Below are 144,179 nucleotides of genomic sequence, written 5' to 3'. Positions count from 1 at the left end.
GTTCCCACTCTCGGGGCACACCTACTGGCTGTTTTTTGATACCCCAAGGACATGGCCTAGAAGATGAGCATGCCTTTGGAGTTCCAAGGCCTTGTGGCCTTGGGAATGAGCCAATTCCTGGCCGGAGCTGCCGACTGAAGAGTCGCGGCAGAATATGGAATATCAGGAACAGCGGATCAACTGTCCGGGGCTTTGTATTTGGATCACTCTCTCTCTCTCTTTCTCTCATTGGTGGGTTTGTTGCCAATTCTTGAGCCAGAGAGCTCAGAAAAAAGCGATGTGGCAGAATTTAACACCGTAGATCAGCAAGCGAGTTCTTTTTTCTTGTCTTGTTGGTCTCCCCCCTTGCTGTGTGATTCCTCTCTGTCCCCTTATTAGGGAATGAGAGAGTCTGTGTATGTCAAACTATTGGGTGAATGATTAGTTTCTGTTGTACTGCAGATCATGGTCTTTCTTGGGGCTTTGCTTTTGCTTGCTTGGTGGGAGGAGGGTACTGATGCTTTTTTGCTGCAGTAAGTGGGGGAGGGCTGACACTTTGTTGCTGCTTGTGCGTGGGATGGGGGGAGTAGGTGGAAGCCTTTGTGGTTCTAATGTTTTTACTGTCACATTGTTCAGGAAATCTTCTGTTTTCATGGATGCCTGCAAAGAACAAAAATTTCAGCTTGTAAATTGAATATATTCTCTGATATTAAATGGAACTATTGACTGTTTTCAATCAGGGTATCAGAGGTTATGGGGAGAAAGCAGGAGAATGGGGTTGAGAAGCATATTAAATCAGCTATGTTGGAGTGACAGAACAGACTCAATGGGCTGAATGGCCTGATTCTGCTCTTATGACATGGTTTGGTGGATTCCCCTGGATAATATAGACCTGGCCAGCTGGTTGTTTTTGTTACACTATATAGTCATTAGATGATTACTAAATACATATGCACACTTTTGTCAATAATTTACAGTGAACCCAATTCTATTTGAAAAAAACACATATTTGCAATTCTGAATATGTAATCCAGGTTTTATTTTTGAACTCCTGGTTTACAGATCAATAAAGAGGTGGAAAAGGTGCAGTGAAACTCTTCAACAAGCAGCAAGTTTGCACATTGTTCTGGCTAATATCTATCCTTCACCAACACGATGATCTAGTCCTTGAGCTCACCGTCCTTATTGGCTTTAGCAAACTCCACATAACAATAGCGAGCTTGAGTAAGACGCTACAAGGTGTAGACCAATCGTTCCCAAAGTTGGCAATATCGCCTCCTGGAGGCAGAGGGAGTTTCTGAAGGGTCGATAGAGATAAGGAGGGTGGTGGTTGGGGGGCGGGGTGGGGTTCTCAGCAGCAAGGGGAGTATCTGAGGGATTTCAGGCTTACTTCATTGATTACAATGATCGCATAATCACCTCACCTGTTCTCTTAGACTTTCCTCGAAGCACGTAACACTTGAAAAGCAATATGACACTTCTGTAATTGCATATCATGAGAAATCTGGACTGAAGAAATTGTGTTATTTCCGGGCCCCGCCACATATTATTGCCCTTCACTGCTGTGGTACAGTTTTAGCTAGTGATGAAATTCCTGGGAATTAGAGTATGGTGTTCAATGGGGTAAAGTTTGGAATCTGCCCTTTTGAATGGTCTTCATCACATTTTTCTAGCTCCCAGTCCAACCAAAATATTGCTGCCCCACTTTACGTACCTTCAGTCAGAGAAGCAGGTTTTGCCTGAGCTATGATGATGTTATAGCTTTTCCCTTTACTATTCACAATGCTTTAGGTTGGAGTTAAACAACAGGTGATTGATCATGGTCGTTAATCCATAACAAAAATGGCAGAAGCAGAGCAAACAAAAAAATGTGTAGTCAGTATAGTGTGAAGTATTTGAAAAATGGATTTATACCAATGCCAAGCAACCAACAGCAGCCAATGCTTCTGTTGCGTGGAAACGTTTTTTCAAATGAGACAATTAAACCTTCCTGGCTCTTTGAACCTTTGAAGAGAATACACTTTGATAATGCAAACAAGAACTTGGATTATTTTCAATCAAGCTGTGAAAACTTGCAGAAACAGAAAACATTTCAAAACACTTTTGCCAGAACTTCACAAGAAAACAGTAGTGATTTGTGTTCTTCATACAACATTTCATTGCTAAATCTGGAAAGCCTCATACAGCTGGAGAAGAACTAATTCTGCCAGCAGTAAGGGAGGTTCTGAGTATGGTTTTGCATATGTCACCAGACCAAATAATTAAAACAATCCCACTCAGCGACAACTTTGTTCAAAGAAGAATAGATGAAATGGCTAAGACTATGGAACACACATTGTGCAACATACCTCAGACTGCAGAATTTCAAGTTCAAAGTATGTATGTATTATACAACCATGAGATTTGTCTCCTTATACAAAACAAAAAAAACCTCAAAAGAACCCATTAAAAAAGATGAGAGAGAGAGATATCATACAAACAATAAAAGAATAAAAGTAAGCAATAAGCTTCAGGACTGAAGTTTTATGAAAAACAGGACACCAGGTAACACTGCAGCTGGACCAGGCCACAGCCACAGTTCATCGCAAAGCCGAGTAAACATTGCGAGTCCACAGATGCGAAGACAGGCATCACACTCACGTAGCAGTGAACAGAAGCAAACAGAATCAGCCCTCGCTTCATGTCTGGTCCCGCCACCCTGAACTTGTCAATCTGGCCGGTGCTTAAATCGTCCAAACATTGGGTTGTTCCTCACTCTTGGACCGCCCTGAGGCATGAATCCTGCTGCCATGATTCAGCCTGTATCCGACCTTTCCAATTCAATCAGACATCAGGACTTCCTGGCTCTTGGGAATGCCATGACTCTGCTTCAGTCCCTCCTTCACCTTTGCTTGCCTTGATCATGCCTTCTCTGCACTCCCACTCCCACCTCCACCTCTGTCACCGCATGCCTCCAATTTCTTTGACCATTTCTCACCTGTGCTGCAGTTGGGTGAGTCAACTTTTCCAGCCAGTGTCCAGCCTCATTTCCAAGAGGAGGTTAAATGTAATCCCTTCTCTCCAATAACACCATCCATGTATTGTTTCAGAAAATTTTCCTGGTCACACTTAACAAAATCTGCCCCATTTAATCCATTAGCATTAAAGCAGTCAATACTGGAGAAGCTAAAATCAATTCCTATTACTACTGCCTCTTCCAATGGAAAATACAATATAAATGTTCACAAAAATAAAAAAATTGTAAAGAAAATACATATTCAAATGATGGGCAGAACCATTTAACATTCCATTGCTCTCAAAGTAAGGCTTTCAAATAGAAATTTTAGTATCAGGACTTCCAAGTTTGCATTGTGTTATGAACTAAACTTTTAATAAATCTTTAACCAGAAGAAGTCTTAGAGAATTGCTTTGTATGTAGTTGTAGATTTAATGTATCTTGAAATCTAATTTGTTCAAGTGTTAATTCTGTGTGATAGAGCAGAGAAGGTCAGAATCTTGCTATTGTCAAGAAATGGTTGCGAGTAATAGTTCTTTTCATTTTCCAAAGTTTTGGAGTTTTCCTAATCTAGATAAATTGTTGAGCCCTTGATGAAAAGTGATGATCGTGCATTATATTCCTGGTTACTTTTTAATACCTCTCCACGACTTTGCAAAGATGGACTGTTCCTCTATGGGATAGTAAATGTACTAAAGTGATCCGGTGGGAAATTTTACAGAATCCTAGAGGCCTTCATTGAGGGCCAATAGTTCACATTCATTGGCAGGAGAAAGTTTTGATCAATTAGTAAAAAGAGGTGCTTGTTGATATTTGAATCTTCTGGAAATGAACACATTTTATATGCTCTAGTTTTTTTGTTTGTAAGGTAAAGACAAATGATACCATCACTTATGCTCAAATTTAGGATAAATTAAATTTTAAACTTACCAGAACAAATTTGTTGTAATGTGAACAAAGTCACCGGAGAGACACAGCTGGTAGATATAAAATAGTCTTTTATTCGATACACACACACACACACACACACACACACAAATAAGCTGAGAATTTGTTACCATCGCTTGAGAGAGAATGGGAGAGAGAGGGAGAGAAGGAGGGTGGGGGGGGGAGAGAGAGAAAGAAAGAAACAAAATAAACCCAACCTCCCCCAGGTTCATGTGATCATTTCATATTAATTTAACTTTAAAAGTTACTTGCTTTACAATTGAGCTCTGATCAGTGAACAATCTGGACATCAGAAGTTTGAGAGGAAGGGATTTCACTCATGTCCACTGACCAAGTAGAAAAAGCCAGTGGCAGATCGTGGCAGCGTAATTGAGTTTTGACTAGCGACCGATCTGGACATTAGAAATTTTCGAGGAAGGGATTTCACTAAGGTCCACTGACCGCATAGAAAAAAGCAGTGGGGGATCGCAGCAGCATAATTGAGTTTAACCAGCATTAGGGATTGTGACAGGAATACACACAGATTAAGAAGTTAGCTGTCCTGTGGAATCAGCAGTTGGTCTGCCACCTGTCTTCAGGAGAGAGAGAGATAAGGAAAACAATGGAGCAGCATTTGGAGATGTGTAATGAAGGGACGGGAGAGAGAACTGTCTAGAGCGGCTCCCCCTTTGAACCCTGAACTGTTTGAAGTGATGGACAGGCGATTTGGAGATGTGTAATGAAGGGACAGGAGAGCTGTCTAGAGCGGCTCTCCCTTTGAACCCTGAACTGTTTGAAGTGATGGACAGGCGATACCCCAGCAGGGGGATAAAAAGGGACAGGTTCGCTAAGGCAGGACACACACGACACCCGAGGTAACGAGACCCTGGAAGTGGTGCGCCTCTCACAAATCGGTGGGAAGCTTTTGGACGGCCGATCGCGGGATCAAGCCTTAGACGCTCAGGGTGGAAAGGCACGATCGGCGGGAACCTGGTGTGTGTCCACCCTTGCCCGGGTGCCAGGTTCAGCGCAGAGAAACGATCGTATCTGGAAACGGAGGGGTCACGGTCGGTGACCTCAGATGACATCACAAAGGACTCGCCCGAAAGCTGACTGCGAAGGTCTGTGTGTGGAAGCTGTTTTGAATATTCATTTGTTTTGCTCTCTCTCCTTCCCCCACACTGTCCATCTCCCACGGCAGCGATTACTGTGAACTTTGCGTCACTTTGAAACTGGTCTTTTGCCCCAGACAGCGATAGAGCTTGATTGATCCTGTTATCTGAATTCTGTGTACATGTATGTTTATCATTGCTGAACGTTGCATTCATTATCCTATTGATTAAGAGTACTGTGTTGCTTGTTTCTTTAATAAAACTTTCTTAGTTCTAGTAATCCAGACTCCAACTGAGTGATCCATTTCTGCTGGTTTGGCAACCCAGTTACGGGGTACGTAACAGGATTGATTAGCAACAACAAATTAAAGGAAGCTGGAGGCAAGCACTGCGGCCATCAAGAGAGTTGGTAGAGTTAGAGGGTGATCTTAAGGCTTTAGCTCTTGGAGGCTTCAGTCAGTGAAAGCAAAAAAAAAAGAAAAGCTCTTGGTAAAGTCTTACTTTCCTTCCCTTCTTTACATCTGCTTAGTTGGGACAGTAGAGTTACCAGGCAGGATAGTTGAATGTTCCTCCTGCGGGATGTGGAAAGGCTGGGAGATTTCCGGTGTCCCTGATGACTACAGTTGTGAGAAGTGCATCCAGCTGCAGCTTCTAATAATCCGCATTGAGGAGTTGGAGCTGTAACTGGATGAACTCTGGATCGTTCGTCAGGCTGAAGGGGTGATAGATAGGACGTATAGAGAGGTAGTTGCACCCAACGTGCAGGACATAGGAAACTGGGAGACAGTCAGGAAAGAGAAGGGAGTTAAACAGAAGGGAGGGATGGGGGACAAGAGGCGTGCTGTGGTGACAGGGTATTCATTAGTTAGGGAAATGGACAGGAGGTTCTGTGGGCGAGAATGAGATTTGCAGATGGTATGTTATCTCCCGGGTCCCAGGGTCAGGGACATTTCGGATTAAGTACTCAGCATTCTTAAGTGGGTGGGTGAACAGCTAGAGATCATGGTCCATGTAGGTACCAATGAGGTGAATAGGATGAGTGACAAAGTTCTACACAAGGCATTCAGGGAGTTAGGAGTTGAGTTATAGGGCAGGATCTCCAGAGTTGCAATCTCAGGATTGTTACCCATGTCACGTGCCAGTGAAGCCAGAACTGGGAAGATTATACAGTTTAATATATGGCTAAGGAGTTGATGTAAGTGGGAAGGCATAAAATTTTTGGATCATTGGGCTCTCTTCCAGGGAAAGTGGGACCTGTACAGAAGGGACAGTTTGCACCTGAGCTGGAGGGGGCTAATATCTTGGTGGGAAGTTCTGTTAGTGCTGCGTGGTGGGGTTTAAAATAGAGTTGCAGGGGGAATGGGAACCAGAGTGTCAGAACCATTAGTGGAGATGTTGTGGAGGCAGATGTTTGTATGACCTCAGACAAAATTGGGGATCGAAAGGTTGAGCATGGTGCGACTAGTGTCCTGAGCTGTGTATATCTCAATGTGAGAAGTATTGTAGGAAAGGCAGATGAGCTCAGGGCATGGATCATCACGTGAAATTATAACATTGTAGCCATTAACAAAACTTGGTTGCAGAAGGGGCAGGGCTGGCAGTTTAATATTCCAGGGTTCCATTGTTCTAGACATGACAGATCAGCAGGGATTAAAGGAGGAAGTGTGGCATTACTAGTCAGGGAAAATGTCACAACAGTGCTCAGACAGGACAGACAGGAGAACTGATCTAGTGAGGCACTATGAGTGGCACTGAGAAATAAGAAAGGTTTGACCACATTAATGGGGCTATAATACAGACCATCCAAAATTCCATGGGATTTCGAGGAACAAATTGGTAAAGAGATTGCAGATTGTTGCAAGAAATATAAGGTTGTTACAGTAGGTGATTTTAACTTTCCATATATTGATTGGGAATCTCATACTGTAAAAGGACTAGATGAGATAGAGTTTGTCAGATATGTTCGGGAAAGTTCCCTTCAACAGTTCGCAGAATTCCCAGCAAGAGAGAGTGCAATACTGGATCTGCTATTAGGGAATGAGACAGGGCAGGTGACAGAAATTTGTGTAGGGGAACACTTTGCGTCCCGTGACCACAATGTCATTAGTTTCAAAGTAAATATGCCAAAAAAAAAAGGTCTGGTCCACGGGTTGAGGTTCTAAGTTGGAGAAAGGCAAATTTTGATGGTTTCAAAAATGATCTGATAAGTGTGGATTGGGACAGGTTGTTTTCTGACAAGGGTGTACTTGGACTGTGGGAAGCTTTCAAAAATGAAATTTTGAGAGTACAAAGTTTGTATATGCCTGTCAGAATAAAATGTAAAGATAACAAGTGTAAGGAACCTTGGTTTTCAAGAGGTATTGAGGCCCTAGTTAAGAGAAAAAAGGAGGTGCATAAAAGGTATAGGCAAGTAGGAAAAATGATGTGCTTATGGAGTACAAGAAAAGCAAGAGAACACTTAAGAAAGAAATCAGAAAGGCTAAAAGAAGGCATGAAGCTTTAGCAGACAAGGTGAAGGAGAATTCTAAGGGATTTACATATATGTTAAGAGCAAAAGGATTGCAAGGGACAAAATTGGTCCTTCAGAAATCCAGAATGGTAACCCATGTGTGGAGCCAAAACAAATGGGGGAGATCTTAAAATGAATTATTTACTCAGGAGATGGATACAGAGTCTATAGAAGCAAGTCAAAGTGGCATCAACTTCTTGAATCCTGTACAGATTACCGAGGAGGATGTGTTTGCTGAGGGTGGATAAGTCCCTAAGGCCTGTCAAGGTGTTCCCAAGACCCTCTGGGAGGCAAGTGCAGAAATTGCCAGGGCCCAAGCAGAGATATTTAAAACATCCTTAGTGACAGGAGAGATACCAGAGGATTGGAGCATAGCCTCTATTCCGCTGTTTAAAAAGCCTCCAAACATAAACCAGGAAATTATAGGCTGATGAGTCTGACATCATTTGTGGGAAAGTTATCGGAAGGTATTCTAAGGGACTGGATATGTAAGTGTTTGGATAGATATGGATTGTTTAAGGACAGTCAGCATAGCTTTGTGTATGGTCGATCATGTTTAATAAATCTTACAGAGCTTCTTGAGGAAGTTACCAGGAAAGTTGATGAAGGCAAAGCAGTGGATATTGTCTGCATGAACTTTAGTAAGGCACTTGACAAGAGCAGCTGGTCAAGGAGGTTCAGTTGCTCGGCATTAAAGATGAGGTAGTAAACCGGATTCAACATTGACTTTGTGGGAAAAGCCAGAGGGTGGTAGAAGAGAGTTGCCTCTCTGACTGGAGGCCTGTGACTAGTGGTGGGCTGCAGGGATCGATGCTAGGTCCTTCGTTGTTTGTCATCTATATCAATGATCTGGATGATTACGTGGATAACTGGATCAGCAAATTTGTGGAGTATCAACAAGATTGTGGGTGTAGTGGACAGTGAGGTAGGCTATCATGGCTTGCAGAGGGATCTGCATCATTTGGAAAAATGGGGTGAAAAATGGCAGATGGAAGTTAATAGAGACAAGTGCGTGGATTTGCACTTTGGTAGGACCAACCAGGGTCGTTCTTGCACAGTGAACAGTACGGAACTGAGGAGAGTGGTAGAACAGAGGGATCTGAGAATACAGGTCTATAATTCATTCCAAATGGCATCGCAGCTAAGTAGGGTTGTAAAGAAAGGTTTTGGCACATTGGCCTTCATGTATTAATGAATTAAGCACAGGAGAGGGGATGTTATGTTGAAGTTGTATGAGACTTTGGTGAGGCCTAATTAGGAGTATTGTGTGCAGTTTTGGACACATAGCGACAGGAAAGATGTAAACAAGGATGAAAGAGTGCAAAGAAAATTTACAAGAATGTTTCTGAGTCTGGAGGAAGTGAGTTATAAGGAAAGATTGAATAGTTTAGGACTGTATTCTTTAGAACATAGAAGACTGAAGGGAGATTTAGAAACATAGAAAAACTGCAGCACAATACAGGCCCTTCAGCCCACAAAGCTGTGCTGAACATGTCCTTACTTTAGAAATTACCTAGGGTTACCCATAGCCTCCTGTTTTTCTAAGCTCCATGTACCTATCCAGGAGTCCCTTAAAAGACCCTATTTGCCTTCACCACCATCGCTGGCAGCCCATTCCATGCACTCACCACTCTCTGTGTAAAAAAAACTTACCTCTGACATCCCCTCTGTACCTGCTTCCAAGCACCTTAAAACTGTGCCCTCTCATGATAGTCATTTCAGCCCTGGGAAAAAGCCACTGACTATCCACACGATCAGTGCCTCTCATCATCTTATACACCTCTATTAGGTCATCTCTCATCCTCCGTCACTCCAAGGAGAAAAGGCCGAGCTCACTCAACCTATTCTCGTAAGGCATGCTCCCCAATCCAGGCAACATCCTTTTAAATCTCCTCTTTGCACCCTTTCTATGGTTTGATAAAGGTATACAAAATTATGAGGGGTATAGATAGGGAAACTGCAAGCAGGCTTTCCGCACTGAGGTTGGGTGGGACTACAACCAGAGGCCATGGATTAATGGTGAAAGTTGAAAAGTTTAAGTGGAACATGAGGGAAACTTCTTCATTCAAAGGGTCGTAAGAGTGTGGAATAAGCTGCCAGCACAAGTGGTGCATGTGAGTTTGATCTCAATGTTTAAGAGAAGTTTGGATAGGTACATGGATAGTAGGGATATGGAGGGCTATGGTCATGGTGCAGGTTGATGAGAGTAGGTGGTCTACGTTATTTTGGCATGGACTAGATGGGCTGAAGGGTCTGTTTCTGTGCTGTACGTCTCTATGACTTCTATAACAATACTTCTACATATGACTTATACTATTTCTTCTTGAGGGCTAGGCTAAACTTCTCCCTGCATTGGTTAACGAAGGATGCATGCCAGCATCTTTCGAATTGTAGTTAGGCTGGATGGTAAATGCCTTGCCAGTAAGCTATCACACATTCAGCTAATGAGCATCAACATTATAAATTCTCAGAGTGAACATAAATAATTTTTTCCCCTTAATTTGTGGTTTGTAACTTAACCACATATTCCAATAACATCAGCTATGCAGAGCCGTTGGAATGTTACTAATAATCCTTTGGATGAGATAAGACGAGATAATAAACTCTACTCACACAAATTCGGAGCTCAGGAGGAAATTATTTATTCAATTGTCTCTACATTGTCCAAAACATCTTCAACTATTTCCCATTGTTCTGGAGTTTTATAGTCTGTCAACCTCCATCTAGGCCCTTCATAAATTTATACACCCCAATTAAATCTCCTCTTACTTTCATTTATAAACAATTGCAGCCCAGTCAATCTCTCACCATATTTAATATTTCCATTATCTTCACAAAGTCTTGTATTTTCTTCTGCATCTTCCCTATCTTTTCACATTCTTTCTGCAAAGTAGGGAACAGAACTATATACATTATTGCAGCTGTGGCCCAACTTTTGTAATAAGCAGTGGCAACAGGGTTTCCACATTTTTATGTGTTATGTTTGAGTAGTAGATGCAAGTATCTTTTGTGACTTTTTAGTCATTTTGTTTTACCTGTACTATCATAAAACAAAAGACAGGAACAGAATTAGACCATTCTGCCTATCAAGTCTGCTCAACCATTTGAGTATGGCTAATTTATTTTTTCTCTCGAGTCCATTCTCCTGCCTCCTCCCCATAATCTTTAATGACCTCACTAATCAAGAATCTATCAACCATCACTTTAAAGATACTAATGGCTTGATCTCCATAGCTGTCTGTGGCAGTGAATTCCAAAGATTCACTACCCTTTAGCTCAAGAAATACCTCCTCATCTTGCTGGTGGTGGGGTGGGAGTTGGTGGGGGGGGGGGGCTTCACAGTGGTGTAGCAGTTAGTGTAATTCTACTACAGCACCAGCGACCCATGTTAATTCTGTTGCTGTCTATAAGGATTTTGTATATTCTTCTTGTGACTGCATGTGTTTCCTCCGGGTGCTCTGGTTTCCCCTCACATTCCAGAGGTGAGTAGGTTAGTAGGTTAGATGGTCGCATGGGTGTAATTAGATGTGCAGGCTCATTGAGCTGGAAGAGTCCGATATCATGCTGTATCGCTAAATAAAAATAAAAATCTCTGTTCTAAAGGGACATCATTCCCTTCTGAGTCTGTGCCCCCTGGTCCTAGATACTCCTACTATTTGAAACATCCTCTCCGTGTCCAGTCTGTCTAGGCCTATCAATATTTGGTAGGTTTCAATGAGATACCTCCTCCTCCTTCTAAGCTTCAGTGAGTACAGACCCAGAGCTATCTTAATCTTTGGGGATCTGTGGATGTAAACTCCATGATCTGCTGGTTTCTCTGCACTTTTTGATATCATCAATTATTGTGGATCTTGTTACCTTGTTTACCAAGTGCATTTTTACACTCCTCTAGATTAAATTCTGCTTGCAATTTTCTGCCTATCCGGACAGTTTATTGATATCAACTTGTAGATAATTTCTTTTTTACTATTACCTATATTAACAAGTTTAGAATAAGCTACAGTTTTCTTAATCTTAATTCTCATATTCATTCAAGTTAATGAAACATGCTTCACAAAACAAGATCTCCAAATCCACAGCACATAATTTCACAATCAGTAAAAATCTTACTGACTTTTGCTTTTCAATGGGCTCCAAGGGCTTTTACTTTTCTAATCAGTCTGATACATTTAAAGTCTCTTTGTCAACATTCAAAGTAAGGCAGAAAGTTGTCTTGTTTTCTGGCCAACATTCTCCCAGCAAAGGCTTTAATCATTGCTTTCTTTCATAAACCTTTTGATTGCAAAAATCTGTCTAAATATTGACATTTTATATTTGAATAATTGTATAAGGAGTTGTGTGACATTGTTGTAAATTATGTTTGTTATGCTTTATAGATGCAAACCCCTTTATGTTTCAATAACCTCGTTCACAATTGGGTTGATAAAGATATTTTTATATCCATTTATATCCGTGGGGTCCTTAGTTAATCTGAAACCATTGTAAAAACATAGGGATTTTAAATGAACATTTTTTCACAATGCTCTATATTAATCAATTAACTATTATAATTTTAGAAAACAATGCAGTTCTTTCTTAAAAAGAATCCTAGGTATCAAAAGGTTAAACAATTTCACTTTGGTCAATTAGAATACCTTGAATAGAATTTGTACTTCTATTCCCTTAGACTTTGTGATTGAGCTTAAATTTCCTGAATAATTAATTCCATTTGTTCAGTACTTCAAAGTATTAATTAAAGTTACTTATCTCTTTTTGATAATGTGAGGTTAGAATTGAATAATATTGTTCCGGTACTCTAAAGGCATTAACTTTTGTAATGAACCTTACCAGTAGAACTGAAGCTTATGCCTTAAGTTACCCACAGTAGTCCATGCAGGGAATTACCAAAGGATTTGAATAATTTCTCTTATGGTCTGTAGCCAGCGGTGTTCCTTTAGAAAGATCGGTGGGAAGGGACTGAACTACATTTGGAGTTCAGGCTGAGTATAACAATTTCAGAGTCATTTAAAATAAAAGATTAATGGAGATATAAAAACATTGAGTTAAACCACACAATTATGACCTACTTTTGAAACATTTATTTGATGACGATTTGATATATGGTTGGATTTTAACATCTAAATTCAGTTCACTTCGAGAGCAGAAGCCCTATTTGCCATGTAGTGTGTGATTGCTCAGGGCCATGATCCAGGCATGACTTTGTCAATAATAATAAACTTACAAATTTAAGATGACAAACTTCAATGGAACACTATTCTTTGAAGATTACACTGTACTTCTTCAAATTCTTCAAAACAGTTTTGTGAATTTGCATGGAAACGTAGCAACAGCCTCCCCTCAAGGTTGTCTTTCTTGGTTGATCAGTAACTTAACTTCACCTCCCCACTTATGTGCCTCATCCCTGAGCATCTTTGGTTATCAAAAGAAAATATTATTCTCAGATTTAAAACTGATAACTAAACTGCCTGGCTCCCTTTGGATGCAAAGGATTTCCAAATTTCCAACACTCTTTGAGTATAGAACTATTTCTTAACTTTACCTCAAAGAGTCCAATTCTAATTTTTGGTCTGCTTCCCTAGCCAACCGATGGTAATTGTTTTCCTACATTCATCCTATCATTTCTTTCTTTGAAATATTTAATCTTCTAAGTACTAGGACTACAATTCAGGTTTATGCACTCTCCTCCCTAACTCATTCAAACTCTGGATATGTTTCTATTAAATTTATATTACACACCTTCCAAAGCGAATGCATCCTTCTATAGTTACGGTGCCCAGAACTGATTGTATTCCTTTGATCTAACCAGGTTCTAGTATCACTGCAGTATGACTTCTAACCACTTGTATACAAGACCTCCTTGTGTAAAGGTCACCTTCCCTTTGTTTTTAATTTTAGTTTGTACCTTCGGCAACATTTTAATAATTTATGGATTTGAACCACCTCCAACTCCTTTGCAACACCAAAGTCTTTTTGGAACTCAGTTCTTTCTGCCTTGTCAACTCTTAGATTACATTTTATTTTCTTAGATACAATGTAGACGATCCTATACGTATCCAGAAAGCAAATTACCACCATATTTTCATACTTAATTAACTTTTTAATATCTTTTTATAATTTCATGCATGTCTGGAATGTTTACATTGCTACCTAACTTGCCAAACTGGGATTCGTGACCTCATGCAACATCATCTCCATTGTGAAAAAGTGCAGTGCATTGTTAAAGCCACATCGAAGACCCCTGAGGGTTGTGGTCTCATCACCCCCGTCCCCCCAGGCTCATCATCCCCATCTTATCCCCTGTCATGCATCTGATATATGTCATTTAACAACTATCCCTTAATTCTAGGTACTTAAATAAATCTTTAGATATTTCCCTAGAATACCACTTTAATCAGCTCTTCATAAATTTCAGTCACTTTCTCAGACATGATCAGAATTAGATGCTGGCATATCAAGCTGAACCCATCTGGACCCAGCTCCAGGTTTGGTTTAGGTTAGCTTTATTTCCTGATAGAACATTTGGATTCGGGACATGCCAGCATGACTTTGCAATTCATTCAGGTCTGTTTGATTTGCTTAGCATTACTGCATGTGTCCTTTTTTCTTGATCATTCGAAATCTGTGCAGCAGTAGGAAGTCTGTTTTGATGATTTTCACATTGCCCTCTGGATTGGAATGGATAAAAATGTAGGTATTTAGCCTTGTGTTGGGTTGGATTGGCGTGGTTTACAGTTGGTTCAGATGGGGCTTTAATTAATGGTTCAGTGGAGCACTTTTCCAAATCTCTTTCTGATAAGCTGAACATTTTCAAAAATTTCAGTCTCTCTATCCTTAATTATGGACTTTATTAATTTCTCATCAACAGATGTTAGGCTAACTGGTTTAATTCCCTACTTTCCTCTCAGTTGCACTGTTCACTCTAAGCTGCATGGGTACATGACCACGCAGTAACTGAATTGCTCTGGTGCACATAATCTTTGTTGCTGCGCAATTGGAATTTTCTTTTATATGATGTTAATATGATTTTGAAATGATGCTAACATTATTTTTAAATCTATGTTAATATAATTGTGAAATACCTTGTAATTAGTTGTGTTAATGAATATAATCCATTAAATTTTCTAAATAATAAATGTACCACAAATTTTACTTTGAAATATTTTAGAGCTTCAATGTCAATGTGTCAAGTTACAACACTGTTACAAATTGTAACAATAAACACAGAATGGAAGTTGGTAGCTCATTATTAATAAACGGCCAGCCTGCTGAATGCCGACGCCATATACTCAAAACATTTTACTATTGCCGTTGAGCCTGAGACAGGTTTTGACTACCTGACATCGTTTACTTGCATTGTGAGTTGTTAGTTTGAGTTTGTTTGATGTGCATAATTAAAGTGCCGTACAGTTTTCAGGCCATGTAAAAATTTCCTACTCGGGTCAATGGGTAGTCCATGCAGCTGTAAAAAAAATCAGAGGAGATGTTGCTCAGTTTTCTTAAATAGCAGTATTACATAAGCAAGTCTGATGGATTGACTTCTGAAATGGGATCATTTTGATCACGGCACAGGCATCTTCAGTGATTTCACATCCTTTGTTTAATTCCTGAGAATGTAAACCATTTGGTTCTAGAGGTCTATTTCCCTTTTGTGTCAGGTATATTTAAGTACCTAATGTATACAGTTAGACGCGCACATCTCACCAAGTGAAGTATATAAGGAAATAGGTAATGTCAAACAAGGGAGAATCAGCAGATACTGGAAATCCAAGCAACACACACAAAATGCTGGAGGAACTCAGCAGGCCAGGCAGCATCAATGGAAACGTGTAAACAGTCGACGTTTTGGGCCGAGACCCTTCGGCAGGACTGGAGGAAAAAAAGCTGAGGAGTAGATTTAAAAAGTGAGGGGAGAGAGAACCACAGTGATGGGTGAAACCTGAAGGGGAGGGATGAAATAAAGAGCTGGGAAGCTGGTTGGTGAAAGGGATACAGGACTGGAGAAGGAGGAGACTGATAGAGGAGGACAGAAGGCCATGGTAGAAAGAAAAGTGGGGAGGAACACCAGAGGGAGGCGATGGACAGGCGAAGAGATAAGGTCAGCAAGGGAATAGGGAATGGGGAATGGTGAAGGAGAGAATGGGGGGAAATCTACGTGCATGCCATCAGATTGGAGGCTACCCAGATGTAATATAAGGTGTTGTTCCTCCTACCTAAGTGTGGCCTCATTGCGGCAGTGGAGGAGTCCATGGATAGACATATCGGAATGGGAATGGGAAGTGGAATTAAAATGGGTGGCCACTGGGAGAGCCCGCTTTTTCTGGTGGACAAAGTGTAGGTGCTCGGCGAAGTGGTCTCACAATCTATGTTGGGTCTTACCAATATACAGGAGGCCACACCGGGAGTACTGGATACAGTATATGACCCCAACAGACTCACAGGGGAAGTATCGCCTCAACTGGAAGGACTGTTTGGGGTCCTGAATTGTAGTGAGGGAGGAGGTTTAGGGGCAGGTGTAGTTCTTGTTTCACTTGCAAGGATAAGTGCCAGGAGGGAAATCAGTGGGGAGGGATGAATGGACAAGGAAGTCATGTAGGGAGTGATCCCTGCAGAAAGTAGAAATTGGGGGGAGGGAAAGATGTGTTTGGTGGTGGGATCCCATTGGAAATGGTGGAAGTTGTGTGCTGGTGGGGTGGTAGGTGAGGACAAGAGGAACCTATCCCTGGTAGGGTGGGGTGAGAACAGACATGGTTGAGATGGAAGATATGCAGTTGAGGGCAGCATTGATGGTGGAGAAAGGGAAACCCCATTCTTTGAAGAAGGACATCTCCTTTGTTCTGAGAGCAGATGCGGCAGAGACAGAGGAATTGAGAGAGAGGGATGGCATTTTTACAAGTAACAGGGTGGGAGGAGGTATAGTCCAGGTAGCTGTGAGAGTCTGTGGGTTTGTAATAGACAACAGTAGATAAGCTGTCTCCAGAGATAGTGACAGGGAGATTGAGAAAGGGGAGGAAGCCGTAGGAAATGGACCAGGTAATTTTGAGGGCAGGGTGGAAGTTGAATGCAAAGTGGATGAAGTCGATACGTTCAGCACGGGTGCTGGAAGCAGCACCATTGCAGTTGTCGATGTAACATAGGAAAACTGTTGGCCAATCACAAGTGTAGGCTTGGAACATAGACTGTTCCACGTAGCCGACAAAAAGGCAGGCATAGCTGGAACCCATGTGAGTGCCCATGGCTACACCTTTTGTTTGAAGGAAGTGGGAGGAGCCAAAGAAGAAATTATTAAGTGCGAGGACAAATTCCGTTAGATAGAGGAGAATGATGGTGGAAGGTAACTGGCTGGGTCTGGTGTCCAGAAAGAAACAGAGAGCTTTGAGACCTTCCCAGTGGGGGTTGGAGGTGTTTAAGGACTGGACATCCATAGTGAAAATAAGATGATGGGGTCCAGGTGAACCTGAAATCATTGAAATGATCCAAAGAATGTGAAGTGCCACAGACGTAGGTAGGGAGGGACTGAACTAGTGGGGATAAAGCAGAGTTGAGGTATGCAGATATGAGTAAAGTGGGGTAGGACCAAGCTGAAACAATGGGTTTACCTGGACAAGCGGGTTCGTGAATCTTGGCTAGGAGGTAGGACCTGGAGGTGTGGGAAGGGAACTATGAGGTTGGTTCCCCCAACTTTTTGTTTTCTGCAGGGCTTCCTACGTGACTCCCTTGTTCACTCGACCCTCCCCACTGATCTCCCTCCTGGCATTTATCCTTGTAAGCGGAACAAGTGCCACTCCTGCCCCTTCACTTCCTCTCTCACTATTATTCAGGGCCCCAAACAGTCCTTCCAGGTTCCATCTGCCAGAAAAAATGGGATCCCCCTATGGACATCCATTTTAATTCCACTTTCCATTCCCATTCTGATATGTCAATCCATGGCCTCCTCTACCGCTGTGATGAGGCCACACTTAGGTTGGAGGAACAACACCTTATATTCCACCAGGGTAGCCTCCAACCGGATGGCATGAACATCGATTTCTCAAACTTCCAGTAATGCTGCACCCCCCCCTTCGTCATTCCCTTTCCCTTTCTCACCTTATATCCTTGCCTGCCCATCGCCTCCCTCTAGTGCTCCTCCCTCCTTTTCTTTCTTCCATGGTCTTCTGTCTTCTATCAGGCTCTCCCTTCTCCAGCCCAGTATCTCTTTCATAGAAACATAGAAAATAGGTGCAGGAGTAGGCCATTCGGCCCTTCGAGCCTGCACCGCCATTCAGTATGATCATGGCTGATCATCCAACTCAGAACCCTGTACCAGCCTTCCCTCCATACCCCCTGATCCCTTTAGCCACAAGGGCCATATCTAACTCCCGCTTAAATATAGCCAATTGTTACGTACCCCGTAACTGGGTTGCCAAACCAGCAGAAATGGATCACTCAGTTGGAGTCTGGAGTACCAGAACTAAGAAAGTTTTATTAAAGAAACAAGCAACACAGTAATCGAAAGGATAATAAATGCAACAGTTCAACAATGATAACCACTCATGCGCACAGAATTAAGATAACAGCATCAATCAAGCTTTATCGTTGTCCAGGGGTAAATGACCAAATTTCAAAATGACTCAAAGTTCAGTCCAGTTCAGTTCGCAGTAATCGTTGCCATGGTGATGGACAACGTGGGGGAAGAGAGAGATAGAACAGGAACAACTGATCATTCAGACACAGCTTCACTCACAGACCGGCGAGATGGCTCACAAGCAATTTTTGGGTGGGTCCTTGGTGATGTCACCTGAGGTCACCGACTGTGACCCCTCCTCCAGATGTGGTCGATCCTCTGCAGTGAACCTGGCACCCAGGCAAGGGCGGACACACACCGGGTTCCCGCTGATCGTACCTTTCCACCCTAGTCGTTGTCTGGTACTTCTCACCCACTCGTGAGAGGCGCACCGCTTCCAGGGTCTCGTTACCTTGGGTGGCGTGTGTCTGTCTTAGCGAACCTGTCCCTTTTTATCCCCCTGCTGGGGTATCGCCTGTCCATCACTTCAAACAGTTCAGGGTTCAAAGGGGGAGCCGCTCCAGACAGCTCTCTCTCTCCCACGTCCCTTCATTACACATGTCCAGACGCTGCTCCATTGTTCCTTATCTCTCCTTCCCCTGAGGGCAGGTGGCAGACCAACTGCTGATGTCACTGATGCTAACCCAGGCCAGCAAACATCTTAATTTTATGTGTATTCTCGTAACACTTCCCCCCTTTAAAGGATTTTTACCGGGAGGTAAAAATTACAAACATGACTACATTATTGGATACACACACAAATATGCATCTTTATCAGTTATTTGGCTAATACAGAGAATTTGAAGCTGTCAACACCTTGACAGACAGTCATCACATTTTCTGTTCCTTCTACACGTGTTATTAATAATCCCTTAGACCAAGCTCCAACTCAGCAAACTTCATAGTGGCCAAAAACACTGATGAATTGCGACCAATGTAACCTCTCATTTGGTTTTGTCCCGGACCACAATAACAAGGGTCGTCCCATTCCGACTCAGTTTTCTCTCGCAAGGGCTTAGTAGGAGGGGGACGGGTATTGACCGCAGAGTTATTGCAAAACTTCCTGCAGTACCCCACCATCTCCAAGAGCCTTCTGAGGGCCCTCTTGTCTGTCGGGGTTGGGAGGTCAGCGATAGCCTGCACTGTAGTTTGTATCGCTGCCAGCTGCCCCTGTGTCACCACAATTCCCAGGTAAGTGACCCTCGTGTGGCCGAATTCATCTTTTTCAAGGTTCACTATCAAACTGGCTTCAGACAGCCGTATTAAATTGCCAATACACACCTCTGTGTTCATCAGCCCTTTAGTCACTGAATTACTCAAAAAATATGGGTGTTGTTTACTAGGCCGCCCTATTGTAACCACAATCACCCAACGTCCCAGTTCTTTGCATTTCCTCGGGACAATCAAACACATGGGTGCAAGTCGTTTAATTACTCCTTCTAAAGATTCGCTTTGTTCGGGGATTAAGGGAGAGACCTTATCAGTAGACCTGGCCAAAACAATAGCCTTCTCCCATCTGACCGATCCCATCCTAATCTTTTCAAAATGGTTTTTTCCTCTTATCAGGGGGCCCCTAGCTTCATTGATCTCCACGCTAACACCGACTAGGTTTGTTAGCATATCAAAAGCCGGAGACCGTCTCAGTTCGCGTCGGTCATGATCAATAACATTTTTCCCCCTGGGCAGCCGGTAAATCTCTTTCATGATTCCACCAACTGTTTCCTCCAGCACCGCAAAATGTCCACTGGAGGGTACCTCGTGGGCCATGTTAAAAACCTCATCCCCATAACTCTTTTGCACCACCCCCCACTCCTCATCTGCGGATACTGTACTTGATTTCCCTTTCTTCCTTAGCACTTCCTCATCCGCACAATAGCCTACTAGTTCCCTTGTTAAAGCTGTGTCAGAGAGAGCTGTCTCGGCAAAAACCATCAGCCCCTCGTCTCGCTCCTGCGTCTGCACAAATTCTTTCCCGGCTACTGCTACGTCTGTCCTAGCTCCCTCACTACCTCTTATCTCACTACACCCTGTCTCATACAAGGTTGGCAGAAATGTTTCAGCCAAATTCACCATCGCGGGCCCGCGATGAACCCGCGAGTCCATGGGCGGGGCCTCAATGCTGGCAGGCTGACCTGTCAATCTCACGACTGGGAACACGATTCCTCCGGCGATGTCATTACCGAGCAAGACTTCCACGTCTTTCATCGGTAATTCGGACCTCACCCCGATTGTGACTAGTCCAGAGACCAGGTTGCTCTGTAAGTGTATCTGGTGCAAAGGGACTGACTCTGTCCCTTCCCCAACACCTTTGACCTCTACCTCCCCAGTCTGGGTCTCTGAGCTAAACTCTAATACACTCTTCAGTATTAGTGACTGACACGCTCCCGTGTCTCTCCAGATCCGCACTGGAACTGGTTTTAACCTCTCCTTCACTGACACCAGTCCGGCCGAGATAAACCTCTCGCGCCCTTCCTGGACTTTTTCAGACCTGTCCTTCCCTAGCGGTTCGCTTAACAGCTCGATACAGCCATTCCAAATTTCCGCTTTTCCTTTCCCCGTCTCCTTCCTTGGGGCAAAGCACCTGGACGCAAAGTGTCCGACTTTCCCACAATTATAACAGACGACCCCAGGAGACTTCCTACCAGACCGCTCCCGGTCTACCTTATCCTTTTCACTAGTCCCCGGCTTACTTTCTGACTTTTCCGGCAGACTCTCCCCGCCGTCCTGACTACCCTTCTGGTAGCCTTTACTCGGGGCAAACTTCATTTTATGCGTCAACGCATACTCATCCGCTAACTTAGCAGTTGCGGCTAACGTGGCTGCCTCTTTCTCATCGAGGTAGGGTCTCATACCCTCAGGGACACAACCTTTAAACTGCTCAATCAGGATCAGCTGCAGCAGCCTGTCATAATCCCCCTCTACCCCCTTCGAGGCGCACCAACGCTCACAATATGTCTGCATCTCACGGGCAAACTCCAAATACGTGCAGTCCCACTGTTTCCTCGCATTCCGGAACCTCTGCCGGTATGCCTCCGGGACCAACTCATAAATCCTGAGGATGGCCTCTTTCACCACCTCATACTTCTGGGCATCTTCCGCGGATAAAGCTGAGTAAGCTTCTTGGGCCTTCCCTTTCAGTACACTCTGAAGTAAAACAACCCACTTATCCCTCGGCCAGTCCTGACTTATAGCCACTTTTTCGAAGTGGAGGAAGTACCGATCCACGTCGGTATCGTCAAATGGGGGAACCAGCCTAACCTCCTGGGTCGCCCGGAACCCTCCACCTTGGTTCAGCACGAGCCCCTGCTCGGCCCTTATCTTTAACTTTTCCAGCTCAAATTCCCTTTCCCTCTGTTTCCCTCTCTCTTCTCGCTCCCATTGCCTCTCTTTCTCCTCTCTCTCTAACTGTCTGTCCCTCTCTTTCTCTTCTCTCTCTAACTGTCTCTCTCTCGCTTTCTCTTTCTCCCGCCTTTCTAACTGCTTCTCTTCGTGTTCTAACTGCCGTACCCGGAACTCGTGCTCGAGTCTCAGTTTTTCAAACTGTACCTGCACTGCGTCTCCAGCAGGTTTTTCAATAGACACCACCCCCAGCTCACTTTGGGGAAACACACCTTTAGATACATAGTGCTCTACAATAGCTCTGTGTATCTCCTCTCTCCTCATTGTCGACTTCACCTTAGCAAGATTCAACCGTTTTGCCATAGCTATCAATTCCGATTTCCTGGCACCCTCTAATGCCTCCAAGGTCGGCGCCTTTATAAATTCCTCAGCCTCCATTTCTGCTGTTTGTCTTTTCTTTCTTTCGGGAATTTTAACCCAATCAATTTACTCCGTCCCAAATTTAGCGTTCAAAATCGCGGACGAGAACCCCACTTATGTTACGTACCCCGTAACTGGGTTGCCAAACCAGCAGAAATGGATCACTCAGTTGGAGTCTGGAGTACCAGAACTAAGAAAGTTTTATTAAAGAAACAAGCAACACAGTAATCGAAAGGATAATAAATGCAACAGTTCAACAATGATAACCACTCATGCGCACAGAATTAAGATAACAGCATCAATCAAGCTCTATCGTTGTCCAGGGGTAAATGACCAAATTTCAAAATGACTCATAGTTCAGTCCAGTTCAGTTCGCAGTAATCGTTGCCATGGCGATGGACAACGTGGGGGAAGAGAGAGATAGAACAGGAACAACTGATCATTCAGACACGGCTTCACTCACAGACCGGCGAGATTGCTCACAAGCAACTTTTGGGCGGGTCCTTGGTGATGTCACCTGAGGTCACCGACTGTGACCCCTCCTCCAGATGTGGTCGATCCTCTGCAGTGAACCCGGCACCCAGGCAAGGGCGGACACACACCGGGTTCCCGCTGATCGTACCTTTCCACCCTGGTTGTTGTCTGGTACTTCTCACCCACTCGTGAGAGGCGCACCGCTTCCAGGGTCTCGTTACCTCGGGTGGCGTGTGTCTGTCTTAGCGAACCTGTCCCTTTTTATCCCCCTGCTGGGGTATCGCCTGTCCATCACTTCAAACAGTTCAGGGTTCAAAGGGGGAGCCGCTCCAGACAGCTCTCTCTCCCACGTCCCTTCATTACACATCTCCAGACGCTGCTCCATTGTTCCTTATCTCTCCTTCCCCTGAGGGCAGGTGGCAGACCAACTGCTGATGTCACTGATGCTAACCCAGGCCAGCAAACATCTTAATTTTATGTGTATTCTCGTAACACAATGAACTGGCCTCAACTGTTTCCTGTTGCAGAGAATTCCACAGATTCACCACTCTCTGTGTGAAGAAGTTTTTTCTAATCTTGGTCCTAAAAGGCTTCCCCTTTATCCTCAAACTGTGACCCCTTGACCTGGACTTCCCCAACATCGGGAACAATCTTCCTGCATCTAGCCTGTCCAATCCCTTTAGAATTTTATACGTTTCAATAAGATCCCCCCTCAATCTTCTAAATTCCAATGAGTATAAGCCTAGTTCATCCAGTCTTTCATCATATGAAAGTTCTGCCATCCCAGGAATCAATTTGGTGAACCTTCTTTGTACTCCCTCTATGGCAAGGATGTCTTTCCTCAGATTAGGGGACCAAAACTGCACACAATACTCCAGGTGTGGTCTCACCAAGGCCTTGTACAACTGCAGTAGTACCTCCCTGCTCCTGTACTCGAATCCTCTCACTATAAATGCCAGCATACCATTTGCCTTTTTCACTGCCTGCTGTACCTGCATGCCCACTTTCAATGACTGGTGTATAATGACACCCAGGTCTCGTTGTACCTCCCCTTTTCCTAATCGGCCACCATTCAGATAATAATCTGTTTTCCTGTTTTTGCCACCAAAGTGGATAACTTCACACTTATCCACATTAAATTGCATCTGCCATGAATTTGCCCACTCAGCTAACCTATCCAAGTCACCCTGCATCCTCTTAGCATCCTCCTCACAGCTAACACTGCCGCCCAGCTTCGTGTCATCTGCAAACTTAGAGATGCTGCATTTAATTCTGTCATCCAAGTCATTAATAAATATTGTAAACAACTGGGGTCCCAGCACTGAGCCTTGTGGTACCCCACTAGTCACTGCCTGCCATTCTGAAAAGGTCCCGTTTATTCCCACTCTTTGCTTCCTGTCTGCCAACCAATTCTCTATCCACATCAATACCTTACCCCCAATACCGTGTGCTTTAAGTTTGCACACTAATCTCCTGTGTGGGACCTTGTCAAAAGCCTTTTGAAAATCCAAATCTACCCCATCCACTGGTTCTCCCCTATCCACTCTACTAGTTACATCCTCAAAAAATTCTATGAGATTCGTCAGACATGATTTTCCTTTCACAAATCCATGCTGACTTTGTCCGATGATTTCACCGCTTTCCAAATGTACTGTTATCACATCTTTGATAACTGACTCTAACAGTTTCCGCACCACCGATGTTAGGCTAACCGGTCTATAATTCCCTGGTTTATTTCTCCCTCCTTTTTTAAAAAGTAGGGTTACATTAGCCACCCTCCAATGCTCAGGAACTAGTCCAGAATCTAAAGAGTTTTGAAAAATTATCACTAATGCATCCACTATTTCTTGGGCTACTTCCTTAAGCACTCTGGGATGCAGACCATCTGGCCCTGGGGATTTATCTGCCTTTAATCCCTTCAATTTACCTAACACCACTTCCCTACTAACATGTATTTCCCTCAGTTCCTCCATCTCACTGGACCCTCTGTCCCCTACTATTTCCGGAAGATTATTTATGTCCTCCTTAGTGAAGACAGAACCAAAGTAATTATTCAATTGGTCTGCCATGTCCTTGCTCCCCATAATCAATTCACCTGTTTCTGTCTGTAGGGGACCTACATTTGTCTTAACCAATCAATTTCCCATCGCTTTACGTCACCCCTCCCCCTTCGGGTTTCACCTAAACCATGTGCTTCTCTCTCCCCTCCCTCCACCTTCCAAATCTACTCCTCAGCTTTTTTCTCCCCAGTCCTGCTGAAGAGTCTTGGCCCAAAATGTCGACTGTACACTTTCCCATAGATGCTGCCGGACCTGCTGAGTTCTTCCAGCACTTTGTGTGCGTGTTGAATAGATAATGTCAGTCCAGTAAAGTTGTTGATTGGAATGAGGACGATACTGCACAACGAAACATTTATCTGAGAATAGGCTATAACTTGTTCTCTGTGTAGTAATGTTCATTATCATTTTTTGAGCAAGTACACAAAGGAGATGTATTTAATTTGTTGTAAATTTATGCTTTCATCTGTACTGCAAACCGTGCCACCCTTCAATGGTATTTTATGTTGTGCTGGCCATTACATCCTCTAATGTGGTAGAGTTCCCTTTACCAGGGAAGGCCATAAGAGTTTAACAAGGTTATTTGTAACCATTCTATAAATATTTCTCTTCCTGCTCACAAAAAGGTAAAGAACCTGATGGCCATTAATGAAGATTGAGCACAGTGAGGTGGTTTTACATCCCATTTAAAGTGATCTTATATTTTGTGTATTTGCAGATTCTGTTGCCTGCGTCTCCACCCTAAAATAAATCACTCTTTCATCCTTTTACACAAGCCTATCTTCCATCTCTGGCAATATTCAACTGAATTTTGACAGCCCCTTTAATGCTTTCATTCTGTTTCCAAGATGATCGACTTTTCTGACTTCAATCTGCTTATGGGCTGCTCGAGCGCTGAGCTGTCATGGCATAAATCAGGGATATGGCCTTGTGCCTGACGCAAACATTCATTAGCATTGTTGGTAAATTCAGTTCTATCAGTATTCATTGATTTTACTGCTGTCACAATTCAGGTGCAGTGTTAGGAAACTCCTACACTGGAGTTATTCCCCAAGGAGTAATCTGTCTGGCTAACAAACATTTGAAGCTTCACATTTTCTTTCTGTTGGTGTGTACAGATTGGAGCTCAGGATAGTCAGTCAATCGTCAGCCAGATTTGCTGCTACCTATAGCAAATTTGTAATAAAAATTGCCAGCTATTTATTTGAGCCAAGGCATCTTCATTCATGATATCAAATTGTGACTCTTGCTTGAATAACGAGCAAAAAGTGCATTGGAAGTGATGAAAGTTAATAGAGTGACAGGTAAGGATAAGTCAATCAAGCCAGCTTCCAGTTTTGCAAAGGCAGTGGTTTATTCATTCTGTTAACACAGCAGCCTATATTCTGGGAGTAAATTGTGTGGATCCATTCAATACAACTCCCCAGTGTAAGTATTCCTGATGTTAGTATGGTATAATGCTTTTACCGTTTTCCTTTGGTCTCAAGGAGCATAGAATGTCATTTCATATTATATTCTGCACGACCAATAGAATGGCTTTAAATCTCAAAGAGATTCTTGCCCATATCCAGAGTGAATCAAATCAGGACCACTCTAATCTATGCCAAAATGAAGCTTTCTGAACAGAACTCATGTGGATTGCTATTCCCATTGGAAAGAAAATTGGATGTTAAAGCAAGGGTTCATTTCCCAGCCCTCTTTTAACATTGGAATCCAATTTCCCATTCACTCTTACCAGGCTTTACATTATCTTCCAACTGGGCATCAAAGAACTTTGAAAATAGGGTCAGTGGGAATCTGGACTCAGAGTCGCTCAGTCATAATCCTCCCGATGGTCATAAGACCAGAAGACCATAAGACACTGGAGAAGAATTAGGCCATTTGATCCACTGAGTCTGCTCCATGAATGATCTATTATACCTCTCAACCCCATTCTCCTGCCTTCTCCTTGTAACTTTTGACTCCCTTACTAATCAAGAAGCTATCAACTTCCACTTTAAAGAAACGTTTTGTAATTAAAAAACATAAAACTAATTGCAAGAAAAAGATGGGAGCCCAGTAGAATGTGTCTTAATTTGTTTTTACTTTAAGTGAGGTGCACACATAATGTTGTCTTGGTGTAATGACGTACGCCATTCACGTACTTTTACATAAAGCCCAAAATGAATTATTTAAACAACAAAGAATGCTTAACCAAACAATACATTACTGAAATATTAAATATGTAACACCAATGACTTGGTCTCCACAGCCATCTGCGGCAATGAATTTCACAAATTTATGACCTTCTGGCTAAGGAAATCTCTCCTCATCTGTGTTCTAAAGGAACATCCCCCTATTCTGAGGCTGTACCCTCTGGTACTAGACTCCCCCACTATAGGAAACACTCTTTCCACATCCACTCTATCTAGACCTTTCAACATTTGAAAGGTTTCAATGAGATACCTCCCTTCATTCTTCTAGACTGCAGCGAGTATACCCCTAGGGCTGTCGAATGCTCCTCATATGTTAACCCTTTCATTCCTGACATTATTCTCCTGAACGTCCTCTGGGCCCACTTCTTACATTAGGGATCTAAACTACTCACAATACTCCCCAATGCGGTCTGACCAATGCCTTATAATGCCTTAGCATTACATCCTTGCTTTTATATTCTAGTCCTCTTGACATGAATGTTAACATTGCATTTGCCTTCATTACCACTGACTCAACCTGCAAGTTACCCTTCAAAAGATCCTGCAAGAGGGCTTCCAAGTCCCTTTTCACCTGTGATTTCTGAATTCTCTCTCAGTTTAGAAAATAGTCAATGCCTTTATTCCTTCTACCAAAGTGCATGACCATACACTTCCATATACTATATTTCCATTTACTACTTATTTGCAAATTCCCCTTATCTGTCTAAGTTCTTCTGCCAGAGTCCTTGCTTCCTTAATGCTATCTGACCCTACAACCTATTTTTGTATCGTCCGCAAAGCCTTCAATTTCTTCATCCAGATCATTGACACGTAATGTGATAAAAAGCAGTGGCAACACAGACCACTGTGGAACGTTACTAGTCACTGGCAGCCAACCAGAATAGGACCCCTTTATTCCCACTCTTTGACTCCTGCCAATCAGCCAATTTTCTATTCATGCTAGTATCTTTCCTGTAATACCATGGGCTCTTACGCAAAAAACATCCACTGACTGTCCTTGGATCATTGCCTCCTGCATTGGATGCAGCCTGAAAGAATGGACACATTTATTTTATTTAGTAATTTAGGAGTCACCACTTTGATTGGTAAGAAATTTATCTCCCATTGTCAAAAAAAATGGCCCAATACTATTCCCTATATTTATTTAAATACTTTTGCTGAAAGATTTCTTTGTGTTCATTGAATGAAAAAAAATGCAACGTGAGAATTGCAGAAACATCTATATTTTTGATTTTTGATTTGAGTTTTCCGCTGTTCCAGCCACAGAATTTTTCCCTCTACAGGACCCATGTTCATTATCTCTTCCCACACTAGTGATCTTCATGGTTGAACTGAGTGAAATTGCTGATTGATAGTAAATTATGAACAGGGTTGAAGCTATCTTAACTCACCTTTATAGAATTTTTACTCTTCAAAAAGAAAGGGAAACTTAGCAGAAGCTTTTAATGTGCTGGCCCACTATATCACCCAATTATCTCGGCATCTGACATCTGGCGTGTGCTGCTTTCATCTTGGATAGTGTAGGGTTTAACATGAAGCTATTATACTTGTGGATTTTTGTAGGTATAAAAATATTCTCATGATGCCTCAAGGCCATGTTTAATTCTATGCACCCTACTGGTCCTATTGCCATTTTATTTGGATAAATGAAAAAAAAAGAAATCTTTTCCTCTTTGCTTTCCAGTTCTGATGAAACATCTCTGCCTGAAATGTTGAATTTTTATTCCTTTCCATAGATTCTGCTTGACCTGCTCTTCCTTTTATGGGGACCTTTGGTCTGTCCCTTGAAAATATCATGCAATTAAGGCTTTGACTGTCTGGCCTTTCCCGTTCTGCCCTCGGATTATTAGATTAGATTATGAGGACATTTAGTCCTCGTTTATTGTCATTTAGAAATGCATGCATTAAAAAATGATACAATGTTCCTCCAGTATGATATCATAGAAACACAAGACAGACCACGACTAAAACTGACAAAAACCACATAATTATAACATATAGTTACAACAGTGCAAAGCAATGCCATAATTTGATAAGAGTACCATGGGCACGGTAAAAAAAAGTCTCAAGGTCCTGATAGCCCCAACATCTCACGCAGACGGTAGAAGGGAGAAACTCTCCCTACCATGAGCTTCCAGCACCGCAAACTTGCCGACGCAGCATCCTGGAAGCACCCGACCACAGTCCGACTCTGAGTCTGTCCGAAAACTTCAAGCCTCTGACCTGCCCTCCAACACCGTGCATCGAGCACCATCTCTGCCAAGCGCTTGGCCCCCACCCCGGCCGCCGAGCAACAAGCAAAGCCGAGGATTTGGGTCCTTCCCCTCTGTAGATTTTGGATCCCACAGTAGCGGCGGCAGCAAAACTGGCATTTCAGAAGTTTCACCAGATGTTCCTCTGTGCTCTCACGCCTGCCTCCATCAAATCAGAATTGTGCACAGCATCCTACTTGACAGATAACAGATATTCATCACCGTCGCCTTGCCATCTTATCCTCCTCCCTATGGACATACAGTTGAAGTCAGAAGTTTACATACACCTTAGCCAAGTATTTTTAAACTCAGTTTTTCACAATTCCTGACATTTAATCCTAGAAAACATTCCTTGTCTAAGGTCAGTTAGGATCACTACTTTATCTTAAGAATGTGAAATGTCAGAATAATAGTAGAGAGAATGATTTATTTCAGCTTTTATTTCTTTCATCACTTTCCCAGTGGGTCAGAAGTTTACATACACTTAGTTAGTATTTGGTAGCATTGCCTTTAAATTGTTTAACTTGGGTCAAACATCTTGGGTAGCCTTCCACAAGCTTCTCACATTAAGTTGCTGGAATTTTGTTCCATTCCTTCAGACAGAACTGGTGTAACTGAGTCAGGTTTGCAGGCCTCCGTGCTCGCACACACTTTTTCAGTTCTGCCCACAAATTTTCTATTGGATTGAGGTCAGAAAATGATATCAAGTCTGGTTCACCCTTGGGAGCAATTTCCAAACACCTGAAGATACCACGATCATGTGTACGAACAATAGTACGCAAGTACGAACACCATGGGACCACGCAGCTGTCATACCGCTCAGGAAGGAGACGCATTCTGTCTCATAGAGATGAACGTACTTTGGTGCAAAAAGTGAAAATCAATCCCAGAACAACAGCAAAGGACCTTGCGAAGATGCTGGAGGAAACAGGTAGACAAGTATCTATATCCACAGTAAAACAAGTTCTGTATCGATATAACCTGAAAGGCTGCTCAGCAAGGAAGAAGCCATTGCTCCAAAACTGCCATAAAAAAGCCGGACTACAGTTTGCAAGTGCACATGGGGACAAAGATCCTACTTTTTGGAGAAATGTCCTCTGGTCTGATGAAACAAAAATTGATCTGTTTGGCCATAATGACCATCGTTATGTTTGGAGGAAAAAGGGTGAGGCTTGCAAGCCGAAGAACACCAGCCCAACCGTGAAGCATAGGGGTAGCAGCATCATGTTGTGGAGGTGCTTTGCTGCAGGAGGGACCGGTGCACTTCACAAAATAGATGGCATGAGGAAGGAAAATTATGTGGATATGTTGAAGCAACATCTCAAGACATCAGCCAGGAAGTTAAAGCTCGGTCGCAAATGGGTCTTCCAAATGGACAATGACCCCAAGCATACCTCCAAAGTTGTGGCAAAATTGCTTAAGGACAACAAAGTCAAGGTATTGGAGTGGCCATCACAAAGGCCTGACCTCAATCCGATAGAAAATTTGTGGGCAGAACTGACAAAGCGTGTGTGAGCAAGGAGGCCTACAAACCTGACTCAGTTACACCAGTTCTGTCTTGAGGAATGGAACAAAATTCCAGCAACTTACTGTGAGAAGCTTGTGGAAGGCTACCCAAAACATTTGACCCAAGTTAAACAATTTAAAGGCAATGCTACCAAATACTAACAAAGTGTATGTAAACTTCTGACCCACTGGGAAAGTGATGAAAGAAATAAAAGCTGAAATAAATCATTCTCTCTACTATTATTCTGACATTTCACATTCTTAAAATAAAGTAGTGATCCTAACTGACCTAAGACAAGGAATGTTTTCTAGGATTAAATGTCAGGAATTGTGAAAAACTGAGTTTAAATGTATTTTGCTAAGGTGTATGTAAACTTCTAAATTTAACTGTATATTAACTTGGACTTCACTCATGCATTTATTCAGAGAACAGATTGGGGTTTCCTACAAAATGGAAACTCAGCTTCGTTCTGCGAATGGTGAGAGCTGAGCAATTGCAAAGGCAAAGGGGATCAGTTAACTGGTGTTGTTTAGATCACTAACTGACCAACATTTGGGTCAAAAATCAAGGATCATTCTAGCTTTTTGTATTGAGACCCAAAGTAATTGATGGTTGGAGAGCCCATATTCCTATTAATGTGTTTCCACTTCTGAGCAAGGAAACTTGCACTTTATCAAATTATAGTACTTACCCACACAAATGTAGATTAAGTATGCATCCATTTTGTATCCAGCATTACTCGTCTAAATTTTGCACATAGAATATTTTTTAAAGTCTTCCAGCATAGCACTCCATATAAATATAACATATTGAGTTCACAAACTGTTGTCCATTTACTGAAGTAATAAAGATAAACTTAAAATAAGTATACAGTCGGCCCTCCGTATCCGCGCAGTCAACCAACCGTGGATTGGAATCGAGAAAAAAAACTGAAGTTCTCTCTCCAGCACTCGTCGTTTGAGCATTGTTCACCTCGTGTCTCATTCGGTCGCCACTTGTGTTGTGTGCACCCTTTGTTTCTGTGAAAAAATGGCTCCTAAAAAGCAATTAAGTGGTCAAAAAAATTCCTCAAAGGCTGAGAGGGAGCATGAAGTGCTGTAATCTAGAGACGACTAAAAGTACTACTCGTTGTTTGAGCATTGTTCGCCTTGCGCCTTGTTCGTTAGCTACTTGTGTTGTGAGCGAGAGGAAGGAGTTTAAGGCTAGTAAGGGATGGCTGGCTAGCGATGTAAAGCGCTACAACCTCAAGAACTTAAAGATCACGGGAGGATCAGCATCGGCTGATGCCGAGGCAGCATCAGCGTTCCCAGAAGAGCTACGATGGTTGCGTCTGTACTGAACATGTACAGACTTTTTTATCTTGTCATTATTCCCTAAAGAATACAGTATAACAACTATTTACATAGCATTTACATTGTATTAGGTATTATAAGTAATCTAGAGATGATTTGAAGTATACAGGAGGATGTGCGTAGGTTATATGCAAATATTATGCCACCTTATATACGGGACTTGAGCATCCGCGGAATTTGGTATCCGCGGGAGGTCCCGGAACCAAACCCCCGCGGACTTGGAGGGCCGGCTGTATATGCTTATCAATCGTTGAAAGCATGAGAATCAAAGGAGAATCAAAGCTTGAGACCAATTGGTTTCCTAAGGTTTACATAATTTAGTGGAGATGTGCAAAGCAGTATGTCAATAGTATCTGATTCCTGGTTAATAAACTGGCAGACATAAGTTATTTAAATAGTTATTAGTAAAAGATAGCAACATGGTATAATCAGTCAATTTACAGCAAGTCCTGTTGCTACATGAAATATGGGCCTTCTCAACAGTTTCGACAGACATTTTTTTCTAAATGTAAATTCAGTAACAGCAGCTACAAGGAGAATAACATCACCTATAGCTGAAACAGAAAACCTATCAACCATCCACAGTCTCATTTAAATCAATCACACCATTCATTTCTGTTAAAGTCCAAAGCAAGTCATAATGTATTTTACTTCATGCTGAATTCAAATGAGTCTTAAAAAAAACAGCAAGAATTATTGAAAGGAGGGTTGTGTTTAAGTTGCAGACATCTCCTGTAGCCCTGAGCTACATCCCTGTGCAGATCAAACCGATGTTATTCCTTCCTGTTCCTCTGATGTTCTTGGTACGGAATATATTAAAGATAATGGAAACAACTCAGCTTGAATAAATCCATACACTCTAACTTTTTTTTACCTGCTAGATTCCAATTGGTTTCAGCTGGTAACTTGATGATGGGACAATTAACACCAACCTTTCTCCACATGGGAAATCACTGGTGCAGAACAGTCCATTATGAGGAGTACACTGGGCACTGCTGGAGGGGAAATTACTCTAAGCTAGTCTCCCACCTTCTAATAGCTGGTTTAAGATTGGCACTGCAGAGATATGGAAGCAAGTGTCTTGCTTAGCCTCTTGGCTACTGATAATTTACTGTCTGGGGAGATGTAATGAGAGATATATAAATAGTAGTAAAAGCATGTTGTTAATAAAGCAATAAATGGGTGCCAAATGCTTTAATTTAGTGACTTTTAATATATCAAGATTTAAATGGGGCCATAAATCTCTTATTTATTATTATAAGACCATAAGCCAAAACAGAATTATGCCATTAGGCCCACTGGGTCTGCTCCATATTCCATCATGGCTGATTTACTATCCCTCTCAACCCTAATCTACTGCCTTCTCCCCATAGCCTTTGACACCCTTCCTAATCAAGAACCTACCAGCCTCTGCTTTAAATATACCCAGTGAATTGGGCTGTGGAATGAATTCCACAGATTCACCATCCTCTGGCTAAATAAATTCCTCCTCATCTCTGTTCTAAATGGATGTTGCTTGTATCCTGAGGCTGTGACTTTAAGAAATGTCCTCTCCACATACATTTTATCAAAGCCTTTCAATATTTGATAGATAATTATTAACCACTTTGAGTTTCCTATTTAAATTGTCCTTTTGGATATTTTGTTTAACTGAAGAGGATTCCTGCATTCTTCACAATTCATAGAAGACTGATAATTCAGACACTTCCTTTGTTGTCCAGTATATAGTTGGACATGAATAAACAATTCCATTGTATTCTTGAAACAGTGGATGGCCTTCTCGGGTTCTTGAACAGCACTCATGCCTCCAATACCACCGGAAAATATCAATTAAATGATGCTACTGCTATTTGTAGAGTAAGGTGCGTTATAAAACAAAAGTGGCTGAACTTTGGTTGCTTTTAAAGGAACCCTAAAACCTTGGAAGACTCCATCCAATGCAATTTTCCAAACTGATGCAAAAACCTGGCAATTTTCCATTTCCGAACAACATCAACAACAACAACAAAAAAATACACAGGGGCAAATTTCCCTTGTACTGGGAAAACAACTATATGTTGGAATTACTCACCCTAATCAGTGTAATAAAGGTAATGTTCAGCAAGTGTGGATGTTTCCTGATTAATAACTTATAGAAAATTTGAGGTGATTTGCACATAGAAATTTGAGACCAGGTAAATTGACGAAGATGCATTTAGGCAAGTTGGACCTTATAAAGGAACTGGAACATCCACTCAGACACTAGGTTGTTTGGCTTTACAATAAACTTATTTTTGGCCCTTTTCTATCATATTCACAAGTGACCTAATATCAGCAACCGGTTGGTAGAACAGATCTCTCGGCTGTTTCCACCGTGGATGTATAGACCTGTTTGACAATTTCATTTCTAATAGGCTTACATCTAACTTTAGAACAATTGCCCCTTGTGCCTAGGGTTCCCAAACACTTAAAACACCTTGGATCTATCTGCATGATAGACGATCATGTCCAATTTAAAGAGTAACCAACTTCTATATTAACATAACAATGATGAAGCCAGCCTGAGCCTCCTAATCAAAGGGGATCCCGTAGTTGCTGCAGGCAGTGATGAAAGTCATTTGGAGAACATCGTGCTGGAATGCACACCAGTCAAGAGTGGCCACTCAGGTTTTCTGACAGAGCACTGAAGGGATTGCAGAGTGAAGTGCAAAGGCAGAGGCGAGGACAGAAGCCCTGCATTTTTAAAGAGTCAGTAAAAGCATACTTTTCTAGTCAATCAACCTTGGCAGGAATGGAAAGGGCACAAGGACAGAGATCATGCATGTGTCTTGCAAGGCAAGGTGGCACACTGTTAATGCAAGCACATCAATGAGAGCAAATACAGATCCTGTCTCCATTCCCACCTGGACTACTATTGTGGAATTGCCCACAGCAAATTCCATATCCAGAGGCAATGCAGAGATGATTAAATAAGATATTGCACTCCCATGTAATTCCCTATTTAATATATAATTTCCCCCTATCCCCTTTATCACATACATCACATGACACACAGTGAAATATGTCCTTTGTGTTCACAACCAACACATCTAAGAATGTGTTGGGGACATCCCCCAAGTGTCGCCACCCATTCCGGCACCAGCATAGCATGACAGAGAACATAACAACGTAGCATACTCACAATGCTCGGCAGAATGACAGAGAACATAACAGAAGGTACCACAGCAAGTAACAAAACAACAACAGCAAAACATGCCCCCTTTCCTCACTCCCACCCACCCATTCACACACACAGACAGGCCTCTAACTTTAGGACAGGCCTCTGGGCCTTCAGTTTCAGGCTTCAGCCATTATGCTTTGATTTCCAGACGTCCGATCGATCACAATCTCCTCAGATTTACCAGCAGCATCTGGAGTAAATGAAGAGATCCTTAATTGACCCTTCCTTTCATCTCTTTATCCTAGCTCCTTTAAGGCAAGCATTCCTATTTGACCAAAGTACAATGGCTGAGCAGTATAAAGGCTACGAAGAAGTTATCCTACAATTATTCCTATGCTACAACCAGCACTAACGTTGTTCATTCATGCAGTAGAGTGATCAGCAGCACTGGGGCTCCACAGGGGACTGTCTTGTCTCCCTTTCTCTTCACCATTTACACCTCAGACTTCAACTACTGCACAGAGTCTTGTCATCTTCAGAAGTTTTCAGATGACTCTGCCATAGTTGGATGCATCAGTAAGGGAGATGAGGTTGAGTACAGGGCTATGGTAGGAAACTTTGTCACATGGTGTGAGCAGAATTATCTGCAGCTTAATGTGAAAAAGACTAAGGAGCTGGTGGTAGACCTGAGGAGAGCTAAGGTACCGGTGACCCCTGTTTCCATCCAGGGGGTCAGTGTGGACATGGTGGAGGATTAGAAATACCTGGGGATACGAATTGACAATAAACTGGACTGGTCAAAGAACACTGAGGCTGTCTACAAGAAGGGTCAGAGCCGTCTCTATTTCCTGAGGAGACTGAGGTCCTTTAACATCTGCTGGACGATGCTGAGGATTTTCTACGAGTCTGTGGTGGCCAGTGCAATCATGTTTGCTGTTGTGTGCTGGGGCAGCAGGCTGAGGGTAGCAGACACCAACAGAATCAACAAACTCATTCGTAAGGCCAGTGATGTTGTGGGGATGGAACTGGACTCTCTCACGGTGGTGTCTGAAAAGAGGATGCTGTCCAAGTTGCATGCCATCTTGGTCAATGTCTCCCATCCACTACATAATGTACTGGGTGGGCACAGGAGTACATTCAGCCAGAGACTCATTCCTCCGAGATGCAGCACAGAGCGTCATAGGAAGTCATTCCTGCCTGTGGCCATCAAACTTTACTGCTCCTCACTTGGAAGGTCAGACATCCTGAGCCGATAGGCTGGTCCTGGACTTATTTCATAATTTACTGGCATAATTTACATATTATTATTTAACTATTTATGGTTCTATTACTATTTATTATTTATGGTGCAACTGTAACGAAAACCAGTTTCCCCCGGGATCAATAAGGTATGACTACGACTATGACTATAAGATCAGGGCAAGATCTATATGCAAGAAAACACTGGGTGTGAGGTCTGAAGCCTGCCCTGGAATAAGTTTATTTCCAATACCAGAGGACAAGTTTTTACATGAGTTCTTCTGATGAGTTACTACTAGGTGAGAACTGTGCAGCAGAGCTAGAAATTTGTAATTGGTTTATTACTGTCACATGTACCAGGAGAGAGTGAAAAAAAAACTTGTTTGACATCACTGAGACAGTCATTCCAAACACAGGTACATCAGAGTAGTAGAGTACAGAATAAAGTGTTACAGTTACAAAGAAGGTGCAGTACAGGTCAACAAATAAAGAGCAAAGGCCAAACAAGGTAGATGGAGAGATCAAGACTTCATCTTTATCCTATCAGGTCCATTCAAGAGTTATAACATCAGGATAGAGTCACCCTCGAGTCTGGTGATACACGTTTGCATGCTTTATTACATTCTGCCCGATTGCTCTGAAGGGGACAGGGTAAGGTAGAGAAGCGAAAGTCCAGTACAGAAGTGTTATTTCATTACATTGGCTGCTTTTCCGGGCGGCGGGAAGTGTAGACAGAATTAATGGAGGGAAGCCTGGTTTTTATGATGGACTGGGCTGCAAAATGACAAAGGCACACAGAAAAATCACAAACGTGATTCATTGCTGCTATGGTTTGGTCACTGGAGTAAAGTGAAAGCTGAGATGATTAGCATCCATGTTATTCCAATGACAGAGGACTGGGCTACAGAGAGAAGGCAACATGAGAGATGCACAGGAAATGGAGGCCCTGTTTATTGAAAGCACAGTTTGATAAATTGGTTGGTGAATGCCAAGCAAGAAATTGGCTCCCCTAATTCCTCCTTCCACTCATAGCTCCTGGCAAGGCCTGATCCCGCATTGTTGCCGGATTGTTGAGGGTGCAACAGATGAGCATTAATTTGATGACTGGTTCTGTAGCGTACTGCAAGGTTATTCAAGCACAGTCCACACACAATATAGTCCATCAATTTTACAGAGTTCCCATCCCTAATCCCTTATAATATTGTTGATATTGTAATATTCTTGGGATACTATATATTAGCCAGAAAGAACTACAATAAACATATCACTGAACAGGAATGAGGCAAGGGCGGTGGAAACAGGCAAAACAAAAATCTTTGTTCTTGCCATGTAATTGCAGGAATGGAGGTGGCCATTTTGTGAGACTGTCCTTGCAACCACCATTTTGTGAACTGATTCTTGGTCCAGGATAACTTAATTAGAACAATCGGAAATACGGAGTTTCTGTTACTGATCTGCTAAAACTGAGACCATTCTCAGATAAGAATATGTTTATTACATAAAATGGCAGGATTGCACGAGGAAAACCCTGTTATCTGGTTGACTAGGCCCAGTGTTTGGCTGGCCTGGTTAGACTGGTTTGAACCAGTCTAAGCTGGACAAAACAATAGAAATCACCTAACACACAAGACTAGAGGAAAGGGCCATAAAGGGATGCTATGGTAGCATAGTGGTTAGTGCGATGCTATTACAGTTTGGTGCGTTGGAGATTGGTGTTCAATTCCGATGTCATCTGAAAGGAGTTTGTACGTCCTCACCATGGAATGAGAGGCTTTTCTCTGAGTGATCCGTTTTCCTCTCACTGTCCAAAGACATAGCAGTTAGTAGGTCAACAGGTCATTGTAATTTGTCCTGTGATTAGGGTGTGATTACATTAGGTGTTGCTGTGGCAGTGATGCTCAAAGGCTGAAAGGATTGATTCCGCAGTGCACTTCTAAATAAATAAAGCAACAGCGCTTATAGCCTTGGGCCACATCCAATCAGAAGCTAACACAGGTCAGACCGTTCTATGATCAAATATTGCAGAAGTAAATGACCCCACATCAGAAACGTAGGGACTACACCGGGATCAAGAAAATCACCAGGTCAGCATAACCTCCTTTTCCTGGGTATTACATTTTCTCTTCTTTGACTGTTCATGGAGGGTCAGGAAAACCTAATGGGTGTGCACACAGGTATTCAGTTGTGTAAATTCACATGTTTGTGAACTAAGCCAATTAATGTACTTGTCAATAAATACGGATTTCGTCTGTGTCTAACTGATCATTGTCATTGATGGTTAATCCTCGTGACGGAATTGATGTCCCTTGGTGCTGAGGAAAAACATCTGTGTTGAGTCAGCAGGAGACTTGAGTCGGATCACTTTGGTGAGGTACAGAGAGATCTGAGGCTGGGTAATTATCTGTTACTAACCCAGGATGAAGAATTCAGGGAAGTCTGCCAGAGGACTTGAATTGTTTTAATTGGAGGATACTCCTCCAGAAACACGTATTGTGGGAAATGGTCACAATACGGGGAGTATGCAGGTCAGTATGGCAATAGTGGAGAAACTACTGATGAAGAAGCTCTTTGCAAGATTGCTCAAGGAAAATCAGAATCCGAATCCTTTATTATCCCCAAGTATGTGGACACATACGGGGAATTTGATGCTGGTTTCCCTGAGCTCTCGCTGTACAGAATCAAAAAGCAAACAAAACAATAGTGCAAATAATTGTGAACTATATACAATGAGGTATACCTGTGTATGTACAGGTGGACGGTTTGTAATAGACTAAAATTTAAGTGTTCATAAGATTGATGGAAAATTGTCATACTAGGAATTTAAATGATTACAAAAGCCAGTAGCAGGTGGCTTTTTAATTGAGGATTGGATAGAATGTCAACAGAAAGCTAAACTAGAGTGAGAAAGATCAGAAGAGGAAAACATAGCATGTCGGCAGAATGCTGAAGTAGAGCAGAACAGATTAGAAGAGCAAAACATGGAATATCGGCTGGAAACGAAGGTAGAGTGGGGCAGATTAGAAGAGGAAAACATGGAATATTAGCTGGAAACCAAGGCAGAGTGGGATAGATTAGCAGAGGAAAAGAGAAGGCTCTGTAATGAGGTAGAAAACCTTGAGATGCTTACCAGTTTACAGGGGCAGAGGAGTGAGGATTTGATGCATATGGACCAGTTTCTGTTACAGTATTAAAAGCTGGATAAAGAAAAGTGGAAACAAGAAAAAAAGAAGCCCAAGAAGCTAAGAATGAAGTGGAGGGATTGAAGAAACTGTGCAGTGATTTAAAGACGGCTTTGAATGTGATACAGAAATCAATTCATGAAAAGAGAAGCAACAGTGGAGATCATACAAATTGTTTGAAGCATATAACAAGCCATAGGGGCAGCTAGCTGCACAGAGAGGAATAATACATGCTTTTGGGTCTGAAAGAGGGGAGGAGAATGAATATGGAGACATGGATCGGAGTTATTTAGCAGATGAAGTGATCAGATACGGTTATGATGAGGAGCCTCCTCCTGAGGATCCCCTGCAAACATCCAACTAAAAAGAGCCGGTACTGCCATTGGCATGATTAGCCCCCCTAGTTACCATCGGGGGGGGGGGGGGGAGCCAGGGTAGAATATCCAATCCAGAATATAACATACATTACACCGTTTGGGTTACAGCAGCTGAGGGATATTGCTAAGGATATCAGGACATACATGCCCAGGGTTGATCCAAGGGAGATCCTCCAGGCAATTGATCACCAGAGAGCAATACACAGGTTGGATGACACTGATAAAATAAGTTTGATTATAATGTGCTTGCATTCAAACGTACACTCTGATAGTGAAAGGCTGGGGGAACAAGTGAAGAGTTAAAGAATGCACTACTGGCTATTATGGGTAATAACAGCGGGGGCCCTATAGATGAGTTATATAAATGTTACCAGAGGAATGGAGAATGCCTCAGTGCATTTGTGTCCCTTCTATGGATGGTATTCCAAGGGGTATATGGATTGACATTAGATTGAGATCATTTGCAATCAGAACCTGCAAATAGATGGTTAGGAACACTAGTATCATAGCACTGACAAATCTAGAAAGATGTTGGAACTGCTTGATCTCAGGGATGTACTGAGACATGGGTACTTAGGGAACTGATTTGAGCATGGGACAAGGAGGTGCAGGAGTTAAATTTTAACTTTATGAATATTTTGGAGGCAGCTAAAGTGTATTCCCTTCAAGAAAATATACGGGGTATCATGTGGAGAAAGGTTTCAGAGGAGGAAAGTAAAAAACAGAATGACAATAACTGATGAGAGAAGCAGGGTCAGAAGTATACAAAGAGCACAAGTGAGTGCTTACTAAAGACTGAGTAGTCTTGCGTGAAATTTGTGGTTCCAGAGGGAGAATGAAACCAAACGACCCCACTGTGCCATGATCCATGATCAATGCTGATACCAGGGAGCAGTAACTGCTCTGGAAAGGCTAAAGGAAAGAGTAAACCATTAAACCCAATATTTCATTTAACCCAAGCTGAAAGGAGTAATGTATTTTGCTGCAAATGAATCAGTCATGATGGGGGCCATGGTCGATCTTGCCCTAGAGTCATTACAATGGACAAACGTGTCAACAGTGATGTTGATACTTGGAGAATACTCAAAGATCAAAATCAGTTTTTCTCAATGGATTTGGGATTTGGGTAATTATGGTATTGTTTTGCACTGCTGTAACTATATGTTATAATTATGTGGTTTTGTCAGTGTTAGTCTTTGGTTTGTCCTTTTTTGTGATATCGCTCTGGAGGAACATTGTATCATTTCTTAATGCATGCATTTCTAAATGACAATAAACAAGGACTGAGTGTCCTCATAATCTAATCTAATGTGGGACTAACAAAGGGGAAATTTGTATTATGCCAGGTGGATGGTCTGGCATTCATGGACAATATCTTAGGTATCCCAGAGGGTACAAATATACAATTCTTATATAACATTCTAGAGATGACATTATCAAGTGTCGCAGAGGGAATAATAATTAGTCAGTTTTTGGGTCCAATTACTGAGCAGCCTTCAATTAATGATGGCTGTGGTAAGGTTACATTCATGTGATTATTGAGTGGGGCAGAGATTCACGTGAGATTGGGGTGAATACTGTTACGTACCCCGTAACTGGGTTGCCAAACCAGCAGAAATGGATCACTCAGTTGGAGTCTGGAGTACTAGAACTAAGAAAGTTTTATTAAAGAAACAAGCAACACAGTAATCGAAAAGATAATAAATGCAACAGTTCAGCGATGATAAACACACATGTGCACAGAATTAAGATAACAGCATCAATCAATCTCTATCGTTGTCTAGGGGTAAATGACCAAATTTCAAAGTGACTCAAAGTTCAGTTCGCAGTAATCGTTGCCATGGCGATGGACAACGTGGGGGAAGAGAGAGATAGAACAGGAACAACTGATCATTCAGAACGGCTTCACTCACAGACCGGCGAGATTGCTCACAAGCAACTTTTGGGCGGGTCCTTGGTGATGTCACCTGAGGTCACCGACTGTGACCCCTCCTCCAGATGCGGTCGATCCTCTGCAGTGAACCCGGCACCCAGGCAAGGGCGGACACACACCGGGTTCCCGCTGATCGTACCTTTCCACCCCGGGCGTTGTCTGGTACTTCTCACCCACTCGTGAGAGGCGCACCGCTTCCAGGGTCTCGTTACCTCGGGTGGCGTGTGTCCGCCTTAGCAAACCGGTCCCTTTTTATCCCCCTGCTGGGGTATCGCCTGTCCATCACTTCAAACAGTTCAGGGTTCAAAGGGGGGAGCCGCTCCAGACAGCTCTCTCTCTCCCACGTCCCTTCATTACACATCTCCAGACGCTGCTCCATTGTTCCTTATCTCTCCTTCCCCTGAGGGCAGGTGGCAGACCAACTGCTGATGCCACTGATGCTAGCCCAGGCCAGCAAACATCTTAATTTTATGTGTATTCTCGTAACAATACAACCAAGCATTTTCCAAAGGTTACTTCAATCAGTATTAACCGAACATAGGAGGACCTAGTATGGAGGGGAGGGGGAAGAAAAGTGAAAAGATTCCCAATGTGGACAAATATCATGAAAATACTTGAGAGTTCAATATTAATAAAAATAGTTCACTGTCTATTTTGCCTGTGAATAATCAACCTTTCTTGCTTTATGCACTGGTGGGACAAACATAGCAACAGCGGCACAAGTTATACCAGGGGATGGAATCAGTTCTTTGGAAGTTCACAATGTCCCTGTTGGAAACAACACTTCAGATCTGGCGATTGGACGGTGAACTTTGCCTCAGCCTGCAGCAGACATGTTAAGGAAGGGGAACCTCATAATCCAACACACTAATATGGATCAATATTTGGGGGCCTATATTGTTACCAGTTCCTCATTTGACTGCAGATTGGACAAGAGTTGTGGAGGAGGCAAAGGAAATAATTCATCAATGGACTCGAAGCCCCCTCACCGGACTCGTGAAGAAACTTGGCTCGTTGACGGCCCCATTTGTCACTGGGTTTGGATATGGCCCAAGTGCGAAGCGACAGACACTGAAGCGGGTCACAGACTTTAATGCGAAGAGAGTTAGAGGAAAAAGAAAACAATAAACACTAGGCCAATCAGGGCCATGAACTAAAACTCTCAAATAGAAAACGAAGCCTACACTGCGGCTGAAAGGAATAACTAAATATAAAGTGAATACCACTAGTTTTCAGAGTCAGTTGGACTCGACAGTCCAACTTCTCAGGGAAGGCCGAATACAAGCAGGCAGCGAAATGTTGCTATGCTAGGTTCAAGTCTCGACAAGCACTACGAAGGAAAGAATGGAGTTAAATACTATCACAATGAAGTAACGATTAGCTGACATGTGCATATTCACGAGTGCAATTGCTGTATCTGCTGCTTGCTGAATCCGTGATTGTGACACCATTAACAGCCAAAAGGCTCATAAACAATAGGCGTCTAGGGCCAGTATGGTTTTTGGTTCAACCAAACAGGAATGTCATAATGGTCAGATTAAAGAAACCCCGTTTTGAGTGAGTGCTGCCTAAATACAGTACTGCCTTTACCCAATTGTCAGTCAGCAAGAAATATATTGTACACTGCATTAAATTATAAAGAAAGTATATTTACAAAATTCAGCTTCATGGAACAGTTAGTAGGAAAAAAAAGGGGAAAAAAAGCCCATTACAGTTACCTCAGTCCAAATGTGCAGATAAAGTTGGAGTTCATACTGGAGTCACCTTTAACTCACACATTGGACCCACGGTCTGCATGGAAGCATACAGTACATCCTGAACGTTGCTCGAAATCTACCTCAAACAAACGGGTGCTCTCTCAGGAGTATTAGTCCTTCCTCCTTGGAGCCATTCATCTGCACAAAGCATTTTGTGCTGCAGGGACGGCTCCTTCCCACCACATCCTCAGCCATCTCCCCTCCTGTCCTCTCCGCAGCTCCCGCTTAAAAAAATATCCCGTGAGCCACACTATAGTCACAAATCTCTCTCTGCCCTGCTCTCTCGAGCTTTCTACTGATTCCGCCATCCTGATTGGCTGACAGAACATTCCTAAGTTAAATATCATAGCCCCCTATCTTTTAGCCGAAACCAAACATTCTAAAAGCAGAACATTCTGCTTTTACCGGACTGCTAATGTGAAATACCTACAGAATAGCAGTAAAAATCTTAACCAGGGCATTACAGAATAAGTACATGAAGTAATTGAAACACTTGCTGATAAGGAAAATGAAGTATTCAGTGGCAGATATTTGGAGTACGTTTTTGAATTGGGGATCAAATGCTCAAATATATCCTAGGTGACAATTGAATTGCTTGCACTGTAATAATAAATTTATGTAATGCTTAATGCATATGAATTTAGAAGATAGAAGGCTGAAATGTGCAACTTAGAGGATGACGTTCTTATAAAACAGAAGAGATGATTGTTGGTATAAACATGTGTGAATTCAGTAAGTAAATGCTTCTTTACCTTTATATAATGTGAATGTAGCACACCTACTGGGGGTCCATGGCAATCCTATGGACAGAAAACAGAAGAGAGGAGGATAATGATCCTGATAATATCCTTGGATCAAAAGGAGGGAGACGTTGGCGAGAAAGAACTACAATCTACAAATTAGTGAACAGGAATGAAGAAAGGGCAATGGAAACAGCACAAACAAAAGTCTTTGTTCTTGCCACGTGGTTGCAGGAATGGAGGTGGTCATTTTGTGAGACTGTGCTTGCAGACACCATTTTGTGAGCAATTGAATGTTGACACTAGGAGGTTCTGCTAATGATCTGCTGAATCTGAGAGCATTCTCAGATAAGGAGCTGTTCATTATGTAAAATGGTAGTCTTGCAGAAGGAACTGCCTGGGCCTATTCTATGCTGTATCTCCAAATAAATAAATAAATAGAGCAATACTGCTTGTAGCCTTGGGCCCCATTTAATAAGAAGCTAACACAGGCTAGTCAGATGACCTTGAGCCAACAAAATTGAAACAATATAAACTGATCTGCTATGGAAAAGAACAAGAAAGGAGGATTTTGGGAGCACAGGCAGTGACAACTCCGTGGAGACCAACCATTGCAGAAGTGGATGACCCCACATCAAAAATGTGGAGGTTACATCAGGATCAGGAAGAATGCCTGGTCAGCGCAGACCCCTTTTCTTGGATATTATCTTTTCTCTTCTTTGACTGGTCGGGAAATGGGTGTGCACACAGTTATTCAGTTGTGTAAATCACGTGCTTGTGATCTGAGCCTGTTAGTAAATACAGATTCTCTTTGTGCCTGTTTGATCATTAATATTGAGGGTCCATTCATTCAGGTGCCTTGCCGTTCGGTGTGAGTGATCATGTCCCTCCATCCATCATGGTCCCTGACCATCTGAATTGTCGTTGTTTGCCTCCCCTGTTTCTAACCATGATGTTATTCCATCTATCATTTCCATTCTCTGTCTGCCTCTGCTTCTTTTTCCTTCCAGCTTTCCAGTTGTAACTAAATGTTCTAATGTCTCTCTTCACGTGAGCTCAATTACTTCTACGCTCGCTTTGACCGAGAGAACAAGGAGGTCACCCTCAAAGCGGACCTCCCACCTGGTGAACTGCCTCTCTCACTTTCCACCTCTGATGTTTGTGCCACCCTGAGCAGGGTGAATGTACAGAAGGCAGCTGGTCCATATGGAATACCTGGCCGTGTGCTCAGAGTCTGTGCAGGGCAGTTGGCTGGAGTCTTCACCGACATTTTTAATCTGTCCCTGGCCCAGGCAGTTGTCCCCACAAGCTTCAAGATCACCACCATCGTGCCAGTGCCGAAGCATTCCACTGCCACGGGCCTGAATGACTTCCGCCCAGTTGCACTCACCCCCATCATCGCAAAGTGCTTTGAGAGACTGGTTCTATCACATCTGAAATCCTGTCTCCCCACTACCCTGGACCCCCATCAATTTGCCTATTGCACCAAAAGGTCAACAGAGGACACCATCTCCACAGCACTTCTCTCTGCCCTGACCCACCTGGACAGCCCCAACTCTTACGTCAGAATGCTGTTCATCGACTTTAGTTCGACATTCAATATTGTGATGCCCTCCAAGCTGATCGCCAAACTTCGGCAGCTTGGTATCAGCTCATCCCTCTGCAATTGGACCTCGGACTTTCTGACTAACAGACCCCAATCAGTTAAGTTAGACAACCTCTCCTCCTCCACTCTCACCCTGAACACCAGCGTGCCTCAAGGCTGTGTGCTGAGCCCTCTTCTGTACTCGCTTTTCACCTATGACTGCGTTCCTGTACCTGGTTCTAACTCCATAATCAAGTTTGCAGACGACACCTCGGTGGTTGGCCTGATCAGAGGGGATGATGAGACAGCCTACAGGGACGAGGTCCAGCACCTGGCCATGTGGTGTGCCAACAACAACCTGGTCCTTAACACCCAGAAGACTAAGGAGATCATTGTGGACTTCAGGCATGCTAGGAGCCACACTCACGTCCCCATCTACATCAACGGAGCTGTAGTGGAGCGTGTATCAAGTTTCAAATTCCTTGGTGTCCACATTTCCGATGATCTCACCTGGTCCCTGATATTCGATCTGATATTGTCCAATAGCCTTTTATTGATTTTGCATGTTCTTCATCTAACATAATTCCAACACCTTTTTCATGTATTTCTCCTCCTGAGTAAATGATGGTCTATCCCTCTGAGCTTGTTTTACCAGCTCCTTTCCACCTCATCTCGCACATTCCTAAGATGTTGATTTTTAATCTTTCCATTTTCTGTTTGATGTTGCCTAGTTTACCAGGTTGGTTAAGGGTTCTTACATTCCAGGTTGCTAGTCTGATCTTCTTTGCTTTTAATCTGCCGACAGTCGCTGGATAACGGTCGAGGTTCACTTGTGGCGCATGAGATCCTCGACCGGATGAGGTTCCTTTGGTGAAGGCTCCATTCACATCTTTGAGCTGAGACCGTAGATAACTTGAGTTCATGATTGTACAAGGGAGGAATACTGAAGTGGTTTCCCGTTGCCTTCTTCAGCTGCAGTGTCCATACTGGATGGGTAATCCTGGCCATTGATCAGCAGATTCATCTGTCCAGCGTTTTTAGTTTTACTATCATAAATTCCAATTGTAGAATCTGCTCGTAAAACCATCCACCACCTGCAAACCATGGCTTCACGTGACCCTGACTGGGAGGCTAAACAGGTACTACACCTTGACCAAAGGTGACCTGTAGGCTCTCGGATGGAAGGAGCACCTTACACCTCCTTTTGCTAAACAATTGCACAGTACTGACACCGATATCGAGGGTTAGTCTTTGTAAAAGATAGCTAGCATGCTAACACCACCTCAGCTGTAAACAGAATCTCAAAATTATTATTCCACATTCAAGATTCAAGATTCATGATTAGAGATTATTTAATGTCATTTCCAGTCCACAAGCGTAAAGGAAAATCAAATAATTGTTACTCTGGATCTGATGCAGCGTAAAAAGAAACACATTAAGATAAAGAACACAATAATAAAAAGAATACATAGAAAGCAGATAGTCATAAATTGATTTTATGTCCATAACGCACAGGAGTGCCTGTACATAAGGTGACTAACATAAAATGTAAAAGTAGCGGTGACGGGCTGGGTTAGTGGGTGGAGGTGTTCATGAGCCTTACTGCTTGAGAAAGTAACTGTTTTTATGCCTGGTGGTCCTGGCATGGATGATATGTAGCCTCCTCTCTGATGGGAGTGGTCAAACAGTCCATGGGCAGGGTGGGTGAGATCCTTCATTATGTACTGACCTTTTTCTGGCACCTTTCTGTATATATGGCCTTGAAAAGCAGGTAGGCTGATGACGCTGATGTATTGGGCAGATTTTACTCCCCGCTATAGAACCTTCTTGTCCACTGCAGTGATGCTGCATGGAATGTTCTCTAGTGCGTATCTGTAGAAGGACATGAGGATAGATGTGCATAGTCTAGCTCCTTCACCCTCCTCAGAAAGTAGAGGCATTAGGACTATGAGAGGTAGATTGAGATGTGCAGTCCCAGGAGTTTGAAACCGATCACGGTTTCCACTGCTGTGCCACCAATGTAAAGAGGGCCGTGAGTTCTCCTGAAGTCAATAACCATCTCCTTTGTCTTGATGACATTGAGAAAGAGGTTATTTGCCTGGCACCAAGCCTTGAGCTCTTCCACCTCCTCTTTGTAGGCCGTTTCATCTTTGTTGGTGATGAGCTCCACCATGTCTATTTCGCACCGGCTCTCAGCCCGAAACGTCGACTGTTTACTCTTTTCCATAGATGCTGCCTGACCTGCCGAGTTCCTCCAGCATTTTGTGTGTGGTTCCTCAAGATTTCCAATATCTGCAGATTTTCTCGTGTTTGTGACTTACCAGGTCTATTATTCACTTTTACTCATGCATAGTAACATTGATATGCTTTCAAGGAGCTTCAACATCTTTTAATAGGTCTCTGTTTTCTAATGTAATTTTATCAATTTTCATAGATTCAGTTTATCTAATTGTATCAATTTAATTGTATCATTTTCACTAATTTTCATAGCTTCATGCCCATTACATCTGTGCTGGTCGTCTACCACAGGGGTCCCCAACTTTTTTTGCACCGCGGCCCAGTTTAATATCGACAATATTCTTGTGGACCGGCCGACCCCGGGGGGGGGGATTGTTCAAGTAGGGTTAAACTCACCTCAACATGTCTTTTACAGCTAGGGTTGCCAACTTTCTCACTCCCAAATAAGGGACAAAAGTAGCAGTCAAATACGAGACACTTGTGTTTACCCCAGGAAAGACTACCATGACCATGAAGCCTTGCGCGGGCACCTGTATGCGTATGCGTGAGTGACTTACGCATATGTGATGTGCGCATGCGCGTATGTGCCGATTTTTTTCCCCACAAATCGGTTTTGGCTTAATCTTCCCGACTACACTGTACATACATTACTTTTACTTTATATAGGCTGTGTATTTATCATATCATTCCTGCTTTTACTATATGTTAGTGTTATTTTAGGTTTTATGTGTTATTTGGTAGGTTATTTTTTGGGTCTGAGAATGGTCAAAAATTTTTCCCATGTAAGCTAATAGTAATTGCTTCTTCGCTTTACGCCATTTTGGCACAAAAGGTTTCATAGGAATGCTCTACCTAAGTGGGGGGGAATATGGGACAAGGGTGGTCCCGTATGGGACAAACCAATTTAGCCCAATATACGGGATGTCCTGGTTAATATGGGACAGTTGGCAACCCTATCATCAAGTTCAACAGTGCGTGACAGGGAACGAGGAGGTGCAGCTGACTCATATCGTTTCCTCGCGGCCCAGTGGCACGTGCTCTGCGGCCCGGTACCGGTCCATGGCCTGGTGGTTGGGGACCGCTGATGTACAAGAACAACAACTTCGTCTGTCCCTCAGTTCTTTCTTTGAGATTCTTCAAATTTTACTTCACCAAATATATTTTCTGTGGCCACTTTATTAGGTACCTCCTGTATCTAACGAAGTGGCCACTGCATGTACGTGCATGGTTTTCTGCTGCTGTAGCCCATCCACTTCAAGCTTTAACATGTTGTGTGTTTCGAGATTCTCGTCTGCACACCTCGGTTGTAATGCATGGTTATCTGAGTTACAGTCACCTTCTTGATCCAGTCTGGCCACGCTCTCATTAACAAGTCATTTTTGCCCACAGAACTGCAGCTCACTGGATGTCTTTGTTTTTTGCACCACTCTTTGGAAACTCTAGGGAATGTTGTTTGTTAAAATCCCGGGAGATCAGCAGTTTTTGAGATACTCAAGCTGCCTCATCTGACATCAACAGTCATACCGCGGTGAAAGTCACTTAGGTCACATTTCCCCCTCATTCTGATGTTTGGTCCAAACAACAACTGAACCTCTTGACCATGTCTGCATGCTTTTATGCATTGAGCTGCTGCCATATGATTGACCGATTATATATTTACATTAATGAGCAGGTGTACCTAATAAAGTGGCCACAGAGTGTACATTCAGTTCCATTTTGGAATTCATCTTGATGCCTTTTTTTTTTAACCATTTTCTTCTTTTGTCTCACTTCTGACCTATTTTGTCACCTGCTGCTATTCATTTCTTTGGCCTATTAGCTCTCCACTTTACTGTTTCCCCCTTCAGTGTCCTTTGCCATTTAACTCTATAGTCATTTTTAGCTGAATTTGTTTTGATAAAGTGCTTAGTGTAAGTGGTTATATTAAAATATGTTCTTCCACTAACTTTCAATAATTTTACCCATTAACAGATTTCGCATTGTTCTGTGAGAGTCTCCACCTCACCACATTGAAGTCAGCCTTCTTTTAATCTAGAACTTTAGAAGTAACTTCACATTTCTTACTGTCAAACACTATGCCAAATAGAATTATACAATAATGGTTTCTTAATAAACATTCATACAGTATTAGACTAAATCTAAATCTAACATAGTTGTACCTTGTTGATTCCACTGCAAACAAATGCACAAACATATTTTGAGAACATTCAAGGGGTTCACCTTTCTGACATGAATAAATCTGCGTATTCCAGTCCAGATGAATGTTAAAAACACCATTCCATCCTCTTGGTGCTTTGGAAGAGTGCAAGTGAGTTTTGGCTGCTCCTGCCACTTTTAAACTGTTCAAAATTAAATCATCATGAAAACTTTGAAGCAAAGTTTAGTAAGTATTCTTAGCCCGTTTTCCCTGGAATATAAATGGTCTCAGCTGATTTTAAAATTCTGTCCTTTGATCATGTTTTTTTGTTTCTTTGGCAGGAGATGATCGCAACAAAAATACAAAGGCACAGGACTCGGCATTTTAATGATCGGAGTGCAGGCAGTGTTTCTCAATAGGCTGCAGAAACGCAGAGGACAGCCTTGTGTCCTATATTAGCAAGAAATGTATTAACAACTAAATGCACACTATGGGATCAGAGAGCGGAACTTAACTTTAACTGCACTGCCCAACCAGCAAGGATGCAACACTGGAAGAGACTCAGTGAAGGGGTAAACTAAAATATTGACTGAATTTGAGTTTCACCAATTCTTGAATGCAATCAACCTTTCTCCTCATGATCTTTCTGCTGACCACCTTCCAACCTTTCCATGCTCTATTTATTCTCAGAGACCAAGCATATACGATCTTGCTCACTCCCTCTTAAAAACGCAAACAACAGGAATTCTGCAGATGCTGGAAATTCAAACAACACACATCAAAGTTGCTGGTGAACGCAGCAGGCCAGGCAGCATCTCTAAGAAGAGGTACAGTGGATGTTTCAGGCCGAGACCCTTCGTCAGGACAGAAACGTCGACTGTACCTCTTCCTAGAAATGCTGCCTGGCCTGCTGCGTTCACCGGCAACTTTGATGTGTGTTGCTCACTCCCTTGCTGCATTAATTCCTTAATCTTAAGCACTTCTTTAATGTTTTATCAGCCCCCCCCACCCCCCCCTGACATGGGTTTCTTCATTATTACTGAATGGCACAGTGGCAGAACATTTAACACGATTGCCTCAAATCTCTAGTGAACCAGATTCATTCCTGACACCCAGAGATGTCCATGTAGAGGTGGAGTTAGCACCTTTTCCCTATAATTGTGTGGACTTCCACACCTCAACCCCTCCCCACATCCCAAAGACCTACTGGTTGGTACATTAATTGGCCTCTGTAAGGTAGGAGAGTTGGGCATTTGAGTGATATTGATGAAATTGCTCAGAGAGCTGGCTTAGACTTAATGGGCCAAATGGCCTCAGTAGTGAATCACAAAAAAAATTATACCTCTGAATATATAACCTCTATCCTCCACTTCCTTTTGTACCATAGGAAACAGACTACAACATAAAGTTTTGCTTGACAATGTGAGGAGAGAAATCTCCATAATACACTCTTGAAGAAGATAAGCCATCCCGATCTTTAAGGGACAAGGTTTTCTCTCCGTGGAATACTTCAGCAACATGCTTCAACACTACTGTGTGATATTTCAAAGTAGAATTGAACTAGTAAAAGTAAATAAAAGTTGGGGGTTTAAAATTTCAAAATGGAACTCATGGCAAGGTTAAAACAATGGATTAATTTGTGGTAGAAATTCTTGATGTTATCTGACAACTTGCCTTCCTCTCGACCAAAGAAGTCAATATTTAGGAAAGGGTTATAAATGCTTCTACTTTTGGGAATCTTGGAGATGAAACGAAGTTTGAGTGCGAGCCTGCATCTTTGTATAACTTGAGATCAACGAGTTTTTATTCAAAGTTGCCATATGACAGAAGGGCAATGTATTGTGTTCAAAAAGAAGAAAAACATTTTAAGGTAGTGAGTGAAGAAATGGGATAGGCTGAATACACATTATTAACATAATAATGTTAACAATACCAGTGAGCATTTTCAACACTATATCCCAGCTTCCTAACAGCACTGTTAAAGTTTAGCTCCTCCAGTATCTGCTTCCATACTGTGGAATAGGTAGGAATTAAATAGTGAGATAGTGACTAGGAAGTAAATCTCAAAATGTATCAGAATTTGAAAATTCCGTCAATGTGGATCAACAGTTGTGAAATTATTCAATAACTTCAGTTGGACCAGCATATATTTTGAGTTTTTATGCCCAAATGTTCACAGCCACAGCATTTCTATCTAATGAGTAAGATTAGACCATATGGCCATATTACATGAGAATTAGGCCATTCTGCTATTTGAATCGTGGTTGACTTTTTAATCCCTCTTAACCCATTCTCCTTTCTTCTCCCCGTCACCATTGACGCTCTTACTGATCAATAACGTATCAACCTATACTTTCAATATACCTAGTGACTTGGCCTCCACAGCCGTCTATGGCAGTGAATTTACCACTCTCTTGAAAAAGAAATTCCTCCTCTTCTCTGTTCTGAAGGAGCATCCTTGTGTTCTGAGGCTATGCCCTGCTGTCCTAAACTCCCCCACTATAAGAAACAACCTCTCAAGGTCCACTCTCTCTAGGAATTTCAATATTTGATAGGTTTCAGTGAGATCGCCCCCTCATTCTTCTAAACAGGCCCATCAACTGCTCCTCATACTATAACCCTTTCATTGCCAGAAGTATTCACAGGATCCTCTCTAATTCCAGCACATCCTTTCTAAAATAATGGGCCCAAAAGTTTACACAATACTCCAACTATGTTCTTACCAATGCCTAATAAAGCCACAGAATTACATCCTTGCTTTTATATTCTAATCCTCTCAAAATCAATGCTAACATTTCATTTATCTTCCTTACAACTGACTCAACCTGTAAACTAACTTATAGGGAATCCCACACGAGGACTCCCTAGTCTCTGTGCACCTCCGATTTCTGAATTTGCTTCCTGTTTAGAAAATTGTCAATGTCTTATTCCTTCTACCAAAGTGCCTATCATACACTTCCCTACACAGATGCCGTCTGTGTAGCATTCTTATCAACATTACTAATGTTTATATTTACATGTTGTACAGCATATTGTTCATTTCATTAGAGCACATTCAATTTGCGTGTTTTAACAGCTACTAATTTGCCAAAAAATAAATTAAATCTAAGACAATACAGTGACCAACCAAACCCTTACTCATTTAGATGCCTTCTGAAGTAACACTAGGCTGCATCTACTACTTTTTGTAGGCTTTTCCATCCCTGGGCATACTAGGCTGTGATGCAACCAGTTAGCAGACTCTCTACCAAGCTGGATATTTCGGATGTTGGATGCCAGTATAAATTTAATGTAGGGTATTATATTATAGGTAAAAGGTATGCTGTATATTTGGACTTTCAGAAAGCCTTTGACAAGTTGCCACACATGAGGTTGCTTACCAAGCTAAGAGTCCATGGCATCACAGAAAAGTTACTAGCATGGTTAGAGCATTGGCTGATCGGTAGCAGGCAGCAAGTGGGAATAAAAGGATCCTTTTCTGGTTGGCTGCCAGTGACTAGTGGTGTTCCACAGGGGTCGGTGTTGGGACCGCTTATTTTTATGCTGTATATCGATGATTTTGATGATGGAATAGATGACTTTGTTGCTAAGTTTGGAGATGATATGAAGATTAGTGGAAGGGCAGGTAGTGTTGAGGAAACAGGTAGGATGCAGAAGGACTTAGCCAGATTAGGAGAATGGGCAAGAGAGTGGCAAATGAAATTCAAGGCTGGAAAATGCATGGGCATGCACTTTGGTAGTAGAAATACAAATGCAGACTATTTTCTAAATGGAGAGAAAATCCAAAAATCTGCAATGCAAAGGGACTTGGGAGTCCTTGTGCACAACATCCTAAAGGTTAATTTGCAGAGATGCAGAGAAATTTCTTTAGCCAAGAGGGTGGTGAATTTGTGGAATTTATTACCACAGGCAGCTATGTCGTTAGGGGTATTTAAGGCAGTACTTGATAGGTTCTTGATTGGACATGGCATCAAAGGTTCTGGGGAGAAGGCTGAGGAGGCGATAAAAGGATCAGCCATGATTAAATGGTGGAGGAGACTCAATGGGCCAATTGACCTAATTCTGCTCCTATGTCTTGTGATAACAATGAATCAAAAAGCTTGTTAAATGAACAAAACTTTTCCAGAATGATTCAAGTCCACATCTATATTTTACACAACTATACAAATGGTGGAACAATCAGGAGATGCACTGGAAAGAACAATTGTTCATTACCTTGGCATGCATATTTATGGTTGGTATCCTATTTGTACAAGGGGTAATATTCCAGAAGGTTTCAAGGGGGAGTCTTTGTGACTATGACAGCACACCTCAGAGATTTAGCTTTGACTTTAATGTGTGCCGGCAGTGGAGAGGTGAGCGAAAAGAAAGTACGTGGCTGATCAAAATTCTTCCCAAGGGTACACACTTCTCTACACGAGGGCAGAAGATCATTGGCAAAATAAATAAATAAAATTTCCTTACAGCTAGCTTTACTTCTTAGCACATTGAGCATCTGTGAATTACTTTACTGATATACTTTGCTCTTTGCTGACGTGCTATTTGGCTGTGAAACCTCTACTGGACAAAAAAAATCTATCATGGATTAATCTAAATTTAAAACTCAAAAGATATTACTCCCTGGTGATTTGCTGCTAAATGATCTCACGCAAAACATTGCAATTCAAATTTATACTTGTTAATGATTAATGATGTATTTTATTGCTAAGAATCCTACCAATAATGCCAACACTGGGTCTTCTGATCTAATTTATAGCAATATATTGAATATGCATATTTTATCTGATTCAATGGGTTATAGAATAGGTGTTAACAACCTTATTTTTGTCCTGGGAAGAAAACAGAGATCAAATGTTCTGTGCCTGGCTTAATAATTAGGTAATGTAGCAGATTTTCAGGAAGTTTAATCCTTGAATTGAAACAAAATGTTCCTAATGTTGATGTTACAGAACAAGTTTAGTTGAGCGTCCAGTTGCCATGAAGCTGAATGGTGACCAGATTTGTCTTTTGTCTTACATTGAAAATTTGAAAATATCCTGACTGATTAAATTTGAAAGAGAATTAACACAAAATAAAATAACAATGTGTTCGCAGAGTTTTGGGGAAATATATGTGAAACTTCACAAAATGCTCTGGAAAAGCTGTTACTGTGATCTAGTCATCCTATATCAGTTTGTTATCATTCCCAACAATTAATATAATAACAGGAAATACTGTGGATGTACTGTTGGGCAAATGACAGTAATTTTAAATCGCCTTGGCATAGTCTAAATATTGAACAGTTCTTTCTCTGCACAGACAGTCTGATCTGTTGAGTCTTTTCAACATTTACGGTTCCTTATTCAGACTTCCAGTGCCTGCAGCTCTTTCCTTATTATTATGGAACGTTTTGGTCTTCTGACTTCAAAAAGAACATAAAAAGAGCTCAGAACAGTGTGACCAGAATGACTTCATGCTTTGCTTTAAGAACTTGAAGGCCTTATCTTGTTTTCTGGAATCAATTAAATTCTCCTTCCCACTTCCATTCTGACTTCCCTGCTTTTGGTTCTTGTACTGTTCCAACAAAGCTGAACACAAGTTTGACGAACACGGCTCATCTTCCAACGTTGCACATCAGTACCCTCAGGATACAATACCAAGTTCAACAATTTCAGATAACCAGCCTTTTCAGTTTATATCCCGAATAGCCAATAACAGCAGTAACTTTTGCCAAACGCACAAAATGTTGGAGGATCTCTGCAGGTCATGGAACATCTATGGAAATGAATACAAGCTTTTCATTTTGGGCTGAGAACCTTTGTTTTTCTATCTCCACAAATGCTTGCTGAAATATTGAGCATTTCCAGTATTTGTTGCTTTTACCTCAGATTTACAATATCTATTTTTTGTGCTTTCTCAATTTTCATTCACCTTTCTATGTACAGTATATTTTCTCCAGACAAATCAGCCATGATTAATCAAGCCTCACCAGTATCTCACAGCCAGCATCACCATCATTCATATCATTTAGTATTCTACTCTCTATCCTAGATGCTTCTTGCCCCCGTCTGCTATTTAAAATGCATTTGATTTCTAACCTTTGTTTTCCCAGTTCTGAAAGGAAATCGTTACCCTGAAGTGCCAGTTCTATTTCTCTCCACCTGACCTGCAGAACATTTCCACAAATTTTCGGTTTCAATTTTAACTTTAGGCTTTGTTAGATTAAGTTATAAAGGTTGGCTCAAATGCTTATTGTTTATTATATAAAAGGAACAAGAGATGGGAGCTGTGCTTATTTAGTCCTATTCTTCATATTACCTCACATGCAACTGAAGTATGAACTGCACGTATCTTGGTTCAAGTTAGAGATTAGGAAAAAGCCTATCCTGGGGCGGGGGTGGGGTGGTGGTGAGGAATAGGTGATCAGAAGAGATTTATTATAAGTAACACACACAAAATGCTGGAGGAACTCGGCAAGTCAGGCAGTATCTATGGAAATGAATAAACAGTCGATGTTTCAGGCTGAGACTTTTCATCAGCACTTGTCCAAAGTTGACTCTTTATTCCTTTCCATAGATGCTGCCTGAGCTGCTGAGCTCCTCCAGCATTTTGTGTGTGTACTCTGGATTTCCAGCATCTGCAGAATCTCATTGTGTTTAAGATTTATTATAAAAGGATATTATAAGGGAGATAGATTATTATCTGGCAAGAAGTGGGATTTACAAACACAGGGTAATGAAAGGAGAAGAAACATTGAGAACTAACTACAAAGTATACAAGACCGCAGGGTCTGTATATACTACTGGAAGACCCTGTCCAATTCTCATAAATAGTAATCTACTGGCTTGTTTAAAGTGCTTTAAAATTCAATGGAACAATAATGAATCAATTACAATTCTCAAACAAGGTCAGATATATGGTAGCATTTTTCATTATTATCAAATGGTTCTTTTAACTTTGGACATTTAAGTACTTAGTTAGTGATTCATTTAAAAAATTATATTCCTGTGTGCTTCATTTGTTTTTAGGGAGTTTAAACAAAGCAAGTGTATTGGTTTGCCAAAGACCTGGCATTCAATATTAAACATTTTGTTGGAGAGTAGAAAGGAATTGAGGCCCTGTACCGGGGAAAGTGTAGGGAAATCTGATTTCACAGGCTTCATGTCATAAGATAAAACATGGATATCGTATATTGGAATCTTTCACCGCTGGAATTATGGCAGCATGTTAGGTCTCTATAGTCAGATTCAGACATAGAACATAGAACAGAAAGCTCAGGAAGAGGCCCTTCGGCCCTCAGTGTTGTGCCGAAACAAATAAATTAGTAGTCAACTGACCAACTAAATTCATCTCTTATGCCTACACAATGTCCATATCCCTCCATTTTCCTGACATTCATGTACCTATTTCCCTTTTCTAGGATTCTTCTTTGTCCTGTTTAAACCCATTATGGCAGAACTGAACGAGTATATATTCCCATTTTCAGTATTTGTCATTAATATCTATAGTAGTCACAGTATTTTGCAAATTCACATCCCTGTGCTGTATATAATCCTTTTACTTACATGTTGTTCTGTGCCAAGGTCTTCCAACTGAAAAAAATAATGCCATCATTTGATATAGTTCTCTTTACAAGTTTTATGTGTATTTTTCAATAGCTACACATTTAGTGTAGGTAAGGGATTTAATATTACCAAGTAATTTGTCCTAAGTCATTGTATGAAATGTGTTGTACAGTAGCTCTAGTAGGTCGTACTTTGTCTCCAATATGTATTTCAATGACTTCACCACACAGCCATCACTGCGTAACATATTAGTGTGACTTCTGGCCATATATTCCTTCAGGAATACTGTCCATGAAAGGCTTTTGAGAGAATTTATTTCACAATTATTTATATAGACAATGTAAATTAACGGAAAAAGCATGGTCACATGATACGTCACTTTGTCAAAAGAAGTGAACCTCTGGTTCTTGCCACTTCCATCCCTATGCCTTCCATAAACCATTTAAACATGATTTACCACTATAAAAAATCTTTGCTTAATACAGACATCCCACCCTGCAAAAACTCATTTCAGGGAGGTAGCACCATCAATTTGCAGGAGACTCCCGGAACTTCCAGGAGAGGTGGGATGTCTGCAATAGAGTAGCTCCTTAGCAGCTAGCCAGCTAGTTTAAATAACGTTAGCTATGCTAATAAACGAACGACACCTGTTAAGCTCGCCTCAACATATCTTTTACATTTTAACCCACCATGGGCAATAGAAAAGTCACTGTTGCAAACAGTGCAGCGAGCAACACTGTCATTATTTTTGAGGTCGATTAGGCAGGGGTACACTTTAGTGTAGTCTGGAGTGACGTACGTTTTATATTTTCTTTTTTTGGAACACTCTGCCATGGTGCTCGCGCTCTCTCTTGCTTGCTCTCTCTCTCTCTCTCGCACTTGCTCCTCTCTCTTTCTCTCTTGCTCTCAAAAAAATCGATTTCTGGGATATCGTATATAATTTGTGGGCATCAGGGAGCCACTATCAATATGCGGGAGACTCCTGGAACCTCCGGGAGAGTTGGAATGTCTCTTAATATATAATCTGAGAGAGTGTTCTGGTCCAGACAATGTTCACAGTTCAAATGATTGTTCATTGATGACATTGAACCTACACTATATCACGTTTTTAGTAAGGCTTGTTGTTTGATGGGGAGGTCAGAGTTGAGATTACCAAGGCCCCTGTTGTAGTAGGTATATTATGTTTCAGGAATGTAAAAATCCACTGTCAGGAATAAAATTGAAACGGCATGGATGAGTTATCAGATTATAATACCCTGTGATAGAATGCTAGACCTAAAAACAATAACAACTTCCATGTAAATATCTCCTTTAGTGTAGTAAAATGTTGTCAACCCTAATTTCCACACTGCACAGTTTTCCATAGGAGACGTGTGGCATTTTGAGAAAGGGCTGTCTTCTCACATTTAGATGGGCCAAATGGGGAGCAGCTTTGTTGCAATCAATGAAGATCTGCGTTACAGGAATGATCACAATTCAGAACTGATGTGGCTTGTGTCACCTGGGATAGAAAGTGTATGTGTTTTGATATATGGCTTATGATCAAAGAAATAAAAATCGCTGGAATTGCTTAGCACTTTCATGCAAGGGTGTTTATTAAGAGTGTCAAAAATCAAACTTAGAAAAAAATTAGCAAAAACAGTGAAAAGAAAACTGCCAATATTTATAAAAAGATATCTACCAGAAAACATAAATAGCTCCATACTAATTTTGTCCAGTCTGAACTCCTTGTAACTTGATCTATCTCTCTCTCTCCTGAGAGAGATCCGTCCTGTTTTTTAGGCACCAGGTAATGCCATCTTTAATTACACACAAAGTTAACTTAATACTACACAGAAATTAGAATATGATGCACCCCATAATGTAGTTAAAATGACATTACAAAATAAACAGAAGCATCTACCTTAAATACAGTATACTAACAATATGTACACATTCCCATGATAAAGACATGGAATATTCCACTATGAGTGGTGGGAAAATCACCAAAACCCTTTAGGACCCATTATTAGAAAATACCAGAGGGAAGACAGTGCAGTGCACACTCTCAGAGCAATGACTACAGAATGCAAAAAAGTAAGTGTGTGTGTGTGTGTGTGTGTGTGTGTGTGTGTGTGTGTGTGTGTGTATGCCCAAGTGTAACAGTACTCTCCATAACAGTATGTAAGTAGAGGAAGGAGAGACTGCATTTATATTTTATATTCCAAAATACTTCTAGAAATATCTATTTCTAACAAAGAATCCATCCTTTGATTGATATTCTTTGGAGTAATACAAGGTTTTATCCTTGGGCTTTTCATCCTTAAAATGTATATTAATAAGCTGTTCAGTCCTGCAGACATAGAAACATCAGCAAATGCAGATACTACCATTTTTAATATATAAATCATCTTTTGTTAAGAAGATATCAGATGCATTTTACAGAAAGTGGCCTAGAGCAGTTAAAGGACTCACTCATCTGCAGTTAGTGTGGAATACTGATTAAAAAAAAATCCCTGAAAACTGTTGACAACATAGAGTTATGTTGTTTTATATTAATATTGTAGCAACATAACTGGCAGAATTTTTCCTCTGTGAGCCTTGTATAATGAAATTGTAAACCTGCTTGTAAAGGATATGTTCACAATTTCACTGCATACTGAGGAAATCCTGCCCTATTCTTTTATATTTATTTTCAATTTACTAACAGAGCATAGTGATAGAGTGAAATTGAATATAAATTGGCCACCCTGGATAAAAATGCCATATTAATAAAGTAAAATTGAGTTATCATTTTCTAGTTTCTGTTTTACTATAGTACAAACCAAAATGATTGAACAGGCTTATTCTTATCATTGAATATCATCAAAACCACTTGTACCTTGCCTCTATGAGTTGTTACATAGCTGTCCCTAAGGAATAGAGAATGTTACTCAGGAAACTGAATTACTAAATCGTAATAAAGTTTGTAACCCGCAAGTTTCCAATTTCCTTCAAAACGGATTTTTGTTTGGACTTGATTTAGGAGTAAGGGATAGTTTTTCTCACATTTTTCAACCTTTCAAATCTGCTCATCACGGTGTGTTTGAGAGTGGGTTTAATCACATAATACTCTGATGATCATTAGCAAATTTTACTGCCATTACTTGCGCTTTCTAGTAGTTTATCAAACTGGTTGACAATCTCAGTAGATATTATATGTAAGCAGTGCAATTGACTCAAAAACTACTGAAAGCTTCTTAGCAGAGACTCCTGCCCATTTTGATCCGTATCAGGAAAGGTATTTAAATTGTGGAAAAAAAGATACACATTATATATAACAATCATAGCATAATTTAGGTTACAATTTTTTTTCAGATGTATAACACATGCTTTATTGAAATATAATACAATAACAATCACTCCTATTCCAACTGTCCTCAGCAATAACTGTTCTTGTAGTTTAATTAAATGCCTTGGCTTATGCCCACAGCATTTAAATCAGTATTGAAGCCATTTACTGCCTTTTGCATTCCAGAAAGAAATTTAAGTTATTGCTTAATTGTTTATGGCTTCCTCATAAATAGAAAAGATACAAATGGAAAACCCTGTCTTTGCCTTACCCCTGGCTTTAGCTTGCTTTTTATATGACTCTTCAACACAGCAATGTAGACAGAGTCTACTGTAATGCACGGCGTTTTGACATTCATGAGGGCTTGACCTTTTAACCACACCCAGTCTAGCGTGAATATTGTACTGCTTCTGACAGTCAAGCTTTTCTGAATAAAATCAATGAATCTTATTTTAATATTTGCATTTCGCCCCTCTCTTTTCCTGTAAATGGCTCTGCTGAATTTTTATGCAGAGAAGCGCAGAAAATTTATGGCCACAATTAGACCATTGCAGTCTGGTGAGCAAGCAATTACGAGCCTGCTGTTCAACAAACCATAGAGTCTGACCAAGTCTCAACTCCCAGGCGCCACTCAGCATAGTCCCCCAGCACACAACACTAAACTCTCATTTTCAGCAAAATTAATATTTTCCCATTTATTTTCTCTGTATTCACAATTGCACGGTTATTAATTATGAGGAAAGGGAATGTCATAAATATCATGGGTTGAAGTATGCACAATAATGCCTGTGTAATTTCTGTTAATTGCCTAGAAGCAATTCTTTAAGATAAAAATCTCTTCAATATAAAGGGAATATTTATTTCCAAGTTTTATATTATAATATACAAGTTAATATGACTGGGTTATTCCAATTGAATAAACAGTTCTAAGTGAACGGAAATTACCACACACAGTTAATCATTCTGACATTCTAATAGAAAGCTTTTAGGTGCGCATACAATAGAAGTAATAGTGGAATTTTTAATGAAGTACAGAATTTCTGTCACATAGTCTTCTAAATAAGAATCCTTTCATTATTTCACAAGCACAGAAATAATACTCTGTGCATTATTAAACAGCAGAATACGAAAACCCACAGACATTCTTTGTTAGCCTGATTTTTCTTCTGAGGAAATTCGAAGTAGAGACAGAATTTTTTTTTGCACAAAATGAGACTTCAAGCAAAACTACGTTCCAAACATAGCACTTTAAAGACATTACTTGCTTTCTTTTGTAATAGGAAATTGTGTTCAATTAATATTTGCAACAGATCGTAAGACATTAAATTTTGATGTGTTATAAGTGTCATCTACTTAATTCATCTCTTCCTCTGCCAGCATGGTTAATCGGTTATTTACTATCTGAAAGTACACTTAATAAGATTAACATATTATTACTGAAAATTCATAAAAAGCACCTGTGACATACAGTGAACTGCGTTCCAGAGGGTTGGATAGCTTATTGTCTACCATTTCACTTAGAACTGTTTGTTCAATTGGAATAGCCCAGTTATATTAACGTATATTATAATATAAAACATGGAAATAACCTTCCCTTTATATTGAAGAGATTTTCATCTTAAAGAATTGCTTCTAGGCAATTAACAGAAATTACACAGGCATTATTGTGCATACTTCATATCTTAGTTGTCAGCCACTTCTTGATTGGTAGCATTCTTTCCAATGAGCTGGAAAGTTGTACATTTCCATCACACTTCAGAGACTTGTCCAGGCGGACACTGAAAAAGTGCTGCATTGATGGAGAGAATGAGATGCTGAGCTAGGTTCCTCTCTCTCTCTCTCAAGAGGATTAAGAAGAACGAGTAGAAGCTTAATGATGCTTCAACAGTTAATGGAAGAAGTCCACTTGGCCTCTAGAATCTCTACTGGCTCTATGCAATCCAGTTCATCATTTTTGCCATCACCCTGCAAATTCTTTACTTAACTAACTGCAAATGAACCTCCTTGAACTATTACCACTGCAGTGAATGCCAGTCACAGACCAACAGTTGCATAAAAAATCCCTTTTCCTCATGTCACTCTTTGCCAATTAGCTTCATTTTATGTTCTAATGTTAAACATAGAACATAGAACATGGAATAGTACAGCACATTACAGGCTCTTCGGCCCACAATGTGCTGACCCTCAAACCCTGCCTCCCATATAACCCCCCAACTTAAATTTCTCCATATACTTGTCGAGTAGTCTCTTAAACTTCACTAGTGTATCTGCCTCCACCACTGACTCAGGCAGTGCATTCCACGCACCAACCAACTGTTCTTATTCGTTGTTCCAGTTTAAGATAGCTCTGGTGAATGGCAGTGATGACTTGCTGGCAGCAAGCACAACTATTAACTACTTTATTACTCACACTTTTTCCCAAAAAAGATCACTGCTGTCAATAGCCTGTAACTTCCTGATTGGAATCAAGCTTTTGAACTGCCTGTATGGCCAGGCATTTTTGTGGTACAGAACTGAAATCCTGGTTGCATCGTGGTGTGTATGTGCAGAGTTGATGCAGTGGGGCCTGGGCCCGGGCCCAGGCCCGGGAGGGAGGAACGAGCCGATGTTTGCCCAATTTGAATGCCGGCCAAATTGGAAAAGTCGGGTATGGGCAGAACTCGAGGCGGTGGGTTCCGGGCTGGAGAGTGTATTGAAGCAGTAGGGTCTGAGTCTGAGAGAAAGGAATGGCCTGCCTTTTGGCTGATTTAAGCATTGGGCCGGATTGAAAAGGTCATGGTGTTGGGATTGGAGGTGTGGGACAGGCCAGTGTTTAGCTCGTAACTCTGCAAAGTTTACCTGTCTCTGCGCTGAACTGAGGGTGTGGCCTTCAACCAATGGGCTCCTGGATTGGCTGTGACTGCTTTCATGGCTGTGGACTCACTGTTGTGAACTTCAGTTCTGAATGTCATTTGCTTGCTTTTATTGTTTGCACAATTTGTTTTTTTTTCCTGCATATTGGGTGTTCGATGGTCTTTTTTTAATGAACTCTATTGCACTTCTTTGTTCTGTGGCAGCCTGTAAGGAGACAAATTCCAAGGTTTTATATAGTATACATATTTTGATTAAAAAATGCACTTTGAACTTTGACCCTTCTGCCAACAGGAACGGTTTCACTCTATCTATTCAGTCTGCACCCTTTATGGTTTTAAATAGCTCACTCAGATCCCCTAACAAGCCTCTGTTCCATTGAGAACTACCCTGACTTCTTCAGTCAATCCACATAATCAATACCTTCCTCCCAGAATTTACCAGCCTTTACAACTTTCCGAAAGAATGGCACCCAGAATTTGCCACGTTACTCTATTTGGGGTTGACAAAGGCGCATTGTGACTCCCTAGTTTGGAACTCCCTGCCTGTATTAAAAAAGCATTCCATATACCTTTGTAATTATTTTCTCTACCTGGCCTTTCACTTTCAATGAACTGTGAGTGTATGTCCAGTTTTTTTCTATTTTCTAGTTGCATCCTTTAGTTTATATTGTATATTTTCATTCTTCCAATCAAAAAACCGCTTTCAATTTCTGTTGTCACCTTTTTGCCCATTCAAACAACTGTGTAAATCTCCCCAAAATCACTCCTCTTTTTACTATTCTCCTCACAGACCACTAAACATCCCAAATATCCCAAATCCATGGCTGACAATGTTTGGAAAGTCAAAGAAGCAAATGCAAAACCACAGCAATTTCTGAAATGGAAATACCATTGTTTTTTTCTCATTGCTGTTCACATTCATTTCTAAGGATTACAATTTCAATGAAAGCTGGATTACAATTTCAATGGAAGCTCTTCTATATCTTCTCGAGGGCCCTGGGTAGAAAATAAAGCAGCCTTACTTGAGATTTTCACAATTCCATGCATGAATAAAGCTTTGGTGCCACATATCGAGAGTGTCACGGGACAGAAGCGAGTGTAGTTGATGTTACTAAGGAGAAGATGCTCAGGAAGCTGAAAGGTCTGAAGGTAGTTAAGTCACCTGGGCGAGATAGACCACACCAAGGCTTCTGAAAGAGATAGCTGAAGAGATTGTGGAGGCATTAGTAATGATCTTTCAAGAAAAACTAGATTCTGGAATGGTTCCGGAGGACTGGCAAATTGAAGATGTCACTCCAGTTTTTGTGAAGAGAGGAAGGGAGGCAGAAAGGAAAAGAAAGTATACGTCAGTTAGCCTGAGCTCAGTGGTTGGGACTGTGTTGGAGTCCATTATTAAGAATGAGGTTCAGGTTACCAGGAGGCACATGGGAAAATAAGACCACAAGACCATAAGACAAACTGTAGGAGCAGAATTAGGCCCATACAGTATAGTCTGCTCCACCATTGCATCATGGCTGATTCATTATGCATCTCAACCCCATTCTTCTGCCTTCCCTTTGAAATCTTTGATGCCCTGACTAATTAAGAACCTGTTAACCTCTGCTTTAAATAAATTCAATAACTTGGCTTGCACAGCCATCTATGGCAATGAATTCCTCCAATCCACTACCTTCTGGCTAAAGAAACTCCTCCTCATCTCTGTTCTAAAAGGATGTCCCTCTCTTCTGAGGCTGTGGCCTCTGGTCCTCAACTCACACACTCTTGGAAACATCCCCACCACATCCACTCTATCTAGGCTTTCTTCTGCAATATTTTTATTGATATTATATAAATTACATGAATACAAATACAAATTCATAAGGATACAAGTAAATAATACGAATTACATTACATTTAAATCACAGTAATATGATCACAGCATCCCATAATTCCAAATCAATCGTGTATATAAAAAGATTGAATTATGAAATTAAATAGAATAAAATAATTGTATTTTATTTTAAAAGATCTACCCCCACTACCACAGGCTTATCAATATTCAACATATTTCAATGAGATTCCCCCCTCATTCTCATGAGCTGCAGCAACTACAGGCCCAGAGCCATTAAATGCTCCCATCTGTTAACCCTTTCATTCCCATAATTAATGTTGTGAACCTCCTCAGGATCCTCTCCAATGCCAGCACATTTTTTCCTTAGACAAGGGGCCCAAAACTGCTCATTATACTTCATGCGCTTTGACCAATACCTTAGAAAGCCTCTGGATTACATCCTTAGCTAAAGGTCATCATGCTTTCCTTAAAGGGAAATCTTGCCAGACAAATCTTTTGGAATTCTTTGAGGAAATAACAGGCAAGATAGGCAAAAGAGCATCAATGGATGTTGCTTACTTGGATTTTCAGAAGGCCTTTGACAAGGTTCTCCACATGAGGCTGCTTAACAAGAACAGAGCCCATGGTATTACAGGAAAGATACTAGCATAGACAGAAGATTGGCTGATTGGCAGGAGACAAAATGTAGGAATAAAGGGGGCCTTTTCTCATTGGCTCCAATGACTACTGGTGTTCTGCCGGGGTCAGTGTTGGGACTGCTTCTTTTCACGTCATGTGTTAATGATGTGGAGTTTGTACAAATCTGTACCTGATCCAGTCTTGGCCACAGCAGTATATTCTCTCCTCTTGTCCCATGACTGTTCTGAATTTCAAACTTCTGTCAAATCTACAGCTCTTTTCAGTTGAGGATTCTAAAGCGTAACCACCCAATGGGAGGATAGAGTCTTTCTCATGTCCATCATAAACAAGAAACCCCTTATTTCGAAACCTTGTCTCCAATTGAGGAAACAACTGAGCATGCACTGTGTCAATCATTCCCAAACAACCTTACTAAAACTTATAAGCTTCTGTCATTCTAAACTCTAAAGAATATACGTAGGTCTTATTTAATTTCTCTTCATATATAAAAATTCCATTGTTCCAGGAATTAACTTTGTGAACCACCTCTGCACCATCTCTTGTACAAGTATATCCTTCCTCAAAGATGACCAATATTGTAGATGGTACTTGTGCTGCAGTTTTACCTGTAAAGCTGTATCAAAGCTTGTCTATTTTTATATTGCATAACTCTTGCAATAAAGCCTAAAACTCCATTAACATTCTTAATCATTTGTTGTACCATTGAGTTTCATTCAATTGGAGCCCAATTCCAATTGCCCCACAATGTTTTATAGTCTAACTCCATTTAACTAATAATTTGATATATCATTCTTTCTTTCAAAGTGCACAACCTCATGCTTTTCGATGTTACATTCCAATGGCCATATTCTTTTGCAGGCTCTTTGAGAAATCCTCTCAATTTGTATTGTCAGAAAAGTTGGCTCCAATACACTTCAGCCTCTCATGAAAATAATTAATATATCTTCTAAATAGTCAAGGCCCCAGCACTGATGCCAGCACTCTCAGTAGTTCTTCATGAGTAGAGCTCAGTCTGGGTGAGGAGCTTCCTGATCTGTGTTGAATTAGCCCATCTCTGTCAATATGTACTATGAACACTAAGAGCAGAAAATGAACAAAAAAGGAATTCCATATCTGGTTAGAAGTTAGTAATATTTGTCAGGTGTCCCTAGGTAATTGTCAAGAAAGAACAGGGATCGGGTGAGATGATGCTAGCGACCAATTAATCTGTCGATACAGTGGTAGGAATTCAACTCAATTAATGGCAGAAAATAGATAAATAAAAAATTATGTATTTCTTTTACCTCCTTACAATTGAGCTGGATTTCACTACCAGTACCAAAATCTTTTGTCCATCTTTAATTACTCAGTGAATTAATCCGTTAAGGGCTACAGAGGTCAGACAAGACAAGGACCGGTGGCTTCCTTCCCTCAAGGGCATTAGTGAGACAACTGGATTTAAATGATAGTTGATAGCTAATATTATCAAAACTTGTATTTTTCTGGATAAATGATATTATTTGAACTGACATCAAATGCCTTGAATGCTATAATTATTTTACACTTGAATTTAGAGGTGTAGTACACTGTCCTGCAATAAGTTACCAGGAAGGCATAAAGATGTACCTATAAACTGATTCTGCCTGTTTCCCACAGGGTGTCCAAACCTGCAAAGAGTCTGTGGCTTGAACAAATGGATGCAAAAAAAGGTATTTTTTTAATAATACTTCACTAACCTCTCATATCTTAACACACAGGGAAAGGTTAAGAATTCACCCTTGAGGAAGTTCACTTATTTTCTTCAATACGTCTGCTGCACTTGTCTGCAAACTTACTCATTCCAGAGATTCAGCTGCCAAGAAAAGAACTATGGCCCCTGCTGGCTTGGAGGAGAGAACAACGAATTCTATGCACCACACAAATTTCTGGAGGAATTCAGCAGGTGAGGCAGCATCTATGTAGGGAAGTAGACAGTTGAATGTTGACTATCTACTTCCTCCATAGATACTGTCCGACCTGCCGAGTTTTTACAAAATTTTTTTTTTGTGTTGTTGCAGATCCAGCTTTTGCAATCTCTTGGGTTTCCACATTGAACTGTATGCACATTATGAAATGAATTACACCCAGTGGCCACTTTATTATGTACATCTGTACACCTGCTTGTTAATGCAAATATCCAATCAGCTAATCACGTGGCAGCAACTCAATGCATAAAGGCATGCTGACATGATCAAGTCGTCCAGTTGTTCAGCCCAGACATCAGAATTGGGGAAAATTGTGATCTGATTGACTTGGACTATGGAATGATTGTTCGTGCCAAATGTGATGGTTCGAGTATCTCAGAAACTGCGGATCTCCTGGGATTTTCATGCACAGCGGTCTCTAGAATTTACAGGGAATGGTTTGAAAAGCACAAAGCACGCAGTGAGCACCAGTTCTGAGGGCTAAAACAGCTCGTTAACGAGCGAGATTCACAGGAGAATAGTTAGACTGGTTCAAGCTACCAGGAAGGTGCTAGTAACTCAAATAACTACATGTTACAACAGTAGTGTGCAGAAGAGCTCATTGCTGTTGGAACAATTATTATTATTGTTATTATTATTAATAATAATATTTGTTTTCTTTGTATTTGCACAATTTGTCTTTTGCACATTGGTTGGTTGTAGTTTTTGTATATAGATTTTCATTGATTCTATTGCATTTCTTTGTTCTACTGTGAATGCTCACAAGAAAATAAATATCAGGGTTGGATATGGTGACATTACGTACTTAGATATTAAATTTACTTAGAAGTTTGAAATGATTGGATGATTACCTATCAGCCAAGCTAGCCTTAATGCTGTGAATGACTGAGAATTATTTTCTATGCATTATCCTCTATTCAGTGCACATTCCTAGATAAATTACCCTGCTTTTATGGGGAGATGTTTCTGTGGTTTCTATTTCCTTTGTACTTTAAAAAATATCTACATTTTGATTATATGGATGTTAATTTGCTTTTCCGGTGCGACTCTCTAATCCTACTATGGTTTTATCTAGGTTTAAGTCCGCTCTCTAATTTACTGAGTCAGACAAAAATAGGGTATCATAGCCAGGTGGAACGGAGAACTGTTCCTGTTGTGTCCGGCAGGAGGGAAAATAGCTTGGCCTTAAACGCGTGCCCCCACATGTGCCTAGGCCATTGTCTAGTCCATGGGGGGGGGGGAACGTCGACTCAGACCATGAGAGGCCTGCGTCGGGCATTTTCATGCCTTACAAGGCACAGATTGGAAGTCTGTGTGGGGCGCCACTCCTTGCACAGACATTAGAGCAATGTGTGATTAAGTGCCTTGCTCAAGGACACAAACACGCTGCCACAGCTGAGGCTCGAACCAGCAACCTTGAGATCACTAGACGAACGCCATAAGGGGAGGTAAGTAGCAACATTGCTGATCCCTTCGGTTGATTTATTTTAGTGACCACGTGTACCCGTGTGAGGTGTGTTACTTATGCAGCTCCTTTTGTACACTGCAGGATGGTGTAGGTCTTTGTGTGAAGCACTGCTTAAGCCTTTTATTTAACATCTTTGGTTTAGCTTGAGTTTGTGGTATTTGTATGTGGTATTAATTTGTGGTATTAGTCTTAAAGCTCCATGTAAACCTGAGGCACTGATGTGCTTTATTATACTGGTGTAGTAACTTTACCTAACACGCTTTATTGTACTTTATTCGGTCTGGTGAAAACTCAGGAGCTGTATTTTATGTGAAATCTGACTTGCCTCTGTATGTACAATGTTTTTAACAAAACTGCTGTTAGTTAATAAAATTTGATATAACTTTACACTATCTCGTCAGACTCCCTGCCTTAAGGAGGTCCAGAAGATGCCTATAACCCTGTCTCAGTGGTTACAGTATCAAATCAGAGATGATCAAATGAATTATAGTTTGACACACTTTCTATATATGGATAATTTGAAATGATATGCTCCTTCATCCATATTTCAAATAGAAGAACTATTTTCTAAAATTATAAACATGAATTTTGGACTAGATAAGAGCAGAACATTAAATGTAAAGATAGGTGCAATAGAGCTAGAAGAATATAAAACGGAGCAGCAGCATACAATGTAACCAATGAATGAATATGAAACATACAAGTATCTGGGATATCAACAAGCAAAGAAAATAGATCATAGTGTGATAAAGGGAAAACCCTTAACAGAATTTACTTCAAGGCTTAAGAAAATCTGCCAAATAGAGCTCAATAGTAAAAATATAACAAAGGGAATAAACATTTTCACTATACCCATATTAATGTATTATTTTGGCCTAACATCTTAGTCTGAAACCAATCTGGAAAATAAGAACTGCAATGACAAATTTTAGAAAGCTCTATGTACACTCAAACACAGTGAGATTAACATTACCGGGGACAGAAGGAGGAAGAGAAATAGCAGACATAAAAAAAATTGACAGGACAGTCAGATAAAACTTCAAGGATATATTTTCATCAATGAAAACGGGATTCAACACTTCATATGAGTGTATGCAATTCTGATAAGAAGTATATACAACTAAACTTAAATGAAAACATAACTCAGAAAAATGAAGAAATTATCACCACAGAAGAAAGGGTTAACCAATAGACAGTCTTGACCTTCCATAGAACACATCCCTACAACCTGAGCAGACTAGATGTCAATGAGGAAGTGTCGATTGCCTGGCTCATAGTTGGAGACCTTATCCTAGAAACAGAGCTGTTCTTTGTAACAATACTGGACCAGGCATTTAGCACAAAAAAATGATCAAAAATACATAATTAAAGACAAAGAGTTCAAGACGATAAATGCAGTAAATGCCAAGAGAAACCAGAAGCAATCCAACACATTACAGGATCCTGCAGCAGTTTAACTCAATCTGATTACTTAAACAGGCACAATCAAATGGCAAACATCATTCACCTAAATCTTGCCTTAAAATAAAAGAAAACTCATAAAAGACACCATCCCTTACTATTAATACAAGCCTGATCCAATTTTAGAGTCAGAGTCCTACAAATTATATTACAACTGATCGATTATTACAGATAGGGCAATCCAGAATGACCATTTGGATATAGTATTACAGGATAAACAAGACAGAACAGCTTACTCACTAGATATAGCCATTCCAAACACATGTAACATACAGAAATCAATAAGTGGAATAAGTGAAAAACACCAGAAATATGCTGAATTAGAGGAGGAAATTGAAAGACTATGGAACATGAACATGGTGTACATTGTCCCTATAGTAATATCTACATCCCAAAGACACTACACAATAGCATTAAACTATCAGGCCTACACAGCCATATTGATGTACATCTCCAGAGAGCCACAATACTAAATACCTCTAGAATGGTCCAAAAGTTCCTTGCAATTGAGAAATGAGTGTGTTTGGCTTTGCCCGTATCTTAGGTTTTACAAGCTTGAGCTGAGAAAAAAATAATAAAAATAAGGAGTAAATAAATAATACTGAGAACAAGTGTTGTGGAGTCCTTGAAAGTGAGTTTATAGGTTGTGGAATCAGTTCTGTGTTGAGTTGAGTGAAGTTATCCACACTGGTTCAGAAGCTTGATGACTGAAGAATAATAACTGTTCCTGAACCTGGTGGCGTGGTACCTAAAGCTCTTTTACCTCCTTCCCTAAAGTAGCAGTGAGAAGAGAGCATGGCCTGGATGGCGAGGGTCCTCGATGCTGGTAGTGCTCCTTGTAGACGTGCTTAATGATGGGGAGGGCTTTTCCTGTATTGTACTGGGCTGCATCCTTCATTTTCCACTCTGGCTGGCTTTGTTTTCCAGAAATTTATTTATGCCTCACTGGATATTTTGTCCTTTTTTTTTGTGAGAAAAAAATCCACTACATGACCTTTTCTTCCTATTTTGTTTTAAATTTGTCTATTTTATAGAATACACAAAAAGAGTAACAATATACTGTACTACTTCAAGAAGTTAAATTACTCAAGTCCATGAATTATTGATAATGTTCAATAAAGCCAGTGTAGGTACCCAGTTACTGAGCTAACTATGAAAGTTCCTAATGCTGGTGTATTATCCAAGCCCAAAAAGCCTCTGAAAGATGAACATAATTCATGATTTTAAAAAAAGCATTCTATTCTACAGATAATATACAACTATAATTATTTTATTACAGGCATACGTTTTCTTAAGATGCTTATTTTTGCTCTTTTTGACAGAGATACACTTTGTTGCCTTCTGCATGTTTTCAGAATTTATGGTTTTATTAATATCATCAGAAATCTCCCAGATGGGTATTCATTTGGTTTGGAGCTGTTCTTTTCACTAGGTAGAACTAGAAAGTCAAACAGCTTTGGACCCACACTTGCAATCTGGCTTCTGCTATCCTCAATGCCCCTGAGGTTAGTTACAAATTGTTTCAGTTCCATTTTAATAGAACAAACTTCCCGCGAATATCAAATTCCAACTCATTTCATCTATTAGCTAAAGAGTATGCTTTAGTTCAAAACCAGCCTCTGCAGAGATGTAGCCAACTTTGCCAGAAGAATATTTTAACATTTAATTATTTTAAGAGTAAAGCCTTTCATTTTTATAACTCTATTCATGTACATTTCAGAACATCCCAGATGCTTTGCAATGAAATATCATTGATGTACAGAATCTTAGTATAGTAGCTTATTTGTGCACAACAAGCTCCTGCAGACACCAGTTTAATAACAGTCAGATAACATGTTTCTACCAATGTATATTTATCTATATTTAGAGATAAAGTGCAGAACAGGCCTTTCTGGTCCAATGAATCATACCGCCCAGCAATCCACCTATTTAACTCTCGCCTAAACCCAGAACAATTTACAGTGACCAATTAACGCACTAACTGGTACATCTTTGGAATGTGGGAGGGAACCGGAACACCCGGAGGAAACCAACGTGGTCATAGGAAGAATGTAGCAACTCCTTACAGACGGTGCTGGAATTGAACTCTGAACTCTGAAGCCCAGAGCTGTAATAGCCTTCCTCTACCCATTATGTTACCTTGGCACCTTAACATTCATTTAGTACTGGTTAAAATACCGATGTAACTTGCCTGCCCTTCTCCAAAACAATTTATTTTACATCCTTTTTGGGACATCAGTTGGGGTTTATTTCTTCCAACAGAAAATACAGTATATCCACCTCCAGAGTGTGAACTGAGATATTATTTGGAATGCAGAATTACCATTCATATGTGCACTATCACATAGAATTGGCAAGAATTTCATATGACAGAATCATACATTAGCTGTAAGTGACATGGATCAGCTTTTCTTTTCAGTTTGAGCAGTTAGTTTTATAATGTACTGAGACCCATTTCCTCCCATGGTATAGAGTTAATGTACTAAAACCATCTTATTCATTATATATTTAATCTTATAATATCAAATCCCAATCACATCTGTAGTATAAAATTAAAGGTTATGGTTCCTACTTACTCTCATTTAAACAGAATCTGAAAGTATCAAGTCAAATTTGCTTCCATTGTGCATAATTCCAGTGTTATTAAATTCCATTTAGTCCCATAGCATAGAATTCAAATGTACAAATTGTATTATACAGAATTCTAATGTGTTAAATCCCAAGTTTGCTGAATATAACTCATTATTACTAAATCCTATTCAATATTATTCTAAGATATCAAGTTGCTCCTTATTCATTCCCTTTATGTAAATTCTAATTCACCAAATCACTTCCAGCTGATGAACAGAATGAATGTTTTATTGATACTCTATTAATAAAGCTATAAACAGTGTATGTTGACAGTTTGAGCATGTCATAGAATGCAGACGGGAGGACTATGTCTATTTGATATTAATGTTGTTCTGTTTGAGATTGATGTCTTTGCCATTGTTTCTAACATTCAGCCATTTTTGAAGGCCACACCCCACTATCAAAACAGATATTTTTGGCTGCAAAATTTATACCTGGATATCCTATTGTTTTGGGGACCGTAGGTTCCAGGATTATTTCATGCTAGTGCAACTATCTATGTAAATATGTTGTGTTGCCATATTGGTGAGAGTGTTGTGTGTGATTCCAATGGCCGCATCAAGTAAGTAAGGTATGCAGATCGTGATACCAGTCCATTTGGAATAATCCCAACACTTCCAAACAGGTCCTCAATGTATTAAATTAATTCCATCTTTTAACTCAATACAATTGAACATCTATTCTGCCATAGGAACGTTCCCTATTTTGGCTTAATTATTTGCAGGTTATTTGTAGATTGGTTTTCACTAATTGTTACAAAGACTCTATAGAGGTCTGGTACTTCCTAATTTGACTATAATCTACAGGAAATGTGAAGTTGGGCATTGAGAGACTTTGCCTTGACATCAAGCTTCTCTAGAAGTTAATGACTCTTTAAAAATGAAACATGACAAGACTGGGTGAACAGGAGAATCTTTTACATGAAGGAGAAGTGGATGAGGAGAATTCAAAAGCTTCACAGTCCTCTGGGTGAAGAACTTCCTTCTCATCTCTGTCGGGAATTTTTGACCCAAATTTTGAGACTATGATCCTGGTTGTGAAAGATCAATGGCCAAACAAAAGCAACTTCTTCAATCCTGTCAAGCCCTTCAAAGGAAGAAGATGTAAATATGCACCCTTCCAAAAAAGCTAGACACATTTTATTCTTTTGTGTAAAAGAGCAGCAAGTAGAGTGCAGATGCGGTTCGGTGAGGATTGTAGTTTCCGCAAAGCAGGATCCCACTCACTGCACACACTTGGCTTTGTGAGCACCGCGTGTTAGTGTGGGGTTGGTCCAAACTAGGAAGGCTTCTATTCCCTCAGTACATGGCCATCTTGGATAATTCATAGTTCACTGTCATCGATATGACTTCCTTTTAAAAGTAGTTCATTTCTAGCTGTGTTTGAGCCATCCCAACAAACAAAAATTTGGCTCTTGTCTCTGATGTCACGTCCATGCACATAATGTGCATTTAAGAAAAACTATGCTGTCTCACAATGATATGGTAGTAGAAGCTGTTACTGTGCTCAGCTGTGACCACAATGCCTGGGTTGCTGAGGAGGTGTAAAACTTGGCAGAGTGGGACAGGATTTGTGGTAGTTGAATGAATGCTGCATCCAGCAGACCGCATTCACTCAAACCCAGAGCCTCCTCTCAGGCGTTTGGGCTGCGAAGAGAGTCATAGATTAAGTAGACAGGTACCCTTATTATTCTCTCATGGAAGAGAAGGGTCCTTGCAGCAATCCATTAGGTCTACTGTCAGCTCGGACCAGCTGCCTATGAAGGTTGGAAGCAGCATTGTTCCTTTTTGCAACATATTTTTGTTTGAAAAAGACAGTAAAACAGTGTCATATTGTTGATATACTCCAATAATTCTGACCACAAAGCTCTAGGGAGTTCATCTGGGAAAGGTGCGCCTGCAAAACCTGTAGATGTCCAGTGGGAGTAGCTGGGTCAGTGATGCCAGTGATAGGAGCACTTAAGGTAAGCCACTTTTAAACATTTTCAGATGCATCCTCTCTAAAGTGCCCAAGACTTCCCACAGGCACTGAGAATTAACCAAAACTAGATGTCAGTCAAGGATAGTGAAATAATTGAGATATACAGTATGGAATGGTTTCTGGGTGTTTTAACTTGTCAATGGAATTGATTGACTTTGGAGTAGAATTGCAACAATCCAGCAATTTTCCTTCATTTGCTATGTTAGTGCACATTGAGAAATCAATCTGAAATCCTGGCAGAAGGCCTTGCATTTATAAAAGATGTTCCAAAGTTCCGATATTAACAATTTGCAAGCCAATGCTTGGATGTCACGTTGTAAAATAGTGTTAAAAATTGAAAGCGTTAGATAATTTGGAATTAGATTTAGAATTAGTTAATTATTGTCGTATGTACCAAGGTACAGTGAAAAGCATGTCTTGTATACTATCAAATCATTATACGGTACATGGTAAAACAAAACCAGAATGCAGAATAAAGTGTAACAGTTACAGAAAAGTGCAGTACAAGCAAACAATAAGGGTGCAAGGTCATAATGAGGTAGACTGAGGTCAGGAGACCTATTTATTTGTTCTAGGGCAATCAAGTTAGGCGGCCTCCATGGAACAAAGTTGACAGCTGAGTCTTCCTGACCAGAGCATACCGCTGGGAATTGTGGCCTGGTCTCCAGTGGGATAACCTGAGCAACTGCAAATGCTCCCATGGAACATGTGGAAGGTCCTTATATGGAACAATATGCTACAGTACAGCCATTTTGGCCCACAATGTTGTGTTGACCTTTTAACCTACTTCAAGATCAATCTAACATTTTCCTCCCGTTATAGACCTCCATTTTCTTTCATTCATGTGTCTATCTGACAGTTTTTTAAATGCACCTAATGTATCTGTCTCTATCATCACGTCACTGAATGCATTCCATGCAGCTTACTTCTAACATCCTTCCTACACTTTCCTCCGATCACCTTAAAATTATACTTTCTTGTGTTAGCCATTTCTATCCAGGCGGACAAAAAGGCACTAGCTATCCACTCTATTTATGCTCCTTATCATGTTAGACACCTTTATCAAGACACCTCTCATCCTGCTTTGCTTCAAAGAGAAAAACCCTAGGTCACTTAATCTTTTCTCATAGACATGTACTCCAGTCCAGACAGCATCCTACTAAATCTCTTCCACACCCTCTTTAAAGCTTCTACATCCTTCCGACAATGAAGCAATCAGAACTGAACACAATAATCCAAGTGTGATCTAACAAGGGTTTTACAGAGTTGTAACATTACAGCTCTTGAACTCAAGTCACTTACGTGAAGTGTTCAGAAAGTTTCAACAGCTGAGTAAGCCCTGGTCCTAGCCTTACAGACAGTACAAATTAGAAGGACTTTTGAATAGTTAAATGTCGCTGAATGTTAATGACATTTAAAAAAAAAGGCCTAATTTTGTTCAAAATTTTTTAAGGTGTTGGTAGGCATTTGGAGGTAAACAAACTTAGGTTTACTGATTATTCTATAAATTCATTAGGAAATATTTATTACAAACATTTAAATAGCTAAAAATATGAAACTAAACTGATACAATTTAGAAAGTGTAAACTTTGCCTTTACTTGAAATTAGCTGGATCTCCGTCCAGCAGTAGGTCTAACCTAGTGTAGTATTTGAAAGAAGATACTTCCAGATAACTTTTGGGAATTTCAGCAAAGTGGAGTTCTGGCAGTGGACTTCAGTGAGCAAGTGTCTTGAGAAGTTTGGTACCATCTGCTTAAATTTGGAGTGTTTGAAAATGTGTGAAGGTCTCAGATTTACTGCTATTGGAATAGCAATTATTTGCCAATGAGGCCCAGTCCAATATTTAATATTGAAGATCTTCTAACTGTGGTCAACTGTGCAATTTTTTTAAACTTCTGACTTCCAGTATCTGAAATATTTTACTTTCATGTTGATGTAAAATCTGTTTTGACCAACAGATCTTTTTAAAGGTGTGGTTATTGGACGGAGCAACTTGGGAGCAAATGTTCTAGCATGTGTTGCATTCAGCAAGCTTTCTGCTCAAAGACCCAGCACAGCAGCAAGCAGCTTCAGTGAATAAGTCTGAGGATAGGGACATGAACAAAGGCAGAATCGGAAATGAGAAGCAGTAAATGATAGTGTAGAAAGTGAGGATGCTCATCTGAAAGAACATTTTCAAAGTCAAAGTCAAAGTCAAAATAAGTTTATTATCAAAGTGCAAACAAGAGAAAATCTGCAGATGCTGGAAGTCCAAGCAACATGCACAAAATGCTGCAGGAACTCAGCAGGCCAGGCAGCATCTATGGAAAAGAGTACAGTTGATGTTTCGGGCCGAGACCCTTCATCGGGACTATTATCGAAGTACGTACTATACGTCACCATATATTATTGTGAGATTCACTTCCTTGCTGGCACTTACAGGAAAATAAAGAAATACAACAGAATTTATGAAGAGCTATACATAAACAGGGACTAACAAACATGCAATATGCAAAAGAAGACAAACTGAAAACTTGAGGTATAGAGTCCTTGAAAGTGAGCAAATAGGATGCGGAATCAGTTCAGAGTTACGCTGAGTGAATGCTTGTCCAGTTGGTTCAGGAGCTCGCTGCATCCAGGGAAGATCCAGCACTGTTCCTGAACCTGGCAGTGAGGAACCCCATGGTCCTGTACCTCTTGCATGATAGTATTAGCAAGATGAGTGCACGGCTTGGACGATGGGAGTCCTTGATAGATGCGGCTTTCTTATGTCAGCACTTTGAAAGGTTTGGGACATTTTCTTGGAATCACTACCAGTCCTTGGTTATTACAGAGGCAGCGAGACATCATTACCTCCTTTAATTTCACAATTAGCCACCTGCAGCATGAAAATGGGCAGCAGTGCCCTTCTGCATTGTTACGGAGGAATTTATTGACGTGCAACAGAGCACAGAAAATGTGGAATTTTTGCACCAGTTTTAAGCACTGTCAGGGGTGCCACTGTCAAAATTGATGTTCTGGGCGGTCACTTTGAAGGAACATTGTGAGCAGGACTAAGCCACAAAGTGCCCTATTAGATGGTGTTCAGCTGACAAGCCCAGCAATGGGGATTAAGCATAGATTCACACTCCAGTTATTGCAGGGTCATTGCATGACACTGCACAGGATGATCATGACACCCCAGTGAAGTAAACAGAATAAAGTGATGATAATGGCAAAATTATCTGGCTGATGGTGTAGTGGCATCAGCACTGGACTTCGGAGCGAGAGGTCCCCAGTTCGAATCTGGCTAGCTCCCTTGCACGCTCTCCATCCGTGCCTGGGTTGAGTGTTGAGCTAACAACTCGACCTCGTAAAAAAAAAAAACCTGCAGAGGGATGGGCTCCGCCAGGTTTCAGATGCCCAAGACATGCCGTACGATGAGCATACCAATAAAGCTTGTCATGACGGCGCCCCGACGACTCCACCAGAAGCTAAGCACGCACACAAACACACACACACACACACACACACACACACACACACAATGACAATATATGATCAATGCAATTACATTGTAAGTTTCTTCATCTCCATTACAAAGTAAAGCAGACAATTAACAGAGTTATTTATGCACTTCTATAAAAAGTTACCTTTTTATGCATGTTAAGCAATATTGCGCTGAACCTGCTGGCATTCAGCCATCTGCACTAAATTAAACCTTGGACTTGCATAAACCTTCTGGAACTGTAGTTTTGCTGGGAATCCCAGCTTCAAATTGGAAAATCTGCCTTTAAAACCTGACATTGGTAATAACTGGTATAGGAATGGAGATCCCATTCATTTGAGGGGGATTTGGCTCATGTGATTGTTGAAAATTATTTAAAGGTATTTTTAGTGATTTATTAGTGATTTGATGTAATTCTAATGAACCTTTTTTTATTTCAATGCCCATGTTTAATTTTTTTAGATTAATATTAGCATTTTTACATATCTCTGGATGGAAGGCATTTAAGAATTGTTGAGTGTATTATAACTTGGTAGAACATCAAAGTTTCTCCTCCAGGTTTGCATCCTGTCAAAAGCTGTCAGGGCATTCCAGGGACAATATTCAAGGTGATTCCACTTGAGGTTTTACATCTCCCAGGTTGCCATTAAGATCCAAGATGCCAGAGATATGACCTATCAAATTTCATGCCAAATGCCAGTGATAATAAACCTGATTCTGATTCATTTGTAATGAGTTAGTGTTGCAGGTAAGTGGTGAAGAGTATGGTGTTGGAGAGCACAGATCCAGTGCAACTTGACCAAATTTTGTTCAACTTTATTCAAGCATTAACCAACATTCTGAGCTATTTAAAAAGACTTGGGTTTGTCTAGTCATTCCATAAATTTCTCTGGGATTGCTTTCCTCCTATACCAGGAATCATTCTTTTTTTTATTGGTAACCAATAAGCTCAAGGAAGACCTGACGATGAATCTCCTGAACTTAGATGACATCCTGGTGTTTCTCTGCTCTTCAGCTGGAGATTCAATTGGTAAAATCATTCTGTCTGCAAGGGGCAAAATAGATGAAAAATAAATGAGGAAAGAATGAAGTAATAAGATAATCAATCAACCAGCAGCCTTGAGCCATTTTGGCGAAAGGATACACATTGTCCAGTTCTATCAGGTACATACTAAAGGTATAGCAAACAAAAATAGCACGACTGACTTCTAAATCATGTTTACACTGATTACCTCCAAAGAACAATGGCAATACAAGGCCCACTGGACTTCTCTTAAATATATGTAAATAATTGTTGCAAGCTATTGATTAAATGCCATCACTGCTATTATTTACCCTTGTATGAGCTGCTATAACCGACCTTCAACATTACTGCACAAGTTTAGGTTTCAGTGCAATCCTTTCAAGATTCAGACTGACAATGTCAGTCTCCCATTTAAATCAAGGGAAAAGTGCATAACAAGGCTTGATAATTCAGGAATTTGATTAGCTAGGCAGAACCAATTATTTATGTTAAAGTGTTATGTTTTTAAATTGGGAAGATGGGGATATTTTTTGGTACTTGAACTTAAATGAGAAGTCAGCAAAGCATGTTGATCTACCATTCAGGAATACAGGGGCAGCTTGTGTCCAATTTAAGGACTGATACTCATAAGCATCAGAGAGTTGGGATGAGATGGTAATATATGCTGAAAAAATACCTGTCATGGTTCTGAGAGTCATAGGTGCATAAAGTAATACGGCATAGAAATAGGCCCTTCATCTCAACTTATCCATGCCAACCAAGGAGTCCACTTAAGCTAGTCCTATTTAACCACATTTGGTCCATATCCTGCTAAACCTTTCCTGCCTATACTGTACTTATTCAAATATCTCTTCAATGTCATTATTGTGCCTGCCTCAACTTCTTTTTTCAGGCAGCTCGTTTTATATAGGCCTCACCATTGGTGTGTAGGAGTTGTCTCTCAGGTCCATTTAAAATTGTTCCCATGTCATCTTAAACCTGCTTAATACATGTCCAGGGCCAGACAACGTATATCCAAGGGTACTCAAAGATGCCTGTAGTTATATTTACAAACCCCTAACATGTATTTTTCCAAAGTCATTGAAGACTGGTGAAATCCCTAAGGACTGGAAATGGGCCATTTTTATAAGAGGGTGACTACACTGACCCTGGCAACTATAGATCAACAAGTTTAACATGTATCGCAGGCAAGATAATGGAAACAGTAATCGCACATAAGATGGAAAAGCAGCTGATAAGAACAGGTTTGTTAGCAGAAAGCCAGCATTGCTCAACAAGGGGGAATTATGTTTTACTAATATACTGGAGTTTGATGAAGAGGCAGTTAAAATTTATGATAACAACAGAGCGGTTGATATCATTTACTTCGACTTTCAGAAGAGTCTTGACAAGGTGCCCCACAAGAGGTTAATAATCAAATTACAGAAGGGAAGAATTAGGGTAAGGTGTGAGAATGAGTGTAGAATTTGCTCAAAAACAAAAAACCACGAGTTATGGTAAGAGGATCCTATTCACACTTAGAAAATGATAGTGCACAGGGATCAATTTTGGGGGTGCTGCTGTTTTGAATTTACATTAATGATCTGGATGAAGCACATAACAAATAAACTAATAAGGTTTGCCGATTACATAGAATTAGTGGGGTGCGGGCTGAATACACTCAGGCAGCAGGATCAATACAGTTAGATCTAAACAACACCCAGATGTGGGCAGAGAAATGGCAGATGACATCCAATGAAAGTACATGTAAAATATTACATATAGGAAGTAGGAATATTAGATATAAATGTACCATGGAGGAGTGCTTCAGTTAGAAAGGGCACTGTATGAGAAGGATTTGGGTGTCCTGGTAGACTCATCACTCTCAACATCTAGATAATGCACAGAAACGATTAGGAGGGCTAATAGAAAGTTGGGCTATATAATGTGCTCTGTGGAGTTCAAGACTAGAGACATTCTCCTTAAGCTGTATAACACACTTGTGAGGCCACACCTTGAGTACTGTGTACAAATTTGCCCTCCATATTTTGTGAGAGATGTGAAGGCACTGGTGAGAATTCAGAGATGGGTGGCTAGGCTCATTCCCGATCTGCAGGGTTTGAGCTATGAAGAAAGATTGAAATAATTAAATCTCTTTAGCCTAAGTAGACATAGGATGAGAGGAGACATGATAGAAGATTTCAAGATCCTTACGGGTATAAGTAAGGTGGATGCCAGCTGCTACTCCACCATCAAGGATATGGTGCCATAGGTGGAGATTGATAAAAGGGAGATTTCAGATTAACAGCAGGAAGCATTACTTTACACAGCGAGTTGTGAACACCTGGAACAAAGTTGAGAGTAGTACCTTAGAGACTTTCAAATCTAAACTCAATAGTTATTTCAACACACTATGTGAATAGGAATTTGGCAAGCTTTGTTGGGCTGAATGACCTATTCTTGTCAAAAACTTTTTAATGTTCTAAATATTACTTGTTACTTATGTGCGCATGCTTGGATGTTATCAAGATTTTGTTGTAGGCACACAGGGATGGCTTCACTTGTTGAGGAGCGGGGCGTAGACCTGAATATTGTGCAATTACTAGAGATTAACTTCACTTCATAATGGAGTGCTATGAAGGATCTTCACTTCCTGGGCCAAGGGGCTTCATGTTTTGCCAAGCTTGGCTTTCTATGCATGACAGCTGCCATTTGTAAGTTCAAGCAGTGCAAGTTAAATTTCCAACTACATACTTTGTTTAGCTTCTGGTTATAAACAGGAGCCAGTCTTCAGTTTTCAAAATGTAAATGGAAAGCAGTAATCAGTTTGAAACTTGAAATCACAGGCTTTATAACCAAACTCTGTCTATGGAGCAGACTTCTGGCCCACAACAGCTGGCTTATTGCTGCTCAAGAGGTGCAATATAAAACAATGGATTATTTTTAATTTGGCTTGTTTCAAAACAGACAAGCTGGCTAAATTGTTTTATTCAAGGAAGCTTGAAGACCAGATGAAAACAAGCAATTAGCATATCAATAACTGATCTATTAGTAAGTTGGGAGTTTTACGTACACAGAAGTTAGCTTCACAGCATTAATTATGGGTCGCTGGGAACTGTGTCTCCAAGAGGCTGTTAGACTGTTTGTCTTAAAAAAGGTATCTGAGAAAATATCAAAATCATGTGAAGTCATCCAAGTGGCAAAGAAACTGTATAATTATTAGAGAGCAGTTCAGGATGATGAGGAATGGGGTAAGGAACATCAAGAAGTATGAAAGAAACACGAGGTGCACTAGAATCCATTCCTCTGGCTCCGTTTTCTGCAATAGGTATTTTGCTCATCTGCATCACTGGTATATCCTTTTAGTTTATGGGAATTGTACCTCTGTTTTGGAAATCCTTTGTGTTTTAGAAATGGTTTGTAACTTGGAAATGTTTAATATAGAAATCCTTTGAGTTCTAAATGTGTTTTAAGAACCTTGTTTGAATGTAAACATATATCACTGAAAATAAATGAACTGTGTTTTGAACTATTTTGTTAACTGGAAGTATCTTCTCCTTGATAGGGAGGGGGAGCCCACCTCTCAAATTGTGGGTATCAGCAGCTAAACTCACTGTGGAGTATAAACAGAGAAATGAACTAGTCTCTGAAGATGAGGTAGTTACAGTATAATCTCCCTTTAATGAGGGCCATGGCTATTTATATCAGAAGATGCTTCAGGTCTTCACTTGAGTTTAGAACTTCATGTTCAGCAAACCCAATATCATCCAGTTATCATGGCGGGACAGTCACTGATGGAGCAGCCGAAGCTGGTTAGGCAAAGGATACTGCCCCTGGGAACTCCTGGTGGGGTAGGATGTTTCACTTCTAACAACAATATATACCTTCCCTCCAGCAAGGCATGACTCCAGCCTTTCAAGTGTTTTTCCCTTGATGCCCATTGACCTCATTTCTAACAAGGCTCTTTGAAGTCACAATTGCTTAGATGCTGCCTTGATATCAAGCACACCTCTGATAGTCAGATCCTTGATGCATGTTTCAGTTAAAGCTAGAATAAAATCTGGAGCAAATTGGTCTTGGTGAAAACCGACCATTGGTGGGAGGGATACTGATACTGTACTGTCAACGATAAACTCCATCCACTTTGTGACAGTTATTAACAAGACTGGATTTGTCCTAGGCAATTCTCCATTTTATTAGGTAGATGCCAATATCGTAACTGTACTGGAACAACCTGACCGGAGCAGATCATTCTGACTTGCAATTCTTCAGTATGCAGTTTGAATGTTATCTCTTTTCGTTGTTTTTGTACCTATTTCTCTCAGCCTGTGACCCTCTTTAGGCCACTGTCTTGGTCAAAGAACCTCAGTATAAAGGCAATGGCCAGCATGACAATGGCAAGAGGAATAAATTTGTCCATACCATCTCCATTGCTTAATTTTCCTATTTCTGTTGATCACAACTTCTTTATTCAGTAAGAACACTAACAAAGCAATCTTACACTTGAGAGAGTAAGCCAATAAACATATTAACCTTTTCAGAGTTTTGCATGTTGTGCTTTCCTGAGGACCCTGCACCTTGGATGAAATGAATATTAGCAATGATAATTGTAGTTAACGTACATAGAATGGAATTGTAGAATGTTTTGCAATACTGAAGGAGACTACTTGACCTATTGAGCGTGTTCCAGCTCTTAGTAGAGTCTCTATCCTTATGGTCTGGAAATTATTTACTCTCTAATGTCCATCCAGTTCCCTTTTTCAAGCAATCATTGATTGCCTCCACAGATTGTACAGACTGCAAGTTCTCCATAGAAATATTTTACTTATATCTTTTGCCCAAAGTATTAAATCTTATTCCATGGCTATGTGAATCATTTATAAATAGAAGGAGCATCCTTCATCTTACACTGTTTTAACTTATTAGAAGAACGGTTTGCGGCTTAATAGAATGGAGGTCTGGAAAGGGGTTGTTTCACTGCTAAATTTCGGTGGTCTACTGCAGAATAGTTTCATCTGCAAGCCGATGTTTTAACGTGCCTGCTTCTTCACCGTCCTCTGTTTCCCCAGTGTCACCAGCCTTACCTTGCTGAAGGCCCTTGTCCTTGTCAGCGATGAGGTTTTCACTTTCATGCGGTGAAGCACAAATCACAATTATAAGACACCCTCTGGGCCACTTTGCAGAGAGTCACTAGACCTTTTCAGGGAACAGAGTCATTGCTTAAGGACTTGGTTTCTCTTCTTCCTGAGAGCTTTGGGTGACCCTGGATTTGATTTCAGGACACTTTGACTGTGAGATTGCAGGGAGGAATGTGAATCCGAGAGCAGCAGGAGTAGATCCTGTTTAGAACACCCTTGTTTGCTATACAGGTACAAAATGGGGATGAGCTGGCAGAGGCAAGTGGGAGGTGGGGATGGCTGATGGAAGATTGATGCTGTGTCAAAGTATCGTGGCAGCTGCTCAGATAATGGGTGCAGCGCAGTGCATTGCATTCTAGATTCATGAAATGAATAAGTCAGAATATTCAAAAGCATCCTGCTGCATGGTACAGAGGAGTCTCCGAGGAACCCTGCAGTTGCCCGAACTAGCGTCTAATCCTGCTGCTTCCAATTGTCAGTGGGCAAACTGATGGAAACATCCATCAACATGCTTACTGCAGTCAGGAACTGCAGAAACATTGCCTTTTTTTAACATTTCCTTTTACACTCGGAAGGGAAGGACTGCAATGCTCTTGTCTACAACAAACAATGGAATAGAAGTTCTAGGAGTAAAATCAAGGACTTTGTCTCCCGTCCAGATGAAGGGTCTTGACCCAAACTATCCTGTTCCCTGTAAGATGTACCCTGACCTGCTGAGCTCCTCCAGTAGCTTCTTGTTTCCTCTCCATCTCCCAACATGCTTAGTACTCTTCACAACTGTTCATCTTGGCCTTCACTACTTATATAAATATACAGCATTTCAGTTGCCACCAACAAATATGAAGATTACTTTATCATCTTTTCCTTCAAGTCATTGTCATTCATTAATAGCAACATTGTTCATGCCAGCTCTTGTGGTAAATCTCTCTTTACCAGTCTCACCAGGGACGTGCAAGCTCCTTAGGCACTGTTCCTCAAATATGTTTTCCTCCGACAAGGAACTCAGATGGGAAGAGAGACTTCCTGGCAATTAATCTCATTCTTCTTTATCTGCCTACAGCAAAAGCTCTTCAGGTTCCATCATTCTTTCACCATCTCCTTGACCTCAAGCCAGACTGGAACTGCAGGAGAGTCCCAGTACAGAATCACTAAGTTGCCAGAGGCCACGGTAGATTTCAGAAGCTGGAAGAAACAATGAAGCCAGCTAAAGTGCCTGCAACCACATCAGTAAATAGGAACTAGCAAAATGTTGGCCAAACCTTTTTCAGACAAGAGCAGGTGACTCCCTCTTTAACCAGCTTTGCAATGTCTATGTTTTACTGCCCCTGGCTTATTTGCATATTCATTACCATCTGTATGAAAAGGTTTCTCTAAAGCACTTAGCCTTGAACAATGTGAAAAGATCTGAATAATTAAGTGTTGTCATGGTGTTTTAACCATATATTGGTTTAGCTTTGGAATCTAAATTTGTATCCGTGGTCCTTCTTCAACACCTTGAAGAAGGACCCTTTATCAGGTACAGGTACTTTTGTCCCTGATACCTGTACCTGATAAAGTAGGCACTGAGAGTCTGTTCGTGGTCTTCTGCCACTGTAGCCCATTCACTTTAAGGTTCAATATTAATGCATTCAGAGATGCTCTTCAGGCACTGCTGTTGTTATCTGAGTTACTGTTGCCTTTCTGTAAATTTAAACCAGCCTGACCATTCTCCTCTGACCGCTCTCATTAACAAAGCATCTTTGCCCACAGATCTGCCACTCACTAGATCTTTTTTTTTTGTGTTTTTTTTTTCCACAGATCTCTGTAAACTCCAGAGACTGTTGTGTGTGAAAATCTCAGGAGATCAGCAATTTCTGAGAGATTCAAACCACCCCATCTGGCACCAACTTCCACGGTCAAAGTCATGGCGAACACACTTCTTCCCCATTCTGATGTTTGGTCTGAACAGCAACAGAACCTCTTGACCATGTCTGCATGCTTTTATGCATTGTGATCCTGAAACATGATCGGCTGATTAGGTATTTGCACTAATGAGCAGGTGTACCTAATAAAGTGGCTCTGAATGTATATTTTTTAAAAGATCTAAATAATCTCTAAGGTCTTGTTTTTCTTTTCCTTCAGTGTAAATTTCTCTGATATTTCTTCACCATCAAACCCACTTATTATCTTCTTTCTCCTTTATACTGATTTACGATTATGAGGCACGCAGTCCCCTTTTATTGTCATTTAGTAATGCATGCATTAAGATATGATAAAATGTTTTTCCAGAATGATATCACGAAAAACACATGACAAACCGACTTAAAAACTAACAAAAACCACACTATTATAACATATAGTTACAACAGTGCAAAGCAATACCGTAATTTGATAAGAACAGACCATGGCACAGTAAAAGTCTCAAAGTCTCTCGAAAGTCCCATCATCTCACACAGACGGTAAACCTCCAGCGCCGCCAACTTGCCAGTGCAGCATCTTGGAAGCATCCAACCACAGTCCGACTCCGAGTCTGTCTGAAAAACTCTGAGCCTCCGACCACCCATTCGACACCGAGCATCGAGCACCATCTCTGCCGAGCGCTTCAACCCCGGCAACAGGCGATATGCAAAGCCAAGGATTCGGAGCCTTCGTCTCCAGAGATTCTCGATCACACAGTAGCAGCGGCAGTGAAGCCGGCATTTCAGAAGTTACTCCAGATGTTCCTCTGCACTTCTCACAACTGTCTCCATCAAATCTGGATTGTGCACGGCCCCTAGTTACACATATGCGTAACACTAAGGGGCAGAAGATGCTGCTGGGAGTTGTGTACAGGCCACCTAACAGTAGTAGTGAGGTCGGAGATGGTATTAAACAGGAAATTAGAAATGTGTGCAATAAAGGAACAGCAGTTATAATGGGTGACTTCAATCTACATGTAGACTGGGTGAACCAAATTGGTAAAGGTGCTGAGGAAGAGGATTTCTTGGAATGTATGCGGGATGGTTTTTTGAACCAACATGTCGAGGAACCGACTAGAGAGCAGGCTATTCTGGACTGGGTTTTGAGCAATGAGGAAGGGTTAATTAGCGATCTTGTCGTGAGAGGCCCCTTGGGTAAGAGTGACCATAATATGGTGGAATTCTTCATTAACATGGAGAGTGACGTAGTTAATTCAGAAACAAAGGTTCTGAACTTAAAGAGGGGTAACTTTGAAGGTATGAGACATGAATTAGCTAAGATAGACTGGCAAATGACACTTCAAGGATTGACGGTGGATATGCAATGGCAGGCATTTAAAGGTTGCATGGATGAACTACAACAATTGTTCATCCCAGTTTGGCAAAAGAATAAATCAAGGAAGGTAGTGCACCCGTGGCTGACAAGAGAAATTAGGGATAGTATCAATTCCAAAGAAGTAGCATACAAATTAGCCAGAGAAAGTGGCTCACCTGAGGACTGGGAGAAATTCAGAGTTCAGCAGAGGAGGACAAAGGGCTTAATTAGGAAGGGGAAAAAAGATTATGAGAGAAAACTGGCAGAGAACATAAAAACAGACTGTAAAAGCTTTTATAGATATGTAAAAAGGAAAAGACTGATAAAGACAAATGTAGGTCCCCTGCAAACAGAAACAGGTGAATTGATTATGGGGAGCAAGGACATGGCAGTCCAATTGAATAATTACTTTGGTTCTGTCTTCACTAAGGAGGACATAAATAATATTCCAGAAATAGTAAGGGACAGAGGGTCCAGTGAGATGGAGGAACTGAGCGAAATACATGTTAGTAGGGAAGTGGTGTTAGGTAAATTGAAGGGATTGAAGGCAGATAAATCCCCAGGGCCAGATGGTCTGCATCCCAGAGTGCTTAAGGAAGTGGCCCAAGAAATAGTGGATGCATTAGTGATAATTTTTCAAAACTCGTTAGATTCTGGACTAGTTCCTGAGGATTGGAGGGTGGCTAATGTAACCCCACTTTTTAAAAAAGGAGGGAGAGAGAAACCGGGGAATTATAGGCCGGTTAGCCTAACGTCGGTGGTGGGGAAACTGCTGGAGTCAGTTATCAAGGATGTGATAACAGCACATTTGGAAAGCGGTGAAATGATCGGACAAAGTCAGCATGGATTTGTGAAAGGAAAATCATGTCTGACGAATCTCATAGAATTTTTTGAGGATGTAACTAGTAGAGTGGATAGGGGAGAACCAGTGGATGTGGTATATTTGGATTTTCAAAAGGCTTTTGACAAGGTCCCACACAGGAAATTAGTGTGCAAACTTAAAGCACATGGTATTGGGGGTAAGGTATTGGTGTGGGTGGAGAATTGGTTAGCAGACAGGAAGCAAAGAGTGGGAATAAACGGGACCTTTTCAGAATGGCAGGCGGTGACTAGTGGGGTACCGCAAGGCTCAGTGCTGGGACCCCAGTTGTTTACAATATATATTAATGACTTGGATGAGGGAATTAAATGCAGCATCTCCAAGTTTGCGGATGACACGAAGCTGGGTGGCAGTGTTAGCAGTGAGGAGGATGCTAAGAGGATGCAGGGTGACTTGGATAGGTTGGGTGAGTGGGCAAACTCATGGCAGATGCAATTTAATGTGGATAAATGTGAAGTTATCCACTTTGGTGGCAAAAATAGGAAAACAGATTATTATCTGAATGGTGGCCGATTAGGAAAAGGGGAGGTGCAACGAGACCTGGGTGTCATTATACAACAGTCATTGAAAGTGGGCATGCAGGTACAGCAGGCGGTGAAAAAGGCGAACGGTATGCTGGCATTTATAGCGAGAGGATTCGAGTACAGGAGCAGGGAGGTACTACTGCAGTTGTACAAGGCCTTGGTGAGACCACACCTGGAGTATTGTGTGCAGTTTTGGTCCCCTAATCTGAGGAAAGACATCCTTGCCATAGAGGGAGTACAAAGAAGGTTCACCAGATTGATTCCTGGGATGGCAGGTCTTTCATATGAAGAAAGACTGGATGAACTGGGCTTGTACTCGTTGGAATTTAGAAGATTGAGGGGGGATCTGATTGAAACGTATAAGATCCTAAAGGGATTGGACAGGCTAGATGCGGGAAGATTGTTCCCGATGTTGGGGAGGTCTAGAACGAGGGGTCACAGTTTGAGGATAGAGGGGAAGCCTTTTAGGACCGAGGTTAGGAAAAACTTCTTCACACAGAGAGTGGTGAATCTGTGGAATTCTCTGCCACAGCAAACTGTTGAGGCCAGTTCATTAGCTATGTTTAAAAGGAAGTTAGATATGGCCCTTGTGGCTACAGGGGTCACGGGGTATGGAGGGAAGGCTGGGTTCTGAGTTGGATGATCAGCCATGATCATAATAAATGGCGGTGCAGGCTCGAAGGGCCGAATGGCCTACTCCTGCACCTATTTTCTATGTTTCTATGTTTCTATATGATATCATTCGGAACGGCTACGCGCGCTGTGTCGTGCCGCCATCTTCTCCTCCCTCCTCAAGGCCAAGATACCCTACTGTGCAACTGTGGAACCATGTATGCTTGAAAATTCAGGGCTTTTAACCTAAAATATTTATCATTCCTTGAAGTTTATTTCTCAACTTTAATATCCAGAAATTTTAATTAGCCTTTTCCCCCATTGACATCAATATGGTTATTGGACTGTGTACACACCCTCAAAGCACTGGATCGATTCCACAAGATCCTTCCAATCCACTGGCAGGATAAGAGGCCAGCAATATGGACAGCATAGAACAGGCCCTTACAGCTCTTCGAGCCACCCCACGCAGCAATTCCTTCAAATTAATCCTAGCCAAATCACAGGACAATTTACAATGACCAGTTAACCTATCAACTTGAACATCTTTCGACATGGGAGGAAACCAGAGCACCTGGAGGAAACCCACGTGGTCATGGGGAGAACGTACAAACTCCTTACAAGCAGCAGCAGGAATGGAACCCAGATCGCTGAGACTGTAAAACGTCATGCTAACCACAACAATACTGTGCTGCCCCGCATGCTTAGAGAATCGCTTCGCAGCAACAGCCAGTGATAAATGATCGGGGTTCAATTCCCACCGCTGCCTGAAAAGAACTTGTACATTCTCTCAGCAGCCCCGCAGTTTTCCTCCAGGTGCTCTGGTTTCCTCCACATTTCAAAGACACACAGTTAGGGTTAGTGAGTTGTAGGCATGTTGTGTTGGCGCTGGAAGCATGGTGACAGTTGTAGGGTGCCAGCCCCCTTGCTGTTTGATTTGATTTGATGCAAATTACACATCTCACCGTATATTTTAATGTACATGTGAGAAAAATCAAATTTTTATCTAATCTTTTCATCCCTGGAATAAAGGCTCTAATTACAATTAACTAGTTCCAATGGGCAGACCAAGTCCATGCCTGACACTGGACTTCTGGAACAATACTACTCTGTGCCCAGTCACTGAAAGTAATTACAAGGTAGAGAGTGGAATAATTTAAGGATGAAAAATTATGAAGTTCCATTTAACACATGGGAAATTCTTGTCAACAACTGGGCGAAAAGTGGTAAAAACATTAACCAATCCTTTTAATTTTAAGATTGCTATGTATGTATTGTCCTACTTGCCCCATTCAAGTGCACTTGTATATCTTTCCCACTGTTTTCCTCTTGTGATTTCCTATGGGCTGTGTGCCAATGGCTTTTCTTAAGTCTACATGTATTAAATTTACATAGTTCTCCTTAGCACTTAAGTCAGTTTCATTATTTTGTTTGAAGGGTATTATGCCAGAAATGATTATTTTGGGAAGCGAACATTCTCATGTATTTATTAACCTTAATGATCTGACATACTCTTTAATAGACATTATCCTTCACAAAAAAGTGTTTATTGTCTTTAGCACAGATACTTATATATTATATTGGAAATTACAAAATATTGTATAAATTATCACAAATCTGTTAGTTTGTAAGATCTTTGTAATCAATGATATGAAGTTTCTTGGAAATTAGCAAAGATACCCTTACGTCCAGTTTTATTAACAGATATTATTAACAGGAAATGACTTCCTGAATATAAATTTTTCAGCTTAATTGTTGTTTGCTATTATGATACTTTGTGGCTCCAATACAACACTTTACCACCGTAACTCCCCTAAGAGTATGCAGACAAATTAGTTTTCTCACAAAGGTAGCTTGGTAAAAATTGGCAAAATATGTTCCCCTTAATGTGGAGAAACAAGGTTAGCATTTTCTTCACAGTTTGGCCACTTCCTTCAAGAACTTTGGACACGTACTCAGTGGCCACTTTATTATGTACACCTGTACACTGGCTCGTTAATGCAAATATCTACTCAGCCAACCGATGCATAAAAGCATGCAGACGTGGTCAAGAGGTTCAGTTGTTCTTCGGCCTAAACATCAGAATGGGGAAGAGACTGGGGAAGGGGCGGTTGGCTCACAAATAGAGAAAGCTTGGAGTCAATGTGTGAGGGAGGATAGGCAGGTGATAGAAAAGGGATGCGCTCAGATGGACCGTTTGAGATGTGTCTATTTTAACGCAAGGAGTATTGAGAATAAAGCGGATGAGCTTAGAGCGTGGATCAATACTTGGAGCTATGATGTGGTGGCCATTACAGAGACCTGGATGGCTCAGGGACAGGAATGGTTACTTCAAGTGCTGGGTCTTAGATGTTTCAGAAAGGACAGGAGGGGAGGCAAAAGAGGTGGAGGCGTGGCACTCTTGATCAGAGATGGTGTCACGGCTGTAGAAAAGGTGGATGTCATGGAGGGATAGCCTACGGAGTCTCTCAGGGTGGAGGTTAGGAACAGAAAGGGGTCAATAACTTTACTGGGTGTTTTTTATAGGCCACCCAATAGTAACAGGGATATCGAAGAGCTGATAGGGAAACAGATCCTAGAAAGGTGTAATAATAACCCAGTTGTCATGATGGCAGATTTTAATTACCCAAATATCAATTGGCATCTCCCTAGAGCAAGGGGTTTAGATGGAGTGGAGTTTGTTGGGTGTGTTCAGGAAGGTTACTTGACACAATATGTACATAAGCCTACAAGAGGAGAGACTGTACTTGATTTGGTATTGGGAAATGAACCTGGTCAGGTGTCTGATCTCTCAGTGGCAGAGCATTTTGGAGATAGTGATCATAATTCTATCTCCTTTACAAAAATGTTGGAGAGAGATAGGAACGGACAAGTTAGAAAAGCGTTTAGTCAGTAGTCATAGTCATACTTTATTGATCCCGGGGGAAATTGGTTTTCGTTACAGTTGCACCATAAATAATTAAATAGTAATAAAACCATAAATAGTTAAATAGTAATATGTAAATTATGCCAGGAAATAAGTCCAGGACCAGCCTATTGGCTCAGGGTGTCTGACCCTCCAAGGGAAGAGTTGTAAAGGTTGATGGTCACAGGCAGGAATGACTTCCTATGATGCTCTGTGTTGCATCTCGGTGGAATGAGTCTCTGGCTGAATGTACTCCTGTGCCCACCCAGTACATTATGTAGTGGATGGGAGACATTGTCCAAGATGGCATGCAACTTAGACAGCATCCTCTTTTCAGACACCACCATCAGAGAGTCCAGTTCCATCCCCACAACATCACTGGCCTTACGAATGAGTTTGTTGATTCTATTGGTGTCTGCTACCCTCAGCCTGCTGCCCCAGCACACAACAGCAAACATGATTGCACTGGCCACCACAGACTCATAGAACATCCTCAGCATCGTCCGGCAGATGTTAAAGGACCTCAGTCTCCTCAGGAAATAGAGACGGCTCTGACCCTTCTTGTAGACAGCCTCAGTATTCTTTGACCAGTCCAGTTTATTGTCAATTCATATCCCCAGGCATTTGTAATCCTCCACCATGTCCACACTGACCCCTTAATTCCCCTTAATTGGAGGAACTTGAAGCTTAAATTGGGAACAGATGTTCTCAGGGAAAAGTACAGAAGAAATGTAGCAAATGTTCAGGGGACATTTGTGTGGAGTTCTGCACAGGTACGTTCCAATGAGACAGGGAAGTTATGGTAGGGTACAGGAACCATGGTGTACAAAGGCTGTAATAAATCTAGTCAAGAAGAAAAGAAAAGCTTACAGAAGGTTCAGAGAGCTAGGTAATGTTAGAGATTGAGAAGATTATAAGGCTAATAGGAAGGGGTGTCATGGTCCAGTCCGTGAAGTTCGCATTCTGGTTCATGGTTTGGTCCACCGACCCTTGCTCCAGGTTTTCCTGTCTACCCTGTTTCTGTTCCTGTTGAGCACTAATTGTGGCAGCTGATTCTCGTTGGGGCTGGCTGCATAAATACTTCCAGAAACCGGGGCGTGGCTGCTGGATTGTTCTTGTCCTTACTCCTTGTATCCCTTCCCCTGCCTTCTGTTTCCTCGCCTGAAGCCCTGCCTTGTCTTGCCGGTAACTCTCACCTCGCCTGAAGTTCTTGTCTCGCCTTGCATTGCCTGAAGCCTTGCCTTGTCTTGCTGGTAACTCTCGCCTGTCTCGTCTGCAGTCTTGTCCTGGAGCCACCCTGTACCTAGCTCTCTTCCTGTCCCTTGCCTCCGCCAGATAAGCCAGGCCGTCTTGCCATTACCCTGCGGTTGGCTCTGTCCCTTCTTGTCCCTTGCCTTCGTCGTGTAAGTCAGGCCATCTGACCGTTACCCTGCGGTTGGTTCTGTCCCTTCCTGTCCCTTGCCTCCATCGGGTGGAGTACCGCGCCCTGCCCAGGAGGAGCTTCAAGACCCCAAGCCTCGAGCCTCGCCCAAAGCCAAGCTTCAAGACCCCTAGCCTCAAGTCTCTAGTCTCAAGTCTCTGGTCTCCGGCCTCGCCCCTAGTCTCTGGTCCCAAGCCTCGCCCCTAGTCTCTGGTCCCAAGCTTCGCCCCTAGTCTCTGGTCCCAAGCCTCGACTCCAGTCTCAAGCCTCCAGCCTTGTCCGGCCTGCCAGCCAAGTCACGTCCTTGCCTAGTTCTGGTGTCCGAGCCAGAGGCAAGATCCAGGTTCTGGGCCCTTGTCCAATCTGTGGCTCAGAGTCCAAGCCCGGGCTCCTAGTTCTCATGTCCAGTCCTGTTCTGGGTTTCTGGTTTTTGAGACCATGTCCTAGCCCTCACCCTGTATTCTAGTCCAGTCCCTAGTACTTCAGTGTCTGTGTCTTGCACTTGGGTCCGTTCTCAGCCACCTCTTTATGACAAGGAGCTTAAGAAGGAAATTAGGAGAGCCAGAAGGGGCCATGAGAAGGCCTTGGTGGGTAGGATTAAGGAAAACCCCAAGGCATTCTACAAGTATGTGAAGATCAAGACGTGAAAGAATAGGACCTATCAAGTGTGACAGTGGGAAAGTGTATATGGAACAGGAGGATATAGCAGAGGTACTTAATGAATACTTTACTTCAGCGTTCACTATGGTAAAGGATCTTGGTGATTGTAGTGATGACTTGCAGCAGACTGAGAAGCTTGAGCATGTAGATATTAAGAAAGAGAATGTGCTGGGGCTTTGGGAAAGCATCAATTGGATAAGTCAACGGGACTGGATGAGATGTACCCCAGGCTACTGTGGGAGGTGAGGGAGGAGATTGCTGAGCCTCTGGCGATGATCTTTGCATCATCAATGGGGACAGGAGAGGTTCCAGAGGAATGGAGGGTTACAGATGTCACTCCTTTAACCAAGAAAGGGAGTAGAGATAGCCCAGGAAATTATAGACCAGTGAGTCTTACTTCAGTGGTAAGATGATGGAGAAGATCCTGAGAGACAGGATTTATGAACACTTGGAGAGGTATAATATGATTAGGAATAGTCAGCATGACTTTGTCAGGGGCAGGTCGTGCCTTACGAGCCTGATTGAATTTTTTGCGGATGTGACTAAACACATTGATGAAGGAAGAGCAGTAGATGTAGTCTACATGGATTTCAGCAAGGCATTTGACAAGGTACCCCATGCAAGGCTTATTGAGAAAGTAAGTAGGCATGGGATCCAAGGGGACATTGCTTTGTGGATCCAGAACTGGCTTGCCCACAGAATGCAAAGGGTGGTCGTAGATGGGTCATATTCTGCATGGAGATCGGTGACCAGTGGTGGGCTTTAGGGATCTGTTCTGGGATCCTTACTCTTCGTGATTTTCGTAAATGACCTGGATGAGGAAGTGGAGGGATGGGTTAGTAAGTTTGCTGGTGACACAAAGGTTGGAGGTGTTGTGGGTAGTGTGGAGGGTTGTCAGAGGTTACAGTGGGACATTGATAGGATGCAAAACTGTGCTGAGAAGTGGCAGATGGAGTTCAACCCAGATAAGTGTGAAGTGGTTCATTTTGATAGGTCAAAAATGATGACAGAATATAGAACGGTAAGACTCTTGGCAGTGTAGAGGATCAGAGGGATCTTGGGGTCCGAGTCCATAGGACGCTTAAAGCAGCTGTGCAGGTTGACTCTGTGGTTACAAAGGCATACGGTGTATTGGCCTTCATTAATCATGGAATTGAATTTAGGAGCTGAGAGGTAATGTTGAAGCTATATAGGACCCTGGTCAGACCCTGCTTGGTGTACTGTGCTCTGTTTTGGTCATCTCACTACAGGAAGAATGTGGAAGCCATAGAAAGGGTGCAGAGGAGATTTAAAAGGATGTTGCCTGGATTGGGGAGCATGCCTTATGAAAACAGGTTGAGTGAACTCAGCCTTTTCTCCTTGGAGTGACAGAGGATGAGACATGACTTGATAGAAGTGTATAAGATGATGAGAGGTATTGATCGTGTGGATAGTCAGAGGTTTTTTCCCAGGGCTGAAATGGTTGCCACAAGAGGACACAGGTTTAAGGTGCTGGGGAGCAGATACAGAGGAGATATCAGGGGTAAGTTTTTTACACAGAGAGTGGTGAGTGCATGGAATGGGCTGCTGGCAACGGTGGTGGAGGCGGATATGATAGGGTCTTTTAAGATGCTTTTGGATAGGTACATGGAGCTTAGAAAAATAGAGGGCTATGGGTAAGCCTAGTAATTTCTAAGGTAGGAACATGTTCGGCATAACTTTGTAGGCCGAAGGGCCTCTATTGTGCTGTAGGTTTTCTATGTTTTACTGTGTTTCTATGTGTTGTGTGTGACTGTGGAATGATGGTGGTGCTAGACGAGATTGTTTAAGTATCTCAGAAATTAATTATCCCTTGGGGTTTTCACACACAATGGAGTCTCTAGTGTGTGCAGAGAATGGTGCGAAAATCCAAAAGAAAACATCCAGTGAGTGTCAGATCTGTGGGTGACAATGCCTCGTTAATGACAGAGATCAGAGGGGAATGTCCAGACTGGATCAAGCTGACAGTAACTCAAATAACCACGCGTTACAACAGCAGTGTGCAGAAAGGCACCTCTGATTACACAACATGTCGAATCTTGAAATGGATGGGCTACAGCAAGGGAAGACCCTGAACATACACTCAGTGACCACTTTATTAGGTACAAGAGGTGGCACGGTAGCATTGTGGTTAGCACAACGCTTTACAGTACCAGTGGCCGGGTTCAATTCCTGTATCTGTCTGTAAGGACTTCGTACGTTTTCATCATGACTGTGTGGGCTTCCTCCAGGTGTTCTGGTTTCCACAATAGTCTAAGGATGCACTGGTTCTTAGGTCAATTGGTCTTTGTAAATTGTCCTGTGGTTAGGCTAGGGTTAAATCTGGGGTGAACACTCACAACACGCTGGAGGAACTCAGCAGGTCGGGCAGCATCCGTGGAAACGATCAGTCGACGTTTCAGGCCGGAACCCTTCGTCAGGACTGAAGAGGGAGGAGGCAGGGGCCCTATAAAGAAGGTGGGAGGATGGGTGGGAAGGAGAAGGCTGGTAGGTTCCAGGTGAAAAACCAGTAAGGGGAAAGATAACGGGGTGGGGGAGTGGAAGCAGGGAGGTGATAGGCAGGAAAGGTGAAGAAGGAATAGGGGAAAACAGAATGGGTAGTAGAAGGAGGTGGAACATGTATTTTGTGTTTAAATTTGGGGTGGAAGGTACAGCTGGTAAGGGAGGAAGGGCATACTCTGCACTGTATCTCGGTAAATTAAAACTTACTTTTTAATAATGGAGCATTGCAAGTTTCTTCATTTCTTTTTATTTATAATGATAGTATAACTATCAGTGCTTCACAATATTGCCCACAAAATTGACCGTTTTTGTGATTTCTGCACATATTGTTTACACTAATATCCTAAATAGGCTGTAAGCGATTCTGCCTTTTGCTGTATGTAATTTGCAGCCTTCTCCACAGAAATCTATGGAAATTGGTTGAATTGACAACAAACCCAGGTATTTATAAACCTGTCACACAGTGATATTCTGTGAGATCCAAGTTTGTTTCTAATAGCAATTTTTGCCATATTTACTGCTTAGTAAACTGCCTGTTCCAAAACCACTGAATTTAGGTGTGTGAACTCTAATATTCCATAATATTTCTAAGCAAAATAAATTTTAAAATAAGAAGCTTTGTAGAAATATTGCTTCAATTGCTGCCCTGATTATTTGTGTAAGTTCCAAACTTCATTTTTCAGCTTGGTTAAGCATTAAATATTTACTAAAAATTGTCTTCATATTCTTCTGTCTCTGAGAATTCTTTACTATGATTGGCTATTCAGTCAGTTAAATGATACTATTGATCATTGATGCAAAGACACCATTGAACTGATACATAACAATCGACATTGGGGAAACAGAAAGTCCACAGCATTGGGACAGCTGCATCTTTGTGGGCAGATTTATATGAGTTAAATAGTGAATAACGTCATTCTCTGCCACCTACAAAATTCGGCCCATTGTGCTAAATTAGATTGCATGAAATATTTACGATGTTCAGAGGATTTGGGTGTTCTAAACCATGAATCACAAAATGTTAGCAGACAGGTGTAATAAATAGTTAATAAGTCAACAGGCACGTTGGCCTTTATTGTGAAAGAATAGGAGTTTAAGAATAAGGAGATTTTGCTGCAGTTGTACACCCAAATTTTTGTGCACTGTTTTCATCCCCACATCTAAAAAAGATCATGATAACATTGAAGGCAGTCCAAAGGACTGGACCTATTCCCAGGGAGAGAGTGTAGTCCTATCAAGAGAGGATAAACAGCTCGAATCTGTATTCCTTGAAGTTCAGAAGAACAAGGAGTGATGTTATTCAAATGTAAAAGATCCAAAAGGGGCCTTGACACGGCTGATGTTGAGATGTTCTCAATGGTGGGAGAATCATGAACAAGGGGCCGTTTAAAACTGAGGAGCATAGAAAGTTCTTCTCTCAGAGGGTAGTAAATCTGTAGAGTTCTGGTGATGGAGGACAGATAATTAGATATACAAGGTGGAGATTGATGGATATTTGAAAGATAAAGGAATTGAGGAGGAACTGGTACAGAAGAGGATTTGAGGACAGCATGGATCTGCCATGGTCATATTGAATAATGAGGCAGACCTGTGGAACCTAATTGTCTATTTCTGCTTCTATTTTCTTAAATTCTTGTTTTGTTTTGCAGCTTCATGACACTTTCCAAGGAATTCACTGCCTGCAGAGATAATCTGTCTTCTAAAGAGAATTGGAGGCAGAATAATTTGCAAGGCTATCAGGAAAGAGGGTGGGAATAGGACAGATAGGCTTGTTTTATGAGGAGCCAGAAAAGATTCTACTATATCGTGTTGTTTGTTAATTAGATTTCCAGATTCACATTTGTTGCTCACAGTGTATCTATTCAGCCTGCCTTCATGCCATATGGTGCCGAGGAACACAATGTACGCTCAAACATAGAACATTGTGCATCAGTGGCTGATATGCTAGAATCATTAACAAAATGGCATATTTACATTTAACAATGAAGTTCTTTACCCAATCTTGCAGTAACGTACCAGGTTCAATGGGCCAAATAGCCTCTTTCTGTGTCATAATCATTTATTAATGTCTGAAATTGGGTAGCTGTGAGTCAGGTGAAAAAGTGAAAATTCAAACTCAGCCCCAATCCAGCCACTTCAGGCTTCAACAGAAATGGGACATCGATTCTGGAGGCAACACACACAAAGTGCTGGGGGGGGGGGAACCTCAGTAAGTCAGGCAGCATCCTGTGGAGGGGAATAAACAGTCATTGGATCTTCCTGCAGAATCAGAGTCCAAATGAAGTTTATTATTATTGGCATATGTTAATGAAATTTGTTGATTTGTGGCAGCACTGCAATGCAAACCATAAAAAGATTACTTTAAATTACAATAGGAAATATAGAAACAATAAATAGGTGGTGCAAAAGGTGAGGTAGTGTTCATAGGTTCATGGTCCATTCAAAAATTTGATGAGGCCTAACTTCTGAGTTCCTCCAACATTGCGCAAGATTTCCAGTATCTGCAGAACCTCTTCTGTTCATGATTCTGGTTATTTATGTATTATACTGCTGCTAGTTTTTATTTTAATGTTGCTTCGAGGACTTGGGAATTTATGCAAAAGGATGAGTCCATAATACAAAAACTTATTAGGCACCAATTTTTGGCTTCTTTTCTCAATCCATTAAACTAGGTAGTAAACCCTCTCCATCACACAAATTATGTGCCCTTCTCAGCCATCATCAGACCCACCAATCGCCTGCTACTAACTCCCAATCACTGGATCCTCACTCTTCAACATGACCACCACTGGCATCCTGCTATTAGCCTTCCCTCTTCCACACCACTCACTTATCCCGCCACTTTCAAAGAAAGCCGTCAGATACTGGGAAAGTTGCTTCAACAACCATGACCCTCTGTAGTCTGAGGTTCTAAGCCATCATTTTCCTCTGACTAGTGATAGACTTCAAGCATCTTTTGCTGTATCCACCATTGGGCATCTTGAGATCACAATTGGGCACCCTCCCCAGAGGTTAGACCTCTGCCAATTGATTCCGTTATTCATGGCCTCTTGCCTCATCCTTCCTTAACCACATTAACCTGCAACCTGTAGCAGATCCTCCATACTTCTGGTCTCTTCAGTTGCCTCTTACCCAATCTCTGAGGTACACTCCACCGAAACCTATCATCAGTCCTGCTCCGTTGATATCTTTGGACCCTCCCATCAATGTCCCTCCCTCACACCAGCCCATCCACCAGATCCTGAACTCTCCCTCCCTTTTTCCCTGCCTCATCTCTGTGCCCCAGATTTATCTGCCACAAGCTCACTAACTCTCAATCTAACTGGATGTGGCTGAGAAACTGGTTAATCATGCTGTCGCATTTGGCATGACTTGCTGGAAGCTTGTAATTTTAATTCCTGTTAAGCTCTGCTTTCCCCTACATTTCCCATAAATATGCCGGCCATTTCTGTCCAGGACTCATCTGCTAGATTTGCTCAAGGTAGAATATGCCACAAGTGTCACTGTCATAGATTCAAAACATTTCTAAGCTTTGACAACCTGATTGCACTTTGCTTTGTATAATGGTTCGCATCTGGTTAACTCATTGTTACACTGGTCTTGATGTGACTTGACTATTGACCAGGCTTGAAATTCTTTGCAATTCCTGAGTACACAGCTGCGTAAAGTGCGTCTGTGTATGAACATGGCTGCTTTAATTTTCTGAAATTAAAATGGATGTTTCTTTTCAAAAATTAATCAGAATAAATTAGAGGAGGTGGCATACTTTGTTTCAATTTTTTACTGTTGTCCTTACAGAAGTAAGAATTTGGTGACTAGAGAATCCAAATGGACTAAATTCAACAATGTATTTTGAATAGGTAAACATTTATGTGTTCTATTATCCTTAGGAGTTGTTGCATTTTACTGTGTGCAGTGCTCAGCCAGCTGGCTCAATGTTATTCAGAACTTGAACCGTTTATTTGCTGCAGGAATCCATGGCACTGCACTGCTCCAAATCCAACTGTGGTTGATTAATTGAGATTCAGGATTCTGCTTTTCCTGGATCGAAGCATGTAAGAAATTGTTTTTTTTCCCTAAATGACAAATGTGGCAAGCACATGTGCATTAACCTCCTCTCAGTGAGTGGAAGACTTGCTGCCAGGTTCTCAGTACTATTACTTGCCAGCCAAGGCCCAGTGGTGACACTGCTTTCGAGTTAGAAGGTTGCTGTCCGAGCCCCAGAAGTTTGGCTGCAACGTCCAGGCCAAGACTCCAATTCAGTGCAGATGCTGCTTCATTAGAGTTATGTTTATCTGGATAAAAATTAAAAAGTAAAGCTTGTCTTGGCCCTGTAGGTGGACATAGAAGATGTTACGTTGAAGAGGAGTAGTGGAGTGACCCAGTTATCCAAAATAATATGTATCCTTCGGATAATCTATTTCATAGATCTGTAGAACACTTCAGCACAAAAACAGGCTCCTTGGCTCTGGTCCAAGCTGAACTGTTATTCTGCTTAGTCCCTTCTGCACTTGGACCATCGCCCTCCATACCCCACCCCCCCATCCATGTACCTATCGAAATTACTCAAGCTTTGCAATCAAACCTGCATCTACCACTTCCACTGGCAGAAATATTATTAGTTGGTCCTTATCACATTTCTCTTCATTGAATATTGCTGTGTGACGGTTAGCTGCACACCTACGGTAACTACAATTTCAAAAGTATTTAACTGTTTTTAAAATATTTGGGATAAAGTTGGCTACATAAAGTTAGACTTTTGTTTTTCCACCTGCATGTCAATCTTTAGTAATATAATCCAAAGACAAGGGTCCAGTCAGTTTCAATTCTCTGTCGGTTCTCTCAACCTCTGTCGCTGATTTCACACACCAGTTCATTGTCTGAGGTTGAAGCAGAGAGTTTGTGACTTTGGTGATTTACTTACATCTCTACATCCACTTCTCATGTGGCACTTATTTCTGTCCCCTCATCATTTCTATCATTCTCATGTTTGTCCTCACCTGGCATGCCTATTCAAAAGGGCCTACGCGCCTTCTATTGTCGGTAAACTATTCCCATATATCAAATTCTGTCCTGCATCATTCACCTCCAGCCACTCACTTTTCTCAGCCCTTTGGGATTGTCGCTATATAATCCATTGTATTATAGTAACTTCTGTGCTCTCCTATCTTGTGTCTCCCCTTGAAAAATTCATAAGTTTTGTTCTGGCTTTTTGTTTGAGCACCTATTTTGCCCAGCAGTGATGGCCAGCTTTCAGCTGTCTCTGCGTCTGCACTTCTTTCTTCTTCAAGACTTCCAGTAAATTCTACTTCTTTTCCCCAGTTTTTGGAGATCCTCCATAATATTTCTGCCACTTGCTCAGTATTAACTTTTGTCTGATTTCACAAATGCTTCCTCTCGATTCACAATTACCAGATCAGATTAGAATGTTATACTTTTATTGCCGGGACTTGGGCCAAAACCCACAGAAACTAAAAGACAATGAAGCTTTACTTGCGTTCCTTTGAGGATCTGGAGAAACAGTCTGCTGTTCTCTGAGTTTGTTTGAGTCCAGCACAGGGGGCTTTTTTTGTACCTGCAGTGTGACGTGTGACAGAATATTAAAACAGTATTGTTTACTATTGAGGATCCAAATCCAAACATGGCTTAACAGGGGATAATGATTGTCTTAGCTGTTAACAAGCAGACAAGGAATGAATCTAGCAACAATGGGCACACTGAAACATTGTTTGCTACATCCGTAGTTAGAGACCAAAACTGGGATAAACACAAGCTCAAAGACAATGCTCTTCATACAAAAACAAAATAGTGGTTCATATTGATGCTGGTTATTTTAAGTCCACTTGGACAGTTTCTGATTACAGGGTCTTGCGATTGGCCATCAATAACTCCCAAATTAATGAACAACCTTTAATTACCATTTACTGGCGGTTTGTCAAATTTCATTTCATAAATCGCTTGTACTGCACTTTTCCAAATTAACTCAGCTGAGAGTCATTCTCTGACTGCTATCAAAGCCAGCAATTACGCATTTTACAGATTAATTTCTTGTCAAACACATGCCGATGAGTTTTATTCTCTCCTAGGACACTTCAATCTATTAACTGCAGCTTTAGGCACACACAATTAAGTCCAGTTCCTATGCTGAAGGTCTCCAAAGCATGTCGCTGTGCACCAAAGCCACTCAGTCATAGAGCCACCATCTCCCAGGAGTTTTTCTTATGAACAGAAAAATCAATTAGAAGGTAACCTGGCTAAGCTGATTCTTCACTTATTAATGGTTCCACATTTTTAACCGCTTACTGACCGTTATTTGTCCTACAGTGTGCTGTGTTTATGTTATTCATGGATATCAGAGTACATTACACACATTGCGTTCACTGACTGGTTATTGACATTAAAATTAGAGCTCAGTTATAATAAACTGACAGATTGGTACTTGTAGTTGAAGTTCTTAGCTAGGTTATATCTGCTATTAACATCAGTTTAAACTAATGAAGACATTTCTCAATTAATAATTTCTTACACTCCCTGGATGAGGTAAATGGGCTGTATTATGCCAGAAATGACCTACAACATGCATTGTTTTTGTGCCTCATCTACTGCCCATGGGTCTGTGGTTCCAGGTGAGCCCAACACTGCACTGTCGATCACAGTCAGACCTCAAGCTGCAAGAAGTCCCAAAATGCTCAGATAGCCTATTGATATCTCGTCAGTTTTTTGAGTTGCTTTAAATATTTCTAATAATATGAGACATTAAAAATGTTCAAATATTAAACCACATTTTAAAAAATGCTTACAAAATAATGTTATATAGGTAGAAGATAGGCCACAAACAAGTTTTCAGGTGGATGGGTTTGTGTAATTTAGGTCAGCAATTGACAAGTGTATCGGACTCCAACACTTAGGACTTTTGTTTCCACACCTGGAGTTGGTGGAAAGTCTAAATTCACTCTGACTTCTGTGTCGTAATGCTTGCTTTGATGAGATATGAACAAATTTTCAGACTATCCTTCCTTAACTAGATGTCATGTGTGTGTATAGATATATATAGATATTAGATTAGATTAGATTATGAGGACATGCAGTCCTCTTTTATTGTCGTTTAGTAATGCATGCATTAAGAAATGATACAATTTGTTCCTCCAGAATGATATCACAGAAACACAAGACAAACCAAGACTAAAAAAAAACTGACAAAAAAAAACACATAATTATAACAACAGGAATTCTGCAGATGCTGGAAATTCAAGCAACATACATCAAAGTTGCTGGTGAACGCAGCAGGCCAAGCAGCATCTATAGGAAGAGGCGCAGTCGACGTTTCAGGCCGAGACCCTTCGTCAGGACTAACTGAAGGAAGAGCGAGTAAGGGATTTGAAAGCTGGAGGGGGAGGGGGAGATGCAAAATGATAGGAGAAGACAGGAGGGGGAGGGATAGAGCCGAGAGCTGGACAGGTGATAGGCAAAAGGGGATACGAGAGGATCATGGGACAGGAGGCCTAGGGAGAAAGACGGGGGGTGGGGTGACCCAGAGGATGGGCAAGAGGTATATTCAGAGGGAAAGAGGGAGAAAAAGGAGAGTGAGAGAAAGAATGTGTGCATAAAAATGAGTAACAGCTGGGGTACGAGGGGGAGGTGGGGCCTAGCGGAAGTTAGAGAAGTCAATGTTCATGCCATCAGATTGGAGGCTACCCAGACGGAATATAAGGTGTTGTTCCTCCAACCTGAGTGTGGCTTCATCTTTACAGTAGAGGAGGCCGTGGATAGACATGTCAGAATGGGAATGGGATGTGGAATTAAAATGTGTGGCCAATTCCACATCCCATTCCCATTCTGACATGTCTATCCACGGCCTCCTCTACTGTAAAGATGAAGCCACACTCAGGTTGGAGGAACAACACCTTATATTCCGTCTGGGTAGCCTCCAACCTGATGGCATGAACATTGACTTCTCTAACTTCCGCTAGGCCCCACCTCCCCCTCGTACCCCAGCTGTTACTCATTTTTTTGCACACATTCTTTCTCTCACTCTCCTTTTTCTCCCTCTGTCCCTCTGAATATACCTCTTGCCCATCCTCTGGGTCACCCCACCCCCCGTCTTTCTCCCTAGGCCTCCTGTCCCATGATCCTCTCGTATCCCCTTTTGCCTATCACCTGTCCAGCTCTCGGCTCTATCCCTCCCCCTCCTGTCTTCTCCTATCATTTTGCATCTCCCCCTCCCCCTCCAGCTTTCAAATCCCTTACTCACTCTTCCTTCAGTTAGTCCTGACGAAGGGTCTCGGCCTGAAACGTCGACTGCGCCTCTTCCTATAGATGCTGCTTGGCCTGCTGCGTTCACCAGCAACTTTGATGTATGTTGCATAATTATAACATATAGTTACAATAGTGCAAGCAATACCGTAAGTTGATAGAAGAAGAGACCATGGACACGGTAAAAAAAAATCTCAAAGTCTCTCGAAAGTCCCATCATCTCACGCAGACAGTTGAAGGAAGAAAACTCTTCCTGCCATGAGCTTCCAGTGCCGCAAACTTGCCAATGCAGCATCCTGGAAGCACACAACCACAGTCTGACTCCGAGTCCGTCCGAAAACTTAGAGCCTCCGACCAGCTCGCTGAGACCGAGCACTGAGCGCCATCTCCGCTGAGCGCTTTGACCCCGGCCCCGGCAACAGGCAATAGGCAAAGCCGAGGATTTGGGGCCTTCCCCTCCGGAGATTCTCGATCGCACAGTAGCAGCGGCAGCAAAGCAGGCATTTGCCTTCCCAATCAGCTTATTAACACTTTGGCTGCTGGAATAAATGTCAGGGATTCCTTAGAATTGGGGCCTATTGTAATCGATGCTTAATCTATGACAGATATGAGTATATATATACTCATATCTGTCATAGATTAAGCATAGATCACAATAGGCCCCAACCCTGACACTTATTCCAGCAGCCAAAGTGTTAATAAGCTGATTGGGAAGGCAATTTCATTAAAGCAATTTCTCAGCTCAGGAAAAAGTGTAAATTTTAGATGATGTAGTGAATTGACAAAAAAGGGTAGTATATAAGATTAAAATGGAAACAGAAATTTCATTAAAATTTAAATATTAAAAACATTTAACCCATTATATTTTGAAATTTTTATGCATAGAAATTACATCTAATCCACATCTATAAAATTATTCTTTCCGACTATACTTTGTGAATGAGCACTGAATCATTGACAACTCCGTGATTTCCATGGTAAATTACATATGCCTAGAAGTCACTAAGTTGTTGCCAGTTTCTCGGCTTTTCACTCAACCCTGGAACATCGGGATCGTAAAGGTGCATACGCCTGGATGCTCTTTATTGGTTACATCTCGGCATTTGATACTACCTTCCCCTCAAAACTAAATAAAAAAGCTTCAAGACCTTAGCCTCGATACCTCCTTGTGCAATTGGATCCTGGATTTTCTCACTTACAGACCCCAGTCAATACGGATTGGTGACAATATCTCCTCCTCAATCTCCATCAGCATAGAGTGAAACTCAATATCAGCAAGATTATTGACTTCAGGAGGAAACTAGAGGTTCATGGACCAGTCCTCATCAGAGGATCAAAGATGGAGAGGGTCAGCAGCTTTAAGTTCCTCATGTTATAATTTCAGAGGATCTGTCCTGCGCTCAGCACATAAGTGTAATTAATAAGAAAGCACAGAAGCACCTCAACTTCCTTAGGAATTTGCAAAAACTCAGCATTATATCTAAAACTTTGAGAAACTTCTATAGATGTGTGGTGGAGAGTATATTGACTGGTTGTCTCATGGTCTAGTGTGGAAACACCAATGCCCTTGAATGGAAATTCCTGCAAAAAGTAGTGGATATGGCCCAGTCCATCAGGTAGAGCTACTCCCCACCATTGAGCACATCTACATGGAGTGCTGTTGCAGTAAAGCAGCATCCATCATCAAAGACTCCCAGTAAGCAGACCATACTCTCTTCTCACTGCTGCCATCAGGAATAAGGTCCAGGAGCTTCAGGACCCATAACAGCAGGTTCAGAAACATTTATTACCCCTCAACCACCAGGCTCATCAATCAGCGGGGATAACTTCACAGAACTTCACTCACCCATCACTGAACTGTTCTCACCATTTATGGACTCACTTTCAAGGACTCTTCATTTTAGGTTCTTGGTATTTATTACTTACCAAGTCAAGTCAAATTTATTGTCATTTAACTATATAGATGTATACGGTTAAAGAGGCAACGTTTCTCCAAACCAGGGTGTAAAGCACAGTTGTACACACAACACACACAACCAATCAGTAAGGATAACATATAAGTAAGGATAAAATCTACAAATAGATTATACATAAACTAAAATGCATAGATTAAATATGGTAAGGTACAGAAGAAATTAACCTGTGACACTTCGTATGTGATGTGGCAGGGAGTTCAGAAGGCTTGAGGGAAGAAATGGCAAACCCATCCTGACCCTTCTCCTTTTTATGTGTCAGAGTCTCTGCCTTATGGTAGAAAGTCAAAGAGGATGCTGGATGTATGGGTGGGATCCTTAGTGATACTAAGGGCCCTGCATACACAGCACTCCTGATAAATCTCCCCGATGGATGGTGGTGGACACTGATAATCCTCTCAGCCATTCTCACAGTCCTTTGTCGAGACTTAGTTATTATAATTATTTCTTTTTTCTTTTGTATTTGCACAGTTTGTTGATGTTTGCACATTGAGCATGGTCTTTTATTGATTCTATTACATTTCCTGGATTTACTGAGTATACTTGCAAGAAAACGAATGCTCGGGTTGTACATACTGATATAGGATACTGTCTATAATTTGATAATAAATTTACTTTGAACTTTGAGCTTCACAATACAATGACAATAAAATGCGTAGTTGTTCAAAATGGAGTCCTGACATATCCTGTCCCTGGAATGGTGTCACTAATTATTTTCATTCATCTAACCACTGAATCCCTGCTCTCAATGTGAGGGCGGAATCTCAAGCTGCCTCTTCATTGCCCAGCCTTCTGCCACTATTCCCAGAAACTCTTTTAGGTGGAAGTAGGAGATCCGAAAGCAACGATGGAAGATGAATAGGAGAACTCTCCAACAACAGCTCTCAAATGTCACCAGCACAACAGAAGACCTGGTGAATAATTTCATTGCAGATATAGCCCCTCCATTTCCCAACTCTTCAGATGGAATTCATTGACTGTGAAGTGTTTTGTTCAACTTCAGAACATTTGATATTAAAAGCTATAGGCATTCAGGTTTTAAAGACTATGTTGTAACCATTAGCTAGATAAATGGATTCATTTTGCTATTAAGATAAGTTAATTTATGTCTCAAATTCAGCTGTTGCCTTATATGACAGTTTTTGCAATAGAAACATGCATAATAAGTTGTCCTTCTAAAACAACGGCAGTGAAATTTAAATGTTGAAGTCACAATGACTAACATCTGAAATTGATATAACTTGTGGAACTATGCCAGAATTGATAAAAGGTTGTGAATATCTTCAAAAGGCTCAAAGTGCAAGGCAAATTCATTAGTAACATACATGGAGTTTATGTCACTATATACTATTTTTGGATTCATTTTCTTCCAGGCATTTACAGGAAAATAATAAAAAATGCAACAGAATTTATGAAAGATTTTAAAAACAGAGTGACAAACAGACTGGGAGACCGCTTTGCTGAACATCTACGCTCTGTCCGCCAGAGAAAGCAGGATCTCCCAGTGGCCACACATTTTAATTCCACATCCCATTCCCATTCTGACATGTCTATCCACGGCCTCCTCTACTGTAAAGATGAAGCCACACTCAGGTTGGAGGAACAACACCTTATATTCCGTCTGGGTAGCCTCCAACCTGATGGCATGAACATTGACTTCTCTAACTTCCGCTAGGCCCCACCTCCCCCTCGTACCCCAGCTGTTACTCATTTTTATGCACACATTCTTTCTCTCACTCTCCTTTTTCTCCCTCTGTCCCTCTGAATATACCTCTTGCCCATACTCTGGGTCACCCCCCCTCCGTCTTTCTTCCCAGACCTCCTGTCCCATGATCCTCTCGTATCCCCTTTTGCCTATCACCTGTCCAGCTCTCGGCTCTATCCCTCCCCCTCCTGTCTTCTCCTATCATTTTGCATCTCCCCCTCCCCCTCCAGCTTTCAAATCCCTTACTCACTCTTCCTTCAGTTAGTCCTGACGAAGGGTCTTGGCCTGAAACGTCGACTGCGCCTCTTCCTATAGATGCTGCCTGGCCTGCTGCGTTCACCAGCAACTTTGATGTGTGTTGCTTGACAAACAACCAATGTGGAAAACAGAACAAATTGTGAAAATAATTTTAAAAAAGTAAATAAATAATACCGAGTTGTAGAGTGCTTGAATGTCTATAGACTGTGGAGTCAGTTCAGTGTTGAGGTGAGTGAAGCTATCCACACTCATTCAGGAGCCTGATAGCTGTAGGGTAGTAACTGTTCCTAAACCTGGTGACACAGGACCTAAGCGTCCCGTAGCTCCAGCCCGATGGTAGAATTGAGAAGAGAGCATAGCTTGGATTATGGGGGTCCTTGATAATGGATGCTGCTTTCTTGTGGCAGCTTTCCTTGTAAGATGCTCAATGATGGGGAGGGTTCTTTGCCTCAAGGATATGCCCTCTTCTCATCACCACCACCAGGGAGGAAGTCCAGGAGCCTGAAGACCCACACTCGGTAAGTTATGAACAGCTTCATCTCCTCTGCGATCAGATTACTGAATGGTCCATGAATCCACGGACAATACCTTGTTACTATTCTTTAGAATTATTTCTTTATTTATCTTCATTGTATAATTTGTTATGCCTGCGCTGTACTGCCGCCACAAAACAACAATTTTCATTCCTTATGTTAGTGACAATAAACCTGATTCTGATTCTAAACTAAGTCCCATCCTTTGAGTCAAAGCTCCTTGTCAGCTATTTATATTTTGGCCTGCTTGCAGTAGTAATAGATTACACCTTCACAAATTGATGTTAAATGAATGACCTTTTCTGTTTTATTTTCAGAACAATGGGATTGTCTATTAAAATCACCATCTTTTCAACGATGTGTCTTGCATTAATGCAATATCCTGATTGCCTGTGCACAATGGGAATCTGCGTATGAGCACCAACTTGTAGTACACACTCTGAAGCATATAGAAAGCTAACCACTCAGCTGCTGTCAGAATGGCGAACACATATTTGTCTGGCTTGGCTGCCTCATTGACTTTCTGGCAGTCCTGCATGAGACCAATTTAAAAATGGGAATTACGTATAACTATACTGGCTCGTAAAGGTTTTTATCACAGATTTAAGGCTACTTAACCTTAATAATAAATTTAGCAAGACAATTGTTCCAACTGTAGAGAAACAGGTGGTTGGAGGTTCTTTTGTATTAATAAAGATGTATTATAAAAATATTAATAAACATAAGTATTATAAGTTCCAAAAGGCACAGATTCAAGTCAGGTGGAAGATTCTTTCACTCATTGAGGGTGAAACAGATATTAAGGTAAAGGTCACCTAATGAAACTCTCTGAGTACTTTACGCTCATTACTGGCCATGATCAGCCACCTTATTATTTTGTTTGGTCTTTGTGTTTTCCATTTCCATTCACTACATTTCCTGCCATCATCGAGATCCTCACTTCCGACTCCTGACTTTTCAGTTCTCCAGCTCCTGTTACCGTTAGACTTGGTAATTCCAGTGTGCTACCTGTTGGCCTTCCTTGCTCTACTCTTTCGCTTCCTGAGGACATCCTAATCTCTATTGTCTTTGTCTAGTTTGTTCCAACTCTTGTTCATCAACTAACTGACTTACTGCAGCTCAATTTTTCAGTTTCAGAAATCTCACCCTTGTTTTTAAATCCCTCCATAGTGACTCATTTCCTTGTTATAGTTTCTTCTAGCCTTATAGCACTCTGATATAGCTGTGTTACTCTATTTCTGGATTCTTGATCAGACTTCAGACTCAATGGCTCCACCATCATTGACTGTACATTATCTTCCAGATCTTTAAGCTTTGGAAATCCTTTTCTAAATCTCTATGTCTCTCCAACCTCTCATTAGGCTTTCATTGCACTCAGTACCTACATCTTTGACCAATATTTTGGTCATCTGCCAAGTTATTTCCTTATGTAGTTTTGGAGACATTCTCTCTCAGTGAACAAGGAACCTTTCTGAACGTTGCTTCATCCTATGACAATTAATTGGATGTCATCGTGTCTACATCCCATTTATATTGTAGAATAGACTTCATAGGCTGCTGAATTAGATTAAACCCACCACATGCACCAATTCATCACCGTGCATACCCCTTGCTCAGCATTCACATTTTTTGGGTAACATTCCTGTGGATTAACTATGGACATCGTGTTAGTTTAGCAATGCTATAGGTAAAGATTTTTTTGTCCTATTGCCACCTTATATTATTTCTTAAAATTCGCTGCAGCATATACAGTACATGTAAATGTTATAGTCAAGTTATCAGATAAAGAAATACAGAAAATTAAAAGCAAACAGTAGCAGCAGGGCATGTGTGTGATCCTGTTTCCCTGCCTCATTCATCCCTATCTCCCCTGTCCTGGTGGGTGGACATGATAGGTTCTCATCTATTGCAGTCATGGGAATTTAATTCCAAGGATGATAGATGAATGGAGGTTGATGAGGCAGGATATAGGAACAAATGTGTTTTCCAAAGTCTTACTTTAATTGCCTCAAAGGGAAGAATTTTAAAGATCTTTTGTCTTTGATGATAGATTAGATATGTAAAAAACACATTTGTATACCAGGGCTTATATTAAGAAAAGTTTTCCTTGCAATATGTCAAACGTGTGGTCTGCCTTCAAAGAAGTAAGCCAAGCTCTAGTGCACTCGCTTAAAACCAGTACTATTTTGTTATGTTACAGATCTATTCAGTCCAGACCCAGAGTTTTCAACTGACCTCAGATGAACAAGCGGATTAACGCATGCAAGGCTAAATATTTTATCAAAGCATTTCCCAGGGCCTTTCAGTTTAGTTGTGGTCAATGATGCATAAGGCAAGCCCTAGTCTCTCAGCCAGAGACTGTGCTTACCGAAGCAATGTGAATAGCTGCCTCTTACATTCCAGTATGATTGGACTTAGAATCAGAATCAGAATCAGGTTTAATATCACTGGCATATGTTATGAAATTTGTTATGAAATATGAGAAGGAGGGAGAAGAAAATAGCGACACGACGCAGCACGCGGCCGTTCCGAATGAATATCGTATGTGTTAACTAGGGTGCCGTGCACAATCCGGATTTGATGTAGACAGCCGTGAGAAGCACGGAGGAACACCTGGAGAAACTTCTGAAATGCCCACTTCGCTGCCGCTGCTACTGTGCGATCGAGAATCTCTGGAGGGGAAGGCCCCAAATCCTCGGCTTTGCCTATTGCCTGTTGCCAGGGCCGGGGTCGAAGCGCTCGGCAGAGACGGTGCTCGGTGCTCGGTGTTGGAGAGCTGGTCGGAGGCTCGGAGTTGGACTGTGGTCAGATGCTTCCAGTATGTTGCATCGGCAAGTTGGCGGTGCTGGAAGGTCACCGTCTGCGTGAGATGATGGGATTTTCGAGAGACTTTGAGACTTTTACCATGCCATGGTCTGTTCTTATCAAATTACGGTATTGCTTTGCACTGTTGTAACTATATGTTACAATTATGTGGTTTTTGTTAGTCTTAAAGTCGGTTTGTCATGTGTTTCTGTGATATCATTCTGGAAAAACATTGTATCATTTCTTAATGCATGCGTTACTAAATGACTGTAAAAGAGGACTGCGCGTCCTCATAATCTAATCTAATAACCTAATATAACTTAATGGCAACAGTACAATGCAATACATGATAATGTAGAAAAAAAGTAGATCAATTACAGTAAGTATATGTATATTAAATATTTAAATTAAAAATAGTTCGAAAACAGAAATAATTTTAACAAGTGAGTTAGTGTTCATGGGTTCAATGTCCATTTAGGAATCGGATGGCAAAGGGGAAGAAGCTGTTCCTGAAACACTGAGTGTGTGCCTTCAGGCTTCTGTACCTCCTACGTGATGGCAACAATGAGAAGAGGACGTATGCTGGGTGATGGGGGCACAACTCAATGGAGCCAGGTTGTACTGATATTTCATGAGGTATCATTAGGGAACAACATCACCTATCAGGCAAGCACTTTACCACACAGCCAGGTTTAGTAGGGAGATCTTCCTGGGGCAATGAACATTCAAACTCAATATAGACAAAATACCAAGGGCTAATAATTTGAAGAAAAATTACAAAACTAATTTCTGGGCATTGTGCTTGGGTTGATTCAGTGTGTATTTCATACCATATTCCGTATACAACCTTGAGATTTGTCTTCTTGCAGGCAGCCTAGCATAACAAAACAAAGAAACATAATTTAACCCACCAAAAAAAAAATCCCACACAACGAAGTCTGTCAAACATCCAACATGTGAAAAAGCTGTAGCTGGCCCAGGAACCTGATGACTGCAGGCCCCAACCATGGAGCCAGTTCGATGCTGCAGTCGGTCCAGGAGCCCGATGACTGCAGGCCACAGCCTCGAAGTCAGTTCGTGCTGAGGTGAGTGCCGATGGCTGCAGGCCACAGCCCCAGAGGCAATTCAGTGCTGAGGTGAGTGCCGACGGCTGCAGGCCACAACCCTGGAATCAATTCATTGCTGAGGTGAGTGCCAATGGCTGCTGGTCACAGTAGGGTTGCCAACTTTCTCATACCCAAATAAGGGACAAAAGTAGCAGTCAAATACGGGACACTTGTGTTTACCCCGAGAAAGACTATCATGTCCATGAAGCCTTGCGCGGGCACCTGTGTGCGCATGCGTGTACGTGTCGATTTTTTTCTACAAATCAGTTTTGGTTTAATCTTCTTGATTCTGCTTTTACTACATGTTAGTGTTGTTCTAGGTTTTATGTGTTATTTGGTATGATTTGGTAGGTTATTTTTTGGGTCTGGGAACGCTAAAAAATTTTTCCCATATAAATTAATGGTAATTGCTTCTTCGCTTTACGCCATTTCGGTTTACGAATGGTTTCATAGGAATGCTCTACCTTAGCGGGGGAAATACAGGATAAGGGTGGTTCCGTATGGGGCAAACCAATTTAGCCCAATATACGGGATGTCCCAGTTAATACGGGACAGTTGGCAACCCTACAGGCCACAGCCACAGAGTCAGTTCAGCGTTGAGGTGAGAAAAACCTCACAGAGAAGTGAGCTGAACACCTGAGACCGCCTGCAGAGTCGCTCCGTTGTCGCCTCTTTGGGTGAAGAGCAAGGCTTACACACGGACTTTGCGCTGGGGGGGGGGTATCAGATGCTGTGCGTTGGTGGCCACTAGGTCAACCATCACTAACTTCCGACTGCGTGTCCTCTCCTGCACGGCCCAGTCATCCCTGCCTGGGTGGTAACGATGATGGTCCAGCTGGCTACGGTCACCGGCGATTGTGCGACAATGCGAGGGAAGGGGGGCTGCACATTGCCGTGGGGAGAAACACAGCGGAGCTCGAGGTGTGGTTTGCTGACATCTGAGAGTCCTGCATCATTGGCCTGGACCCGCTGTCCCGCTGGGGGTCCCGTGGGGATGTGCCAGGGGCAACACTCTACCTTGGTGCTGAAGCCGTGGCTCTCTGGCAGGGCAGCCCCAGAAAGCAGAGCCGGTGGGAGCAGCGACAACCACCACCGGTCTGACAGCAGCCCGCCGCAGTACAGCACACCCCACTGTGGCCCAACACAACACAGTGGAACCAGGGGCAGCGCTTCAGGTGAGCTAGACCTCCCTACCATTGATCTGCAGCGGCACAGCAAGCAGGTGAGCGATCCTGTTACGGCCCGGGTGTAGGGGATGGCTGAGCATGGGACCAAAGCCCCATGCTTTCAGTGGGGCACGCTGGAGAAGGCGCGGCGGGTTGCTGTTCCAGCATTTCCCGACAATGGCAGACACCTCCAGCAGCTGGTGGTCCCCTGGTGCTGCGGTTAGCGCACGGGCTAGTGGGAGCCGGCCATTTGGGGATCGCAAGGATGTTTGGCAAGCTGCGCGAACACTTCTGCTGGCTTGGGTACAGGCAGGACGTCCATGCTCTGCTGTGATGCTTGCACATCCCAGAAGAGGCACCCGTGCAGCAGCACCTGATGTGGGCCCCAGTATGAGTGTACTGCTCCACGTGGAAGAAGGAACTATCCCTCAGGTTTGGAAGTCGTTGGAAGGGGCCAGGAGAGGTGCTCGACTGCATCTCCGATGTGGGATACTGGGTGCAGTTGCCTGAGTCGTGCTGTACTGGGACCAGTTGGCATCATATCGGCCTCAGCACTGCCAGCCCAGCGAGGCTGAAGGAAGGAAGTGACACTCTGTGTGCCCTGCCTCTTGCCTCACCAAACCTCCCATGGGGTGGGGCGGCGGGGGCTACAGACACCACCGGGTCTTTTGGACTTTGTTGTGGACACTGTGGTTCCTGGGGACGGCTGACCCCTCAGGTCGGGGGCAGTGTAGTGCTCTAGGGGTTAACAGCCCATCTCAGCATTCCTAGTGGCCAGCGTTATTTATTGTTCTTGTTCTAAAATGTTTCCATGTGATTATGGTGGATGTTCAAGTTCATTTATTGTTACATTTTAGCTTGGATTATACAGTTATTTGCGTGTGTGTGTTTGTGGGTCACCCTGACTGTAACCAGGGTGTGTGATCGCCATCTCCTCCATCTGTACGTGAATGAGGGAGTTCTGCCCCCGGGTCAGAGTGCTTGGTCTGCCTTCGAGCTTGTCTCAATAAAATCGGCAGTCAGATCCCTCCTGTACGCCTGGAATGTCGTCTCCACGCCCCGCTGCCCACGGGAGGATTGCAGTGAGGAGGAGTCTGTGACCCACCTTTTTGCAGACTGTCAGTTCGCAGAGAGGGTGCGGAGGAGGATGGACGGGCTGGTGTCATGTTTCATCCCCAGCAGCTGCGTAACAGAGGACTCTCTGATCTACGGGCTGTTCCCGGTGACGCACACGGAGACCAACATCCAGTGCTGCCGGCAGATCATCAACTCGGTGAAAGACGCTCTTTGGTCGGCCCGAAACTTGATGATCTACCAGCACATGGAGATGTCTGCGGGAGAATGCTACCGACTGGCACATTCTTGGCTGCAGGAGTACGTGCTGAGGGATGCACTGAAACTCGGTGCAGCCACCGCAAGGGCCCGGTGGGGAAGGACCACAGTTTGGGGTTCTTCTTGCGCGGGAGTGGGAGGGAGTATACCCCTCAACAATGGTGTGGAAAGAGGAAACAACAGAGTGCCACGTGGGTGGCTAAAAGTGTGGAAATGTAAAACCTGTAATGGAAACATCTGTGAAGGATTGAGAGTCATTGAATGGTTTATCATATATAATTTTATTTTTGAATAAAGTATATCTTGAAATAAAAAAAGTCGGCAGTAGAGCTAAACAAGCTTCTCTCACCATCATGGACCAAAGGCTCATCACAGTATAATTAATGGTTAGTAGTTTTGTTTGCTGCCCACAAATGCCACTGTATGTCACCAGCGCCATCTTGCTTCACTATCCGCCATCTTGATTCACCATTTAAGAGCTGCATGTTGTTGTAAATTATAACTTTGGACTCTTGATGAAGCAAAGGTCTGACAGGTAAGCAAGGAAGAATTCTATATATAAAAAAAGAGTATAATGAACCCAAAACGATGTTATTTAGAACCGGAGTAAAGCAACTTATAATCCACTGTTTGAAATATCAAAGTTCTTAGAAAAACAGCAGAGAATACATTAATGAGGATTTAAGATGAACCTTAAATATTCAGTATAACTAGAAATATTTGAAAAATCTCCACTACTTAGATATTGACATGGTTACTGCATCAGCTTCCTACACGGTTCAGTGATCAGATCATTTTGGAAACAGAAAACCATCATGGAATATGTTCAGCAAATAGCTGCTATTCCACCTTACCTTTGAAAGCAAAGTTGGCTTTAAAATCTGGTGTCTGTGTAATAGACTGCAGGATGTGATGGGAAGTCATCGATACAGGAAAGCAATGTTGTGGAAAACAAATAAAACAGTAGATATTGGAATCGGAAACAAAAACAGAAAGGCTGGAAGAAATTGAACATTCTGAGATGTTGACTGATTTTGGTTCCCACAGATGCTGCTTGACTGGCTGAGTTCTTCCAGCTCTGCTTTTTCTTAAATCTAAGAAACAGGCTGCAGCATGTTTAAGCCGGGGTGGAAATTCAGAGTAATTTCTGACTTTCCTAATCAAAGTGAAACTCCCAAATCTTAAGGAAAATTAATTCTAAGGAGGACTTAGAAGATTATGAGAGAAAACTGGCGGGGAACATAAAAACTGACTGTAAAAGCTTTTATAGATATGTGAAAAGAAAAAGATTGGTTAAGACAAATGTAGGTCCCCTACAGACAGAAACAGGTGAATTGATTACGGGGAGCAAGGACATGGCAGACCAATTGAATAACTACTTTGGTTCTGTCTTCACTAAGGAGGACATAGATAATCTTCCGGAAATAGTGGGGACAGAGAGTCCAGTGAGATGGAGGAACTGAGGGAAATACATGTTAGTAGGGAAGTGGTGTTAGGTACATTGAAGGGATTAAAGGCAGATAAATCCCCAGGGCCAAATGGTCTGCATCCCAGAGTGCTTAAGGAAGTAGCCCAAGAAATAGTGGATGCATTAGTGACAATTTTTCAAAACTCTTTAGATTCTGGATTAGTTCCTGAGGATTGGAGGGTGGCTAATGTAACCCCACTTTTTAAAAAAGGAGGGAGAAATAAACCAGGGAATTATAGACCGGTTAGCCTAACATCGGTGGTGGGGAAACTGCTAGAGTCAGTTATCAAAGATGTGATAACAGCACATTTGGAAAGCAGTGAAATCATCGGACAAAGTCAGCATGGATTTGTGAAAGGAAAATCATATCTGACGAATCTCATAGAATTTTTTGAGGATGTAACTAGTAGAGTGGATAGGGGAGAACCAGTGGATGGGGTATATTTGGATTTTCAAAAGGCTTTTGACAAGGTCCCACGCAGGTGATTAGTGTGCAAACTTAAAGCACACGGTATTGGGGGTAAGGTATTGATTGTGGATAGAGAATTGGTTGGCAGACAGGAAGCAAAGAGTGGGAATAAACGGGACCTTTTCAGAATGGCAGGCAGTGACTAGTGGGGTACCGCAAGCCTCAGTGCTGGGACCCCAGTTGTTTACAATATATATTAATGACTTGGATGACGGAATTAAATGCAGCATCTCCAAGTTTGTGGATGACACGAAGCTGGGCGGCAGTGTTAGCTGTGAGGAGGATGCTAAGAGGATGCAGGGTGACTTGGATAGGTTAGGTGAGTGGGCAAATTCATGGCAGATGAAATTTAATGTGGATAAATGTGAAGTTATCCACTTTGGTGGCAAAAACAGGAAAACAGATTATTATCTGAATGGTGGCCGATCAGGAAAAGGGGAGGTACAACGAGACCTGGGTGTCATTATACACCAGTCATTGAAAGTGGGCATGCAGGTGCAGCAGGCGGTGAAAAAGGCGAATGGTATGCTGGCATTTATAGCAAGAGGATTCGAGTACAGGAGCAGGGAGGTACTACCGCAGTTGTACAAGGCCTTGGTGAGCCCACACCTAGAGTATTGTGTGCAGTTTTGGTCCCCTAATCTGAGGAAAGACATCCTTGCCATAGAGGGAGTACAAAGAAGGTTCACCAGATTGATTCTTGGGATGGCAGGACTTTCATATGATGAAAGACTGGATGAACTAGGCTTATACTCGTTGGAATTTAGAAGATTGAGGGGGGATCTTATTGAAACGTATAAAATTCTAAAGGGATTGGACAGGCTAGATGCAGGAAGATTGTTCCCGATGTTGGGGAAGTCCAGGTCAAGGGGTCACAGTTTGAGGATAAAGGGGAAGCCTTTTAGGACCGAGATTAGGAAAAACTTCTTCACACAGAGAGTGATGAATCTGTGGAATTCTCTGCCACAGGAAACAGTTGAGGCCAGTTCATTGGCTATATTTAAGAGTGAGTTAGATATGGCCCTTGTGGCTAAAGGGATCAGGGGGTATGGAGGGAAGGCTGGTGCAGAGTTCTGAGTTGGATGATCAGCCATGATCATGCTGAATGGCGGTACAGGCTCGAAGGGCCGAATGGCCTACTCCTGCACCTATTTTCTATGTTTCTATGTTTCTCGATCCTGTTGAAAAATTTGAAGGATGCATTTAGTGCTTAAAGATTGACATCAGTGCAACATGGGATAGGCTCTTACTGGCAAATCTTAAATCAAGGTGCAAGCCACAGAATAAATCTCGTGCAGTGTCAAGCCACATTTGTAAGGACTAAGGGCATCTATTTGATCCTGCATACTCTTTCAAGATAGCTGTTCCCTCCTTCACATACACTGAAACTTGCATTTCTGGTTCCAGTTAGGTTAGGAAGAGTTTGGTAAATACTCCCTAGAAGCGTGTCAAAAGACCGAGAAAAAAAGAGATCAAAATTACCTTCTTTTATTTGTGTATATTTTCCTATCATGGATGAAATAAAGCAAAATACAAAATTATTGCATTCCATTATTGTCCTCAAGTGGCTATCAGTGAAACAAACAAAATTAAACAAAATTGCTAAGGTTCTATCTAATACCCAATACAAAATGTAACTAAACACTGACTCCATTGTGAGTGGCAATGGTATTTCTGATGAAAAGGCAGGCATAGCTGCTGCCCATATAAGTGCCCATGGATACCCATCGAGTTTGGAGAAAGTGGGAGGAGTTGAAGGAAAAATTGTTCAGGATGAGGACCAATTCTGCCAGATAGAGGAGGGTGATGCTGAAGGGGGTTTGATAGGTTCCTTTGTCAAGAAAGAAGCGGAGAGCTTTGAGGCCTTCCCGATGGGGGATAGAAGTGTATAGGGGCTGAACATCCACGGTGAAGATGAGGCATCCAGGGCCAGGGAACTGAAAGTTACTGAGACGATCGAGGGCATGAGAACTGTCGCAGATGTGGGTGGGAAGATACTGAACCAAGGGGGATAGAATGGAATCGAGAAATGAGGACATGAGTTCAGCAGGGCAGGAGCAGGCAGAGACAATAGGGCCACCCAGAATGTCCAGTTTGTAGGTCTCGGGTAGGAGGTAGAAGCAAGCAGTGTGGGGTAAGGGATCTATGGCTTTGGTGGCAGTGGTTGGGTATTTCTCCAGATGAGGTCAGGAACAATGTGAAGGTGTGCAGGGCTGAGGAAAGGAATCTGAGAGTGTAGAGCCCATACAGCTGATCAGACAGTTGTCAGTGTTGCAGTGATTAAGATCAGGGATGTATGAGCATTGGAGGAGCACCAATATCTCAGCACTGCAGTGGTGGAGGAGTTTGCAGCAATGGTGAAGGGAAAGACAATGAAAGGAATGAAATGCAGGATATAAATATCAAGGGTCAAATGTCTAGGCAGGCCAATCAGCATGGGGTGCTGGGTAAGTGAGTCTTGGTATGAGTTAGATATTGTAACTGACTGTTGGATTATTTTAATCTTAGGGTGTATGGGGTGTCAGGGAGGGGTAGCACCTCCGGTGGGGGAACATGTCGCGTCCTTTTCAGGGCGGTTAGTCCACCTTTGGTCCCCACCTGGCACTCAGCTCTCACCTGTGGCTCCCCGTAGCTGTTTGCATGCGACAGCGGCCACACCCCGGGCAACGGCTTCAACAAGCCGGCTAAACCAGGTGGGGGTAGCCGACGGGTCTCAAACCCTCGGTGAGATAGGGAGTTGTCGATCCCAGCATGTGAAGACAGACTCCGGTGGATTGAGCGGACGAGACCTATGGAAGGTCCAACGGTCGAGAAGGCGGTCTCTGCAAGCTTCGTGGAACGTGTAGAGTAGGACAAGACACAGTAGACGTCCCAGTCATCCACTGCGCCTAGTCCCATCTCCAGCCATCTAGACTCTGTCTTGCCACTGGATCCAGATGGGAATTGGGAAGAGAGAGTGAGGCTGACGCTGCGCAACTCTCCCTCACTTAAATCCAAATCACGCGCTAGTCTTGACACCATCATAATGGTGTCGAGGTCCTCATCGACGTCAACAATGGACGAACAACCATTTTAATCTTATGGAAGATGAAAAATAGGAGACTGGCCATGAAAATTGATATGGTCAGGTCAGGAGGTTGAAAAATGGCTTGAACGAAGTTTCCAGGAGCAGGTAAGCTGAGTCAGACTATGTTGGATATCGGAGGGACTGAAAATAATTTCGTACTCTCCGGTAATGTGCTTTTGAATTGTATAGCTGCACTTAAATAACATTTTCATGCTCTCAAGACATCCCGAGATATATTTCACATTCAAGTATGCACATGGATCTGGTAGGCGCAGGGGCGTCTGGTCAGGCAGGGCTGGGCAGCTTCTTTTCAACCTGTTTCAACAGAGTCCAGTGCAGAGACAGATGCAAACCGTTCCAGGAAGAGGTGTCTGCAGCTGCCAAGGAAGTGTGTACCACCAGGGTGGTAGGAATGGGGCAACAGGGAGCTTGGACAAGGTGGGAGGGTGTGCTGAAACGGAAGATCTCCTGGTCCAACATCTGGCAGGCAGAATCCCAGTGCATCGAGTTCATGATCCAGGCCGTGCACGGTGTCCTTTCTAGCCCAATGAATCCTTTTGCTTGGGTCAAAAGTGGAGCACCATCAGGTCCTCTCTGCCCTGGCAGAGGGACCATGGAGCACATCCTCAGCAGCTGCCCAAAAGCCCTGGCACTATGAACAGGTGCTGAAAGCAGAGGCAGAAAATATCTCCTTGGCCATTAACAACAGTAAGCACCTCTGCCAACCTAGAAAGCCCATAGCCTTTGTTGAAGCTGGAGACCAACCGCAGCCTCAGCCCAGATCACCAGCAGGTTGCTCGCCACGGCGTCTGACTAACAACTGAAAGTCGATCTTGGCAAGCAGTTAAGGTTCCCTGAGTTCATTGCACCATCATCACTGAGGACTATCATGGCCATTCTGTCTGATCCTCAAAGCAGGTGGTCATGGTAGAATTGACAGTGCCTTGGCAAGTCTGGATTGAGGAGGCATTCAAGCACAAGACTGCCAAATACCAGGAACTGGTGGAGCAGTGTCAAAGACGGGGTGGAAGGCACATTGTGAGCTTATAGAGGTGGGGTGTAGAGATTTTGCTGGATCTTCACTCTGCAGAACCTACTCTTTCCTTGGCATTACAGGGGCTACAAAGAGGATGGCCATCAGTACCATTTCAGAGGTTGCTGAGCGAGCCTCCAGATGGTTATGGGTCAAGAGATATGACCCATGGACCAATGCTGCTGGGACACAAGCCAGGGCTGGATCAACCCTGGCCGGGTCACCTGAGGAAGTGTGTCTGATGTTGAAAGACCCAAAGCACCCATGATATCACTGACATCCTCTTCACGGCTGGCTGGGCAACTTCTGTTTAATTTTCCTCACACTGAATAGTGGTGAACCCAGTTGCAGAGAAAAGTCACACAAAATCAGAGGGAAAAAAATCCATCAGGGCATTACTGGATTCCTTAACAGGCAAGGCACAAGCAGATGGTTCAAAGACTCACAAAGTCAAAATCCCAAAAAAATAACTAGAGTTTCTGAAACTTGAGATTCCAACAAAGAAAGACTAGGTTTCAATTTCAGAAAAAAAGATTTAAAGACTAAACAAAGAATCAAGGGACTGGAAACTTATATAACGCTACAAACAAGACACAGGTGATAACACTGAACTAATAATTAGCCTAATAGGCCCGTGGGCACGGTGGGGTTGGCCTAGTCATCTCTGCCTCCCTCTGGTGGCCAGTTCGAGGTGTGACAGTCCTAGGATGTATCTCAGCATCATGAGAGGCAGCTGGTTTTGTAAAGTGAGACATTCTGATTCTCAATTTGTCCACAGAATCAGAATCAGATTTATATTCACTGATTTAAAGTGTGTTGTGAAATTTGTTGTTTCATGGCAGCAGTACAGTGCGATACAAAATAAATTACTAGGAGTTACAATAATAAATGTACAAAAGATAAATATTGCAAGAAGGGAGTAAAATAATGTGGGTTCATAGGTTCACGGACCATTGAAAATCTGATGGTGGAGGGGAAGAAGCTGTTCCTAAAACGTTGAGGATGCATCTTCAGGTTCCTGTACCTCCTCTTTGATTGTAGTAATGAGAAGACAATGTCTCAGATGGTGTAGTTCCTTATGATGGAGGCTGCCATCTTTTGAAGCTGCCCTCCATTATGGAGAAGCTAGAGTCCATGATGGATCTGGTTGAACCTATAACCACTATGTTTTTTTTCTGTCCTGTGCATCGGAGTCTCCATACCAGGTGGCAACGCACCCACCGAGGTCAAACCAGGAGAAATATGTCAAAAGATGAATGTTTTTTAGAGGTTGGTTGTACAACGATTGGTCAGGACATTTGCAGCAAATTTACCTGCTCTTTGCCTAATGCAAACAAAACATACCTAAATGAGCTCTAACATTTAATATCTCTTTTGAAAGATGCCATCTCCAACAGTGCAGCATTTCTTCGTCACAGTATTGAGGAGTCCACTAGATTACTTGCTCAACTTTCTGGAATGACAACAGACTCACAGGCTCCTGACCCAGAGGCTGATGCCATTGAGCTAAGGCTAACTGTGTGTGAACTCTAGCTAATGTCAAGACAAACTTAAAAAATAAGTACGTGTCATAAAATATCTTTCCGGTACCTACTTTAGGAGCCACAGTAAGTTAAATAAATAAAAGCAAAATACTACAAAGAGGCTGAGTGAGTGGGGCCAAATTTTGGCAGGTGAAGTCCAATGTTGAGAAAGTTTCTTTCTTTTGACATCAAGAGTTGTGGAGGAACAAATAAATGACTTTGGTGCTCATGTACTCATATCACTAAAAGCTATTGCACAGGTACGAAAAGAAATCAAAAACTTTAATAGATTGTTGACTGCTATCTCAAACTGGCTGAAATAGCAAAATGTCAGAATGATGTATCACAGTTGCAGAGAGCATTGGTCAGGCCCCATCTGGAGTATTGCTTGTGCTTTACTGCACGTTACAGCAAAGATATATTGGTTTTGGAGGGGCATAGTTAAGATTTACCAGGACCCACAGGAATCAGCTATGAGGTTAGGTTGCAAAAGCATGCATTATGCTTTCATGAGTCTAGATGGTTGAGAGGTAATCTTGTCAAGAAACGATCTCTTCTGGCAGAGGTATTTAGAACAAAGTCTTACAATTAGAAGTGGGTAGGTTCAGTTGTAAGTGAAGTCAGGAAACAATATTTTTCATACAAACAGGGTGTGAAACATTTTGAAATTCTTTCCCCAGAATGGCCACAGATGCAAGGTCAGTTGAGTTTATCCAAAGCCTTGATTGACAATTATATGTGAGGTGAAAATGTTAAGAGATATTACAGATAGATGGGAATTAAATGCAAAAAATGCTGGCTGCTGGTGTCGTGGCATTCGTAACGGACTTCGAGGCAAGTGGCCCTGGGTTCAGATCCGGCAGGCTCCTTGCACGCTTTCCATCCGTGCTGAGTTGAGCATCGAGCTAGCAACTCAGTATCGTAAAAATCAGACAAATGCTAAAGAAACGGGAAGGTTGCAGCTCGATGCGCCACAAGGCGCGAAGAGGAACAACCACAACAACAACAACAAATGCAAGAAGGCCATTTTCTAAAAGAATGGGTGAAGAGGCTTGAGAAGCCAACAGCCTTATCTTTATCCCTGAGTGTTGTTGTTCCTATCTATAACAGTAATGTCAAATGGATATAAATTAGCTACAAATCTGTCGTAGTAACCGTGTTCTCATTAAAATTAACTTTGTCTGAGAATGTATGAGCAATCCGACTACAAGTAACTCTTTTATTCATGCGTGCATTTGTGTGAGAAGTTGCCGAGGGACTAGCATTCATGACGTAGCATGATATCAGGGTTACAAGGTACAGGGAAGAAAATGAGAATATTCAACATTATTAATGGGCCGATGATTATGTTAGTTCTTTAAAGTTTGAAAATTCGAGGAAATATGATACTGAGGTGGATACATAATATTCCATCTTGAAGTCTTAGGGAGAAGTAGAAGTATTAATGTTCTGTTAACTCTAGTACGTGGTAAAGTACTGAACATTTTCATTGTAGAACAAACTCAGAATATGGAAACAATTTAAAAGAAAGAAGTAAAAACTGGGGATACTGGAAATCTGAAGTGAAGGAGGTACATTGCCATGTTCACTGAGTATTTTCAGTGACTCCTATTTTATTTAAGAGTTAGTTAAAAGAAGGTATTTGATTTATAGTATAAATCTGAAAATAGAAAGGAGAGCATGCAAATAAAACTTAGAAAATAAATGAATAGATATTGTATATTTGAGAACAAAGCATTGTTTATATCTGCAAACCAATCTTCTCCATTGTTACAAACAAGAGTTCTTCCAGCATGATGTTGTACTATTTCTCCATTGTTGTATACATGATGTCCTTTCTCTGCCTTTACTTAAGTGCATGACACTATCTAGTACGGCGGTAAATTGTAATATATTTTCCATCAAAGTTTAATTCAGTCTGAATCGAGGGCTGACATTATTGCTGACAGTCATTGACATTTTAGTTAATTTTCAATTCTTTGGAAATAGTTGAAATTTTGAGTGAATTTGAAAAAGTCTGTCTTTGGCAGTTTACATTTACTTAATTGTGTGTGATAGATTTGACTCCATGGTTCTGTTGTCAGATTTTCACTTGTAATTAATTAGGCGCACCCTGAACAATGACATTTTAATTAAAACTGAACTGGGGGGAAAGAAGAAGAAAAAAAATCCAGCTGAGACCTTTACAAAAGGTTTCAGTAGAAGATATGTGACACACTTTATGTTTGAGAGCTAAGGATTTGCTTCCCTTAAACTAGGTAACAGGTAAAATATTTAAGTATAGTCTACAGGAGTAGCAGTAACTGGATCAAAATATTATTAACCATATTATTGCTGAAACTGTCCAACAGAAAGAAGTCGTCAGTTCTATTTTGTACTCAGTAATCTCAGTAAGTTAGTGCAGGCAAATAAAAAGCTTCTATTTTCACCTGTGCTAGTGTCTCTGAAAGTGGCTTGGTGTCAAATTTTGTTTGATGATACTCCTTTAAAGTGCTTTAGGTTGTTTCACTATAAATGTAACTTGTCAGCTTCTGCATTCCTACTTTCACGGTGTACATATATATATATATATATATATATATATATACACACACATATACATATATACATACACACACATATATACATACATACACACACACATATATATATATATTCCATGTTGCTCAGTCTTGTCCAATGAAAAGCTGGAGAAATCCCAGGGCTTGAAAGAGCAGATAGAAAGGATGTGAAAGGTTAAAGCCAGAGTAATCCCGGTGGTGATAGGAGCACTTGGAGCTGTGACACCTGGAAAGGGAGGGTGGCTCCAACAAATCCCAGGAACAACATTTGAGATCTCAGTCCAGAAGACACACTGCTAGGAACAGCAAGGACACTGTGCCAAGCCCTCAAGCTCCCAGGCCTCTGGTAGAGGACCTGAGATTGAGGGAAAAATAAACTTACACATCACCCATAAGGTGAAAAAAACATATATACAGAATATATAAAACAAAATTATGGGTATCTCAACTTCTTGCCTGATGATGGATGTTCAGTTTGAATAGCCTATGACTTTTTATGACCTTCACTCAGTTACACAGTGCATGTTGCTACTTGCAGCTCATCTGAAAGTCCACAAAATCTGTGCAGCTGCAAGAACAATGCATTTCTACTCATTGTCCTGCATAACATCTCTTTGCAGATATTGTGAATATATTTTCATAATGCATTGACTTTCAAGAGTCAGATTAATTGAAAGTTTGCCAACGTTATGCAGAGGCTTGCCAATCAGGTGAAATTCAGACAATAAAGGCAATGTTGCAAGTTTGCTCACAGCAGTTTAAAATGAAATTTAGATGATGACTGTTGCTTCAAAGTGCTAATGTCTGCCCTGAGGTAATCAGTAGATTGTTCCTGAACAAGATAATGATTTATTTTTTGTGTTTGTCTGGTAACATACAAATGATGCAAAGCTTCAGAGTTCAAAATGTGTTAATTAATGTATTATATATAGATATATATGAAAATGGTTTATAGTTGTGAATTATGTGATTGTTAGGCACTTTCTGCTGTGAAGACCCATCAGAGTATTCATCAAATGGTACTAAGTAATTACTTGCTCTGTTTTTATTTGCTCTCATTTGTGATTTCCCAATGCAACTAATGCTGATTGGCCTACAGTTTAAGAACATAGAGCATGGAAAGAAAAGCAGAAATAGGATTCTTCAGCCTTTCATCATTATCACGGCTGGTCCTCAACTTCCGCACTACCTTTCCACCTATAATTGCCTGCATTCCTTGTGTCTCTTGGAGTAAGATGATCGATCTTGAACGTACGTAATCCCTGAACGCCTCAGCCCTTTAGAGAATCAATAAAGCAATACCAACTCCGATAGATAGGTCATGCCGAACTCACGTCTCTGCAGACAGATCCTTTACTCCCAGCAGAAGGAAAATCAGCCAGCCGCTGGTGGGCTTCAAAGACAACATCAAAATCAGCCTGAAGAAATTCAACATTACATCTAAAACCTGGGAAGAAATTGTACTCAACAGATACATCTGGGGGAAGTCTGTTCACGAAGGAGCTGCGCTACCTGAGAATGACCTCTGCTGTGCCGTAGAGAACAAGTGACAGCTGTGAAAGGAGAAAGTGAACAACCAAAAGACCAGACCACTATCTGTAACCGCTCTTGCCCTCACTGCACCAGAATATGTGGATCCCGGATCGGCCCCTACAGCTACCTGAGGACCCAGCAATTGACAACCCCTTTGAAGAGCACCATATTTGATACGAGTGATTGCACTACGACTACTACTTCAGGGGATGGAGATTTCTGAAAGTTGTCAATGCCCATCTCAGTTCAAAATATTGGCCCAGACCTCTTACTGCCACCCCACTCCCAAACTTTTCAGGAGAAAGACAGCACTCACCACTTACATTGTCCAGCCTTCTCTGAATCTTACATTTTGCTGAAATTGCCTCAGAGTTCCCAAATTTTCAGAGAGTTTTTGCACATCATGCTTGATGTGTTCTCATGAACAACCCTTTCACTACAGGAAGAAACGTAATGATGCTTTGCTGTACCATTTCTGCACTTCTTCACTGGGGCAGGAGACAGAACTCCAGGTTTGGTTTCACTAACACGCTCACAGTTGCAGCAAATCATTCTCATTTTGATATTCCAGCATCCTGGCTGAAAAGGTTAACAATATTCCATTTTACAGCTGAATTTCTTGCTAATATGTTAACCTTCTGTGTCCCATGTGCAACACCACTGAAATCTCTCTGAATCCCATTACTTAATAGTGTCTTGTCATGTATAAAAAGATCACTTTCCATTGTGCTTACAAAACTAACCTTGCCTTGCCTTATTGATGGACCTGTCCCCATTCCTTCTTCCCGTCAATTCATTATCCCATTTAAACCTGGTCCCTTCACTGGAACTCTTATTTCAATACTGAGATCTTCAGCATCAATCTTTGTGACTCATCGGTAGCTACAGGATGAAAAAGACTTGTGTAACCCCACTCTTTTTGTCTTTTCGCAGTCAACACTATCTTGACCTCTGAGCCTTTACTTATACAACAATCCTTCACTTTATGCATTACATCAAATGTATGACAGAGTAGAAGGCCTCACTATTCATTTTTTCCACTATTTATTTACTTTTCAGAATCACAATCGGGTTTATTGACATATGGGTAAGTAGCCCCACTGCCTTGTGGGCAGCCTTGGGAGAGACAAGGAATGGGAGTAAACCCAGACAGCAAATCCAGAGAGAAGCCCCTGAGGTGGCTGAATGTCGCTGAACATCCTTCTGGCAGCTCCTGCAGCCAAGCTGGTGCCAAATGTATTGCTTCATAAGCTTTCCTTTGGACTACACTGGTGAGGCCGAGAGAGGGACCTTGACGATACCTTCCGTCCAGCCTTATTATGATGGTCATCACCCATTGTCCTTCGAGGCAGATGGATGCCAACCACCACTTTCACGTATGTCATAAAGTGTATTGTTTTGTGGCAACAGTACTGTACAAGATATAAAAATTATTCTAAATCACAATAATAAATAAACACAGTAAATAGCTCAAAGGAGGACTATGGGTTCATGGACTATTCAGAAATCTGACGGTAGAGGAGAAGAAGCTGCTCTTAAAACATCGAGTATGGGCCTTCAGGCTCTCCGATGGTAGTGATGAGAAAAGACCGTGCCTTCGATGGTGAGGGTCCCCAATGATGGATGCTGCCATCCTGAGGCACAGCCTTTTGAAGATATCCTTGATAGTGGGGAGGCTTGTGCCCATGATGGACTTGGCTGAGCCCACAGCCCTCTGCAGCCTTTTGCAACCCTGTGCATTGGAGCCTCCATAGCAGCTAGTGAGGCAACCAGTCAGAATGCTTTCCATTGCACATCTATCGAAATTTTCTAGCTAACATTTGGTACGTTATACTCTTTGGTGACATTCCAAATCTCCTCAAACTCCTAATGAAGTATAGCTGCAGGTGTGCCTTCTTCATCATTGCACCAGTACCTTAGGCATTGAACAGACCCATTCTGCACCTTACAGTGATTTTTACATCTTGCACTGGAGCAACACATTTAATAACTTATGTTAGTAATAATAAACTTGACTCTGATTCTGATTCAGCCCAACAAAAGATGCCAGTATTTCTGCTTTACTTTAGCCTCCTATTCTCCTTCATCTAACCTATCAGTGTAACCCCATTATTCGCCTCATCAAATGTTTTTGAAAATCCAGATATACTACATCCCCACCTGCCATTATCCTGCTCAGAACAGTTTCAAAAAGGCAAATACAAGTAGTCAACACACTAACTTTCCTTTCATAAAAGAATGCCCAACTCTACCAAATCGAATAATAACATTTTGATAGACTTTCTACCACTTCCTTAGGAATAAATTCCAGATAACTGCTCTGTTGTTTCCTACATTCTGTTTCTCTCAATGTTTGCATAGCAGTGTTACATTGCTGCTTCCTAATCCACAGGGATTCCTCTAGTTTCATGAAGATCTTGGACAATCTCTATTAAGCAACTTTGAATGTCTGATGTTGCCCTACCTTTGGTCCATTTCTGGTTCTCTTCTTATTCCACTAGAACGTGTTTATAGACCAGACCACTCAGTTGAGGATGTAGATAGTTTGTGCCTTCATTACATTGTTCAACATTTGGACTCACCCAACATCTATGTGAGGATCTTATTTGTGGGTTTTAGCTTCGCCTTCAACACTATTGTTCTGAAAATTCTCCACAGCAAGCAAACTTAATTGGCTGTACCTTACAGCATCTGTCAGTGGATTACAGGCTTCCTGACAGAAAGGAAGCAGTATTTTAGGCTGGGCTCCTACTTCTCCAATCCAATGTCTTTAAGCACGGGCTCTCCCCAGGGCTGTGTTCTTTCACACTTCCTGATCTCACTTCATACCTATGACTATACCTCCACAGACAAATCCATTAAAATCCTGAAGTTCATGGATGCCATGACTGAAGTTGGTCTTATCCCTAATAATGATGTGAACTGCTGTCAAAGACAGTCCCTCTTGCAGTATGGTGTGCTCATTAAAAACTTGAAGTTTAAGGCTATAAGAGAGTGGAAATGAGTGAATCTAGCACTTTGCTGTCTCCAAGCATTTCATCAGGATGGGATCTTGATGAAGCATCTTGGCCAGAAACATCCACTGTTTTCTCTTTTCCATAGATGTTGCTTGGCCTGCCGAGTTCCTCCAGATGTTTCTGTGTAATACAGCACACATACCTTGATAATAAATATATTTTGAAACTTTTAATTTTGTTTAACCTCTGCAATGACCTCCTACCTGTCCCTCCTTCCCTTGGAAATTAATGGTCAGGCTGTGTCTGTGGTCAATTCATTCAAATTACCAATAGATTGAAGTGGGACAAGCACGTTATGCTCATCACCAGGAGAGCCCAGCATAGACTGTTATTTCTGCAGCACCCTAGGAAATCTAACAAATCTGGCTGTATCCTGATGAATATCTACTCAGCCATCAGCAAGAATGTTGTGACCATCTCTATTACTGTTTGGTTTCCTGTCAGCGTCTCCCGCTGCAAGGCCAGCTTGCAGCGAATGGTCCACTCAGCAGAGAAGATCATAGGCTGTCAACGACGGACATTAAAAGACGTATTCATTGCCAGAGCGAAGAAAAGAGGAATTACTGCTGACTCCACCCACCCTAGCAGTCACCTGTTCACCAAATTGCCATCAGGGAGATGCTACAAGTCCATCACCACCAGGACCACACACCATCTCCAAGGCTTCTTCCCTGTAGCTATCCAGCTTCTCAACAAAGCTCACTCAGGTGCAATACCCTGACTGTCACTACACAATGGCCTTTCCTGCTCTCCTTTTCTGTTGATAATTATTTAGTCTGTTGATATGTTGACATTTATTTAAATGTAAAGTGCTGTAAGGTTTCACTGCTAATGTAATAGCTGATCGGTAATGTTCCACTGCTAAAGTAAGGGTTTCTCTGCAGCAGCAATGTTTGGGTTATGACGAGAGATAAATAGGCCATGGAATGTGTGTTAGCCAATGAGCGGGATGTTGTTCTTTCTAGTGGGTCTGGGAGCAGGGATCTTGTGGATTTTGTCGGCAAGAGATGAAGAGGGAAGATGCATGTGGAAAGAGCTGGGAGACTACTGGACGGAGTGGACGAGGAGCGAGGGTCCAAAGGTAGGCAACGCTTGGAGGAAGTCAATGGCCTTAGCAGTGAGCTCCAACGTGCACATTTGACTTTTCTCCTTAAAATGGGCCCTTTTTCTTTTTATTTTCTTTACTAACCCTGTATTCAGTTTAAGATTTATGAAGTTCTATCATTTAATTGCATATGGTGTACTGTCTGATATTTTACGGTTCAGGTTTGTAACCGGGCAACACATCACGCAGCATCCACACAAACGAGATTTCACAGTTTGGCGGGGCCAGGCTGTCTTCCCCTAGACAAACACATGCTGGCCGAACCTGACGGTTGCATTAGTTTGATTATTGATGTTTGCACATGCAACCGTTTTGCTAATTTTTGGTTGCTCATGGTTTTGCCTTGAAAATTGTTGGTTGCTACTGTGTTGTCCATTACGGTATTGCCCTATGTTTTATGCTTGGCACCGAACCACAATCAATTCTGGTTTGATTCACATTTTGGCAATAACATGATTCTGATTCTGAACGGATATAATTTATGTGCACTTAATTTAAAAACCCTCGATACATATTGGCCATCCTTCCAGGGAGATGGCCACGTATTAGTCCCATGATAAGATTTTGTGTCAGCTAATTAATTTCTAGACTTTGAGTTTTAAACAAGGTCTGCTTCTGTGAATCATTGTAAAGACATGGAGAGAGGAACATACAACTGCAACACCCTGAAACAATAACCTTTGCCTAATCAGTCAGTCCCTCATGAATCCACACTTAGTTCTATATTTTTCTTTCATAAATTAATAATGATCCGGGGAACAAATGTTAGGCAGTTACTGAAGTAATTAGGTGATGATTGTGCTAATCATTTTCTTTGGGGGCTGTTTGGAAGTTTAACGTTAAACTGTAGCTTGTAGCATAATCTTAGAGACTTGAGTCACATAGAGACACAACATTGTCAGTCTGTGGAAACAGGTTATAATGGAGGAAAACCTAATCAGTTCTTTCAATGGGACTTACAAAAAGCTATTAGTTAGAAACCTGCTGTTCCATTGAGTTGCTGACCTTCTACTTATTTAAGAATTGAACCACGATTTAATTATTTTCCTACTTTGTTTTGCTCCGTAAACCACATGCGAATAAAGGAAACTTTACTGATAAGCCAATGAAAATCTCCAAAGAAGTTGCAAAGGCTGATACCAACTTTATTAATTTCCTGTTATGATCATTGCCCCATCTCTTGAAATAATCAGTTCTTGTAATTAATACGTACTTGCATTTATGTCCCTTTTGATTCATTTGGCCATGTGCAATTATGCTTTACGTTACATCTCTTCTGCCTCACTTGACTTTTCTTCAGTTCCCTTCTCTCCTCACCGTTACCTCTTTCCCCTTCACCACACTGATATAAAACCAATTACTTCACCAATTTTCCAGTTCTGACAGAAGGAACATTAACTGCGATTATCATCCCATAGCTTCTGCATGACTTGCCCTATGTTTCATAATCTTCTATGGGTGGCATTGTCAAGTAACAGTTAGTGAAATGCTATTATGGTGCTAGTGATCAGTAATTGAGGTTCAATTCCCACTGTTGTCTCTAAGGGGCTTTGATAGACACATGATAAATATCGCTAATATTTATCTCTGTCTTCTATTTTTATTTCAGAGTTCCAACGTCTGCAGTAATTTTCCTTTGAATATTTGCTGATAGACAGGTGGAGTTACAATTAACAACAGTATCTTCCTATGGTTATCTTATTTTAGAGTTGTAAAAGCTACTTCACAATTATTGTCAAAAGAAAATCATTTGCCAACAAATTAATTCCAAGCTGGTATCACTTAATGCCCAGTTTAATAGTGTCAGCTCATTGTGCTGTGCCTCAACATTCATTACTTGATTTTGGTGGATTGAATTTTGGAGTCAGAATAAAATGTGCTGACTTCATCATGTAATACATTTAGTGCTACCAACCAGGGATCAATTTCTAAGCCTTTGTCCTTTAACACAACCTCAAATCAGCGCCAAGAAGAGACTGTTCAAAATCAAAAGAATGTTTATCGGAAGAATGAAACCTTTCATCACTTTTCTTTGGCTGGATTGAGACATCAGCTTTTCTAATGCAAAGGTCATCCTTTGACAAAAATGTTTTTTTTTATGATCGATTATTATAGGATCTAATGAGAGGGTTGTGAAATGTACAATTTATGCTGCTCTAACAAAACAAGATACAGACCACTTGCTGGTTTTGAAAGTTTCCTGGCTGCTTTAGAAAAGGCTTGGGCTAGTATTCAAACATTCAAGATGCAGTTGTGTTTGAAGTATAACAATCAAATGTTTTTGTGGATATTTTTATCCCTTTAGGATCACATATTTACTTTGGGTTTGAACTAAAACTCTTTTGATTTTTGTGTTTTAACCTAGTCCTTTCATTGCCTTTAATCTCAGAATTCCACTGAGTGTTTATAAATTACTAAAGATGTAATTTTTTCTCTCTTTCAACTATTGGTTCTGTTTCAATGAGGTGCTTGCAGCACAGTTTATTTATTAAATAGATATTTAAAAAATGTGTATAGCTTATTTATGAACAATGCTTACACCAAAATATTCCGTTTCACTCCGATGCTCGTTTGAAATGTGCAGTATATTAACGGAGACTTGACACACCCCAGTGCTGGTGGCAGTAAAATTGTGAAGAAAATGAAAGCGATACAGCTACTGATGTTTTTGTTTATAAATCCCTTTAACTCTGAGTTTTAATTTAACATGCTCAGGATGGATGAACTGGACCTGTTCTAGGAATGACTAAACCAAGTAAAGAGAAAATCCGAAGTAACACACGCAAAATGCTGGAGGAACTCAGCAGACCAGGCCACATCCATGGAAATGAATTGGGCTGAGACCCTATTTCAGGACAGAAGAGGGGTCTCAGCTTGAAACTTTGATCGTTTATTCCATTCCATAGATGCTTCCTGACTTGCTGAGTTCCTCCAGTATTTTGAATGAAATGCATCGTTTGTGTCAAAGGACGTGGTGGGGACAGCTTGCAACTGTTGCCATGCTTCTGGTGGAAGTATAACATGCCCACAACTTACTAACCCTTTGGAGTTTGGGAGGAAACCCAAGTCTCCACAGGGAGAATATACAAACTTCTTACAGATCGCGGAACGATTGAACCTGGGTTGCTGGTGCTGTAATTGGGTTATGCAAACTGCTAAGTTACTGTGCTAGTTGGTCTGTAGCAAAATCGAACAAGTAACAACAAGATCACAATGGAGACACGGAAAACCACAAATGCTGGAATCTGGAGCAACAAAAACGGTCTTCTGGAGGAATTGAGTGTAGCAGTTGTAATGCAGCATTCTGACCCTTTCCCCCATAGCCACTGTGCTCACTGAGTTCCTCCAGCATGTTGCTTGGTTTAACAGGCTGACAATTATTCAACTACATCAGGAAGTTCTCATATTATTTCAGTTTTCTTCATCTTTGAATTAGTTTTAACATTTGCAGTTCTTCGTTTCTAAATTTTGCTTTAGATAAAGGCAGCTGATAATTTATGCACAGCAGCATGTTTCTGGTAGAGGAAATTTAGTGTGTATATATCTTGCTTTGTATTTCCAGGCAAGTAACCAATCTAAAGAATGAAGACATGAGAGGGGAAATCTTCCATTCCAAATTGATCTGACGATGGCAGGTAAACCTAAAACGATATTGTGTTAGGACAGGAAATTGTCTAATACCCACTAAACTTTCAATGGAGACTTACTGAAAAAGAATGTATTAGACACAATGCAACCTCTTTCGATATGGAAACAGTTAATCATTTCCAGCAGTCAGAAATCAGGAACATCTTTTGAAATTTTCTTATGATTGTTGGCAGGAAGTTGGGTGGGCAGGTTGGAGGGACCCTTTCAGCAGTGAACAGGTGGTAGTTGATATCTAAGAGTTCAGCCTGAAGATGTGGCATAAGAGTTAATTTCATAAAAGTGCACAAAGGCTTGCAAAGCTGCAGAGTTATACCAAAGCCAGTCTAGGAGAACCAATCTAGGCAGAATAAGGGAAATACAGTTAGACAATAGACAATAGGTGCAGGAGTAGGCCATTCGGCCCTTTGATTCAGCACTGCCATTCACTGTGATCATGGCTGATCATCCATTATCAGTATCCAGTTCCTGCCTTAAATAGACAATAAAGAGTTGAAGCTGCTTAGATATCGTAAGCACTAAAGATAGTAATATGGGATGATAAAGAAAGGGCCTTCATTTGGGGAAAAGTGCACATGATATTAATTAGGAAAGTATCACTAAAAACAGTCTGCAATAAAGAAGGCTTGAAGGTTCTTAGAGTGGACGGGATGAACCATGCAGAGACAGGGACAGCAGCATATTCAGAGTAATATTTGAAAGCTATATACCTTGTCCCAAATGACGTTAATTCTGTTGAGAAGAGAACCACCACACGTGTCCCAAATATGGTACAAGAATAACCAGTAGCATTTCAACCTTACTCCTGAGCAACAAATAATGTCCCTCTGAAGCAAGCCATCAATTGGTAGGCACAGCAGTCATGAACTTTATCATGCTCTCTGGTTGTACAACAAGGCTATTCAAAAAGGACGTGCTCACTGAAGGCAGAAAAGCCAAATAATCAAGATGATGTGATTTCATAATGGACTAGATGGATGTTACACTTGCACTTGGAAGATATACAGTATTGCAGATGGAACTAATAAAGGGACATTATGACAGGATCATGAAGATTGCTTTAATGCAATCAATTACTTCAGCTGCATAACTCGTAGATGATTTTGCAAATGTTTACAAAACAGTGAGAAACAGAAATGCAGGAGGGCATGTTGAGGTAGCTGAACGATGAGCTCGGTAATGTGTGTAATGTATGGATCTATTTCTTTTACTACAATGACTCCCATTAGCACTACTTATTGACTGATAACTTACCATGCGCATTGATCTGTTGTTTTTTCTCTCTCTCTGCAAAGTGAAAATACCAGTTAACGGCACCTCTGTGTGCGTGCTTTTATTTGATTATGTAGTTGCACAGATACAACAAATTGGCGACGAGTACAAACCTGAATGTCAGTGAATATCACCAACTGCACTGACAGTTATGAGATGAATGAGTCCGGAGGAAGAGAGAGAGACAGTGAAGGGAAAGATTGAATCAGTACGGGGAAGGTCATCACGGACACTAACAAAGGGATGTGTGAGTAATAGTGCACGGTACACAGTGAAAGTGAAAATTAAGTGACGACGGACTTAGTCGGGAAAGTTGATGAATTTAAAAGTGCTAATGGGGACTGCGAGTAACCTGGCCTCCACAGTTGCCTGTAGTAACAAATTCCACAAATTCACCACCCTCTGTTCAAAAGAAATTTCTCCACATCTTGGTTTTACATGGACTCCACTCTATCCTGAGGCTATTCCCTCTTGTCCTAGACTCCTCCATCATGGGAAACATCCTTTCCATATCCACTCTGTCTAGGCCTTTCAACATTTGAAAGGTTTCAATGAATTCCCCCCTCATCCTTCTAAATTCCAGCAAGTACCGGTACAGAGCCAAAAACCATTCCACGTATGATAACCCTTTCATTCCCAGAATCATCCTTATGCACCTTTTCTGAACCCTCTCCAATGCTAGCACATCTTTTCTTAGATAAGGAGCCCAAAACTGTTCACAATACTCAAAGTGAGGCCTCACTAGTGCCTTATAAAGCTTCAAAATCACATCCTTGCTCTTACATTCTTGAAATAAGTGCTAACATTGCATTTGCCTTCCTCACCATCCACTCAACCTGCAAGTTAGCCTTAAGAGTATTCTGCACAAGGACTGCCAAGTGCCTTTGTAACTCACATTTTTAGATTTCTCCCTCCTTAGAAAATGTTTTTCACATTTATTTCTACTACCAAGGTGCATGACAACGTATTTTCCAACATTGTATTTCATTTGCCACTTTCTTGCCCATTCTCCTAATCTGTCTAAGTCCTTCTGCATCCTACCTGTTTCCTCAACACTACCTGCACCTCCACCAATCTTCATATCATCTGCAAACTTGGCACCAAAACCATCTATTCCATCATCTAATTAATTGATATACAGTGTAAAAAGAAACAGTCCCAACAGTCATCGGCAGCCAACCAGAAAAGGATCTTTTAATTCCCACTTGTTGCCTCCTACCACTCAGCTAATGCTCTCACCATGCTAGTAACTTTCCTGTAACTTAGTAACCAGTCTCATGTGTGGCACCTTGTCAAAGGCCTTCTGAAAATCCAAATATATAACATCTTCTACACCTCCTTTATCTATCCTACTTGTAATATCCTCAAAGAATTCCAACAGGTTCATTAGGCAAGATTTTCCCTTAAGGAAACCATGCTGACCTTATCCTAGCTTGTCCTATGTCACCAAGTACTCCCTAACCTCATCTTTAATAATTGACCACAATATCATCCCAACCACTGAGGTCAGGCTAACTGGCCTATAATGTACTTTCTTTTGCCTTCTTGAAGAGTGGAGTGATATTTGCAATTTTCCAGTCCTCCGGAACCATGCCAGACTCCAATGATTCTTGATAGATCATTACTAATGTCTCCACAATCTCTACTGGTTCCTCTTTCAGAATCCTAGGGTACAGTTCATCTGGTCCAGGTGACTTATGTACCTTTACGTCTTTCAGCTTTTTGAGCACCTTCTCCCTTGTAATAGTAACTGTACTCACTTCTCTTCTCTCACACTCTTCAACACCTGTCACACTGCCATCTCGTAGGCATTCAACAAATTCACTCTCTTGAGATCCTTTACTAACCTGATCTTCTCAATCTACCTGCATGCTAAAATCTCCCTTAACTATCATAACATTGCTCTTTTGACAAGCCTTTTCTATTTCCCATTGTATTCTGTAGTCCATGTCCCAGTTACTGCTTGGTGTATTCTGTAGTCCACATCCCAGCTACTATTTGCATTACATTGCAGACTGCACAAAATTTCCCAATACTGTGTCTTTGGAGTTGGACTTTCTGATGCATTAAGGGACAGGCTTGTATGTGGTATGCATAGTCAAGCACCAAAAAGAGGCTACTGTTAGAAAGAAACCTAATCTTAGAACAGGCATTGTCCATTGCAGTATCATTGGAGACAGCAGAAAAGGACGCATCAGAACTACAGAAAAAGAGCTTAGAACTTGAAGCAAACAAAACGTCCCTGAATTGTGAAAAAGGTCAAAAATGTTATTGATGTAGCAAATCCTCCCATGATGCAAATGACTGTTGGTTCAAAGAAAAAGTTTACAGAAGGTGTCATATACAAGGCCCCATAGAGAGACTGTGCAAGTCAGACAAAAAGCACAACCAAAGAGAAAAACCACACAGAGCGAAAATTTTCTAACACAAAACTAATCAAATGCACAAACTGACTGAATGTGAAACTGAATCAGACAGCACAGAGTCTGAGAAAGGAGCATTGTCATGCCTAGAACTGCATAGCATTACTCAAGCAGATCGTGAAATCATATGGATCATAACAGGTGCGCCTGGTGTAAAAATGAAAATGGAGCTGGATACAGGGTCAGCTTTTTCTGTAATTTCTGAGGCAGACTACAACAGACTGTTTTCTAAGCTACCGTTTGAAAAGATCTCAGTGATGCTAAAGACTTACACAGGCAAAAATGCGTCTCCCAAAGACACAATGAAAATAAATATGACATACGGAGGCAAAGCACAGCAGTTAGAGCTTTATATGTTGAAAAGTGAAGGGCCAGCATTTTTCAGATGTGAATGGTTAAGAAAAATCCAACTAGATTGGCACACAATCAAAGCTCTCAATGTGGCATTCATAGGCAACTGGAGCCCATATAGTAGCATTAACCAGAGACTGTCAAAGCTGCTTTACGCTAATGAGAAGGTGTTTGAGAAGGGTTTTGGTAAATTAAAAGACACGAAGGCCAACATTGAACTGGATGAAGATTCCATAAAGCGCATCCAGTGCCTTACACACTACGTCCTAAAGTGGCGGCTGAACTTCAGAGCTTGGAGACATCTAGCATTCTCTCCAAGGTTGAGTGGAGCAATTAGGCCATGCCCATTGTCCCAGTAATCAAGGAAGGGAACGCTGGAGCTGTTCACATGTTTGGGGACACAAAGTGAACATCAACCCTGTGCTGCGTACTGTGCAGTATCCCCGCCACGAATTGAAGATATTTTTGCATCTCTGGCAGGTGGGGAGAGGTTTTTAAAGATTGACTTGTCTCAAGCCTATCTGAAAATGGAGATTGAGGGTTCAAGCAGGAATTCCTCATAATCAACACTCACAAGGGACTGTTCCAGTATAATCTTCTCATCTTTGGGATTGCATCAGCTCCAACAAGTTGGCAAAGAGCAACGGACCAAGGGCTCCAAGATGTCCCAGCAACACAATGTTACCTTGATGACATCATTGTGACTGGCAAGAATGATGAAGAGCACCTCCAGGACCTGGGTAAAATGCTTACCAGGCTGAATGCGTATGGTCAAAGGGAGAGAAAAGTGAGTTTTCCAAGAATGAAATCTCATATTATAGACATGTCATTGACAAGCATGGGTTACATAAGTCACAAGAGAAGATTGAAGCTGTGCTCCAGGCACCCAAACTGGAAAATGTGTCACAACTCAGGTCATACTTGGGCCTTGTAAACTGCTACCACCTGTTCCTCCCTAACATTGCTACAGTACCACACCCATTGAATACACTGTTACAGACAGGAGCAAAGTGCGAATGGTCAGAAAGATGTGAAAGTGCATTCAAGGAAACAAAGAGACTATTAACATCAGATGAATTGCTCACCCATTATGACTCATCTCTGCCCATCAGACTGGTGTGTGATGCATCCACTTATGGCACTGGTGCCACTGTCTGATGGCACTTGCTTCAGGATCTCTGACTAGCGCAGAACTCAACTATGCACACATCGACCAAGAGGCCCTTAATCTAGTATGGGGAATAAAGAAGTTCCACCACTACCCCTACAGACAAAAGTTTACTCTAGTGACAGACCAACAGCCCCTTGTTTCCGCTTTCAACCCCAGGTAGGGAATCCCAGTGATGTCACTACCTGGTTGCAACGTTGGGCACTTTTCCTAGGAGCCCACTCTTATGACATAGAGTTCAAGGGTACCAAACAACACAGCAACACAGACGGCTTGTCACGTCTTCCACTGTGGCAACTGTAGAAGAAAAGTCTTCATTCTGTGACCCAGCATTGGTGTTCTTCATAGCAATGGTAGACCAGTTGCCAGTAACAAATTCTGAAATACAAAGAGAAACAAGGCATGACCTGACATTGTCAAAACTGCATGAAATCACCATGCAAGGATGGCCAGCTCATAGTAACCCCATGTTTCCAGAGTACTCAGTGAGACAGGATCAACTGTCGGTATGTCAAAAATGCAGATGTATTGATTTTGTATTGTGGTTCCCTCTAAATGCGCACTGAAGTGTTAGAAAATCTGCATGAAGGCCACCTAGGTAGAGCCAAGATGAAAAGTCTCACCCAGAGCTAGATTGAAGACTTGACCAAAAGCTGTTCAGGATGCAAAATGCACCCCCACAGGCACCTGTTGGAGTGGGCGTCTTCACCATGGCAAAGAGTGCATATTGACTTTGCTGGGCCATTCATGGATTCCATGTTCCTGATTGCTGTGGATGCTCATTCAAAGTGGCCAGAGGTCATACCAGTGAAGTCAATCACCTCAGAAAAGACTGTTTCAGCTCTGAGGGCTATCTTCTCCCGAAATGGCTTACCAGAACAAATTGTGAGTGACACCGTAACAAATTGTGAGTGACAATAGACCACAATACACGTCAGAAGAGTTTAGACGATTCATGAGGAAAAATGGCGTCAAGTATTTCAAGTCAGTTCCTCACCACCCAGCAATGAGAGGGTTAGTTGAGCCTTCAAGAAGTCTATTAAAGCTATGGAAAAGGAGGACATTTCTCTACAGCACAAGGCGGACAACTTCCTTTTTGTGTATCGGAACTCTGTTTGTGTGACGACAGATCAAACACCTGCAGTGCTGTTCATGAGATCTTGCATAGACCTTCTGAAACCAGATTTACAGAGGGATGTGCAGAATAAACAGTTTAGCTATTTGTCAAGCAAATCTGCAAGGAGATTCAAGGTCGGACAGGAAGTTCTAGCGCATGATTACCGAGAAGACAAGTGAACACCTGGTAGGATAGCTACAAGAACTGTACCACTGAGGTTGGAGATCAGACATGGAGACATCATGTGGACCAGATACTGGATACTCAGCCAAAGAACACACCTGAGTTGACCGCATCCGACACGACGGACACATTGCATCCACCGGACTTACCCCAGTCAGGACACCGGCAACTGAGAACGTTGTCTTTGACAAGACACCTACCAGACCTGATGCCACTCCATAGGTCCAGTGGTGGTGTCCTGAAACTAACAGAGCACCTCACAAAAGACTGAATCTTTAGTATAGTGAATATATTTATGGACAGTTATTATGAAAGCACGTTTATTTGAATATAGTTTGTTAAAGGGAAATTGAATGTTTTGTTACATATACAGTTATATGTTACATTAATCTATAGGGGAAGGAAGTTTAATGTATGGATCTATTTCTTTTAGTGCAATGACTCCTCTTAGCATTACTTATTGACTGATAATTTACCCTTGCGTATTGATCTGTTGTTCTCTCTCTCGCTGCAAAGTGAGTATACCAGTTAACCTTACCTCTGCGTACATGGTTTTATTTAATTGATATACAGTTGCACGGACACATCAGTGTGGCCCTCCACTGGTCAGGGTCGACCATGGATATCGTGTCTGGTACGCAAGCCAGGGCAATATGATATGCAGAGGAAGCTGTTGCTCGTGCAGCAGGCTCCCCTTCTCCACACAGCAAAGCAATGGCCGAGACTGATACAGTTTGACACCAGTGGTGTTGCAGGAGTTGTCAGTCAGCATTGAACTCAACATTGGACTGCCTTAGGGACTCCAGCTCCATATTTTTTCCTCAGGGTTTACTCCTGCAGCCTTCCCCAAGAGTGGGTATAACCGCAAGGCAGCGGAGGTGTGAGATCAGAGTTTTTCCTTCTCATTGGTGAGCTGCCAACCTGCTGATGAGCCCCATCTGCTGAAGTGACTGGTTTTAAGGCACCAGTAACCCACCTTTGCCCCTTCTCCTGTCAGAAGAAAGGGTTCTGCCGGGCTTAGTAGCTAAGCCACACATGAAGGCCGGGAGCTGGACTTGGTTGTCAGAGACTATTTGAGGTGCACACCATTG

The sequence above is a fragment of the Mobula hypostoma genome, chromosome 22, assembly GCF_963921235.1.
Source record: "Mobula hypostoma chromosome 22, sMobHyp1.1, whole genome shotgun sequence".
Classification (NCBI taxonomy): domain Eukaryota; kingdom Metazoa; phylum Chordata; class Chondrichthyes; order Myliobatiformes; family Myliobatidae; genus Mobula; species Mobula hypostoma.
The sequence above is the reverse complement of the archived record's forward strand: the minus strand, read 5'-3'. Positions refer to the sequence as shown.